The following is a 144179-nucleotide window of genomic DNA, read 5'->3' as shown; positions in this document are numbered from 1 at the left end:
CAATATTCTCTATTAGTGCCAATATTTAAGTCGGGAGATTCCAAAGACCCAAATGACTATAGAGGAATATCTCTTATAAATGGTATTGCCAAAATATTTAGCTCAATTTTAAATAACGCCATCTTGAAAAATGATAACAGATTTTCCGAAAACAGCTAATTTTCAAATCGATAAATTTGGAAGGGACATAATCGAAAATTAAACTATAGCTTTTACGATATTTCAAATATTTATGAATTAAGTAATAATCACATATTTCCACAATAATTCCATATGTTTTGTATAAATCGCAATTTCAGGTTTAACACGACAAAAAAAATCCAAATTTATCGGAGTTGGATGATTTAACCAGTGTGAACTTATCGAGACAACAAGACAAATTCTCAAACGCATTTGGATGGGACAAGACCAAAATTTAAACTTTTCCAAATAGCATAAATATATTTCTTAATATGTGAGAAATTACTATATTTCCACACTTTTTTTTTATCATGAACTTAAAGTAGTTTATTTTATCGATTCCTGAACGCCACTGTGCATTTCTATACAAATTACTTGGATACGGAGATGTGTGACGTCACAAAAGTCACGTGATGACTGATTATAGTTGAACAATCGTCACAACTCGGCCGATTCCGCACCTCGTCAATCGGCAATCCTCGGGTTTTGGCATGGCATTCAAGCTTGAAATTGAGATACTTGTGGTATTATACGTCTCTGTTAAAACCTATTTTACGACCATTCCGTACTTTTTGGGATAATTTACTGTAAGAAAAAGATTCACCATAGTTGCATCTTCCGAGAATTAATAAACTTAAAGAAAATGTTTTGTAAGTACTTTTTTTTTAATTCTTTCTGTGGCTTAAACTGAATAAAACATTTTTTGGGACAGGAACACATATCTATCTCTGTGCGGTGTACATCCCCCCATTAAATTCAACACACACTGCAGATGATTTACTTAATTTAGAGGCTGAGATAGCAAATTATTCAAAATATGGGGATATAGCCCTAATTGCCATGGGGACTTTAATGCCAGAACTGGGGAACAAGCTGACTACATTGAAAATGAAAATAATAGTATCCAATTTTTACAGGATATGTTACCCCAAGACTATGATCTAGATTCTCCTATTAAAAGAAATAATTTAGATATTTTAAACCAACAAGGTAATAATTTACTGAACATGTGTTTATCCTCAAGACTTAGGATCTTAAATGGTAGATATTTAGGAGATTCGTTGGGTTATCACACATATTTTTCTAAAAATGGCTGTAGCACAGTTGACTATGCAATATTGAGCAAGGATCTCCTGCCCTCAGTAGAATATTTTTGTACCTCTGATCTGAATTTTTTATCGGACCATGTACAGATCTCATTTAAACTCAAATGTGATATAAAACAATATATAAATAAAAAGGACTTTAATAATAATAATATGAAAAAATTCACAACATACAGATGGACTGATGTGTCACATGGTAAGATGTATGAAGCATTAAACTCTGATGAAGTGAAAAATAAGATTTTAAATTTTGAAATCACCCACTTTGTAAGAAATGAAAAAGGCATAAATGAAGCTTCAAAATCATTAACAGAAATTCTAGATAATGTAGCCTCTAAAACATGTATAATAAAAGTTCCAATAAAGCAAAAGAAAAGTAAAATAAAAAAGAACCCTTGGTCAGACAATGAATTAAAAGATTTAAAAAGTAAAATCAATAATTTAGGTAAAAAACTAAAACATAAACCATTTGATAGAAATTTAAAACAGCAATTTTTTTAAATTTCGATCTGATTACTCTAACGTATTCTAATGTAATGACTAGGAAAAAGAATTCACTTTAAAACTAAAGGTGGAGTGAACACAATTCGAAATCAGTTATGCGAGAATATCAAATGATCGGCCAAAGGGAGGTAACTAGAACATATTTCGCATCGTAATTACTAGTTTTTTAGAAAAAACAAACCAATTACTTCTTGGCTTCATAAAGACTGTAATAATAATATAAATTTATTTGGCCGAAAACATAAATCTTTACATACATGAATTACAATAATATAAAGAACAATTACCAATACATATACAAATATTAATACTTATTCAGTTAAACTAGAATAATATAAATTAAGGCGGGCCACAAAAATTAAATATCCGCCAAACTAGCCCGCCAAACAAAACCAAACAAGCTACAGATGTGGTTAAACCCAAGAGATGTAACACTCTCTTGAAAGTTCAACTCCAAGCAGGAAGAATAAAACACTTCTTCAGCTGCTAGATCTACTTAGGAGATACTCACGGAAATCTCTCCTAAAAGTAGAGTACCTTAAAGAGACATATATACACTAATGAATCCAAAGGATGAAACACTCCCTTGAAAATTCAAACACCTAAGGAATGAAACACTCCCTTTAGGCTAGCCTATAAAAACTAAATAATAATAATGACATACATGAAGACAAAATACAAAATACTAAATTATTTACATATGATTAATAGCATGCTGGAAACACTGGCGCAATTCATATTGCCCAGCTTCATTAAGGTGAAGCCCACCATCTTTAAAAGCAAATAATGACCTTACTGGAATGCCTTTATGAAAAAATCTTTTAAAAGACCTAATATAGCTTAAATTACTCTTAGAGCACATCCTGCTCAATTCTAAATTAACACTTTTACACTTATTACCTGTATAAGAAAAATCAACAGGCCTTGGCAGAATAGAAGATATAAAAATTTTAATACTGGATGAATAAGATTTGATAGTAACAATAAGTTCCCTAAAATCAGCAATAATTTTGTCAACAGAGTTATTAACTATATCATTCGTACCTAAGTGAATAATAATATGAGAATAGTTAGCTAAACATATATCTCTACCCTTAATCATGTTTCTTAAAGAATATATCCTGGCTCCTCTGACCGCGACCAAATCCATGCAAGTTATGTCATCCAAATATTTCCCTATAGAATCTGTAAAAACCAAAACCTTCTTACTGGTCACAACTTCTGAAAGACAATCAAACAAATTTGCCATATTTCTAACTACAGAAATTTTATCCTTCATAGAAAATTCTAAATATATTTTATAGGCATCGCTTGCCCAGTCCCCGTGTAATTGAATAAGATCACTAGGTACATGTGAACTAAATGCAAAAGTGGCACCACCTCTCCTAAAACTATGTGATGAATATAGATTAGGATCTCTCCCTGTCTTCAGAATAACAGATTTCAGCTTTCTCTGGAACTGACCATAAGTGACTGGTGTCAACTTCGAATTCTTACTTATAACAAAGGCAGGGGAATCATGAGATGCCGGAACTTTACTACACATATGATTATACGCAGAAACCGGACAAAGGACAGAGCCAGGGATTTTAACCAACGGAATCTTTAATCTTCTTTCCCCATGTTGAATAGTCTTAGTCCATTCAAAAACAACTATAGCAATATCGTTAACAACAAAGACTTTACCTCTGGTCAATTGCTTATTCTTGTCAAATTGAGAACAAGAATCTGGAACTAAGTTAGATTTCCTGGACATCAAGAAAAAGGCAAACAAAAAAGACACCAATATACACAATCAGAACCATTTTCTAAATTAAAATGTACCACCATCTCTAATAAAATATCTGGTGAAATGGGTAAAGCTCTACGTGGCATATGTGACTTGGTTCGTGACAATCCTTTAAGCAGTAATTTATAAACAAAACTGTCTAAGTGTGGAAAAGAGCAATCCAACATTAAATGCATAACTTTTACACCATTAATATAATTCTTAATAGATTCTACAGATTTAAAAGACCGACTGAGAAATTGTGCATAACAACAAATAGTATCCAAATTTGCAGGAATAAAACTCATATTAAAGTACGTGCAAAATAGTAAAAAGGCTCTCCATTGGACTAATAAGTTTTTCTTCGATCCTAGCGCATATGCTGCTCTAGTAGAAACTTTAACATCCTCTTTTAACTGTAATAATTCTAAATCTGAAAAGCATTCAAAAATTTCTTTTATTGGCTGTCCAATGCTTGTTCAAATATAAACTTTATCAACGTAATTACCACTTTTAAATGCGAAAATTTAAACAAATGTTCTTCCGCACTAAACTCTTCTAATGAACCTGATACCGCATTATAGAACAATGCAGCAAATTTATCCGAAGTATGCCATCTCGATAAATAATCGGGTAACCTATTGTCAGTTCCTGCTAAATGAACAGCCCTAATCTCAAATTCGTATATAGCAGCAATGTAGCAAAGTTCTCTCAGACAACACTGTAAAAAGGTATCTCTGGACTTACCAGTGTTAATTACAGTAACAGAAGTAATGTTATCGCACAAAATACGAATTCTCTTTCCCCTGAAGCACTGCGCCCACAACTTTAAACATACTATAATAGATAATAACTCGAGACAGTTTATATGTAGATTAGACTCCATAATAAATTCTGGAAAAACTTGATGAAAGAATTTTCCACCAAACCAACCACCGCAACCCGACAAGCAAGCGTCAGAAGAAAAAACTTCGTCCGGTATCGACCATTCCTCTATCATCATCATTGATATGCCGTTGTAATGAGGTAGAAAATTGACCCACCACAATATATCATTTTGAACATAACTAGGCACTACAATATAACCAGTTTGATCGTAAGCTGATCTAAGCCAATTGAGCAACCTGCTCATAAATATACGTCCAGGTCTAACACAGCTCGCCATAAAATTTAATTTCCCTACCAACGATTGAATATCGCGTAATTTGGCAGATCTCTTGTTTGTCCAAAAAAGTAAAATTTCCTGAATATCTTTTAATTTATCGTCAGGAATTTGTAACAAAAGTTTACTAGTATCACATATTATCCCCAGAAACTCCATCCTAGTACTAGGAGAAACTGCCTTATGAGACGATTCTTCTAAACCACAGGAATCAAGTAAACGCTTTAATTCAATATATGCCTTATCGGCTCTGTCAACTGATTCCACCCCCGCAAAATCATCTAAATAGTTTACTATATCAAATCCCATTTGCCGATACATGAAAGCAACTGCATTTGTAACACGCTGGCAAATATGAGCAGCTGATCGCAAACCCATGCTGAGGACTCTATCGAAATATAAATGATCATTCCATTTGTAACCAACTAAGTGCACATCGTGTAAGTCAATGAAAATTTGTCTGTAAGCCCTACTCAAGTCCCGTTTGAAAATAAAACAGTTCCGACCATGCTTTTTAATAAGCTCTACTAATGCATCAACATTTGGATATTTTAAATGAACCTCATTTCCTAAATAGCTGTCTTTGTCAATATAACCGTTGATAGCACCCCCTCCTTTTACACTTAAGTCTAAGATGATCCTCCGTTCCTGAGAACCTTTTTTGGGAACACTATTCAGCGGCGAAATGACAATATCATGAGAAAACGGATTTACGTGAAACGGTCCTAATACTGCTTTCTTCTCGATTTCTTTTTTCAAATATTTCTCTAAATCATCCGGGAACTCGACCGCTCCCTTGTGATTTTGAACGATCTTCTCAGAAGAAAATTCAGTACAATTTTCACAACCAATAGGAAAACCGAATTCCAAAAATTGACAAATGTTCCTATCAAAATAATCTGTTAACATGAATTTGAAGAAGTCTATATTCAAATGCGAAACCACTGGGATTTTACTATCCTCAAAATTATACTTCTGCGAACTCATAATAAGTTCGTGATCCGACACAGATCTTTCTAAAAACTCAAACCAATGTTTATCTAAATTGTGTACTTCTTTGCAAACTGAACAATTTGAAAAATCTCTATTACCTTCATATACTACCGTATTGGAACTAGAAAAAATTTTACGTGCTTGATTTCGTTTCAAATATTCAGGATAAAAAATTTCAGCGTCAGGATTCATCGGAGAAAAAGATATATCTAGTCATCCAGACTTTGGAAAATTAGGACAGGAGTTAGCACATTCAGGATGACTTAGTTTGCTTTTATCTTTTTTCCAGCATACTGCACAAATGTGCTGAACTACTCTCTGCTGACCTTTAATGAAAGTTGTATGTGACCCTTTGTGCGTACAACGGTTCCTATTAAAAAGAGTACAAAACCAAACCTGGTCATCCTTATTTTCCGACGACTTAGCGGGAAAACTCGATGTTTTTGCTTTAGGCACAATATACTGAGTAAGAATAGGAACTTCGATAGACGATGGATCATCATCCCAGGACTTCTGACCTAACTCAATTTTGCGTAACCACGCAGCATAAAAAGATAGCAGACCTTTCCAAGAATAAATATTGCTATAATATGTTATCTTCTTTAGTAGATTTAAACGACCTGACCTCTCTTTTTCTGAAATGTTTTTACTTGTAATTATCTCCAGCTCACCTGCAGTAAAAAGTTTAGGATCTAAATCGTTAAAGGACACAGACTCGTTAACGAATTCATATTGAAGAGCAGATTGGGGCCAGAGCAATTGAGTTTTGACTTTGTCGGAAGCCTTTGCTTTAATTCCGGACTTGGTTTTCTTGTTTTTCTTCTTTTTCTTTTCGTCACAATCTGACTCTGAATCGGAACTATCCGAAACCCTGATACAATCTACTTTCTTTTTTCCCTTCTTAACAGTGACAGAGTGAGATTTTTCAGATGAAGTACTAGAAGACGAATCAGAATCAATTGTTTGCTCAAGAAGACCTAGCTTTGATAACTTCTTGTCTACTATTTCGTTTAATTTTTCAAATTGCCTAAGTTCATTTAGTGAAGGGTCTTTAATTGATTTTTCCCGTAAAACCTTCTCTTTACTTTTGTCGCTAGATGTCGTAGCCACTTTCTTATGTAAAGTACTTTTACTCTCACCTTTCTCTTTTTCTAACTTCTGCTGTTTTCTCTTTAACTCTTCCTTCAACTTCAACTTTTCGTTTTGTAATCTCTGTGATTTTAAATCATCTTCTGTGCTTTTTAACTCCGCCCTTAAACATCTCAACTCCTCGTCTTCAACATCATCTTCATTGCAGGATTTGTCTAGACTGAGGGCTGCCGCCAACTTCTTCTTCGCACTGCTTAGAGATTTTTTCTCGTCCCTCACGTCCAACTTCCTTTTAACACTGCTTGGGTCTTCAAGTTTCTTCTCCTCTTTGGTTTCCCCCGCATCTGGGATCCCGTACTCCGATAGTGACTTATAATTCATTCCATGGACGTCTCTGCGAGGTCTGTCGGCCATCGTCAAACTTTTAACTTCAAACTTCTAACTCTAAATTTCGATCTGATTACTCTAACGTATTATAATGTAATGACTAGGAAAAAGAATTCACTTTAAAACTAAAGGTGGAGTGAACACAATTCGAAATCAGTTATGCGAGAATATCAAATGATCGGCCAAAGGGAGGTAACTAGAACATATTTCGCATCGTAATTACTAGTTTTTTAGAAAAAACAAACCAATTTTTTGAAACTGCAAAATATTTAAAAAGAGCAAGTAAAAAGAAAAAAATCCAATATCAACAACAAATGATTGAAAAACTATCAAATCTTCAAACTAAAGACCCTCAACAATTTTGGAAACTACTTAAATCTCTAAGAAATAATATGAATACCACAGAAATAATTATGAAATCAGATAACCTAACAAACCATTTTCAAAAGCAAGGTCTTTGGAACAAACCTTGCGACAAAGCAGAAGATGAGATAAACCTTTTTTTGAAAAACAAAGAGAGTGAAAATAGATTTAATGAAATAACTGATAGCCCAATAACTATATCAGAAGTAAATAAAGTTATAAAATCCCTTAAAATGAAAAAATCCCTTAAAATGAAAAAATCCCCTGGACCAGACTCCATTGTAAATGAGGTGATTAAATATTGTAGTCCAGTAACTATTAAATGCTACACAAAATTATATAACCTTGTTCTTGATTCAGGATGTTCCCCTGAAACATGGCAATATTCTCTATTAGTGCCAATATTTAAGTCGGGAGATTCCAAAGACCCAAATAACTACAGAGGAATATCTCTTATAAATGGTATTGCCAAAATATTTAGCTCAATTTTAAATAACAGAATAATTAAATATATGGAAAACAAATTTAGCCAGGAACAATTTGGATTTCTTCCTAAATTAAGAACTACAGATAGTCTATTTGTATTTAAAACTTTGATTAATAAATATTTAAATTTAAAAAAGAAACCATTATATATTTGTTTTGTTGACTTACGTAAAGCATTTGACTCCATTTGGAGAACAGCTTTATTATATAAAATTTTGTCCCAGGGTATCGGCAGTAAAATGTATCAAGTAATAAAAAATATGTATTCAACCACTAAATCTTCAATAAAGATTAATAATAAACTCACTAACTGGTTTGAAGTAACTAGAGGGGTAAGACAAGGGGATTCTTTAAGTCCCACCCTGTTCAATATTTTCATAAATGATCTACCTCAAATTTTTAAACAGGATGACTGTGATCCCTTGAAAATAGAACAGACAAATATTGGAAGCCTCCTATTTGCTGATGATATTTTGATAATGTCTGAAACTAAAGAGGATCTTCAGTCAAGTTTAAACCATTTGTCTCAATACTGTGATAAATGGCAGTTAACTGTAAATTGTAAAAAAAACTAAAACTATGATTTTAAGCACAAGTAACAATAGGAAAAATCTTAACCATTCTTTCAATTATAATGGTGATAAATTAGAGCAAATGGAAAAGTTTAAATTTCTTGGTAATATCATTAGTCAGAATGGAAATCTTATTCATTCAGCACAAGAATTAGCCAAAAAATCTATGAAAGTAATGTATTCTATAAAAACATATTGTAATTCGATTCATCAGACTCCTGTAAATTTGTCAAACCATTTATTTAACTCTCTCGTCAGACCAATATTAACTTATAACAGTGAAATATGGTATATGGATGCATACTCATCCTTTTATAAAGCTTCAATTAAAGGAGATAAAAATAACAAAAAAGTAGATACTCTAAATTTCATTGACAAAAGTCCACCTGATAAAGTACTAAATAAATTTAATAAGTTAACTTTAGGAGTAAAAAAATGCTCTTGCAATATAGCTGCTCGATCTGAATTAGGCAGCTACCCTATTGATTGCTCTATAAAAAGACAAACTCTTCTTTTTCATGATAGACTATTAAGGGAAGAAACTAGTCCCTTACTAAAAGAGACACTAAATTTGGCAAAAACTTTACATAATGCAGGTATTTATTCTTAGTACTCCTATGTAAATCATGTCAGAAGTCAAAATGATTTAGAAATTGTTAACCAAAATAAGGATAAAAATAATAGGCTAATATACAAACAAAATCTAGAAAACTCCTATGAAAATTTATATAATGATAAAATATTAAATTTACAAGAGAATAGCAAACTCCAACTTTTTAAAAAATTAAGAAAAGCTATAACTTTTGATACGAATTTACTGTTTAAGAATATAATAATAGTTCTACAGTTATATATTTTCCGATATCTCTATTAGTTTCCCATATCATCCGTTCATCGTTGAAAACTGTATCTAAAATCATCCCTTTATCCTTGGTTGCTATCAGACGCTTACCTGTACAGTTGTTACTAGGGTGCTCTCTTCGAGGTCCGCGTTAGAAGTATAAATAGTGGGTAGCTATTCAGTTAGACCGAATAATCTGTCTCTTGTGTGGGTACATTTGTCATTTCATATTTTCTTTTCATCATTTGGCTATTTATTATTATTTTTTTTTTTTTTGTGTCCACACTAGACACAAAAAAAAAAAAAAAAAAAATAATAAATAGCCAAATGATGAAAAGAAAATATGAAATGACAAATGTACCCACACAAGAGACAGATTATTCGGTCTACTATTCAGTGTAAATTGTCATTCTTATCGGAGACGTTGATAGAAGAAGGATAGAAAGGTAGGACCGTTAAGGTTCATCATAACCTTTTGGCTAAAATGGCCGTATTTACACCCCAAATTTTACTCTGAGTACAGACTAACCTATACAACTGCAACAGTTTTAAGGGATGGCAGGAACTAGATATATAAATTTTAAATGCATTTTGTGTTTCAGAAAATTATAAACTTTTCTAGATTTTGCTATCCATTTTTTTTCGTTCCTGCAGAAGGTGCAAAAATTAACTAAGTAGTGAAAACGATTGAGAAGCTCCCCTCATATAATCAATGTTGTGAGTAGTATTGATTTAAATGGACAATAGATGGACAATAGACACCTGTAAACAATAGGTGATTTAACAGGTTTAAACTGTGTAACTGAGTGGACCGTATCAAATGAAACTCGGGTGTTTGTTTATTTTGCTATCTTCTGCAGACTGGAAAAAAATGACCATCAAAATCCAGGTAAGTTTTTAATTTTCTGAAACGTAGACTTCATATAACTTTTATATATCTAGTTCCTGCCATGCCTTAAAACTTTCCTGGATGTACCAGTTTGTCTGTACTCATAGTAATTTTGGAGGTGTAAACACGGCCATATTTTTCAATTCCTTATGATGAACCTTAATATTTAAAGACGAGAAGCAGGATTTGTCAAACAAAGTGGAGTGTTTGAAACCTGTTGAGAAAATATAAATAGTTTCGGTTCCGTAGAAGTTGTATAAACAGGGTTAGTGCTAAGGTTTTGCGTTCCACATCTCTCACTATTGCAGTGAGTGTTTGCTGTTAAACCATACCTAAGTGCTACCCTGTTCCAACAGTTATATAAATATATTTTAATAAAGTTTCATACGTCGAAAGTTTACAACAGTTTGAATAGTTTCCATACATTCACTTTATACAGGTGATAAATTTCGGTTCAGCCCCGTTTTATGGCAAGCCGTTGTGGAATTTATTCCCTATTTATTAATATTAAAAAATCATTTATTAATATTAATAAATGATTTTTTAATATTAATAAATCATTTTTTAATCTCAGATCCGGACATCCTGGCATTTACATTTGTCAGGAGGTGATGAAATCCGGAATCCTCTAGATTTTTCATCTATTTGAAGGGGATAACTGATTATTTATATTGCCTATTATTTTTTAACCAGAGGTTATAGTATGTTAAAAATCAAAATGGGGATAGTATATAGTGTCTTTAACAGTATTAAAAGAGTAAAATTACTATATTCAACTGGTTATGATATATATCAATTAAATTAATTTGCAATAAGTCTATGGAAAATCTAGAGGAATCTTATCCGCATCACCTATCAACATTGTTTACATAACAAAAATGCTAATCATTGATTGGTCAGTTACATGTTGTGATGTCACTGCAGATCTGAGAATAATACGCTGATTTTTTAATATAAATAAATGAATATTTAATATTAAAAATTCATTTATTAATATTAAAAAATCATTTTTTAATATTAAATATTCAGTCTGATTTCTTAATATTAATAAATGAATTTTTAATATTAAATAATACGCTGATTTTTTAATATTAAAAAATCATTTATTAATATTAAAAAATCAACATCAATGTAACCTTAGCGTTTAATATAAGGCAAATCAATCATTATCTGTCAAACGCTTTAATGATGATTATTGGACAAGTCGGTCCGTAGAAATTTTGGAGACTAGTCTATGTTAAGTTAACTCGGATCACAGGCACTAGACGTTCTGTCAATAGTATAAAAATATTGGCAATTGGAAGAAAATAGTGTCCATATATATAATATATTATATATATGGACACTATATTATATATATGGACACTATTTTCTTCCAAATGCCAATATTTTTATATTATTGACAGAACGTCTAGTATTATATATATGCATGGACACTATTTTCTTCCAATTGCCAATATTTTTATACTATTGACAGAACGTCTTAGTTTCTAGTGCCTGTGCTCGGACCATCTTATATCGACCCTAACAAGTATTTTAGGAAAGTTTGAACTATTTAATGATTATAAACCATTAAATATTAAATGTTTAATTAGATTTTCTTTTAATAGTTTCTGAACTTGCCAAAATAAAAGCGTTTTAGGGACAAAACAAATTGAGAATGACCGATATTTGGCAAACATACCACAGTATCGTTGTTAAATATTCTGCATTGCCCCTATCAGAGCTTTGAAAAGATCTATTCATATCAATATTTAAGTTCAGGAACAAATCAAAACATAATGTCACATTCAAGTGAACCACTGACTAAATTCTCGATCGATTTATTTACTTGGGTCGACATAAGCGATTTGTATGCATCTTTTTACTAGTCAAATAAGACACGGAATTTCGACCCTTCCATTTTTTACATTCAAATAATTGTAATACGATTTCCCTAATTTGGAGTCTGGACTAAGTAAACATACAAACTATTAGTCCAATGCATACAGTTGAGTTACCTTGTTTCTTCCAGGGGCGTAGCTGCCTTAGGCACGTTAGGCACGTGTCTACACATAATTTTTGTATAAAAAAATTAATAAACAACGCTATCTGCAGATGCACGCTTGAGAAGTCGTCAAAACTCTTTAATTATCAAATATCATGTATACACTAGTAACTATTAGTGAATGGAGTATTGGATATACTTAAATGTCATCATATCCCCCCTTTATATAGAAAATATAACTAGAACTTTCGTTCAGATCATTTCGCTTCTATCAACAAATGCTAGAATAAACCTCAACTTAGTTATAAGTAAATGAGCTGTAACGACAAATTATTCACCAAAAGAGAAGCCTTTCATGTCCCTCTCTGGAACGAGGCGTAAATTTTTGTTTTACGTAAGGACTTATTGCCACCTCAACTTACACACATGATTTTTTGTTAATTAGTTGCTGGTTTTCAACTAGCTTCCCACTTAGTCTTCATTCTACCTACATAAAACCGTGCCAAAGTTGGGCGTCCGTTTGGCTGTGCAGGATGTATACAGACGCAGTCAATTCAGGTCAGAATTGGGACGTTAAATCCGATGCATGATGGAGAGAGAATGCCACGCTCTCTGCACGTTAAGAAACTTGCAACAACTCTTTGAGGGGTTCGTAGGTGGTCTACTGAAATTCTAAATTTATGTTCCTATCCAATAAACCCACATTTGCCAATGCATGGGATTTCCAAATTTCCAGACCTTCGTCCTCGACGACCCCTATTACAGAACCTAGCTTCCTGTTATATTTATCATTATTTTGATTTTGTCCTGAACATGCATGAACTATTTGCCACTGGACGTTAAACAATCCATCAATCAATCAAGCTTTCAGTAACTTCGAGTATTACTAATCAAAGATCTACGTGTAATGACCATAAACATGCATTCAAATTCCTTAGCAGGTAGGGAGTATATACAGGATATAAGGAAATATGAATTTCTTGAATTTTGTCCCAAAGTATGAACAGAACTTCTGCCCGAGGCATTGACTGCGTGTATATCATTAGTATGTGTTTGTGTAGCCAGGGGCAAGATCGTCAATATACATGTACTTTCAATTGACGTATATTAATTATTCCCAATCAGAAAGAAATAGATTTGAAAATACTATATAAGTTATGCTGCTTAATTAAGGGCTTATGTTAATAAAGAAAATGTTGTATGATTACCAATGAGACAACTCTCCACAAGAGACCAAATGACACAGAAAGTAAAAACTATAGGTCACCGTATGGCCTTCAACAATGAGCAAAGCCCATACTGCATAGTCAGCTACCCGCACTGGGCAACACATATTGTAGATATTTTTATTGCACTGGCTACATCTAAATTACAAAAACATTATTGTTACATTGGAGACTACTAGTAGTTGCCGGAATAAATGGTTGGGTAGGGATCTGAATAATTACAAATGTAACATATTATTTAGGTCTACGGCTACCATGTTACATTGCGTTATTGTTACATTAATGCACTTCAATGTACGCTAGATTTATTAAACTAGTCTCTAATGTAACAATAATTTGTATACGACCGCAAAAAAATTTTGCAGTCGTATTGTGGTATCACGTCGTCGTCGTCTGCGTCGTCCGAAGACACTTAGTTTCCAGACAATAATTTTAGTTTAAGTAAATGGATCTCTATGAAACCACAAAAAGAAGGTTGGGATTGATTTTGGGGGTTATGGCCACAACAGTTTAAGAATTTTAAAAGGACCTAAAAAGCGGTCCAAATAAGCATTTTTTGAGTTTCCAGACACTAACTTGTGTTAGTGTATAGATCTTTCTGAAATTGTACCATAAGGTTCCATACCGGAAAAGGAAGGTTGGAATGGCTTTTGGGGGTTATGGCCCTAACTGTTTAGGAATGAGGGGCCAACAAGGGTACAGAAACAATTCATTTCTAATACTTTGTATAAATTGCTTATTTCTTGACCAAATATCATAGAAGGTACTTGTTGAATGTCATCTAGTTATATCAGGTGTTTGTTGAATGTCCTATAGGTATAGCAGGTACTTGTTGAAAGTCCTATTGGTATAGTAGGTTCTTGTTGAATGTCCTACAGTATGATAGGTACTTGTTGAATGTCCTACAGTATGACAGGTACTTGTTGAATATCCTATTGGTATAGTAGGTTCTTGTTGAATGTCCTACAGTATGACAGGTACTTGTTGAATGTCCTAGTGGTATAGTAGGTTCTTGTTGAATGTCCTACAGTATGGCAAATATTTGTTGAATGTCCTAATGGTATAGTAGGTCCTTGTTGAATGTCTTACAGTATGATAGGTACTTGCTGGATATCCTACAGTATGTTAGGTACTTGTTGGATATCCTATTGGTATAGTAGGTTCTTGTTGAATGTCCGAAAGTATGATAGGTACTTATTGAATGTCCTACAGTATGACAGGTACTTGTTGAATGTCCTATTGGTATAGTAGGTTCTTGTTGAATGTCTAATTGGTATAGTAGGTTCTTGTTGAATGTTCTACAGTAGGACAGGTACTTGTTTAATGTCCAATTGGTATAGTAGGTTCTTGTTGAATGTCCTGTTGGTATAGTAGGTTCTTGTTGAATGTCCTACAGTATGACAGGTACTTGTTGAATGTCCTATTGGTATAGAAGTTTTTGTTGAATGTCCTATTGGTATAGTAGGTTCTTGTTGAATCTCCTACAGTATGACAGGTACTTGTTCAATGTCTTAATGGTATAGTAGGTTCTTGTTGAATGTCCTACAGTATGATATGTACTTGTTAAATGTCCTACAGTATGTTAGATACTTGTTGGATATCCTATTGGTATAGTAGAGTCTTGTTGAATGTCCTACAGTATAGTAGGTTCTTGTTGAATGTCCTACAGTATGAAATGTACTTGTTGGATATCCTATTGGTATAGTAGGTTCTTGTTGAATGTCCTACAGTATGATATGTACTTGTTGGATATCCTATTGGTATAGTAGGTTCTTGTTGAATGTCCTACAGTATGTTAGGTACTTGTTGAATGTTACACAATATGACAGGTACTTGTTGGATATCCTATTGGTATAGTAGGTTCTTGTTGAATGTCCTACAGTATGATATGTACTTGTTGAATGCCCTACAGTATGAAAGGTACTTGTTGGATATCATATTAGTATAGTAGGATTTTGTTGAATGTCCTACAGTATGATAGGTACTTGTTGAATATCCTATTGGTAAAGTAGGTTCTTGTTGAATGTCCTATTGGTATAGTAGGTTCTTGTTGAATGTCCTATTGGTATAGTAGGTTCTTGTTGAATGTCCTATTGGTATAGTAGGTTCTTGTTGAATGTCCTACAGTATGTTAGGTACTTGTTGAATGTCCTATTGGTATAGTAGGTTCTTGTTGAATGTCCTCTTGGTATAAAAGGTTCTTGTTGAATGTCCTCTTGGTATAGTAGGTTCTTGTTGAATGTCCTGCAGTATGTTAGGTACTTGTTGAATGTCCTAATGGTATAGTAGGTTCTTGTTGAATGTCCTACAGTATGACAGGTACTTGTTGAATGTCCTACAGTATGTTAGGTACTTGTTGGATATCCTATTGGTATAGTAGGTTCTTGTTGAATGTCCTACAGTATAGTAGGTTCTTGTTGAATGTCCTACAGTATATGTACTTGTTGGATATCCTATTGGTATAGTAGGTTCTTGTTGAATGTTCTACAGTATGACAGGTACTTGTTGAATGTCCTAGTGGTATAGTAGGTTCTTGTTGAATGTTCTACAGTATGACAGGTACTTGTTGAATGTCCTAGTGGTATAGTAGGTTCTTGTTGAATGTCCTACAGTATGGCAGGTACTTGTTGAATGTCCTAATGGTATAGTAGGTCCTTGTTGAATGTCTTACAGTATGATAGGTACTTGCTGGATATCCTACAGTATGTTAGGTACTTGTTGGATATCTTATTGGTATAGTAGGTTCTTGTTGAATGTCCTAAAGTATGATAGGTTCTTATTGAATGTCCTACAGTATGACAGGTACTTGTTGAATGTCCTACAGTATGTTAGGTACTTGTTGGATATCCTATTGGTATAGAAGGTTCTTGTTGAATGTCCTACAGTATGATAGGTACTTGATGAATGTCCTAATGGTATAGTTGGTTTTTGTTTAATGTCCTACAGTATGATATGTACTTGTTAAATGTCCTACAGTATGACAGGTACTTGTTGAATATCCTACTGGTATAGTAGGTTTTTGTTGAATGTCCTACAGTATGAAAGGTACTTGTTGAATGTCTTATTGGTATAGTAGGTTCTTGTTAAATGTCCTACAGTATGACAGGTACTTGTTGAATATCCTACAGTATGATAGGTACTTGTTGAATGTCCTACAGTATGTTAGGTACTTGTTGGATATCCTATTGGTATAGAAGGTTCTTGTTGAATGTCCTACAGTATGATAGATACTTGTTGAATGTCCTACAGTATGACAGGTACTTGTTGGATATCCTATTGGTATAGTAGGTTCTGATGAATGTCATACAGTATGACTGGTACTTGTTGAATGTCCTATTGGTATAGTAGGTTCTTGTTGAATATGCTACAGTATGGCAGGTACTTGTTGAATGTCCTAATGGTATAGTTGGTCCATGTTGAATATCCTACAGTATGATAGGTACTTGTTGAATGTCCAACAGTATGTTAGGTACTTGTTGGATATCCTATTGGTATAGAAGGTTCTTGTTGAATGTCCTACAGTATGATAGGTACTTGTTGAATGTCCTACAGTATGACAGTTACTTGTTGGATATCCTATTGTATAGTAGGTTCTTGTTGAATGTCCTACAGTATGTAAGTTACTTGTTGAATGTCTTAATGGTATAGTAGGTTCTTGTTGAATGTCCTATTGGTATAGTAGGTTCTTGTTGAATCTCCTACAGTATGTTAGGTACTTGTTGAATGTCCTATTGGTATAGTAGGTTTTTGTTGAATGTCCTATTGGTATAGTAGGTTATTGTTGAATCTCCTACAGTATGACAGGTACTTGTTGAATGTCTTAATGGTATAGTAGGTTCTTGTTGAATGTCCTACAGTATGATATGTACTTGTTAAATGTCCTACAGTATGACAGGTACTTGTTGAATATCCTATTGGTATAGTAGGTTCTTGTTTAATGTCTTATTGGTATAGTAGGTTCTTGTTGAATGTCCTACAGTATGACAGGTACTTGTTGAATGTCTTATTGGTATAGTTGGTTCTTGTTGAATGTCCTATAGTATGACAGGTACTTGTTGGATATCCTATTGGTATAGTAGTTCTTGTTGAATGTCCTACAGTATGATAGGTACTTGTTGAATGTCCTACAGTATGACATGTTCTTGTTGAATGTCCTATTGGTATTACATATCTAAACTTCGATGCTCGAATTTGAAGTTACCTATTGGGACGGGTAGATGGGCGGGGATCGCGAGGGAAAATAGAATATATACATTTTGTAATGAGGGAATAGGGGATGAGTTTCATATATTGTTTACCTGTAAAAATGCTGATGTTTCTGCTCTTAGATCAAAGTTTATACCAAATTACTATGTAATGAATCCAAGCAAGAACAAATTTACTGGCTTGCTGTCTATATGTAACGTACAAGTTCAAAGGAAATTATCAATTTTCGTGAAGAAAATTATAAAATACTTAATCTAATTATACCAATTGTCTTTTATAATATACTATGTATTTGTGTTTCGTTTGTCCTGTCTCGCTATGTATTATCTTAATATGTTTGTATATACTGTCCTCTTGTACACAAGTATGTGTCTGAGGTAATGAATAAAATCTTGAAAATCTTGAAAATCTTAAATGGAATATAGCATTTTAAACCCTACAACTGTACGAGTTTATCAGCAAAGTTTAATAACCAAACTAAGAGATTTGTTACGTGTGCCTTGGAAATAGAGAGGGGGGTTGGCATTTCCCAAAGTAATTAAAGCAATTAAAGCTTAGACCCATACGTATATGTCAGCAAAAAATGGGAGTTTGGGTGTCTTGGTATGGCAAATATGCCAACTTTCCTATTATCCACTAAGATATTTTCCATGTTGACCAGAAGTAGAGGTAGGCATGGTCTCTAATATTACCCATAGTACCAGACTTGTAAAAGTTTTGAATATAAACAAGAAGATGTGGTATGATTGCTAATGAGACAACTCTCCACAAGAGACCAAAATGACACAGAAATTAACAACTATAGGTCACTGTATGGCCTTCAACAATGAGCCAATCCCATACCGCATAGCCAGCCAATAAAGGCCCCGAAATGACAATGTAAAACAATTCAAACGAGAAAACTAACGGTCTTATTTATATAAAAAATGAACGAAAAACAAATATGTAACACATAAACAAACGACAACCACTGACTTACAGGCTCCTGACTTGGGACAGGCACAAACATACATAATGTGGCGGGGTTAAACGTGTTAGCGGGATCCCAACCCTCCCCTAACCCGGGACAGTGGTATAACAGTACAACATAAGAACGAACTATAAAAATTAGTTGAAAAAGGCTTAACTCATCAGATGGACAAAAATACAAGTGGATAGGGTATGAGGGGTCTGGTTTGTCGCAAAGACCACCTGAACTTTTACCTGCTGACCAAAGTAAGTGATTCGCACCATGGTCCATGGATATGGAGGTAGAGTTATACATGACCTCTAAAATGGACCAAATCATTTATATATTTAAAAATTATAAACCAAATTTCATTAAAAGAAATGGTTTTCCCGTTTTAATGGTTTTACACTTGTAATTGTGGGGCCCTTTATTATGCTTAATAGCTTGTTGTTCGGTGTGAGCCAAGGCTCCGTGTTGAAGGCCGTACCTTGACCTATAATTGTTTACTTTTATAAATTGTTATTTGGATGGAGAGGTGTCTCATTGGCACCCATACCACATCTTCCTATACCTATTAACCCCATGTCCTAAATCAGGAGCCTCTGGCTTTTGTTACTGAGTCGTGTATGGTTTTTTTTTTTAAATTTTAGTTCATTTATATGTTTTGGAGTTTAGTATGAAGTCCATTTTCACTGAACTTTCTTTTCTAAGTGTTCTTCGACTAGTTTTGAAGAGCTATTAATTATTGTAGAAAGATTATTTCCTATGACCTTTTATTGTTTACCATTTATGTCTATTAAATGGGCAGCTTTTATTAATATGTTCATGTTTAGTAACATTTTTAACAGTAATTTCATTAAATATAATAAACAAAATGTTTTATAGATTTCCGTATAAAAAAATGAGTGTCTAAAAAGATGAATGTAGGAAAAAAAGTCACAATATATATTTTTTGCATGAAATAGTCATAGGGTCTGCACATACATGTATTAACAGGAAAAACATTCCCAATTTGTATTTTTTTTATGGAAATGGTCATAAGGCTGCACATATATATGAATATATTGGGAAACATTCCCAATAGATATTTTGTTTGGAAATAGACATTATTTTATTCATTTTATACGACTAGCTTTGGAAATTTAGATATAAATCGCAAAACATTGAAATGGAACATGTACATGCTGGTGTACTAGATTGATACATGTTTTCAAGGATTTGTTGTAACTATTTTTGTTTTATATCTCTTAGAGATGTGAGTTTAACAGCAACAATTTAGAACAAGTTAAAAGTTAAGTATATAACTTGACCACATGTTTTTATTTTTATTTTTATAAAGATAAGTTTTGTGTAATTTAGTGTTAAACAAACAAATCAATGCCATCAATAATAGGTTAGTATTTGTAAACATATATATCTAGGGACTGTTGATATTGATGTGTGGCTTCTTGTGGCACCTCCCCCTTTGTAGACCATGATTTGGTCCTTGAATGCCAACATCCTTTGTTCTACCGACAATTTACCTGTAAAATTATGTTGGCGTTCAAGGAATAGGGGCAAGTAGTTATCACAACAAAAGTGCATGCTTTTCAAAACAATCATACTGATTAAACAAATAGGAAAATACAGGTAGCTAAATCTAGTTCATGTTTGTTAAGTTGTTAAAAATCATATTTTGCTGCTCCTGCTTGAACAAATATGGATTCTTTTAAAATGAAACTTTCAAAAGTGTTGCATCACAAAGTCAGGACTGTAAGGATTCCAGTTTGCACAAATTCTACAATAGACTCTTTGGACTTTGAAGGTTTTTTTTTCAATATTTCTATAGTTGTGTGTGCTGTAATATCCTACCATATTACTGATTAAATTTCTTGTATATGAGTTAGATTACTATTTTGTTTATTTCAGTTTGTTCAGGATATTTTTCTTGGTTATACAATTACACTTTTTTTTTATTGTAAGTGATTCCTACAAAATAATTGTTTAGTTGTTTTTCATGTTCGCAACTCATCTGAATTCTTTTTACCATATTTCATGAAATTTCTTGAAACTTTTGTAGAGTTTCCGGGTTAGAAGTTATCAAATTAACGTAATTATTTTTTTAATTTCATTTATTGTACAACTGAAATCTTCATATAGTTTATAATAACTAATAAAATATTTAAATTGATATGGAACTAAACAAATCTATACCCTTTATTTAGTTTGAAATAAATTCCAAACATATTTTTTATAAAAAGTAATAAAACGTTTTAATTTTCTTTATTTCTTTATAATTCATAATAATTTCACCCCTAAAATCTACTATTTTTCCTTATCATGCAGAAAATGATAAAATGTTGCATTTCTATAAAGTTCATTAATTGTTTTTAACAGTTAAAAATACTTATAAAAACACCTATTGTTATTATATAAACATCTATTGAAATATTTTTGTTGGCATTCAAGGAATAAGTACCATATTAAATGTTGGCATTCGAGGAAGACACCCATGATTTCCTGTCTTCGTAGGAAGCCATATCAATAAAATACAACTTAGCTCAATATTAAATAAAAGGACACAACTTCAGTTTTCCCTGTTTGTTAAAAAGTCAATTTTGAATAAAAAAAAAAAGAACATTATTTATTCCAATACACTTTTATTAGTATATATATAATTCCTTTATAGGTTTTTAAAATTAACCACTAACATAACTTTAATAAGTAATCTTTACAAATATATTATGACTTTTTGTCAATGCATTCAAAAACTCCATTTTAGTTATTTATTGCATACATGTACATAGTGACCTTTCCACATGCATTCAAACATATTTCTGACAAATATGTTTACTTAAACAAATTGTGACTTTTTTTCTTGTGACTTTTTTTCCTGTGACTTTTTTTCCTAGGTATATTGTGACTTTTAATCCTGTGACTTTTTTTCCGTTTAGAATATAAATCTTTCAAAATTTCTTTTTCGTGCATGAATTAATTTATAATTGTTTTGAACAGTCATGAAAATAACTTTTATTGCCTTTTTACAGAGGATGACCTTGAGGTCACTCCGATGTATTGTTATCGCTTAAATTTCCGTCATTCATAAATTCTAGTCAAATTAGTGTTGGGTTTTCAACACCAGTGAAAAAAGTGCATTTTCATACCTGCGATTTCTGTTCTCCGGTTGTACGATGTTTCAACAAAATATGGAATCATTTCAGTTGTTGATTTAGTGGTGAAAATTTGACTGAATTATATCTTAATAAATACGATTTTATATGTTTAATTGGTGTTTCAGAAAGAGGTCAGGTGCTCTTGTTCATTGATAAAATTATCGTTCATTCATAAATTTATCGTAAAATAAAAATCACTACACAGGTTATACGTGTAGTGTAAATGACCACCTGTAATCTAAAAATAGCGGTCTCACTAATAACGACAAGAAGAACTTTTAGCGACAAGAAGCGTCAAGAACGGACAAGAAGAATAAATTAAGCGACAAGAAGACTATTTAGCGACATGAAAACTTCTCGTACCGCATGAGGATGACACATATCAAATGAACAATTATGTGTGGGACTTAGTTTTAAGAAATGATGTCAAAGTAACACTATGAAAATATTTTTAGTAAGCTGAAATATATATTTATTTTTTACATGTTTATGTCTTGTAAGTTATTTTATTTCTGTCCCATTTTTCAATATTAGCGTCTCGAAAGGTGAAATGTTTTAAATGAATGGTTAATTTAAACTAATTATGAAAATTGTTAAAATTAAATAAATAAAAGTAATTAATGCCCAGTTACAAACACTACCAGGGGATAATCCATAATTACCCCCAACTTTAGCCTGGTAAACTTGTTGTCTCCTTGTGAAATATAAAACATATTAAAAATGATTTCCTGCTTAAGTCTTTTATTGATATAAAGTCAAAATCTTCTTGCTTTTCACTAGACAACCATGTCCTGTCAGGTTTAATTCTTATATATGTAGATGAAAAATAAAAGTGTCCCAAAACATTAACATGGCAGCAATTGCTTTTACAGCCTTTAAGGCTTTGATTTTTTTACAGAAGAGTGTCCACCATGCACTTGCACTGCACTATAATAATAGTAGAATAGAATTATCATATACATGTATACAAATAGATGAAAATGATATTTATCGGTCGTCCAACTGTCTATATCAATCTGCTCAGCTCTTAATAAAACTCCATATCACGGCTTTGTGACGTCAAATACGTTGACCTGGCCTTAATAACTTTGACCCGGACATATCAGCGACGTCATAATGTTTGAACCGACGTTGATAAGTTTGACCCAAACTTATCAAGTCAACTTCCGGTTGCTGATGAAACTAAGACAATACTTCCAAAAGACGCAAATGCAGCCCGATAAATCGATTATCAGGTTATCGCCGTATTAATATTGTAAAATATCAGCTGCTCGACATAATATGAAGGCTTTTTGATCTCGTTCGCTGCGCTTACTCGACAAAAAGCTTAATATTATGTCTCGCAGCTGATATTTTACGATATCAACATGCAGACAACCTGATAATCGGTACATACATGCAATCGTAATATTAATAATATATATAACAACAAACCAGTGTATTCTCTACGACTATTATTATACAAGTATAATAGTCCAAGGTATACTGATTTCTTGCACTACAATATAATAGTTATTACGGAGAGGTTGAATTTCCTGTCATTTATTCATCATCCAAGCACGAACTTGTATCAGAAAAAAATATCTCTGTAAATTAACCCAAGTTTCAGGTATAGAGATGTGATCTGTTTCTGTGACATGTGCTTTTGACCATCCACAAGAACCTGCGGTCATCCGATGTTCAGTACTTCAGTACTTTGATTCCTGTTATCATGGTTATGTCAACATGTATTGGGGGCAGTTGTTATAGCAATTAAACGTCAGTCATATATCACAAATAAAGCTTTGATAATCTGGTCACCTGTAATTACATAATCATTTAGTTGTTAAAATCACTCATTTTTGTTCCGGGAAGATTTAGAAACAGAACGAAAAGCTACTCTTGCCGAGGTTTTCTCTTCTTTCTCAGCGAGTACACATACATTTAGTATTTCCGACAATGTACATCTATTGTTTATATTCTACAATTTACAACTGGGGCTCTAAAGTTTATTTTTTAAATCCAAGTCTCTGATTCTTAACATTTTTCAAAGAAATCTACATAGTTTAAACGCAGACCGCGAAGTGGTCACGGCAGAAACAGAAATATTCTCATTACCGTTTGCTGATCTTTGCTCAATATGGAGTTGGAGTAACAAGAGACTTTATTTGTACAAGTAAAAAAAAAAAACTTTATTTTTCAACTTGTTATTTTTACAATAATTGGCTGATTGCCGGATAAAAGCAGGTGTTTCGTAGAGTTTTTGTTATTCATATTTTCCACTGATCTAGTTCAGCTACATGCTTGCAGTAAGGTATGATCATCGTAAATAAAAAGCGCTCAAACAACTCTTACATATATATAGGTGGCGTATTTATTAATATTAGAAAATGATTTTTTAATATTAAAAAATCAACCTGAATATTTAATATTAAATATTCATTTTTTAATATTAAAAAATAAGACCATTTATTGATATTAGAAAATGATTATTTAATATTAAAAAATGATTTATTAATATTAAAAAATGATTTATTAATATTAAAAAATGATTTTTTAATATTAATAAATAGGATCTATTTTTTAATATTAAATATTATTTTTTAATATTAATAAATCGAATATTTAATATTAAAAAATGATTTTTTAATATTAAAAAATAAAACCTATTTATTAATATTAAAAAATGACGATTTTTTAATATTAAAAAATATTTATTAATATTAAAAATTCGATTTATTAATATTAAAAAATAATATTTAATATTAATAAATGATTTATTAATATTAATAAATAGGGAATAAATTCCACAACGGCTTGCCATACCGTTTGATACATTCCGGTTTCAAACAGTTCCAAACATTTTGGTTTCAGACCAGTTCCAAACATTTAGGTATCAGACTAGTTCCAAACATTTAGGTTTCAAACTAGTTCAAAACATTTCGGTTTCAGACCAGTTCCAAACATTTAGGTCTCAGACTAGTTCCAAACATTTAGGTTTCAGACTAGTTCCAAACATTTAGGTTTCAGACCAGTTTCAAACATTTAGGTCTCAGACTAGTTCCAAACATTTAGGTTTCAGACCCGTTCCATACATTTATGTTTCAGACCAGTTCCATACATTTAGGTTTCAGACGATAGTTTCAAACAGTTGGTTTTAAACAGTATTGGACTGAAAGGGTTTTAAACAGTTTTCAATTCAACAAGTTCGGGTTAGGTTGATGGGTGTTGAAATTCGTTTTATGTAGTATAGTATTTGTTTCATATTTGATAGTGATAGTGTAAACTTTTTGTTGACTTTAGAACTTTTGAATTGCTTTTCAAATCCCAGGAAACTGGTACGAACCCGAGTATAAAAATATCTAAACGTCCCCGCCCGGTTACACGTTACACTTTGTACCATACCTACTTTCTCAAAACTTTGAATATAGACAACTAATTTCTAAATTTCGAATAAGTGACCACTGCTTATTAATAGAAACTGGAAGATACAGGAAAATTCCCAGAGATTTAAGACTATGTACACATTGTGATGTACTAGATGATGAGTTTCATTTCTTTTTTAAATGTAAAATAAATGAACAATTAAGAAAAGAATTTTTAAATGAAAATAAATATAATAACTTAAATGATATAGATAAATTAAAACATATTCTCAATCCTGAAACAAAACAGGACACTTGCAAATAAGGCTCCTTTTTAAAAAAGTCACTAAGACTGAGGGCAGGGAGTCCTTGATATAATTTGAATCTCTTATATATATATATATATATATATATATATATATATATATATATATATATATATATATATATATATATATATATATATATATATATATATATATATATATATATATATATATATATATATATATATATATATATATATATATATATATATATATATATATATATATATATATATATATATATATATATATATATATATATATATATATATATATATATATATATAAAAGTCTATAAAAAGGACCAACCAGCAAATTTACTATGTACCGGATCGTCTAGAATAGGCGATACTATGCAGATAAGGAAAAAATTATATCAGTCTAAAGATTTGCACAACGGTACTGATATAAGGTGTTATTAAACGAAAATGTTGTTATAAAATCGTGTTGACAAATATTTCGGCTCAACAAATGGCCTTCTTCTTGTGTCACAAGTTTTAACAAAAATTGTGTTTTTTACTTTTAAATTATATATATATATATATATTGATTTAAAAAAAAAGACAAATTATAGTTCAAAGTGTGTCCATTGTTTATTTTCATTGTTTTATGTAAACTGTATATTATGTATAATGTTTTAAGCCATTGGTCCATATGGGCGTAAAGTGCTTTTCAATAAAGTTTTAAAAAAAAAATCAAGAAAGTAAATAAGAGGCGGATTTATCATTAGTTTTTCCAAACTTGTTTCCGAATCCCATATTTGAACTTCATGTAACATTGTAATAGTTTATACTTTATTTCATTAATAAACACTGTGTAAACTAAAAAATAAACCTTGTTCCGAGTCTATGTAAGTGAAAAATATATAAAAACCCTACTTTTAGATATTATATGGAATAGAATGGTTTTGAATTTTAAAATGTTTCCAATGATAGATCTATGCGTTGTTTATAAACTCGGTTGATCCGGACCTAGGTCTGATGATGGCTGAGCTCGCTATATATTAATAGCGTTATATAAGTAGCAGGAGCAAACATTCTGTTTTTGTCGGCAGTATAATTTTTTTTTCGAGGGGTCACTGGAACCAGGATGGGCAAGGGATGCACGTTTTTGGGTTGTTCTTTTTTTTTTTTTTTGATAATCCTGCCATGATTGTTTTAGAATGCAAGACATATGGATGCTAGTAAGTATATAGACGGCGACGCAATTAGTGTTAACTATATATATATATATATATATAACTCGTCTAAACATCAACCCAACAATGTTAGATCTGTAAATTTGCTTTCGCAAATTTTTGGTTCTTCCCTCGCCGGGATTCGAACCCATGCTACTGTGATATCGTGACACCAAATCGCCTGCACTGCAGCCGTCCCGCTAGACCACACGACCACCTGGGCTCTATATATATATATTTGTGTGTATGAATCGTTATATTTCAGAATTTAGACATTCTAAGTTCTAGGGACCTTGCAACTTGCATATCGTATGCCTTATAATCTGAAGTTTTGTCTGACATTGTTGTCTTTGTTCTCATTTCAATGTTTCAGCGATCATGGTGATTGCATCAAACTATAAAATTGAGAATGGAAAAGGGGAATGTTTCAATAATAATACTTTATTCAGAAGCAATACAGCTTATAGAATATACAATTTTACAATATTTTTTTTTTTTAATGCATCAGTGAAATATAAATACAATAATTATACACAATACATGTATGGCGGAGAATGAAAATAAATTCATATGATAAATAATTAATACAACTACATATTACGAATTTTTTCAATATTAAACAAAAATTTACCTAAATTATTAAGTTCTTTCACATTGTGAACTGATAACAACTGTATAAGTTTAAAAGTGGATGGATATTGCCAATAATATTTCTTAATGTATAGTTTTCTTACATCACTATATCTATTACATTCTATAATAACATGGTATTCATCTTCTACCATATTGTTATTGCACATACTAACATAATCTGTTTTCTCTATCTACATTGTAATATCTGCCTGTTTCTATATTGAGGCTATGGGCGGAGATACGATATTTACATATAAAAGGTTTATATATTTGATTAACAGGTCTATCTAAATAAAATTACAGTATATCTGCATGTGTCATATATATATCTATAAAGAATACATTTTGATGAATTATTAAAACTAGAGGCTCTAAAGAGCCTGTGTCGCTCACCTTGGTCTATGTCAATATTAAAGGAAGCAGATGGATTCATGACTAAATTGTGTTTTGGTGATGGTGATGTGTTTGTACATCTTACTTTACTGAACATTCTTGCTGCTTAAAATTATCTCTATCTATAATGAACTTGGCCCATTAGTTTTAGTGGAAAATGTTAGTAAAAATTTACAAATTTTATGAAAATTGTTAAAAATTGACTATAAAGAACAATAACTCCTAGGGGGGTCAATTGACCATTTCGGTCATGTTGACTTATTTGTAAATCTTACTTTGCTGAACATTATTGTTGTTTACAGTTTATCTCTATCAATAATAATATTCAAGATAATAACCAAAAACAGCAAAATTTCCTTAAAACTAACAATTCAGGGTCAGCACACCAACAACGGGTTGTCCGATTCATCTAAAAATTTCAGAGCAGATAAATGTTGACCTGATAAACAATTTTACACCATGTCAGATTTGCTCTAAATGCTTTGGGTTTTGAGTTATAAGCCAAAAACTGCATTTTACCCCATGTTCTATTTTTAGCCATGGCGGCCATCTTGGTTTGATGGCCGGGTCACCGGACACATTTTTCAAACTACTAACCCAAAAGATGATTGTGGCCAAGTTTGGATTAATTTGGCCCAGTAGTTTCAGAGGAGAATATTTTTGTAAAATATTACTAAGATTTACGAAAAATGGTTAAAAATTGACTATAAAGGGCAATAACTCCTAAAGGGGTCAACTGACCATTTCAGTCATGTTGACTTATTTGTAAATCTTACTTTGCTGAACATTATTGCTGTTTACTGTTTATCTCTATCTATAATAATATTCAAGATAATAACCAAAAAGAGCAAAATTTCCTTAAAATTACTAATTCAGGGGCAGCAACCCAACAACGGGTTATCTGATTCGTTTGAAAATTTCAAGGCAGATAGATCTTCACCTGTTTAACAATTCTACCCCATGCCTTCCTTTTGTAGTCATTAACATTGTGTTTAAATTTCATTGATTTCTATTTAATAAACTAAAGTTATTGTGCGAAAACCAAGAATAATGCTTATTTGGGCCCTTTTTTGGCCCCTAATTCCTAAACTGTTGAAACCAAAACTCCCAAAATCAATCCCAACCGTTCTTTTGTGGTCATAAACCTTGTGTCAAAATTTCATAGATTTCTATTAACTTAAACTAAAGTTATAGTGCGCGAAAACCAAGAAAATGCTTATTTGGGCCCTTTTTTTGGCCCCTAATTCCTAAAATATTGGGACCAAAACTCCCAAAATCAATACCAACCTTCCTTTTGTGGTCATAAACCTTGTGTTAAAATTTCATAGATTTCCATTCACTTTTACTAAAGTTAGAGTGCGAAAACTAAAAGTATTCGGACGACGACGACGCCAACGTGATAGCAATATACGACGAAAATTTTTTCAAATTTTGCGGTCGTATAAAAATGAGGTCTATGTATTAAAGATGAAACCTGCCAGTCGGAAATTCACACCTTACATTTATTTTCATACACCAAATATAATTAACTTTTGTTATAGTATTATACACATACACCAAACTATTAAATAAACCATGAAATTGAGGTCAGGGTCAGATGAAACATGCCAGTCGTACATGTACGCATTATAATCATTAAATACCTGACAAATTAAGTTGACCTAATGCCTATAGTTTCTGAGATACGGACTTGACCACGTAACTTTAACCTTGGCAGTTGCATGGTCATTAATCCTTGAAACGAGATCGAGGTCGGATGAACTGACAGACATATAGTCTAATAAGACCTTGCAAGGAGCCCATACCAAAAAGAGTTATTCTATTACTCATAATAAGAGAGTATTTCACTTTAAAGGGGCACTAGTCAAATTCGTGGTTATCGATTTGACTCAAATTCTCATATTTGATTTATAATAACAGGGGCGGATGCAGGAATTTTCGAAAAGGGGGGGGGGGGTGTAGGTTCGTTTCGTGTGTATTTTAGTCCAGACGCCATCTAATTAACTATCGATTTGACCTCAGATGACCATATAAGCGATGTAAACATGAATAAAGATATGAATAGATTAAACCAACACGTGCAATTGGATTTTTTAGGTCTGTTTGAGTTTATTTTATAGATTAAAAATATATGTTTCTCATTGTTTTTAATCGTATAAGAATGATTTTATATGGATCGAATCAGTAATCAAAAGATTTACCGTAGTTTCATTTTCATTGTTGACATTCTTTTTCTTTAAATAACCAGTACACGTACAATGCATGCGTTGTCAATCTCTAGCAAGGGCACTGGGGTAAAGCTGATGGCCGTAACTGCATTCACGGTCATCCCAAGATGTCGGATGAAAAATTAGGTCAGTTTCTGTATTGTCTGTTAAAGTGTTTCTATATCATTTTCTTTACAAATCATACATTGAAACGATGTAAATTTATAAAAGAATCACTCGGAAATCACTAATTACTTCTGAGAAATGTGCATGAAACGGGAAATTCGATTTGAAAAAATCGCCAAGATGACCGTAAATCACAATCGAGATGACCGTAACAGAATCAGCGATTCATAACAAGGTTGACCGTAACTGCTTTTAAGATGACCGTAATTTGTAATGATGACCGTAACTTTTAAAGGATGATCCTCAATTCTAAGAAATATCCGTATTTATATAACTATCCTTTTGTATCAACTGATTAATCGTGTTGGTATACACATATTAATATGAGAGTTTTATCCTATAGGTAGAAGAAAATAAGACGTGCTTCAAATGCAAAGATTACCATATGTATCTTTTTTACAGTAGAGGGTTTAAATTTTAAAATGAATTTGACAAAAGACGTGCAAATGAACAGGAAGGGAAAACATGCTACAAAAGCGCGATAAAATGACACCTATACAAGCATAATGAAAAAAATGCGGTGCACAGCCTTCAACTGCTCGACAAAAGATTTTGTTTTTGTTTCTGGGATTCCTTTTAATGACATATAATAAATACACATTTTTAAAAATGCCAAAGAATTGCATGTACACCCATTGATATTATATCGTCTTTCATTTTGTCGTGCAAATAAAATAACAGAAATATTTTGAAAATATCATTCGAATAAACTAGTGATCACTAGTGAAGGTGAGCTCCAGCAAAGTAGATCCTTAAAATAGTATTGTACGAAAAGCGTATCACAAGGCGGAACGTTGTCAATTTGTATATATATACAGAAATGTTATTCATACAGTCAGGATTCTACTTCTTCAAAATTATCTCCCCATTACGCCAGTTCATGCTCACAATCGTAGAAATGGAAGCCATTGTAGGGATGACGCTCTGCCAATTTTGCTCTTGAAAACTGATAGCACCATTACGATCGATCGTTATATGTCAGTTATATTTTAAAAGACAAAAGTATCTACTTTAGAATACATGCGGCTCTTGGGTTGATATTGAACCTAGGGCTGATAATACATGCGATATGAAAAATGCCATGTAATAATCTGATAGTATCAAATAAGGACAGTAACGTTTCACAGTTATAATATTCATCTACAATTTTACTACATAAAGCAAATACAGCTTTTCTTCCTTGATTGGCTAACATTTTTTGTGTATGTAAAAAAACTGCCATTATAATTAAAAAGAATACCCAAATATACAAAACTATCACATATATCTATTTGGTTGTTATTCAAAAACCATTTTTCTTGACTTTTTACACTACCTCTATTTCTAAACACGACCACTTTAGTTTTAGACATATTATATATAAACCATATTCCACTGCAGAGGAGTTTACAGTATTTATCATATTTTGCAGATCATCTATGTTCTCACTAAATAAAACAGTGTCGTCTGCATACATAAGTAAAAATAAATTTAAGGATTTCAATTCATATGACTGACAGCCATTACTGATTAGCTCTACTTCCATATCATCGACATACAACGAGTATAATAAAGGGGATAAAGATTCCCCTTGCATCAAGCCAGTATTACAATTAAAAAAATCTGAAATTTTTCCATTACACTTTATACTAGTTTTCAATTTAGAATACATAGATTTAATTACAGTAAGAAGTTTACCAGTAACGCCACATCTAACTAATCTCAACCACAATTTTACATGAAAAACACTATCAAACGCTTTAATATAATCGATAAAACAGCAATATAAGCGTTTACCTTTTCTTAATGACTTAGAAATCAGGGAATGAAGACAGAAGATGGCATCAGAAGTGCCGTATCCAGGACGGAATCCAAATTGTGCATCTGTCAGAGTGTTGTTAATCTTGCACCATGTTATAAGTCTTGAATTAATCAACGACGTAAATAGTTTTCCTAAATGTGACACCAACGAAATACCTCTGTAGTTTCCAGGATCGTCAGGATTTCCTTTCTTAAAAATTGGAATTAAAATACATTTCACCCATATTTCAGGAAAATTTCCAGAACATAAAATATTGTTGAACAGTTTGCAAAGTAGAGGTTTCAATAAAGTTATATCAAACAGTATATACTCATTCATTATATCATCATAACCAGTCGACTTGTCTCTTTTTAGTTTTTCGATGCACGAATCCAGTTCTTTTTCTGTAAACGGAAGATCTAGTTCCTCAAAAACTGTTTCCGGAGTATCACTCGTTCCAACATTCACTTCGGGAGGTTTAGACATAAGTGTTTTAAAATGTTCCTCGAATTGGTCCAATGAAATGTTATTAATAACGCGCTTTTTACGTTTTTTAAAATTCTTATAGAAACGTTTTGGATTTTTCTTCCTTATAGTGACGACAGCATATTTCCTCGTTGGTTCTTATAATGTCTTTTAAGTCTTGTTTCGCAGCACTTATACTTTTGCTTTGAAAGGTTAAAGTTAATTCTGTTTTCATCCGAGCGGTATTTGTTAAAACTGTCTAATGTATTTTGATATTGTATATATATAATGTTTTGCATTCATCGGTAAACCAAGGCTTGTCCGCATTAGATTTATGAACTTTATCGCCATTTTCACAAAATTCACACTGTTCTTTGAATGTTACTTCAGATTTCGTATACTGTTCATATATATCAGTTAAAAGATTATAAGTCTTTCTACACACGTATCTATATCGCTGTTTTCGTAAAAATTTACCAGTAGATCATCAAACTTTTCTGTGTTGAGTATCAATTTACTTCTGATATCATCTTCTGACCCTTCATTCCAGTTAAATACATTCACTGGGGTAAAGCTGATGACCGTAACTGCATTCACGGTCATCCCAAGATGTCGGATGAAAAATTAGGTCAGTTTCTGTATTGTCTGTTAAAGTGTTTCTATATCATTTTCTTTACAAATCATACATTGAAACGATGTAAATTTATAAAAGAATCACTCGAAAATCACTAATTACTTCCGAGAAATGTGCATGAAACGGGAAATTCGATTTGAAAAAATCGTTAAGATGACCGTAAATCATAATCAAAATATTTTCAAGATGACCGTAACATAAAACAAGGATGACCGTGATTGGTAAAATGATGACCGTAACTTGTAAAGGATGACCGTAATTTGTAAAGACTGACTGTAATTTATATAGGACGACCGTAACTTTTATAGGGTGACCATCAATTCTAAGAAATATCCGTATTGTATTCAAAGCTTTTTTGTTGAGTTTGTCGATCTCAATAGGGGCTCGGTTAGCGGATATAAATATGTTTCATAAATTTCTTTTTTTAAACTTTAATATAATTGGCCAAATTTAGGATTTATAACAATGATAGTAAATTGCATATTTCTCGTAAACAATGAAATATTTATTGATATCGACGTTAAAATTTTAACACAAATTGACAGCGATACGACGAAAATTTGAAGAAACATGAATGTGTCCCTAGTACACAGATGCCTCATCTACACTATCATTTTCTATGTTTAGTGGACTATGAAAATGGGATAAAACTGGAATTTGGCATTAGAATTAAAAAGATCATACCATAGGGAAAATGTGTACTAAGTTTCAATTTTATTTAACTTGAAGCTGGACAAACGGACAAACAAACAGACGAACGGACGAACGTACGCACAGACCAGAAAAACATAATGCCAATAAATGGAGCATTAAAAACATTAATAATACATACGAATATTTGGTAATCGAGCCCATGTGTATGGTTCCAGAGGAAACAGATTAAAATCTTAATTTGTCTTGATATATGCAGGCGGAAACACTTTTGAAATAGAGCAAAAGAATCGAAGCTCTGTGTTTAACGAGAAAGCGATAAATGTTAACTGTAATGTTTGATATAGTAACAAAATTTTAAAAAGTTAATAGAAACAAATAAAACGACAATTTTCTTATTTTAAAAACACCATTTGCATAAGTTTTCAACGTATCTATTACATAGTAATGCAAAACAATAAGATATCAAGTCGACGACATCAGGGCCTTTTATAGCTGACTATGCGGTATGGGCTTTGCTCATTGTTGAAGGCCTTACGGTTACCTATAGCTATAGTTGTTAATGTTTGTGTCATTTTGGTCTTTTCTGGATAGTTGTCACATTGGCAATAATACCACATCTTCTTTTTTATATATAGTATCTATAAGTTGGATGTAGAAAATGCATAACCTCCGATTTTTTTTTATCACGGACGGAGAACATATCAATCTTTTAGTTCAGAAATTTTCGTGTCTGCCCTTCCATTATGTGAATCAAGAAAAAATTCCCCAAAACAGGTAACGATTGTATCGAAAAGAGAAAAATCGAGTGCACCTTTTTATGTTAGGGCATGTTTGGGTGTATATTTTGTCTTTAAAAAGTACAAAGCAAGAGTATTTTATATAGCATCTCGCTTCAGATTCTATCATTATTATATATCAAAGCTACAAGTTGATTTTATAACGTAAAAAAATGACAGTACGAAAAGATGAAATATATGGGTCAAGTGAGATACCTACATGTATCTAATGAATCACAAAAACAGAGTAGGTGTATTCGAATAGCTATTTTTTCTAAAAGTACTTGACGACAGTCTTTTAATTTGGATGATGAAAATGGATATCTTCGAAAAAATATGATTTTCTTGTGTGTGATAACTAGGGTTTATAATCTTCAACCACTGAAAATGTTGCCCTTCCACGAAATATTTAATTAGAATTTTTTTAAATGTTTAAGAATTTTCAAAAATTCCATCTGACATTCGAACGGACAATATTTTAAGTTGAATCAATGCAGACAAGATCATTAACTAATGCTCATTAGCTAGTAGATACTTTTGTCTTTTAAAATATAACTGACATATAACGATCGATCGTAATGGTGCTATCAGTTTTCAAGAGCAAAATTGGCAGAGCGTCATCCCTACAATGGCTTCCATTTCTACGATTGTTAGCATGAACTGGCGTAATGGGGAGATAATTTTGAAGAAGTAGAATCCTGACTGTATGAATAACATTTCTGTATATATACAAATTGACAACGTTCCGCTTGTGATACGCTTTTCGTACAATACTATTTTAAGGATCTACTTTGCTGGAGCTTACCTTCACTAGTTTATTCGAATGATATTTTCAAAATATTTCTGTTATTTTATTTGCACGACAAAATGAAAGACGATATAATATCAATGGGTGTACATGCAATTCTTTGGCATTTTTAAAAATGTGTATTTATTATATGTCATTAAAAGGAATCCCAGAAACAAAAACAAAATCTTTTGTCGAGCAGTTGAAGGCTGTGCACCGCATTTATTTCATTATGCTTGTATAGGTGTCATTTTATCGCGCTTTTGTAGCATGTTTTCCCTTCCTGTTCATTTGCACGTCTTTTGTCAAATTCATTTTAAAATTTAAACCCTCTACTGTAAAAAAGATACATATGGTAATCTTTGCATTTGAAGCACGTCTTATTTTCTTCTACCTATAGGATAAAACTCTCATATTAATATGTGTATACCAACACGATTAATCAGTTGATACAAAAAGATAGTTATATAAATACGGATATTTCTTAGAATTGAGGATCATCCTTTAAAAGTTACGGTCATCATTTACAAATTACGGTCATCTTAAAAGCAGTTACGGTCAACCTTGTTATGAATCGCTGATTCTGTTACGGTCATCTCGATTGTGATTTACGGTCATCTTGGCGATTTTTTCAAATCGAATTTCCCGTTTCATGCACATTTCTCAGAAGTAATTAGTGATTTCCGAGTGATTCTTTTATAAATTTACATCGTTTCAATGTATGATTTGTAAAGAAAATGATATAGAAACACTTTAACAGACAATACAGAAACTGACCTAATTTTTCATCCGACATCTTGGGATGACCGTGAATGCAGTTACGGCCATCAGCTTTACCCCAGTGCCCTTGCTAGAGATTGACAACGCATGCATTGTACGTGTACTGGTTATTTAAAGAAAAAGAATGTCAACAATGAAAATGAAACTACGGTAAATCTTTTGATTACTGATTCGATCCATATAAAATCATTCTTATACGATTAAAAACAATGAGAAACATATATTTTTAATCTATAAAATAAACTCAAACAGACCTAAAAAATCCAATTGCACGTGTTGGTTTAATCTATTCATATCTTTATTCATGTTTACATCGCTTATATGGTCATCTGAGGTCAAATCGATAGTTAATTAGATGGCGTCTGGACTAAAATACACACGAAACGAACCTACATATTGTGTACCCCATGCTCTGTAAACTGTTTATTTTAGACTTTTGGTAGTTTGGATAAATGTTTTACATTATTCAGTGGCGGATCCAGGGGGGGGGGGGGGTTCCGGGGGTGCGCACCCCCCCTTTATTTTTGCCGTTCAATGCATTTGTATCGGGACATATGTTTTGCACCCCCCCCCCCCTTTGCCCTGGGTGCCCTGGGTTAACACCCCCCCCTCCCCCTTTCGAAAATTCCTGCATCCGCCCCTGTTATTATAAATCAAATATGAGAATTTGAGTCAAATCGATAACCACGAATTTGACTAGTGCCCCTTTAAAGTGAAATACTCTCTTATTATGAGTAATAGAATAACTCTTTTTGGTATGGGCTCCTTGCAAGGTCTTATTAGACTATATGTCTGTCAGTTCACCCGACCTCGATCTCGTTTCAAGGATTAGTGACCATGCAACTGCCAAGGTTAAAGTTACGTGGTCAAGTCCGTATCTCAGAAACTATAGGCATTAGGTCAACTTAATTTGTCAGGTATTTAATGATTATAATGCGTACATGTCCGACTGGCATGTTTCATCTGACCCTGACCTCAATTTCATGGTTTATTTAATAGTTTGGTGTATGTGTATAATACTATAACAAAAGTTAATTATATTTGGTGTATGAAAATAAATGTAAGGTGTGAATTTCCGACTGGCAGGTTTCATCTTTAATACATAGACCTCATTTTTATACGACCGCAAAATTTGAAAAAATTTTCGTCGTATATTGCTATCACGTTGGCGTCGTCGTCGTCGTCCGAATACTTTTAGTTTTCGCACTCTAACTTTAGTAAAAGTGAATGGAAATCTATGAAATTTTAACACAAGGTTTATGACCACAAAAGGAAGGTTGGTATTGATTTTGGGAGTTTTGGTCCCAACATTTTAGGAATTAGGGGCCAAAAAGGGCCCAAATAAGCATTTTCTTGGTTTTCGCACTATAACTTTAGTTTAAGTTAATAGAAATCTATGAAATTTTGACACAAGGTTTATGACCACAAAAGAACGGTTGGGATTGATTTTGGGAGTTTTGGTTTCAACAGTTTAGGAATTAGGGGCCAAAAAAGGGCCCAAATAAGCATTATTCTTGGTTTTCGCACAATAACTTTAGTTTAAGTAAATAGAAATCAATGAAATTTAAACACAATGTTAATGACTACAAAAGGAAGGTTGGTATTGATTTTTGGAGTTTAGGTCCCAACAGTTTAGGAATTAGGGGCCAAAAAGGGACCCAAATAAGCATTTTTCTTGGTTTTCGCACCATAACGTTAGTATAAGTTAATAGAAATCTATGAAATTTAAACACAAGGTTTATGACCATAAAAGGAAGGTTGGTATTGATTTTGGGAGTTTTGGTCCCAACATAATAAGGGGCCCAAAGGGTCCAAAATTAAACTTTGTTTGATTTCATCAAAATTGAATAATTGGGGTTCTTTGATATGCCGAATCTAACTGTCATGACTGTGTATGTAGATTCTTAACTTTTGGTCCCGTTTTCAAATTGGTCTACATTAAGGTCCAAAGGGTCCAAAATTAAACTTAGTTTGATTTTGACAAAAAATGAATCAGTTAGGTTCTTTGATATGCTGAATCTAAAAATGTACTTAGATTCTTGATTATTGGCCCAGTTTTCAAGTTGGTCCAAATCGGGGTCCAAAATTAAACTTTGTTTGATTTCATCAAAAATTGAATAAATGGGGTTCTTTGATATACCAAATCTAACTGTGTATGTAGATTCTTCATTTTTGGTCCTGTTTTCAAATTGGTCTACACTAAAGTCCAAAGGGTCCAAAATTAAACTTAGTCTGATTTTAACAAAAATTGAAATCTTGGGGTTCTTTGATATGCTTAATCCAAAAATGTACTTAGATTTTTTATTATGGGCCCAGTTTTCAAGTTGGTCCAAATCAGGATCTAAAATTATTATATTAAGTATTGTGCAATAGCAAGTCTTTTCAATTGCACAGTATTGCGCAATGGCAAGAAATATCTAATTGCACAATATTGTGAAATAGCAAATTTTTTTTAATTAGAGTTATCTTTCTTTGTCCAAAATAGTAAGCAAGAAATATCTAATTGCAAAATATTGTGCAATAGCAAGATTTTTTTTTAATTGGAGTTATCTTTCTTTGTCCAGAATCAACTTAAATCTTTGTTATATACAATATACAATGTATATTCACTTTTTACTACCAACTGATAGATTAAAATAATCTTTACCATTCAGTGATAACAAGCAGTTTTTTTACATCTTAATCATCTTATATGAGTAGTTATTGTTGCAAACTCCATTAGAAATCTTAATTGAGATTAGTTTTGGAATAAGGGAAAGGGGGATGTGATTAAAAAAATTGGGTTCAATTTTTCTCATTTGAAATTTCATAAATAAAAAAGAAAATTTCTTCAAACATTTTTTGAGAGGATTAATATTCAACAGCATAGTGAATTGCTCTAAGAGAAAACAAAAAAATTTAAGTTCATTAGAACACATTCATTTTGTGTCAGAAACCTATGCTGTGTCAACTATTTAATCACAATCCAAATTTAGAGCTGAATCCAGCTCTAATGTTGTGTCCATACTTGCCCCAACCGTTCAGGGTTCAACCTCTGCGGTCGTATAAAGCTACGCCCTGCGGAGCATCTGGTTATGATTTATTGAACAATTTAGTTTTTGTGGTTTGGTCTATTTCGATGATATATTATATGCAAAAGATCAAGTATATTTGGGGTATGGAATAATTGTAGGGTGTACATGTCTATCTGGCAGGTTTCAGCACTGACATTGGCCTTTATTTCTTGGTTCATTGGTCAATTCTAGGTTTTTATGATTATGATAGTTTATTAGATACTTTAAACTTTTGCAAGTCGTGTCGGCCAACTTTGTTGGTGTCAGAGGACACATTGTGCTGTTGTCTGTGTTATGGTCGGGTTGTTGTCTCTGGCACATTCCCCTTTCCATTCTCAGTTTTAGATATCCCAAATTGAATGATGATTGAGGTCAAGTTTGGATAATGGACACATTTAGATAAAGGCCCAGTAGTTTTAGATGAAAAGATTTTTGTCAAAGTAAACAATTCAATAGTTTATTGCCACATAAACTGTTTCAGTTTGTGACATATAACAAAATAATGTAAAAAGTTAACGACGACGGACGCCAATTAAGTGATGAGAAAAGCTCTCTTGGCCTTTCAAAACAATTCAATAGTTTATTGCCACATAAACTGTTTCAGTTTGTGACATATAACAAAAACAATGTAAAAAGTTAACGACGACGGACGCCAATTAAGTGATGAGAAAAGCTCTCTTGGCCTTTCAAAACAATTCAATAGTTTATTGCCACATAAACTGTTTCAGTTTGTGACATATAACAAAAACAATGTAAAAAGTTAACGACGACGGACGCCAATTAAGTGATGAGAAAAGCTCTCTTGGCCTTTCAAAACACGGTGGGCTAAAACAAGATCTCTCATACACAATATCGTCCGACGAGTAAACATTGATTGAATTGCTGACCACTTTGACAAATTCACGCATAAACAAATAAACCATGATTTTGTCATATAAACATAAGATAGGAAACTGGGTGCGCTTAATTTCGCGTCAAAGTTTTCAACACAGCAAGTCATTATATAATTATTTCCATTGGTCCTTAATTGTCAACCTATTGGTTTTAGGAATATTTGTCTACTTTTTTCTTGCGTGTTTGGCTAATTTCTATTTATATATAGATTACCATGACGGAAAATGAAAATTTGAACGGCAAAAAAGATCAGCAAGAAAGAAAAAAAGACAAACAAACAAATAAATCAACAATAAAGCTGTCCCAAAGAGCTTTGTAAATAAAATTATTTTTGTGTTTATTTGACAGACAATCGTGTGCAGCTGGTGAAAAAAAACAGTCTTTATAGTTTATGTTTCTTATTTGATTGCAGTAACAACAATTTGGGGTGTATACTACAGTTGCATCGCCGTAAAGAAAATTGTGGTTGAACTTTGGGGTTGTAGGAACGTCAAATTTTGTTCTGGTTGTGGGAGAATGCCTGATGCACGATACTTTGTGACAAGATTACCGCCTTACAGTAAAGATAAACTTGGTGTGGAAACAGAATCAGACGACCATTCGACGGTTTCATGCATGGGTAAATAAAATTAATTTCCAGTGTCAAGCTCGTGCAATATAAAATTCTACTCGGGACAATATTCCCCAATATTCATGCAATAACCCTATATTACTCGGGACAATATTCCCCAATATTCATGCAATAACCCTATATTACAAGTGGTGCAGCAATAGGCACGTTTGATTTCATACTGTACAATTTCATTCTGTACAATACTTTTTTGAAGTTAAAGAAACTTCCAATGTCTGTCATGCTTCAGCTGAAAAAAAATATGTTTTACTCTTGCGATCAAGTCTTAGAATTTGTCACAAATCCTTTGTTGGAAGCACATGTGAGGTTGTAAAATGATTTCATTGCCGTCCATTACCGATTTTATGTGCACCTCCGATTTTCATATCCAAATTAGCATAGCTTAAAAACCCAATAAAACATAAAAATGCAAGTCAATTGTGGAGGCAATTGAATACAGATGTTAACATTTGCCGACATGTTGAAACTGGTGGAATCGTGTTTTCTTTTCCAGAGTCCAGATATTTTGTGGTCGCAATTTCATTCTTATTGGCGAAAAAATTTAAGCAAGACAACTATTATAGAAGGTTCAAGTTTAATTAATCTAGCTTACATTGAAGTGCATTAATGTAACAATAACGCAATGTAACCGTAGACTCAATAATTATTGTTACATTCGTAATTAAGCGGATCCTGACCCAACCCTGTATTCCGGCAATTAGTCACCATTTTTATTATCATTACATTTCCATGTAACCGTAGCCAGTGCCATTAAGTTCACAAGATAAGAGTTTCGTCTACTTAAAGCTCATCAATAGTGCTCAAATCAAAGCAGCACTAAAGGCCATATCAAGAACCATACCAACGTCGAAGAACATTGGTAACCGAAACATTTTAAAATTTAATGAACAGTAAGTTAACAGAACTTAATTGTTCATTTTGGCATGGGCACCTGAGTTCTGGAAAATAATTTTTTTCATGTATTCTTTGTATGAGATAAGAAGATGTGGTATGATTGTGCTCTTTATAATTTTATTTCTGGACTGTAGTCCTCTTTCTATTCTAAACCTCTTAAGGGATTGTGTACAAAAAAAATATCTATAATTTTTGTGTAAGGATGGTAAAGACAATTATTTTGTCAAAAAAGATTGCTTTAAAAGCAATCTTTTTTGACAAATTGTCTTTAACATCCTTATACATGTAAGTTTTCTTATGTTATATGCATATATGTGAGAGTTCAATTTAAATCTTATTTTCAGGAATGTAATTCTACAAACCATTGAGGACCTTTATGATGCCATTAGACACTATACACATCACACAATATTATCTTTTATATTCCATACAAAGGGAAATAATTCAGTATTAACAGCCTGAAAGTCAGTCATAAAACATCCATCAAACTGGAATGTTCAGCAGGATTGCTGTTTTAAATTTATTTACTTATGTGATTTCTTTTTGTATAATGTATAATATATGATTTTATTGTCATTTTGTCCAAATTTGATTTGGATCTCCTAATGTGTTTCTTCTTCCAATGAAATTTTGTTACAGATATTTGTTGCCGTTGTGGTCTAAAGAAACATGCTATTTTGTTGTTGTTGTTTTTTTAAATTTTTTTATCTTGTGGGTTTATTGATATTATTTTAAGTGTTTTTCTGTTTGTTTAAATTTGGAATTATTTTTTTTCCAATTTACATTTGTTATAGATTTCAGAATTTAATATTCTATTAGGGGCCAAAGAACTAAAATTCAATAAATGAAAATCTATAAAAGAAAACTCAAAATTATTTTACTTCAGCTTTTCTGAAAATTAAATAATCCTGCTTTGAATGAAATTATAGCAATAATAAAATTATGCATATCATTTTCCATTTATATTTTTACAGAAGTGTTATTTTATAAAATATATATAAAATATATATATATAAAAAACCTGTTGTTAATTATTGAATAAATTCATTCAATTTTTAATTTGAGTATATTTTTATCCCCAACAGCAAAATTTAATTTGGCATAATGATTTACCACTGTAGTCTGTAGCAACATGGGTACATGGTTTGTTTGGTTTACTCTTGATACTGTTTTCAAATTTCTTTTTTTCATATTATGTAGGGTCTTAGTATAAAATTGAGAAAGGAAATTGGGAATGTGTCAAAGTGACAACAACCCGACCATAGAGCAGAAGGCCACCAATTAGTCTTCAATGTAGCGAGAAACTCCCGCACCCGGAGGCTTCCTTCAGCTGGCCCCTTAAAATATATGTATACTAGTACAGTGATAATGGACGTCATACTTAACTCCGAATTATACACAATAAACTAAAACTAAAAATCATACAAGACTAACAAAGGCCAGAGGCTCCTGAATTGGGACAGGCGCAAAATTGCGGCGGGGTTAAACATGTTTATGAGATCTCAACCCTCCCCTAGGCCTATACCTCTAGCCAATGTAAAAAATTGAACGCATAACAATACACACATTAAAATTCAGTTCAAGTGAAGTCTGAGTCCGATGTCAGAAGATGTAACAAAAGAAAATAAATAAAATGACAATAAAACATAAATAACAACAGACAACTAGCAGTTAACTGACATGCCAGCTCCAGACCTCAATTAGACTGATTGAAAGATTATGTCTTCATCATATGAATATCTGGCATTATCCCTCCCGTTAGGGGTTAAGTATCATACTGTTTTAAAATATATGAGAAGAACATAACCTGTGTCATGCCAACAACTGTTTTTAAAAAAAAATAAATGTGTTTAGTTCTGATGCAAATACCCTATAAGTGAATCAATATTAAAGCCAAAATATGCAATCTTGAATGACCTGACAACAGTATCGTAACTATATCCCTTCTTAAAGTTTAAAGTTTTGTAAGCTTTTGAGATGAATACTGACATTTTTGTGCTTTGTAAAGAATATTACCATAAAAGATTGGATGTGAAATACCTGAACGTATAAGATGTCTGCATGTTGAGTTATATGATCTTATATTTACGAATAATTTCCTTATACCTATGATAAAATTCAGTAAATGTTTTGACTAGTTTGTGATATCGAAAACCCTGGTGTAATAATTTTTAAGTAATATATAAATTTCTCTCACTGAAATCTAATATGTTGTAAGTATGTATGTTAGTTGAAGCTAGACAGTTCATAAAAATGCATTCAGAGCAATCTAAGAGAGTTAAATCCAATTAATAGTTGAACTGTCTTCCTGAGATTATACATGCTGCAATGCAGGATTCATATGGACAGTGGGGGCATAGTTTGTTTGGCCAACTTATCAAACAGTATTCATGTTAGAGCTTGAAAAAGGGTTGTTTTTCAGTGTTTTTTCAATTTATTTTTCCAGTAAAAAAAATTGACAAAATTTGTTTTTTTTTTGTCATTTATTTATTACTTGTGGTTCAGCAACTTATCCATAAGGACTTGGAAGCAAATTTAATTTTTAACATACATTTGACTGAAGGTGGTTGTTTTCAATAAATGTCATGCCTTTTTCAACAATCCATCTCAGGAGCACCCTGATAAGTTGTTAACAGCACACTATAGTGTGTTGAACAAACATCAATATGCTTGAATAGGATAACATAATTTTTAAAATGTCCCAGTCACTACTGGATAAAATTGAGAATGTGTCAAACAGACAACAACGTGACCAAACAGTAGAAAATAGTAGAAGGCCACCAAAATAATCACCAGGAGGTTTGTATTCCAATTAAACGAGAAAATCCCTCACCTGGAGGTGTGTATTTCAATTGAAAATTAACTATTATTTTATATGTGCAATGTGTAATGGACTAATGGCTTTAAAGTTAAAACATTACAAAGTACAGTAGAATTTTAATGTGCTTAACACATTGAAAATTAACAAGATTTGTACAGATTACAAATTTGGTCTGGACTATACAAGACAGAGCTTGAGACAGAAAATTGTACATCTATCACAGTGTAGAAATTATTCATACTTCTATGAATTATAATATTAATAATATGTCATGAGATCTATAAAACTAAGACACAAATAATATATTAACCATGTTCTCCATACATAGGTGTAAACCATTCAGATATACTTCATAGCATGAAATTTTTATAACACAGTGAAGAAATATTAAAATATATATAATAGAAAATGGCAAATCTACTTAATGGAAGTAACCATTCCCTTTTGATATAAAAGTAATCAATTGTTTCCCCCCTTTTTAAGTTATATTTTATCAAAAGAAGTTTATCCAGACTTGAAAAATGAGTGTTTACAATCTGCCTTAAATATGAAAAAGTGAAACAAAGCTTTAGTTCCAGCAAACAGCACTTAAGACATATGTGTATATAATGCAAATCTAAAAAAATATTTTTAGAAACTTGTAATATTTGATTATTATCGGAGATGAGAACATTTTCGGAACCTTTAAATAAATAATGATATATTGTAACAATTAACAGATATGATAGCAGAAGAATTTAAAATATCATGGACGGTTTCTCCATTTTCAGGAATTCCTTGCACAACCTTAAAATGCACAGCACTTTTCTAAACACAATAGTCAAAGTAACAATTAACACTCAATATCTGTGTTTCTGGACTGCTGTTGTTGTATATATGCACCAATGAGATGGATAGCTGTTAAACACTTTGATTCAGGTAGTTAAAGATGCCATATTTCATAATTAAAAAATCCATGAACAGTCATCAAGAAATCTTTCATGTTGTTGTTGATGGTGGCGGTACAACTAAACTATCCAGTTCTCTTTTGTAGTTTGTCTCTGCTAACCATACCTACAAATATATATAACTTATTCTGCAACAAGACATGTTTACATCTAAATACGGGTGTACATTTGTACAAACAAACTTATTGGATATTCAACTACCTAGTATATAAACATCTACTCGTGGTAATTTTCTCGTTTGAATTGTTTTATATTTGTCATTTCAGGGCCTTTTATATGTTATATGCTATATGGGTTTTACTCATAGTTGAAGGCTGTACGGTGACCAATAGTTGTTAATTTCTGTGTCGTTTGATTTCTTATGGAGAGTTGTCTGAGCATTGGCAATCATACAACATCTTCTTATTTTCCTAACCTGCTTCTAAAGCAATAGTTTATCTTAAAATTACACAGTTCTTTTTATGTATTCTTTGGCAGTCTGTTTATTAATTAGCACTGTCAATTTCGAAATATATTGTTAAATATCAATTATAAAGTATTTTTCATATGTCAATTTTTTTTATAATTTATATATGCCTGAAATAAGCAAAAGCATAATACATGAATTGACAATGATTGCTGTTCATGGTTGACCTTTTTTTCATAACTTTTGGTTTCAGAGAACTTTAATCCTCTAAAACAGGTCTAAATAAATGACAAATCTAGCTTAAAATTGCAATTCTTATAATTGGCAGGACTATAACAATCCAATAATTTTTTAGGAAGTCACAAGAAACCAAAAAAATACATACATGGAACCTAGATTCTACTAATTCCTGGAACTCTTTCCTCTGCTGTTTATTAAGTCCAGCATCTTTGACAGTTTTCTGCCAGCTGTCAATCTGTTTCTGTCTCTGAGTCACAGCTTTCTGATATTTGTTTGGTAGTCCTCCTGGAATGCTCTAGAGAAGAAATAAATAATAACATAAACATATAGATATAAAATAAAGCTACCCATTATGGAGAAATTAAGAAATTCACTTGCTATAGAGGAAGTTGTATTTTACCAGATTGGTATTTAAATAATTAAGTGGTGTTTTTCTTTTAATACAGTACAAGTAAATCATTTTATATATTATGTTCTCAAAACTATGCATTGAAAATTCTTTATTTGTAAAACTAGGTTTTACTGCAATGTGTAAATCAAAAAGCACAAAGAGAGATACTACTAGTCTTGTTTCACACAAAAATGCTTATTTCCACATATTATTAAGAATCTACAGATTCTATTGAAAATAATATGCCTCTATTACACAATTTCTTCTGTCTTTTCAAATTGCAATTTTAAAGAACGAGTTTTTTATATACCAGTACTTGCACAATATGTTTAAATCAACATGTTCAGGCTTTTCTTACGAGCATCTGACATCACTCCATTTATTTTCTGTTCTTGTAATTTTAAAAAGAAGCAATGGAATTTTAGCCTTTAAATTTTGTAGGGTATATTAATCAGCCAAAATCAGAGGATCCTGAAAGGTCTTTAAAACAGAAAGTAGAATGAAGCTTTTTTAGATCTATGTAAGCAAAGCTTGGACACAGGATCTGTATATGTACTTTCTTAATCTTAAAAAATGATAGTTTTAACTTAAATTCCTCAAACTTACAACTTGAAAGTCTTAATTCAGAAAATACTTTTTAGCATTTAAAAAACTAAACTGAAAGAATTTTGATCTGAAACATTCTAAAATAACTGAACATGAAAACCTACTGTAGTTGTTCCTTCCACTTCAAATGGAATGTTAAAGGTAAAGAATTCTGACACCGGTAACAGTTCCCATACTGGTCCCTCATCTTTGTGGTCTGGTCCTGCAGAAAACATTAAGGATGATTAAACCAAAGGTAACAGATTATATCAAATCTCTCATTAGTTCACTCATGTACAAGACTGACAATGGTGAGTTTATCACTATACTGTAAACCAACTTATTTTTGGCGGATACTTAATTTCCCGTTTTACCCTTCCTAGACCACTTCGCGGCTATTTAATTTTGTGAGTTTCTGAAGTTAAATAAGGAATGATCTAAGTGTTACATATTCATGATGATTAATATTTGCATTATTATTGTACTCGTGAAAGTTGCGAAAATAAATTGCTCATGAAAATAAGTTGGTTCACAGTATATAAACATGATGTTATAGTAAAAACTAATTGAAAATTCTGTTTTCACTGAATTAAAATTTACTAAACACAGGATTTCTGAGAAACAAACTGTAATACTTGTTCAAATTCAGTTGTAAAATAGTTTGATGAATAAATAATGAGCTGTGTTGGATAGAAATTGACCTTATACAAGTTCACAAATACATGTACATAAATAAGACTTTGATTGATTTTGGAACATTCAAATATGAAATAAAAGATGAAACTCTGTGATTCATACCTGTAGCCAGGAGGGGTTCGTCCAAACCCCTTGAAACCAAATAAGCACTGTTAAAGTCAACGTTCTGTTCAAATTGTGACTGTTAAAGTAAAGTTCATGAGTCCAAATAACCCCCCTTTGGAAATTCCTGGCTACAGACCTGTGTTTAGTTAGGTTCTTATAACAGCAGTTACATTCTTTGTGAAATGATTTTCAAACAGGAAATAGGTTAACAGATGTTTTGATAATCATTTGAATAAGGTCCATTTCTATCAAACACAGCTTGTATAATAAAGAATTTTCCAATACCTACCAACACATAACGGCTGATCCCAGAGATTTTTAGAATTTCCTATTCCAACTTTATTCATATGATCCTCAATGCTAGGATAGAATGTGTGATATGGAGCTAGAAGTAATGTGTCATTCCCACCAAGTATTACTGGTCTGTTTGGTGTCAGTGTGTATAAATTACACAGAGTACTGCCGCTGGAAAATAAAATAGATCAAATATTATACAGGAGGATGTTGAAAATAAATAACCTGACCTGGTAAGACAAAACAGGATGAAAAAAAATATTGTACAGTACAAACTGCAGGATAGAAAAGTGTACAAAAGTGAAATATACATTTTTTTGTGGAGCATACCTGTGATGCTTTGCAAGTAATGAAAATATATATCCAATCTAAAAAACATCCCCTTAGTATTTCAAATGTTGTCCCATTAGTAATAGTCTGTAATATTCATCTCCTCCTTCTCTATTGTATTTCTATATTTCTCTAATTCTTCATCAATTTATCCCTTTCTGCACCCATTGTATAAAAAAAATTTAATTAACGTGTGGTTCGTTTGATCTCAGTACTTCATTGGTTAAAATCCGATTATGACGTCGAATTTTCTTGCTTTCCTCTGAAATTACTTTTGTGACGGCATGAAAAAAGGCGACCATGCCTGATGACGTCACATAGAAAGAACACATCTTTTTGCAGATCATTGGAAAAGAAGGAATAAGTTTGCCTGCATAATGTTAGAAAATCATTAGAGAAACAGATTCTACCACCAAATCTCGAGTAATACGATATTTATCCACTCTCAACAGTCATATTTTAAATTTTTAAAACGCTCGGGCAAACCTCCTGTTTTAAATTTGAAAATTTAACGGTCTCGAGTGGATAAATATCGTATTACACTCGATGCAGTGGTAGAATCTATATATATCAAATAGCCATTACCAAAAATTTACACATAAAATCCAAATTTTTCTTGTTTTTCTAAAAAAAAACCTATATTACTGTACCTGATCATAATGTTTCTACAGGGTGCTATCAGTGTAACCTTCTCACAATGACTAAGATATATTGTGGTTTCTACAGGTCCAAGAACTATAGTTGTACTTCTACATTTTTCTATTGTTACTGATCTGAAAACAATAAATTATATAACCTAAGTATTATGTATTTTCAATATAAAAAGAATATAATATTAGTGCTACTTCATTCCATATAAATCCTTGCTCAGCATATGTATTAATCGATTGTTACAAAGACTTAGGAAATAGTAAGGGAGCTACCATTTGATTTTTATGGGGGGGGGGGGGGGGGGGCTAGGATTAAATTTGAAAAAAATAGGCAGGACAGGAGTTTTGAGTAAAAAAAAAAGGCAGGATGAGACACTTTGCCAAAAAAAAAAGACAGGATGACAATTTAGGTAAAAAAAGTCAGGATAAACTAACAAAAAAAAAGGCAGGATCGAATAGAGTGAAAAATAAAAATGCAGGACAGAGATTAGAACTAAAAAAAAATGCAGGACAAAATTTTTCATCCTAGCCCCCCCCCCCCCATAAAAATCAAATGGTAGCTCCCTAAAGCAATATTATTCCTGGACTTTTTCATTGAACAAAAACTATGTTATTTTCTATTTGTGTTGTTAAAAGTCCTAAATTCTCTTCAACTATGTACTTTATTTGGCCTTTTTTAATTTTTTATTTTAGTCACTAATAATTCTTTTTGAAGATAAAATGTGTGTCCTTTGTGCAATATTTTTTAATGATCATTACTTATGGTTGGCAAATCAATGAATTATCCAAAGCGTGAAACTAATATTATATGTTATTATACCTCAGTTTTCATTTTCTATATAATATAAGTACACAATATTTTGACTATTTTTTCAAATTGTAAGTGTTAAACTATTGAACCGGTCAATAGTTTCCAACTATTGGACCTCGATGAAACTATTTGACCGCCAGCATCATTATATTTCGCAGAATTTCTTATGCAGCTACGCGATTGGGGGATTTTGAAATACATCCAGAGTAATGATGTCGTGTTTTACCTATTGTTTCTAGGGTTGACGTCAGTGCAAGAGACCTAGCCTTAGCATTTGAATATATTTATGAAGAAAACGTTATGGTTGGGTTTCTGCTTTTTTATATTACTAAAGTTGATTTTCACTGCCATTTATTGTCTGTTGTCTTTTTGGATATAATAAAACACTTACTGACTGGATATTCGTGGAATAGTAAGTTTATTGCCCCTCGGATACAACTATACCCTCAGCTACGCCTCAGGACAATAGTTGCTCCTTGGGACAATAAGCTTACTAATCCATTCATACCCAGTAAATAAGTATACAATATTGTTTGATAACGGTATGTGTCCATCATCACCATCTTCATCTTATAAATACAGAACTTACATTCAGCAATGTTTCAATAAACTGTTGACACAGAGTTATGTAAAATCTGCTTGTAATTTCGATAGTATAATGCAAATGTTAAAATTAAAACGGCAATAATTTTAACAGGTAGACTATGCAAAACATTCAAAGTCAATGAACTGAAGGTGCAAAAAAAAATAATCTCATAGGAAATGAAAACTGCCAATGTAAATACAACTTCTAACAAATACTATATAATTAACTTATTCTATAATTATGGTAATTCTGTTTAGTTACTATACCTGAGAGGGGACAGTAAATATAGGTAAGAATAATGACATCTGTGTATCTTCACGCTGCTATTCTCTAATGTATTGGAACTCTGAAATATTGGGAAAAACCAATCATTAGTTTCTAATATCCACTGAATTTTTACCCCAAAAAAAGATGTTTGTTTGTAAGCAATTTAGAAAAAAAAGTAAATATATATAAATGTTAAAAGATCATTGAACAGAAGCAAACATGAAATTTAAAAATTAATTCTATCATAAATTATGTTACTTGTAGCCTCAAAAATTATAACTGATTAGATTATAAAATTCCATAGTTTCAATTAAAAAGTGAATATTTTATCTCTTGAATTTTTTAGGTTTCATTTTCCTTGTGGAAAACTAAGGTGGTACCCTTTTCACTATCGTCCTGAATATGCATGAAATATTTGCCACTGGACGTTAAGCAACCAACAATCAATCAACCTTGTGGGAAAAAAATAAGACAATGACTAACATTAATTTAACAAGAAGTTACACATAAAGTCATGCATGATTTACAGATTGACTATCAGTTATTGACTAAAATTCTATGCTGTGGGTATAATCAACTTTCAAAAATTTAAAATTAAAACGTGCAAATTGAGGTACAAATGAAGTTTCACAGAACTTTTTTGATATATCTTTCAGTTTTACTTTAGCACAAAAATATTTGCTCATTTTATTTATACTATGATGCTCTCGACACTTTTTTTGGGGGGGTTGGGGGTAACTTTAAGTAAAAAATTGAAACATTGGGAAAACACTTTTACGTATAGATGCACATGTGTATGGTTTGTTGATACTGCTTGGATATATTGGGCTTATAGATATTTATATTTATTATTATTTAAGCTATTCTTGTTTAACCACTTGATAATATTATGTCGACTATAACTATTGGTAGTGTAAACTGCAGGGGTTTATCAGAAACAGTTAAAAGAATTGATATATTTACAAAATATAAGGACTTATATGATATAATTATATTAATAGACACCCATAGCACATCTGAAAAAGAAAAACAATGGCTGCATGAATGGGGATATGTGGGGAAATTTAGTTCTTTTTCTAGTAAAAGTAGAGGGGTAGCTGTTCTTTTCAGAAATACTTTTGAATTTAAAATCCATGGAGAAACCATAGACTTGTCTGGTAATTTTGTTATATTAGATATCACCATTCAGGACTATCGTATAACTTTGGCAGCAATATATGGACCGAATAATGATGAACCAGCCTTTTTTGACAACATAAAAAACAAAATATCCCACTTTGGCAACTCGTCAATTGTAGTCGTGGGAGATTGGAATGTTGTTCAAGATTATGAGATGGACACATTATATTATAGAAATGAAAATAACCCCCAGTCAAAAGCTAAGATACATGAGGTTATGCATGACCTTGATTTATTAGATATATGGCGCCTCTAACACCCTTTTGAAAAGAGGTACTCATGGAGGGGTCCAAATCGCAAACAAAGTCGTTTGGACTACTTCATGATTACCTCTGATATAGAAGCATTTGTAATTTCATCAGATATAGGAATTAGTTATAGATCGGATCATTCTCCAGTACTTATTGATTTAAAATTTTCAAGCCAAATTAGAGGGAAGGGTACATGGAAATTTAATAACAGTCTTTTGAAGGAAACCGAGTTTATTGAAAAAGTTAAAGGGGATATCAAAACTGTCATTGAAGAATATGAGTCTGATCCATCTATTGATATTGAGACAGAGGACAAACAGTTTAATATAAGCTATCAGCTTTTATGGGATATGATTAAGTTGAAAGTTCGTGGATCTGCAATCTCATTTTCGTCTTTCCGGAAGAAGGAACAAAATAATAAAGATAAAGAATTATTATACAAGATATCATTATTAGATAAAAAAACTCATAGAGAATAACTTGCCATCAGTACAACAAGAAAGGGAAGGGTTGGAACTAGAATTAAAAGTAATAAGAGAAAAAAATGTTAAAGGGATAATTACAAGAGCAAAGGCAAGATGGCAAGTAGAGGGGGAAAAGGGAAGTAACTATTTTTGTAATTTGGAAAAAAAACATTATACAGAAAAAATTATTCCCAAACTTATTCTGGAGGACGAATCTGAGATAACAGATCCATGTATTATTAGAAATGAACAAAAACAATTTTATAAAAAATTGTATACTAGTTCTAACCCATTGTTACTTGAGACTCACAGGAGCACATTTCTTCAGCATGACAATCCTTTTATTACAAAACCTATTGAGGAAGAGGTGAAATCATGTGAAGGACCTTTATCAGTACAGGAATGTCTGTCTTCTCTTAAACATATGAAGAACTCTAAATCACCTGGTATAGATGGATTCACTGTTGAGTTTTATAAATTTTTCTGGAATGATATTAAATTTCCACTAGTAAGATGTTTAAATGAGGCTTTAGAGTATGGAAAGTTCTCTATCACTCAAAGACAGGGACTCATTACCTGTATACCAAAGGAGGGTAAGTCAAAGTTTTATCTTAAGAACTGGCGACCTATCACACTGCTGTGTGTAGACTATAAGATAGCTACAGCCAGTCTAGCAAATAGATTTAAAAAGGTCTTGGTAAATATAATTAGTCAAACACAAAAAGGTTTTCTTAAAGGTAGGTATATTGGCGAATGTACTAGATTTATTTATGATCTAATGGAAAAGATGGAAGAAGACGACATTCCTGGACTTTTACTTTTAGTCGATTTTGAAAAAGCTTTCGACACAGTCGAATGGTCTTTCATATATGAGGCTTTGCAGTTTTATGGATTTGACCATACATTTATAAATTGGATTAAGGCTTGCTACTGTGATGCTTCTAGTGCTGTGTTGAATAATGGTTATATTTCAGAATTTTTTTCATTAAAAAGGGGGGTCCGTCAAGGGGATCCTCTGTCTCCTTACCTATTTATTTTAGTGCTAGAATTACTAAGTGCAGCTATTAAAAATGACCCTGAGGTTGCAGGTGTAACAATTAATGACTCTGAATTTCTGTTGAGTCAATACGCTGATGATTCTTCCGTAGTCCTGGATGGTAACCAAAAATCCCTAAATCAGTGTTTATACTTGTTTGATAAATTTTCAGAATGTGCTGGACTTAGGTGTAATGTTGACAAAACTGAAGCCGTATGGATTGGGTCAAAAAAGGGTAGTATGGAAAAACTTTTGCCAGAAAAAAATCTTGATTGGAACCATTCTGGGAGGTTTAAACTACTAGGTATATGGTTTGAACTTGCTAAAATGGATAAAACTCTATGTAATTTTACAGCCAAGATAAACAGTATCAAGTCATTACTCAATACTTGGGCTTATAGAGAACTGACATATATTGGGAGGGTTGTAGTTATTAAAACTTTAGCACTTCCCATTTTGGTCCAAGTTCTGACTGTCCTTCCTAACCCCCCAGAAGGGGTTTTGAGGGAGATTCAGAATATATTTTTTAACTTTTTATGGAAAGGAAAACCTGATAAAGTGAAAAGGGCAGTGATAATGTCCGAACACTGTGATGGTGGTCTTAAGATGCCCAATATTTATTATTTTTGCTATAGTGTAAAAATGTCTTGGCTGTATAAATTATTAGATCCCCAAAACTACTCTCCTTGGAAAGTCTTGCTACTTAGTTATATACAAAAATTTGGGGGGGACAAGATTTTACACTTAAGTCAGGAAGGTTTACTTTATTTAGCAGAAAAAGTTAATCCATTTTGGCATGATATCCTGGTGAATTTTTCCAAGTTAAAAAATAAGCTTAAAGCTGAAAACAATACTGAAATTTTGACCCAGTCCATATGGCTGAATCCAAACATCAAAATAGATGGCAAGATGATTTTGAGGTTCAAATATGTTGAAAATAGTATATTCTTCATTAATGATCTTATGTCAGATAATAATACATTATTCTCATATGATGAATTTAAAAAAAAGTATGATATCAATACTAATTTTGTAGAATTTTATAGTATTTTAAGTGCGATTCCAAAGAGATGGAAAAGTATAATAGAAGGTAGTTCAAAACTGGAAAATATTGAAAATAAATTAATAGATAAAGTTAAAAATGAACCAAAATCTTGTAAATTTTTCTATACATTATTTTTGGAGGATAATAAAGTGTTATCTTTATCTTCCCGTGAAAAAAGGGATAGAGATTTAAATATGCAGATTGAGGATTGGAATGCTATTTATTCCATGCCCTTCATCATAACCAGAAACTCTTTTTTGCAAAACTTCCAATTTAAGATTGTTCATAGGATTCTACCATGTAATTCATTTTTATTGAAATGTAAATTAAAAGAAACTGAACTTTGTACTTTTTGTTCAGAAATTAAAGAAAATATTTTTCACATTTTTTGGGAATGTAATGTATCACAAAACTTCTGGCTATCCGTTATAGATTGGATTAAAAATTATGGCATTCTCCTGCCTTTCAGTGCAAAAGAAGTCATTTTAGGTGTGTCTGAGGATTTTGTCAACAGTAAAATAGTTAACAATATTTTGTTGTATTTCAAATATTATATATACAAATGTAGATGTAAGAACATATCCCCCACAAAATGTGGTGGGGTAGAATATTTAAAATATTGGATTAATATAGAAAAATACTCTGTATGTTTCTTAACCCCTGTACAAAAAGTAAAAATGGATCAGAAATGTCATTTGTTAGAAGCAGCTTTTATTTAATTTATTTGATTAATTAACAAAATCTTTTTGTAATATTTATGTCTATATCTTATTATATCCATATGACTTAATTGATTTATCAAGTATTACTTTATTTTAAAAATGTGTATCGAATACTGTAGTATGTAATTTCACATGTTTCATCATCAAAAATAAAATAATTACAAAAAAACTTTCAAAAAGGGAGACTGCCTGGCAGATATAAAAATTATGAAAAAGTATAACTCATATGAAATATGGAGATGTTGTATGATCATCAACAAGCCAACTATCCATTAGAATCTAAATGATTTGGATTTCAGAAACTATTGCTTTTATTTTTCCCAAATATCAAATAATTTCTTAAAACATATTAGTTATATGTTATAAAAGGACAAACAATGTAATTTCAGTTTTCCAATCTGTGAATGGGGAATAAAATATCACAAGGAAAATTTTGCCAAAAATTAGGGAGGGCCTGATCATGAGCATCACATAAAATAATTATTTAACATTGAGTAGATAATCACAAAATAAACTCCATGTTTAAATCTCAAAGCTTGTTCTTTTTATTTCCAGCAAGCTTGAGTCAAGGGAGTTGACTCTTTTTGTAATTCTGTCATTATTCAAATGAGTTCTCATCATATAGCTCCATAACATATGAAAAGGAACTATTTGAAGAGGAAAATGTGGAGTTTTATTTAAGAAAATAATTCTCCACATTGATAATTTTTAGATGTGCAAATGATTCATGGCCAATTTGGCCCAAAAAACTTGTCTTGTGTTTAAAAACCCATATAGTGTACATGTCAGTTCATAATACAGATGTAACTTTCCACACTTACTCGTCCTATCGTCTGTTTGCTGACCTGACTCATTATTATGATCTTGTTTCTACAAAAAAATCAAAAATATATCTTAAAAAAAGATCTTTTAATCATAAAGAAATCATTTTCCTATTTTTGAATAATTTAAAAGTTAACTTTATGAAATAATTCTTAAAAAGATTTAAAGATTCAACAGAATTTTTTTTTTAATAATGATTAAAAATCTATCTATATCTAAAGTGAATATTCAAACTATGATACTTTTTTTTTTTTTGTTTTAAACATATATGAATTATTTGAAAGATAAGATAGCTTTTCAAGCTTTGAATAACATATTCAGCAGTTAATTAGATTTTTTTTGTAAGCTGCAGTATAAAAGATTTAAATGCTTTACAAGCAATGTCTGTATGGACAGAAAGAAGGTTTTGTAAATATTTTACAAATAATTGTCTTTGAATCTATCGTAAAATGTAAAGCAATATTCTTTTTAAGTATAAATGTAAGACACTATTCTTACATTTTTTATGCATGGTTAAGATAAAATGTCATCCTCTCAAAAACAAAATTCAATTATTCCTTAAACTGTTTGATTCTTACCCTTTAATGTGTTCTTTTGGCACAACATGAGCATTTGTGGCTATTTTCCCTCTCTTCTTTGTTTCTGATTTCACATCCTTTTCCTCTCCTAAAAGAATTTTTATTTCTGTAGTATTTATCTTTGAACAATGTATTCTTTGTCTTCATCTATACCTTTGTTTTTTGGGGGGGGTTTGGGTGTAGGGAATTAGTGTAATCTAAAACTGTCCAATATTTTTGGTATTTTCTGTTTACAATTTATGTATTAATCTTTTCCAAATCTGCATTATTTTTTTTTCTATGTACTGTTGAATTAACTTTTATTGGTTGGAATTTGTGTAGTATTATTTGGGTACTGGGGACTAATAGACAGGGTAGTCTACATCTTTTAACTAGTTTTCATTTTTAAAAGGTGAAGGTTGAGGTTAATTTCTAGATATAAACTGGGGTACGGTCTTTAAAAAGAAACAAACAGTTGAATTTTAACAAAATAATTTTAAATTTAGCATTAACTAGAAACTAAAAACAAATGTTAATGTATTAAAAATTTGATCTGTTATCTGTTTGTTGTAAAAGTGTCTGATATCATGATCCTGATATTTGAGTGCTCTAATTTGATATATCATGATTCCGATAAGTCTGTTATTAGTACCATCCAGTCATTCAATATACCTTATATAATCTATACTAAGTATCAAATTCATAATACATTTGTAATGGATGGAACACAATTTCAATTTGATTATCTCCCCTTTACCATAAAAATGTTACTTATATTTATATGTAAGAATAATTCAAGGTAATCACCTTACATATAGCTTGGATTATTATTATGATTACTGTGGATACATTTATTTTTCATAGGTACCAATTTTTCCTGGATTGAGGAAAAACTTTTTTTTGTAAATATTATTTTTGTGGTTTTGGCAAAGTCAGCATACATTTCCTTAGATATATTTTAACTTGTTGAACATCTACCAAGGAAATCTACGAAATTTAATGGCCAAAGAGTACTAATGAATTCAATGTAATCAATTTTGAAGAGTCCTATGATAAGATTATGGCTGAAGAAGTTTTTTTGTACTCGTCTTATATTAAAATTATAATTCACAAACCTGCTCCTGCCCAAGACAATCTACGACCACTTGCTATGCAGGCTGATATACCAAACATATTTTGAACCAAACAATCCTTTATCCATAGCTGTAAAGGTCTCAGAGTAAAACTTTTTGTTAACTGAAATGTAAAGAAAACATTTACCTATTGTGAAACATTTGTGTGAGGTCTATTCAATTCAAAACATTTTTTTTTTTTATTATGTTATGATTTCTGTATAGACATACTTACTTTTGAAAATAGAAGTCTCGTCTAAAAACTTAAAGTTTCAAAATAAATGTTGCTTTTCACAATGATGAAAATGTGATGTTGGTATATGTCAATGAGACAGCAAACTAAAATCCCTATAAAATAATTGATTTAAATTATATTTCTGTGAAAATTTATGTAGTCATTTCAGTTTCATACTTCTTTATATATAAATAAAAATTTTAGACTGCATGTCCTCAATATATACTTTACCAATACATAAGAAACAATTATATAATTTTAGAATTTGACAATTTAATTTGCTTTATGTATAAAATCCTTAGGCCTTTCTTATGTATAATGTATAGGCATATGTTGATTTTAACATATGATAAATATTATGTATATTGTAATTTACTTGTGTTTTCCCCTTTATGTTACCCCTTTAATTTACCTTTGAGTAACCTGTTCTATGCTGCACTGTTTGTAATACTGCTATATCTTGAATAGGTAAAAGGGATCTATAGAAAAAAAACACATTATAAAACTAAACACATTACAAAATTTTACAGGTATCATATTTTACACTACCATCAATCTTAATCAAAATATTTGATGGGCCTTTATAAAAGGTTGGTGGAAAGGGACGAAGCAATTTGCAAACATTCGCTCATGCAAATTTAAAAAGAAACACAGCCTGTCCTAACAAATCTGAAAACATTTCATAATCTTTCAATTTCCAAAAGGGCAGTATTCAACTAACTGCACCATCCAACTTATTGTAGTAGAAAGCATATTTTTATCCTGCTTTTTAAATTTATGCCTGTTTTTTTAATTTCCTTCCACAAGGCTAAAGGTGGTGGTGTTTGTGCACACATACAAATGTTTTTACTCTCACTTCATATGTGTGCCTCTCAGGCTATGTAGACCATGTGTTATTTTTTTCTTTGTACATATCTTTTTTTCTGGATAGTCAGATGTTGGCGATTACTGTGTGGTGCTGTACAGTTCAATGTTTTGGGTCATTACTCTTATCTTATTATTGATGAATTATTTTAAAAACACTGTCCTATCATGTAATAAAGTATGCTTTTGCAGTTAATTGGGATCAAATGATTAAAAGCTTTTTCAAGAAAATGAACCACTTACTTGCATTTATCTATGGAACCAGCTATGAGAAAACTTATTGCTGACAATGCCTGTATAGAAACCAGGGACTCTGATGGATTGTTTCTGTTATAAGACTCTGAAAAAAATTGAATTTATATCATATCAATTTACTTTATATAGAGATTAATACATGGCCTTTTCCATATCGGCCCGGGTATCACCCCAAGACGTAGTCGAGGTGCTGATATAGGTCGAGGGATGATACCCGGGCCGATATTAAAAAGGCCAAGTATTAATCTCTTTATCATATACTTCAGACAATTGTTTTATGTATGGCAAATTAACAAATAAAATTACTAAAACAGTCAAAAACTTTATAAAACAGTTAAATTATGAATCTAACAAATACACCATAATTGCCCAACAATAACATTACTACCTCCATATTTATTTATGTTACTATTTCCCATAGACGCATTTTGAAACATTGAAAATTTGGAAGAGTTTTATTATTATTATTATTCCATGTTTGTTGTACTATAAAAGGATTCATAATTGTCAATGGCATTTGTTTATATCAAGTACTAAACCCCCATAAAAGTTCCCGTAAATTTTGACGTCATCATAAAAAATATTTGATGTCACAATGGAAAAGTAAACAACCGATACCGGAAATACCAGAAGTAATTTGCACGAGAGACACTATTATGGGTTTTGTGCCCAGGATGCCCCTGATATGGGTTATCAGCCCGGGTTGGAAATTATGGCTTGTGTACTTCTGCTCATTACACATATGCAAAAGCTATCATATCAATGCTAAGTATATGATAAAATGAAATAAAATCAATCAGCAATGAATAATTGTCTTCAGGTTGGAGACAAATGCACCTTCAACTAAAGATGCCAGGCTAGAGATTACTGTATAGTATACAAGCTACTTAGACCCATTGATCATTTATGAAAGATTTAAAATATTTAGTTTTAAAAATATATAGAGATGAATACATGGCCTTTTCCATATCAGCCTGGGTATCATCCCGAGAACCCCATATCAGCCCGAGACGGAGTCGAGGTGCTGATATGGGTCGAGGGATGATACCCAGGCTGATATGGAAAAGGCCATGTATTAATCGCTTTATCATATACTTCCGACAATAGTTTTATGTATGGCAAATAAACAAATGCAATCACTAAAACAGTCAAAAACTTTATAAAGAAGTTAAATTATGAATCAACTATACTATAATTGTCCAATAACTGCATCACTACATTGTACCTCCATATATATTTATTGTAACATTTCCTAAATAGGCATTTTGAAACATTGAAAATTTGAAAGAGTGTTATGATCATTATTACTCCATGTTTGTTGTACTATAAAATGATTCATAATTGTCAATGGCATTTGCATGATTTTGTTAGCACGTACTATCCCCACAAAAGTTCCCGTACATTTTGACGTCGTCATGAAAATTATCTGACGTCACAATGGAAAAGTAAACAACCGATACCGGAAACACCAGAAGTAACTTGCACGAGAGGCACTGATATGGGTTTTTTGCACGAGAGGCACTTGATATGGGTTATCAGCCCGGGTGGGAAGATATGGCTTGTGCACTTCCGCCCATTACACATATGCAAAAGCTATCATATTAATGCTAAGTATATGATAAAAATAAATAGAGCATTATGATCCTGGCATTAATATAATAATGACTTTCAAACAAAAATATATATATGTTGAATTTATGCAGTAATATTAGGAAGTTTTATACATTCATGTGATTTTACAGCAAAATCCATGCATATACCATAGTGGTGCTAGTTTGAAGTGTAAGGCAGATGTTGGTCAATAAATTTAGACAGATGACCAATCACAGCCCCTCTTTATATAGGTATTCAACAGGATACTTTTTTCATACTAAACTAACCTGGATCTACAAGAAGTTCAAGTATTTCATGCATATTGCTCTGTATATATACCAAATGACTGTGGTCATCTAAAGTCTGAAAATACAAAAAATAAATAAAACATAAAAAAGTTCTTTTCTCAGTGATTGATTTCTCTAAAATAATTTATTCACAGATACAATTCATTAAAAAAAAAATAACCAGGTGTTATCAAAATTGAAATCAACATACATTCACTGTAAATTAGATAGAAAAATAATACATGTATAATTTTATTATGGTTGCAACCTACAGGAACATTTCACATCTTTCTGATGGTTGGTCAATCTTAAAATATCTGGAATGGACAGTACAGTTTGTGTACTGTTCATATTGTTTTCATTCTGACTAAACTATCTTCTCTTGTTCTTTGCATTTGATTGATACTCCCCTTAGTATTCCCCCCGCTATATTTTTGACCAAAATAAATAATTACACCATTATCATGAGGTTTTGTTCATTTTTTCTTTTATATTCATTGCATGCTAAATAACAAGATAAATCTCCCTGATTATGATCTATTACAATATGTTTTATTTGCTCTTCAAATGGTGATCTTTATTTTTTTTGTTTTTTTTAACTCTATATATCTGATGCAGAAACAGAACATGTGTTTATATCAGCCTATGTTTGCATCCAACATGACTTATCCACGAATACCTCTACTAAATATATTCATGCTTATATTTTCTTCTGCAGTTACTGCCCTTGCAATATCAAATAAAAGATAACTTTCTTTAGGGGCAAACTTTTATGTACAGTCCACACTGAAATATCTTTTTTGTACCATAGTCACACATAGGGTTGAAGATGTGTTTTCCTCGGTTTTAGTTTCTATCCCTTATTTTTTTTCTCGATGGATTTATGACTATTTAACCAAAGGTATACTACTGCTGCCTTTATTTAAAATACAAACGGTTTGGTGCCAAAGTAAATTTCCCAAAAATATTTCTGCAGAATAATAAAATAGTATGATACCTGAATAAATGAAAGTTAAACTTTTACAGAAATAAAAAAATGTAAATATAATACATTGTAACAGCTTTATTCACTTTGAAAAATAACATGACAAAGACTCACTTTATTTCCTCTAGGCGTTGATCTCCCTGTACCATCCAGATCTGGAGAACTACTTCTTGTTGTAGGCCATCTAATTCAGTGTTAAGGTTGTAAAGAGATCTGCTGTAATTGCATATCATATAGACATAACAGTTATGCATAGTACTTTTGTGTATTGCTAAGTTGCTGTCACATTTATGTTTTCCCCACACTTCCGTTCTTTCATATCTAAAATCAAAAACTAAAGTTGTCAGGAAACTTGTGATTGTTATTACAGGAAACTTGGGAATTCAAATGTGAATATCTTGTCATAAAATATGACTGTTTTGTAAAGAGTAAAAATGTACAAGGTAAAATAATATTTCAACATGTCATTTATTTTCAAGTGCCTTTGTTTATTTTCTATATATAATCATGAAGATGTTGAATGAATGCCAATCAGACAACTATCCACAAGACAAGAGATTTAATTTATAACTATGATAAAAATTAATGTTTAAATTATATATTTTCATTTATTGTATTTCTGGCTACGGCTTATCCATGAATCACTACAATAACCAATTAGGTGGAAGATACATAGTTCTAAACTAGATGTGTCAAAGCGACACGAATTTCAATAACACATGTGGACACAAACATGATGGTAGTCTCACAGATCAAAAATCAGCTCAAAACCTGGAGGGGTATAGAAAAAAAATCTGTATAACAATGATTTATCAAAGTCCAAAGCCTGTAATTTCAGCAAAAATAAGCAAAGCGGAACAAAACTTATACTTGATCTGTAACTCATCATTGTTAACTCACATATCAATAATCAGCCCAATATCTGAAGGCGTTTAGAAAATAAAGTCTGTATAACTGTGATTTTCAACAATTTCTCAAAGTCCAAAGTCTGTAGCAAAAATTAGTGGAACAGAACGAAACTTAAACTTGATCTGTAACTCATCATGGTTAACTCACATACTAAAAATCAGCCCAATATCTGAAGGCGTTTAGAAAAAAACTCTGTATAATGGTTTGTTGCAGAATGACAGAATGACCGAATTACAGAATTTCGGAATATCGGAATTACGGAATATCGGACAAGGGTAAAACTATATGGCACCGACAACTTCGTTGCGGGGCCATAAAAAGTTAGATTTACATGAAACAGTTCTCCATGTTAGGACTATCATTTTTCAAGAGCATATCAGAATTTACTTCACCAATCAACTTTTGATTGTTAAAACAGAAATGAAATGAGTGCAGACAGCCTATAAATTAGATAGACAATGATGAAAACTTCAAAAGATCATGATGTGATATAACTTCTGCCTCTATCATTATTCCTACATAATTGTATAGTTATTATCTGAATAAGTGTACAAAAAATGTATTCCATATTAAAATAATTTAATTTTGGATGTAACACGTCTTCTGATTGGCTGACATTATTTTGTTATGAGCCCATAGACATAATTTAGTCATGTGACCGTGACGTCATCAACGTTTTTTTCATGGTTTTCTACGGTTTAAAATGGAATTTAGAATTAAATTATAAGAAATGACTGTTATATTTTTTCTGTCTATTCGAAATAACATAAAAAAATGTGGTGCACACTGTTAAATAACCCGCTACACACGTTATTCAGTGTGCACCAAATGTTTTATGTTATTTCTTCATAGACAGAAAAAATATTACAGTCATTCCTTAATTGGATTATTTTCTTTGGTCTAACTGTTTCTTTGGTTTCTGTTTCTTTGATTGATATATTTACTGTTTATGTAACATCTACATTTTATTCTTTTTCAACTTGATATTAAGGATCAGTAGGGAGTTTGTTAATACTAGATCAGTAGGGAGTTTGTTAATACTAGATCAGTACGGAGTTTGTTAATACTAGATCAGTAGGGAGTTTGTTAATACTAGATCAGTAGGGAGTTTGTTAATACTAGATCAGTAGGGAGTTTGTTAATACTAGATCAGTAGGGAGTTTGTTAATACTAGATCAGTAGGGAGTTGTTAATACTATTCAAGTTTATCATTTTGCCACTTCAAATATTCAGCAAACACACAATAAAAACCAGACAATAAATTGTTTTTCAAAGGATACTCATCTCCAGCCACAAGTGAAGCTTTCAAGGACACTTTATGTATCTGTTGTACATATAAATACAAAACAAATTTCAATGTGTTTACTTTTACTCTGGATTTCAGCTGATCTGAAATAAACATAAAAGGACATCTAAATGTTAGACAAAATTCATTTATTATCTATCAAACAACTTTCAAAATTTATAATTTATGAAGAGATCTCAAAATTTTTTGTTTTAAGTAGAGATCTCAAAATTTGCATTTATTAAAGAAGAAATTAATTTTTGGTCATTATTACTTTTTCACTTATTGAAAGTGTCCCTATGATCTGTAACTGCATGTAAGTTAAATGAAATATGCAAAGAGAATGCATATTTGAAATTTAAAACCATTCTAACTCTCAAACCTCAAAATATATACTTGACTTTTCAAATTGTCTGCATCCAATGAACCTCATAATGGTTTTTCAAGAAATGTTTGGGCACAGAAAAATAGATATTTCATAACTTTTGTCTATACATCCATACAAACTATATGAAAATACCTGCTCATAATGAAAATATACATTTTGATAAATTTGACTGAATCTGTACCTCTTTCTTGTTTTGTTGTGCAATTTGACATTTCTTGGTCCCATTCCATCCTCTCAACAGGGGACAAGTCTTCACTAAATAAATGGCAAGTGTGGAAATACCTTAAAAGAAACAACTTTCATGTGTATATTTATTTATATCATATTTTATAAATGGACTATTTGAATTTTGCTCAGATAATACAAAAATTTAATATTTGTGAAGCCTCATTCAATTTGCTATTCGAACAAAAATGTATGTAAACAATCTGCAAGATACACAAGAATTTACCAATTGCAATACGTAATTTATTTTTATCATTTGCTGGGTGGGAGTTTACTGAAACACATGTAAATATACAGATGATTCAAATACAAAATATCATGAAAGTAACAAAGAAGCAAAGACATTTGGATGATATAGTAATCATAGAGTCAAACCTGGTTTCTACAGATCCCATTTAAAGCAACAAGAGTTTTCTGTCAAGCTTGAAAAGGAAATGATATTTACACAGAACTGACATGTTTTGAATAACATTAATTATTTCTGTTTTTGAAATGACTTTACAAATATATTTTGTAGTATCATTCAGTCACATGACTTAAAACTTAAGGATGTACTTAGGTGATCTAAGGTAAAATTTAATAAATCAAGAATTCAAAACTGATACTTTAAGCTGGAAGAGTATTAGTTCAGGATCAAAATAAGCTAAAAATATTGAAAGGTCATGGAGCTCCTTTTCGAGATATTTGATTTATAAAATATGGTGGGAAAAGGCTGACTCAGACCTTTTTTTACCTTATATTTGCATTGGTATTATTTGGGTCTCAAATCAAAAGAAAGAAAATCAAGAATCTGCTTAAATTTCGTCAAATGACCTTTTATGAGCTATTAAGTCTTATGTCAACCTTGCAACGTATGGAAAAACACCAAGAAGTCAGATCATTTGACACTTTTTTCAAAACATCACCTAAGTACATCCTTAATAATCAACTCCATTTTGCTCTTCATTGAGACCTGACAGTTTAGTCCCTTAAACGGTATAGTAGAAATTTCTGAAATTTTCTCTACTTGTTCTGGGATATCAACATAAAATTTAATTAAATGCACAAGAAATTTACATTTAAGGGGAGCTTATCTTGCAATTTGCTATCATTCTAACCAAAAGTCATCTAGAGATTTCTTGGACACACAAATGATAACTCAGGATAAGGATAACTTGAAGATGTTTAGGAGGGCAAGTTTTTTTCAGTAATGTTTGAAATTCACCTACATTGCGGATTTGTAAGTATATTCTTTTGTTAAACTTAACCTTCACACTGCTACTACTTACATCCATGCTAAATCTTCTGTCAACAGAAGTTTGTTACAAGCGATGTGTCTCCATACTGAATAACTGTAACAAAAAAGTAAATAAATATGCTAAAAATAGAATTTTAATGTCTTAATATGTAATGTAAAAAAGTCAATACATGTATAAAAATAAGAAGGTGTGGTATGATTGCAATAAGACAACTCTCCACAAGAGACCAAATGACACAGAAATTGACAACTATAGGTCACAGTACAGCCTTCAACAATAAGCAAAGCCCATACTGCATAGTCAACTACAAAAGGCCCCGAAATGACAAATGTTAAACAATATTTCATTGGATGTTAACCAAACAAACAAACAATTTTAAACAGTACAATTATATTATACATTACATCAATAATAAATCAGAATTAATCTCTTGTTCAGAAAATGTCATGTTTATTGAGCATAATTCACACGAAAATATAAAAGTGTATGATAGTATGAGACACTAAAAAATATAAAAGTCTTTGTTCATGTTGTTACCTTTCAATAATGTTCTCCTTTCTTATGTGGATATTTACCCATGAATATAAGATAAAATATAAAGAATGTATACAAATTAAATTCATACCTTAATTTTGGAAAACAAGACTCTCCTTTATTTTTAGCATATATAACAATTTTCTTTATATTCTACAAAGAAAGATAGAAATTTATGATAACAAAATTCTACAAAATCATTGGAACAGTAATAAGAAAACTATTCTTGAATTATTATGTACAAGATAAAGTGTAGTACCTATAACAAATAAATGATAATGAATTTTATCATAATTTTAGTCAATAAAATATTATCTTGCAAATAGCCTTCTGAACCATTTTTCATACTTTCAAATTGCACATTTCTATTACACATTTTGTTATCAGAAATAAATTCATACAAGAAAATCCTTTTTGTACCACTGGATGAAACAATTGTGTTTGTTCATCATTTTAAAAAAAATAAAAAATTATTAAGCAAGAAATTGAAAAAAGGCAGTTATCTCCCATGTCAACAAGCAGTTGCATTGTGTACTAGTGTAGTACTGTGTGGTTACACAGTTTCATTGTGTACTAGTGTAGTACTGTGTGGTTACATTTATTATGCTAATTTTCATTGATTTCATGGCAAGGATATAATGATATCTGCAATTTATATTAAAAACTTTTTATTAGTTCGAATATCTCCCTTTCAAGATATCCACTAGAATGTGTTCATGTACTACATTTGTTTGAAGTTTCATTAGAATTCATTTGAAGTTAATCTTTATTTATCAAGATTAATTACACTTACAAGACTCATGGAGAAAAATATGAATGAATACTTTATTGCAGAAGCAAACATAATGCTATAGCAAAATACATAATATATAATGACAATAATAGAAAATAAGAAAACCTGAGCAAATTATTGTTTATACATGCTTGATGCTTAGAAACCTATAAAAGATTTTTTTTTATTGTTGATTCTCAGCTCTTGCTTTCTCTGGCTAAGAAATTTTGCGGTTCATGGTGTTTAAATGAATCATCATAAACAGATTTTCATTAATTAATCTGATACTTTTCAGATTTATTAGAAAATACTCAAACACATACATTGTAAAAACTTGTAACTTGAGGTGATCAATACAATGAGCTTCTCTGCCCTATTAAATGGTGATATAATTTGGCTGAGCAACATTTTGTTTTTACTCATTAAGAGCTGTAATTGCAAAAAGAAATGTTATCCATTTATGAAAAAAGACATCTTCAAAAGACTCCCTCTAGCTGTGAGTGTGAGGTGTGTACATGTATGTTTGAAAACCAAAACAGCCATTGTGTTACATGTTGTATATTTCAAACATGATAAAGGACTTACATTAAATGTTAGTCTTGGATGAGGAGCTATTGGAAGAGCCCCATAACTAAATAATTCTGATTTAACCCACAGGGTGACGTTAGAATCATTTCCAGAAGACATCATGTTGGTGACAGTTGGTATCAACTCATCATCTGAAAAATAAGAGAGACATTACAAACTTGAGTACGTAGAGCAGCCTGAAACATTTAAACCACAATTCTTATCAATATAACTCATTCATTTTAGTCTGAGTAAACTAAATGTCAAAATATCTGCATATTTAGTCTGTGTTTATCATGAAAGAATATCAAAGTACATGTATTTGCATATTTAATTTGTATATAGAGATAGCAAGCTAAACAAAATATTAAGTAATGAACCTTTGGTATTTTTCTGACAACACAGCATCTCCTGAATAATGACACAAAACATGGTGGGGATATATTAAATTTAACCAGTTTCATGTGCGAGCAAACTCTCTAAGGTTTCAAACAAAAATTAATCAAAATCTTGTAATTAAGCCTCTTTCACAAAATTTACATGTGTACCAAAAAAAAATGAATATAAGTATATTTGCCCTTTTTTGAAGCATATATCTTCAGTATTTATAAGAGGCTGATATGTATTTTTATTTAAAATACATATCAGCCTCCTATAAATACTGAAGAAAATAATTGTCAGATCAAAATAGAATTGGCACCTGTGAATATTATAATAAACCTATTGCATATATTCAATGAGATTTTTTATTGGTAGTAATTGAACTAGTCCAAAAGACAGATAATTTAGTATTTATGTATAGTACTTCAGCTTGAAGCTGATATAAAGTGTGTGTTTTTTTTAATTAGTTAACCAGTGTGTATGTACATCGTACATAGATCTTCTCATTTTTTCCGAAGTACTTTATGTACCCCTAGTGCTCTGTGTATTACCCATATAAGGATCATTGGAGATGTGTCACTAACTTTATACAACATATTTACATGAACTTAGGGGGGGGGGGGGGGGGGATCATCAGATTGATCTGCAGGTCAAAATCAGGGGCCACTTTAACCAACCAAGGCCACATTACTATCCATATAGTTTTAAACTTACTAGTCCTGGCTTGGTAATAATCTGAATAATTATGACTTCTTGAAAGGCTATTTTAATTATTTTTTTGTGAAGGTGTCACAGAAAAAAATTAAAATAGCCTTTCAACAATGTTCAAGACGTCATAACCATTATAGGTATCAGCTAGGTAAATAACTTTACTGTATATGTATCGTTGTCTCATGGGCATGATGGGTTTTCGTACTATTAACATGATGTCACAATTTCTGTTGAAAAAGCATGCATAGTAGTACAAATTCATATGACGTACAAATACATATGATCTGACCATACTTTTCCAAAAAAATTCTAACACCCAAAATTGCGGCAAGTAAAGAATAAATAACCCGAGACCTCCAGCACTTCGGCCATCAGTCATAATCATTAGGACGGCAACCAGTACTGTATAGTAGGGCTGAGAATATTTTAACTTAGTTTAAGTAGTTGCAGAGTACTCAGTAGGGACACTGATTTTGTCAGTAGTCAGTACACTGACAGTGACTGAGTGACTCCAGTCCTTGATTATATTATTCATGGATTTTTTTCTTTCCATCTATTTTTGACAAATTTAACTTAACAACTATTAAGAAGTACACAAATATTCTTCATTACATTATTCTTCGTAATTTTGTTGTTGTTGCTAAACTGACATGCTGAAACAGAACATTGTTTACAAATTTCAATGAAAAAAACACAGACTTCCGAAAATCAACCGTCCTTACGATGACTCTAGAGAAATCAGAAAAATAGAACCAATCAAAATAAGTTTTGTGGCAAACGATTCATTATAAAGCAACCGTTCTCATTGGCCCACATCATCTTATTGTAAGCATGGAACCAAATGCAGAAGTCTATCTTGGTTTTTTGCTGTTATTTGCTTTAAATGCAATTGGCAACACAGAAACAGTTAAAGGATCGATCCAGCTGAACTCTGGGGTGTTTGAAAAGGTAAAATTGATCATAGATATTTATGTATAATCATTATTTAGCATTTACCCAACACCGGCTTCTAACAAAAACTCGTCAATTTTATCAAAATTTTCTGTAAGCCCTATTCTTTCTACAGATAAGACTCTTTAATATATGTGAATTTTCTGTCTAATTGTGTCTCTGTGTGTCTGAGATTGTGATCAATTGATTGATTGTTGCTTAAAGCATGCATGTCCAGTCGCAAATATTTCATGATTGTTCATATGATTACAGATTAACAATGAATACAATTGGTAGGTCGTCCTGTAAACATATGTAAATAAGGGTGTCTGGGATGAAAGACGGGGGAATTTTGACATGCCAATGGAAAATAAGGGTATATTGGATTATAGGGAAAAGAGATATCACAGTTGCAATTTAACAGGCCACTTACTGATCATTTAAAGAGTTATTGCAAGGGATTTTATATGTGCCAATTTACAGAATGTATTATGGTATGCCCAGGCCTGTAGCCAGGAATTTCCATGGGGGGGGGGGGGGGTATTTGGACTGACAATCTCGACTTTAACAGTCACAATTTGAACAGAACGTTGACTTTAACAGTGCTTATTTGTTTTCAAGGGGGGGGGGGGGTTCGGACGAACCTCCCTGGCTACGGGTATGATGCTGTTGACCCTCTGTTGTCAACATCTCAGACCATAAGATCAAAAACACTTGAACCAATTGGTATGAAACTTTGCTGAATTGTTTATATCTATTGACATATTGAAAAGAGCTCCCTTTCATTTTTAATCAGTTTTAGATTTTAAATTTTTTCAAGTTTTGGTGTTTTTTTCATGAAAAAAGGGGGATTTTCCAGTTTTTGGACAATTACTCAAAAACACTTTCACCAATTTGCAAGAAACTTTGTTGAATTGTTTAAATCTATTGAAGTAAGCTCCTTTTCAATTTTTATAAATTTTAGATGTAAATTTTCTGAGTAATGTGATTTTATTCTTAAAAATAGGGGGTTGGATATTAAGAGTTACCCCCCTTACAATGGTTTTGTTAAGAAGAAATTAGAAAAAAGGTGATAAGCTGTCAATTTAATTTTAGGAAGCTACTATTAAATGCTGATGAAGGTATAAAGATTTCAGAAATTAAAAAAAGAAAATTCTCCAATTATATTTTGGCAAAAAATAGGGGGAGGGATTTTTTTTTTAGAGCAGGGTCAATTCTCAACAGTATAGTGTATTGCTCAAAAGCAAAAAATTGAATGTAAATTCAAATCATATAACCAATTCTAAGTTCTTTGACTATAGTTATTCTGTGTCAGAAACCTATTATGTTTCAAATATTTAATTACAATCCAAATTCAGACCTGTATCAAGCGTGAATATTGTGTCCATTTTTGCCCCAACTGCTCAGAGTTGGCAAACAATTCATAAAGTAAGTTACACATGTGTGTACTGTATAATAAAAAAAACCAATTATTTCTTTAAAATTTATTTTAATTCTATATACATACATGACATATATGACTAACATTTAACTCTCTAAAAACAGAACATAGTTTGTTGACACCAAGAATATGCAATTCTGCAATACTTAATTTTTGCACATTTTTTAAAACCCTACATGGTTGGTGTAAAGTACCAGTCAAAATGATAAAACTGTGTACAATACTATTGTATATTCATGTTTTTCCACAAGTACACATATAGTATACTATTGCTATAAAATACAATATTAAACACTTGATTTAACACGTTTACCTGACACACTTGTAATATCCTGGTATTAGCAATGTTTTATTTAATAGTGTTCTTGTAGGGTTGTAAAACCATTCAGAGTATATATACTTTAACATCACTGGCAATAAACTATTCAGTTCTTAAATATAGTGAACCAGATGCTCCCCAGGGCGTAGCTTTATACGACCGCAGAGGTTGAACCCTGAACGGTTAGGGCAAGTATGGACACAACATTCAAGCTGGATTCAGCTCTTAATTTGGATTGTGATTAAATAGTTGACACAGCATAGGTTTCTGACACAGAATGAATGTGTTCTAATGAACTTAAAATTTTTGTTTCTCTTAGAGCAATTCACTATGCTGTTGAATATTAATCCTCTCAAAAAAATGTTTGAAGAAATTTTCTTTTTTATTTATGAAATTTCAAATGAGAAAAATTGAACCCAATTTTTTTAATCACATCCCCCTTTCCCTTATTCCAAAACTAATCTCAATTAAAATTTCTAATGGAGTTTGCAACAATAACTACTCATTTAAATACATCATAAAGTATTAAGATGTAAAAAAACTGCTTGTTATCACTGAATGGTAAAGATTATTTTAATTTATCAGTTGGTAGTAAAAAGCGAATATACATTGTATATTGTATATAACAAAGATTTAAGTTGATTCTGGACAAAGAAAGATAACTCCAATTAAAAAAAAATCTTGCTATTGCACAATATTTTGCAATTAGATATTTCTTGCTTACTATTCTGGACAAAGAAAGATAACTCTAATTAAAAAAAAATTTGCTATTTCACAATATTGTGCAATTAGATATTTCTTGCCATTGCGCAATACTGTGCAATTGAAAAGACTTGCTATTGCACAATACTTAATATAATAATTTTAGATCCTGATTTGGACCAACTTGAAAACTGGGCCCATAATAAAAAATCTAAGTACATTTTTGGATTCAGCATATCAAAGAACTTCAAGATTTCAATTTTTGTTAAAATCAGACTAAGTTTAATTTTGGACCCTTTGGACTTTAGTGTAGACCAATTTGAAAACAGGACCAAAAATGAAGAATCTACATACACAGTTAGATTTGGTATATCAAAGAACCCCATTTATTCAATTTTTGATGAAATCAAACAAAGTTTAATTTTGGACCCCGATTTGGACCAACTTGAAAACTGGGCCAATAATCAAGAATCTAAGTACATTTTTAGATTCAGCATATCAAAGAACCTAACTGATTCATTTTTTGTCAAAATCAAACTAAGTTTAATTTTGGACCCTTTGGACCTTAATGTAGACCAATTTGAAAACGGGACCAAAAGTTAAGAATCTACATACACAGTCATGACAGTTAGATTCAGCATATCAAAGAACCCCAATTATTCAATTTTGATGAAATCAAACAAAAGTTTAATTTTGGACCCTTTGGGCCCCTTATTATGTTGGGACCAAAACTCCCAAAATCAAACCCAACCTTTCTTTTATGGTCATAAACCTTGTGTTTAAATTTCATAGATTTCTATTTACTTATACTAACGTTATGGTGCGAAAACCAAGAAAAATGCTTATTTGGGTCCCTTTTTGGCCCCTAATTCCTAAACTGTTGGGACCTAAACTCCCAAAATCAATACCAACCTTCCTTTTGTAGTCATTAACATTGTGTTTAAATTTCATTGATTTCTATTTACTTAAACTAATGTTATTGTGCGAAAACCAAGAATAATGCTTATTTGGGCCCTTTTTTGGCCCCTAATTCCTAAACTGTTGAGACCAAAACTCCCAAAATCAATCCCAACCGTTCTTTTGTGGTCATAAACCTTGTGTCAAAATTTCATAGATTTCTATTAACTTAAACTAAAGTTATAGTGCGAAAACCAAGAAAATGCTTATTTGGGCCCTTTTTGGCCCCTTATTCCTAAAATGTTGGGACCAAAACTCCTAAAATCAATACCAACCTTCCTTTTGTGGTCATAAACCTTGTGTTAAAATTTCATAGATTTCCATTCACTTTTACTAAAGTTAGAGTGCGAAAACTAAAAGTATTCGGACGCCGGACGCCGACGACGACGACGACGCCGACGCCAACGTGATAGCAATATACGACGAAATTTTTTTCAAAATTTGCGGTCGTATAAAAACTATTTTATCATGTACACAAAATTGTATTTATGAATTATAAATATGGACTGATTTGTTGGGAAAAAAATCCGGAATTATAGATGAATCACTTTTAATTGTTTTGAAATTGTATCAACAATTTGAATTTGGTCTTTTGAATTATAATTGAGACAGTACCCCAGCCTGTAAAAATTGATATGTCTATCATGTCGATGATATATTCACGTTCTGAATACACAGGTACTTGAAATATAAATTTATAAACGGAAGAAATGAAGCTACAATCATATAAGAATTACAACTTTTACAAAATTATGTAAATGTTTTCTTTATTGATAAATTACCATATGTCATAATCAATAACAGGCGTAAAGCATGTTACATATATTGGAATTAAATTGTACAACATTGAAAATATTGTTCAAAGGTAAGTAGGATTTTATGGTAAAATGTTGTCAAATTACAATTCTTTGTACTTATTGTAATTGAGGGTCTTACATACAGTATGATACATTACTATTCATCAATGTTCATAGGACATTGTATTTGTAGTCAGGTTGTCAATATATAAGTTATAATTGTATAAATAAACCAATTGTTCAAGACGTTTCGGCCATTGGCCTTCTTCAGTTGTTTATTATTCCTCTAAACTACATGGCTGCCATTCTTTTTTAAAACATTGAAAAGATGTTATAGATAAATGTCCTTGGAAACGTCGTGACGTCATAATACTTTAACGTCATTATAAGATGACGTAACAATACTTTTGTATGAATGAAAGTTAAATTATATATGTTTTGATCAATTAAAGTCATTCCTTTTTAACGTTAATTCCAAATGGTCTAATTGTATTTAATTTTTGCATCCATTGTGCCTCAATATATCTCCTGTAATTTGCGGATTTATCGTAAATCTGTTGCAGAACCTGAACTGTGATGTCCTCTTTACAATGATCCTCTTGGTTAAAATGTTCTGCCACAGCTGTATCTCTATCATGTCTGATATCTGCAAGATGTTCTTTTATTCTTTCGTTGAGTGATCTTTCTGTTTCTCCAACATAGACATAGTGGTTACATTTTTCACAGTGAAGTCCATAAATAAGGTTCACCAGTTGACATCCATGAATGTTCTTTTTGAGGTTGAATGTTTTATCTCCGAGTATAATTTTTTCTTCATGTCTTTCAATATCGCAAACTTCACATTCTTCTTTACATGTTTTGTTGCTGCTGTAGTTGGTACATTTTTTGGTGATCTTATTTAGTTTTCCATGTACAATTATGTCTGCTAAGTTTCTATCTCTTCGATAAGCTACTAGTGGTGGTTCTGGAAATATTTCTTTCATCAAGTTACAGTTATGTAAAATATTAAATCTTTTTTTCACAATGTCATGAATATCAGGTAGTAAATCGGTAAAGGTTACAACAAGAGGTATGCGTTCTGATGTTTTTTTAATTTTATTTTTTCTCTGTAATAACTCTTTTCTATTAAAAAAACATCAGAACGCATACCTCTTGTTGTAACCTTTACCGATTTACTACCTGATATTCATGACATTGTGAAAAAAAGATTTAATATTTTACATAACTGTAACTTGATGAAAGAAATATTTCCAGAACCACCACTAGTAGCTTATCGAAGAGATAGAAACTTAGCAGACATAATTGTACATGGAAAACTAAATAAGATCACCAAAAAATGTACCAACTACAGCAGCAACAAAACATGTAAAGAAGAATGTGAAGTTTGCGATATTGAAAGACATGAAGAAAAAATTATACTCGGAGATAAAACATTCAACCTCAAAAAGAACATTCATGGATGTCAACTGGTGAACCTTATTTATGGACTTCACTGTGAAAAATGTAACCACTATGTCTATGTTGGAGAAACAGAAAGATCACTCAACGAAAGAATAAAAGAACATCTTGCAGATATCAGACATGATAGAGATACAGCTGTGGCAGAACATTTTAACCAAGAGGATCATTGTAAAGAGGACATCACAGTTCAGGTTCTGCAACAGATTTACGATAAATCCGCAAATTACAGGAGATATATTGAGGCACAATGGATGCAAAAATTAAATACAATTAGACCATTTGGAATTAACGTTAAAAAGGAATGACTTTAATTGATCAAAACATATATAATTTAACTTTCATTCATACAAAAGTATTGTTACGTCATCTTATAATGACGTTAAAGTATTATGACGTCACGACGTTTCCAAGGACATTTATCTATAACATCTTTTCAATGTTTTAAAAAAGAATGGCAGCCATGTAGTTTAGAGGAATAATAAACAACTGAAGAAGGCCAATGGCCGAAACGTCTTGAACAATTGGTTTATTTATACAATTATAAAAGATATGTTCCCTATTGGAATTTTGAAAACAAGGAATATATAAGTTGTCAAGACAGTTCATTTGAGGTTATTTGTAATTTTTCTTCGATGAAGGTGAAAGGTCATTGGTACTACTTTAATGAGTTTAGTATGTATCTGGAAATTTACATTAGATTGAACTTTGATGGCTTTTTGCATTTACCAATTCAGATACAAAAATAAAAATCTTTATAATAAAAAAATGGATTAACATGATAAATCTTTTAAAAGTGTTTGAAAAAAATTGTTTTATCTATCTTAGTATTTTTTGGTAATAATGTTACCCTTAGTAGACATATACATAATATCCATCTGCCTACAACAATTGTAAGCTTACTGAAATTAAATTTGTTAATCTGAAAATCAAGGTATGATAATTAAAAACAACTTCAATTTCATTAGCTTGTAAATTTTACAGCTTTTACATTAATGCTAGCAAGACAAATCTTTGTTTGGCTTGCTTGCTTTGTTTGTATCAATGTTTGCTCAAGCATGGCAATTAAGATAGGCGAGGCTTCAGCTTGTATGCATCATACTTAAATTTTATTGGACGTTATGTTTGAGGTTAAGGACACTTAATTTTAGAACATCACACGACAAATATTCTCACATGTTTCCTCACCTGTAAAAATACAATAATTTGCCAATGAAAGAAAAATATAAACTTTTTCTTGTAAGAGGCTGAGAAAATGTCCTTTAACATTGACCTAATATTATTTTAACATATCAATCTATTAGTTCAGTCAGTTATTTCCATGTATGCCCTTCCATTATGTTACTCAAGAAAATATTCCAAAAAATGGGAAACAATTGTATCGAAAAGAGAAAATCAAGTGCACCTTTTTAGCTCACCTGGCCCGAAGGGCCAAGTGAGCTTTTCCCATCACTTTGCGTCCGTCGTCCGTCGTCCGTCGTCGTCCTGCGTCCGTCGTCGTTAGCTTTTACAAAAATCTTCTCCTCTGAAACTACTAGGCCAAATTTAATCAAACTTGGCCACAATCATCATTGGGGTATCTAGTTTAAAAAATGTGTCCGGTGACCCGCCAACCAACCAAGATGGCCGCCATGGCTAAAAATAGAACATAGGGGTAAAATGCAGTTTTTGGCTTATAACTCAAAAACCAAAGCATTAAGAGCAAATCTGACTTGGGGTAAAATTGTTTATCAGGTCAAGATCTATCTGCCCTGAAATTTTCAGATGAATCGGACAACCCGTTGATGGGTTGCTGCCCCTGAATTGGTAATTTTATGGAAATTTTGCTGTTTTTGGTTATTATCTTGAATATTGTTATAGATAGAGATAAACTGTAAACAGCAATAATGTTCAGCAAAGTAAGATTTACAAATAAGTCAACATGACCAAAATGGTCAGTTGACCCCTTAAGGAGTTATTGCCCTTTATAGTCAATTTTTTTTAACCATTTTTCGTAAATCTTAGTAATCTTTTACAAAAATCTTCTCCTCTGAAACTACTTGGCTAAATTAATCCAAACTTGGCCATAATCATCTTTGGGGTATGTAGTTTAAAAAATGTGTCCGGTGACCCGGCCATCCAACCAAGATGGCCGTCACGGATAAATATAGAACATAGGGGTAAAATGCAGTTTTTGGCTTATAACTCAAAAATCAAAGCATTTAGAGCAAATCTGATGGAGTGAAATTGTTAATCATGTCAAGATCTATCTGCCCTGAAATTTTCAGATGGATCCGACAACCGGTTGTTGGGTTGCTGCCCCATAATTGGTAATTTTAAGGAAATTTTGACGTTTTTTGTTATTATCTTGAATATTATTATAGATAGAGATAAACTGTAAACTGCAATAATGTACAGCAAAGTAAGACCTAAAAATAAGTCACCATGACCAAAATGGTCAGTTGACCCCCTAAGGAGTTATTGTCCTTTATAGTCAATTTTTAACAATTTCATTGTAAATTTTTACTAACATTTTCCACTGAAACTACTGGGCCAAGATCATTATAGATAGAGATAATTGTAAGCAGCAAGAATGTTCAGTAAAGTAAAATGTACAAACACATCACCATCACCAAAACACAATTTTGTCATGAATCCATCTGCTTCCTTTGTTTAATATTCACATATACCAAGGTGAGCGACACAGGCTCTTTAGAGCCTCTAGTTTTATGTTAGGGTGTGTTTGAGATGAATATTTTGTCTTTAAAACGTACAAAGCAAGAGTATTTGATACATCACCTCGCTTAGATTCTATCATTTAATATAGCAAAGCTACAGGTTGACTTTATAGCATAAACAAATCACAGTACTAAAAGATGAAATATAGGGGTCAAGTGAAATACCTATCCAATGGACCACAAAGTCAAAGTAGGTGTGTTCGAATAGCTATTTTACTAAAAGTGCTTGACGGCAGTCGTTAAGTTGGATCTTTGAAAAAAAAAATTGTCTTCCATTTCCACGATTGTGAAAATGAACTGGCGTAATGGGAAGATAATTTCGACGAAGTAGAATCCTGTCTGTATTGTATATTTACAGGTAAGGAAACATGTGAGAATATGTGTCATGTGATGTTTTGAAATTTAGTGTCCTTAACCTCAAACATAACGTCCAATTAAATTTAAGTATGATGTATACAAGCTGAAGCCCCGCCTATCTTAATTGTCATGCTTCAGCAAACACTGATACAAACAAAGCAAGCAAGCCAAACAAAGATTTGTCTTGCTAGCATTAATGTAAAAGCTGTAAAGGCAGCCTGGTAGTCATAGTAGTGATTTATTTGAAATGACAATTTAGGCTACAGATGAATAATTATTTTTGTATGGAAATAGGTGCAAACACTTGCATGACTTATGCATTCTAGATCTGTAGTAGGAATAAAGTTCATAGTCAAATAAGTATAGAATATAGAGTCAGTGGCAGATCCAGAGGGGATTCAGGGGGGGTGGAACAGAACCTCCCCTTATTTTGGGATGATCAATGCATTTGAATGAGGATGTATAGTTGGAATTCCCTTTTAAACTCAGTTGGGAACCCCCCCCCCCCTTTTTTATACGCCCGTCGTCTTTTAGACGGGACGTATTATGGTATACCGTTGTCCGTCTGTCCGTCCGTCCGTCCGTCTGTCCGTCCGTCCGTCGTCCACACTTCGGACAATAACTCAAAAACGCTTTCACCAATTTCCATGAAACTTAAGTCAATTGTTTATATCTATTGACGTAAGCTCCCTTTCGTTTTTTTTTAATTTCAGATTTTAAGTTTTGGATTTATGGGGCTTTATTTATAAAAAAGGGGGGATTTTCAACACTTCGGACAATAACTCAAAAAGGCTTTCACTAATGTCCATGAAACTTTGGTGAATTGTTTATACTAATGTCCATGAACCTTTGGTGAATTGTTTATATCTATTGATGTAAGCTCCCTTTCAATTTTTATAAATTTCAGATTTTAAGTTTTGGATTTATGGGGCTTTATTCATAAAAAAAGGGGGATTTTCAACACTTCGGACAATAACTCAAAACGGCTTTCACCAATGTCCATGAAACTTTGGTGAATTGTTTATATCTATTGATGTAAGCTCCCTTTCAATTTTTATAAATTTCAGATTTTAAGTTTTGGATTTATGGGGCTTAAATATTCATAAAAGAAAGGGGGATTTTCAACACTTCGAACAATAACTCAAAAAGGCTTTCACCAATGTCCATGAAACTTTGGTGAATTGTTTATATCTATTGATGTAAGCTCACTTTCAATTTTTATAAATTTCAGATTTTACATTTCCGTGTTATGAATTTTTATGCTTAAAAAAGGGGGGATTTTCCAATTTTGGGACAATAACTAACACTTTCAGGTAATGAATTTTTATACTTTAAAAAGGGGGATTTTATGAAACTTTGGTGAATATATTAATGTAACATCCCTTTTGATTTGTATATATATTTCTAGTTGATCATATAAATTCATTTAAAGCATAAAAAGACAAGTTAAAAGAGCAACGGGCGTATCATGCGCTAAAGCGCAGCCCTTTATTTTAAATACCTGGATCCGCCCCTAAGAGTTTTAAGTTACCCTAGAATACAGTATCGTATATATTTTTATTCTTCAGATTGTGAAGCACCACAAAGCAGTCCTTGTTAAGTTTGATGAGACGTATCCATATGGAGATAAACAAGATACCTTTAAAGAAGTCGTGGAGGCCACTATGTCTCAGGACGATGCCTTATGTGCTGAAATACAGGTATCAGGTAAGATTTTATTTACAGCAGACATGTATGTATACAGTAGAGCAGAATCCACAGATGGATTTAGGGTGGAACAGGTGCCCGGGCTTGGTCCTTTTGTCAAAAAATTTGGTTGATTATTTAGGGAATCACTGAGGCGTGACTACCCCCACTTATGAAAATTTTTGGATCCCCAACTGGAAGAAAATTTATTTCAAATGTTTTTATGGGAATCTTGGACATCACACAATAAATAAGAGTTTTAAAGATGCAAAATTGTTTATTTTGGAGTAGAAATTTGAGGTATCCAGTCAGAGTTTTAACATGTTTAATACATTGTACTAGTTGAAAGCTTTTCATCAGTTTTTCTGAACTTATAGTATATCATGGTTTCTATCAAAGTATGTAAAAGATCAAGTTTTAGCACAATGTTAATTGCTAGGAGAGTGTTATTGTGCTTTAGAATTAGTACATGTAGTATGCACAGTCTCAATGTAATACTCAGTTATTTGTAGCAAAAGTTCAGAAAAAAATGAGTTTTCTTAACATTGAAATCTATAACTGTAAAAGTTTAGCTTTTCCTTCTTTAGATGTTTAAAGGAGATATCTTAGGTATAATAAAAAGCTGCACACCTTTTTATTTGGTATGTGCGATGCGACGTAGTGCCACAGAGATGTTAGCTATTCACTTTTTAATTTTATCGTTAGATTCTTTGCTAATTGTTCAAATTTAATAATTCAGACTATGGAGAGAAAGAAAATCTAGACTTGGCAGAAAGATATGGTGTAATAAAGGAACAATTCCCAGTTTACAGATTGTTTCTTAATGGAGACCTTGATGGCGTCCTATACAAAGGAGATACAAAAAATGCTAATGACATTAAATCATTTTTGATGAGTGAAGCAGGTAAAACATGTATACATATAGAGGCTTAAGTTTTAGGGGGTAGAGTTTGCTGTAGCATTATTCTTGTCATGTACAGAACTAATTTAAAAAGAAATTTCTTATGCAGTGATTTCAACAATATATAAGTTTGTGATTTGCTCATTTAAGATGAACCACTGATGATGAGCGTTGTATTTATGTGAAAGTGGGAAAAAATTGTTTTTCCTGAGGAAGATGAATGGTAGTTTTATCTTGTTTCCAGTCACTTTTTGTTAAACATTTTCGAAACAATAAAAAAGTAACCTTTTTTCCTCAATCATTGTCAATGTATTTCATGTATTTAGGAGAGAAAGTTTTTTTTTATGTCCCTGCTACTTATATTACATATTAATATATACAAATTTTTCAACATATCCACATCATTTAAACTTTGGTCAGTTTTGTGTATAACTATCTGATTGGAAATCATACCACATCTACTCATTTTGAAAAAGGAGTTTACATCTGACTGATCTTGGGGAAGAAAAATAATATTGTGAGTTGAACCATTATTGATTTCTTAAACTCAAATTCTAACTTTTCATTTTCAGGTCTTTGGTTAGGACTTCCAGATTGTTTACAAGAATTTGACGAACTTGTCACCAAATTTTATAATGCAGCTGACAATGACAAAAAGACAGCAGTAGTTACAGAAGTTGAGAAAGCTGCTGAAAAATTGAAAGAAGAATCTCAGAAAAAATCTGCTGAAATTTACATAAAAACAATGAAAAAAGTTTTGGAAAAAGGTGAATCCTTCATTGCGGAAGAAGTAAAAAGAGTTGAAAAAATTAGAGATGGAAAAATTAGTGATAAGAAGAGAGAACAGTTAGGCTCAAGGTTAAATATTTTAACATCATTCAAACTTTTATTAAAAAAGGCTAAAAAAGGGAAGGATGAACTTTAAAGGATATCATTTTAATTTTCTATTTTTCATTTTGTTCTCCAAATTTAAATGATTTTAAATCTTGTCTTTTTTTCCTATTTTACATTTATCGCCCAAAACATTTGTAAGGGGTGGAGGAAATTTTATGATTTTTTTTTTCTATTTATAGTTTTTTTAAATAAATTTCTCAGTGTGGGGATAAGTTGGTATGTAAATTTCCAAAATGAATTCTTTTGGAGGAAATGAATCACATGTGCCATTTTCACATATCTTGCAATAAGTAAATGAGATTTATTTGTTAATATACACTTGCCAGTTGTGCAGAATGTATTATAAATGTTGTTATGGAGTTGCTGAACGTAAATGCATTTAAATATTTTATGCTGGCATTTAAAATATTCCAACAAGATGTAGATTTTATACTTTATAATTTTATAAAAGTAATATATATGGAAGAAAACATTTATACTATACAAGTTTTGAAATGCCGGAAATATGTGTTTTTGATATGTTATTATAGGTTTAACAATAATAAAATATAAAAACTAAGTAGACTTGTACTTATCTGGCAACATCCACTTGTATTTTTGTTCATCTGATGAGTTAAGCCTTTTTCCTTCTTATGTTGTACTGTTATACCACTGTCCCAGTTTAGGGGAGGGTTTGGATCCAGCTAACATGTTTAACCCAGCCACATTATGTATGTATGTGCCTGTCCCAAGTCAGGATCCTGTAATTCAGTGGTTGTCGTTTGTTTATGTGTTACATATTTGTTTTTCGTTCATGTTTTTTTTATATAATAAAGGCCATTAGTTTTCTCGTTTGAATTGTTATACATTGTCATTTCGGGGCCTTTTAAAGCTGACTATGTGGTATGGCTTTGCTCATTGTTGAAGGCCTTACGGTGACCTATAGTTGTTAATTTCTGTGTCATTTTTCTCTTGTGGACAGTTGTCTCATTGGCAATCATACCACATCTTCTTTTTTATATTTAAACAATGAGTAGTTGATATAAATGTGAATGAGAGAAGGTTAAGAGATAACAGAAAAAAAGAGACATGCAATGGAGCTTTATTTAGAGTAGTTACATACACCAAAAAGTACAACATAAACTCTGATGAGCTTTAAAAACCAACATAGACACTACCTAATGCAAATTTAAAAAAAAACTAAAAACATATGTAAAATACAGATAAACATATACATTTTAAAAGATACATATGCTCATAGATGCTGGTCAACAAATCATTTCATGCATTTTAAAGAGTACAATTATGCATTATTGCATATAATAAAATAGATGTAAAAAAAGCAGAAAAACAATGTATTCATGCAGTATGCTAAAGCACCAAAACCATAAATTCAAACTCAAAGCAGTTAAAACTTTTAATCGTGCATTATATACTAAAACAAGATAAAAACCAGTTATCACCTGCGTTTTATAAAAATTGTCTGTGCAGCACATATAATTTTTTTCGAGCCTGCATCTTTAGTTGCAGGAAGCTTGACATAGAACTAGTGATCCGGCGGCAGAGGCTTTCACTAACTTCTTAAAATCTTTATATTTTAGAAGATAGAAGAACTGGATGCTTCATACTTTGTATATATATGCTTTATGTTACGAAGTTTCCGTCTGTCACATGTCCATTGTCCTTGACCTCATTTGCATGGTTCAGTGACTTCTAGAAAAAAAGTTAAGATTTTTTGTAATGTAAATTTCTCTCTTATTATGAGTAATAGGATAACTATATTTGGTATGTGCATACCTTGCAAGGTACTCATACCTGTCAGATAGTTTTCACTTGACCTCAAACTCATTTCATGGATCAGTGAACAAGGTTAAGTTTTGATGGTCAAGTCCTTATCTTAGATACTAAAAGAAATAGGTCTTGTATACATGTATTTGGTGTATGGAAAGATTGTTAGATGTACATGTCATCTTACCTTGACCTCATTTTCATGGTTCGGTGGTTATACATTTAGTTAAGTTTTTGTGTTTTGGTCTGTTTTTCTTCTACTGTATCAAATAGGCCTACTATATTTGGTGTATGGAATGATTGTAAGGTGTACATGTCAAATTGGCATGTTATCTGACCTTGACCTCATTTTCATACAGTGGTCAAAATTAAGTTTTTGGGTGTTGGTCTTTTTTTCTAATACTATATGCAATAGGTCAACTATATTTGGTGGAAATATTTTATGATGTACATGTTTAGTCTTGCAGGTTTTATTTGACCTTGACCTCATTTTCACGGTTTATCGCTTAGTGTTAAGTTTTTGTTTTCTGGTCAGTTTTTCTTTTAAGCAATAAGCAATAGGTCATCTATATTTGTTGTATAGAAGGATCGTAAGCTGAACATGTATGACAGGCATGGTTCATCTGACCATGACCTCATTTTCATGGTTTAAAGGTCAATGTTTAGCTTTCTTGGTCAAGTCTGTTTCTTGTAAACTATAGCTACAAGCAATAGTTCAACTATATATAGTGTATTGAATGATTTTAAGGTGTGCATGTATTTCTGGTGTGGTTTATATGACATGGACCTCATTTTCTTGGATCATATTAAGTTTATGTGATAGTTGTAGTAAGCTTTATATTTAGGACTGTCAAAATAATATCAATAGTTAGTGAAGAAGTTGAGACATTTCAGCGTTTGCACTCTTGTTTTATTACATAAAACAATAAAAATTAAATATTGATTCATGCATTAGAAAATAATTTTTAAGAACAAGCATTGCAGTGCCAGGATCTACCATTTCATGAGTGTATTAAAATTGAGAATGGAAATGGGGAATGTGTCAAAGAGACAACAACCCGACCATAGAACAAACAAAAGCAGAAGGTCACCAGCAGGTCTTTAATGCAGCGAGAAATTTCTGCACCCAGAGGCATCCTTCAGCTGGCCCCTAAACAAATATATACTAGTTCAGTGATAGTGAACGCCATACTAAACTCAAAATTGTACACAAGAAACTAAAATTAAAAATAATACAAGACTAACAAAGGCCAGAGGCTCCTGACTTGGGACAGGCACAAAAATAACATTTTTTATATACCTACTATAGTAGAGGGGCATTATGTTTTCTGGTCTGTGCGTCAGTTCGTTCGTCCGTCTGTCCCGCTTCAGGTTAAAGTTTTTGGTCAAGGTAGTTTTTGATGAAGTGGAAGTCCAATCAACTTGAAACTTAGTATACATGTGCCCTATGATATGATCTTTCTAATTTTAATGCCAAATTAGAGAATTTATTCCAATTTCACGGTCCACTAAACATAGAAAATGATAGTGCGAGTGGGGCATCCGTGTACTGTGGACACATTCTTGTTTTATTTGGCAAAATGATGTTTGTGATCCATAATGATTAAGCAACTTGTTCCATAATTAAGCAGCAGATATGGAAATTATTAAATACAATACCTTGTAGTTTGTACTGATGAATTTACTTCAATCTTCAGGTAAAGAAAACTAACAAATACTGTGATAAATTGACAGAAAATCATGATACAGAATTCGAAAATACAATCATTTAGACAAACACTAGGAAGATCTTTTTATTTTTTTATGAATATCTTTCACCTCAAGCATAAACTTTTTATAGCCTTCACACAGACAAACCCCTGAGTTTTAGTCCGCTTAAACTAGCAATTTTAAATTTCGTTGTTATTGACTTTTAAATATGGATATATATATATAGAAAAAAAGAATTCAGGGTGGTCCATGAAAAAATTAATATTGGGAATGAAAAAATATTAAAAAAGTAAAACACTATCTTTGTTTAACAGTCTTCATTCTTCATTTGACAGATCTGTAAAGTTTTACAACAATGGGATATTAAAGAAGGTCTTGGAAAAACTTATACTATGAAAATATCATGCTGTTAACAATACATACTCTAGTAGCTATAGAGAAGTGAGACATAAAAATCAATCATTACATTAACCAAGGCAGTTTACATCAGAACAAGCAAACAAGATTTTGTGTCCATACGACACAATGCCCTGCTTCTGCCATCCTTATTCAATATTCGATGAATCATAACATAATGATCCAAAAAATTGTTTGACTTATGATATAGAAAGATCACATCCTAATGCACATGTATACAACATTTGAAGTTGGTGTTGGGACAACATCATGGTTAACTACCATAACCAAAAACCTTAATCTAAGAATGTACTGGTTTCATGCTACTATTATTCAGAAATATGTGCACCTACTATCATAAGCTAGGCATGGAAAGGCTGGACAGTTTTTAACACAGGAACAAAATACAAATATAAAGCATGCACTGCCAACTGATGCTCCCCAACTACACATTTATTCAGAGAATTGAAGATTTTTATGGGTTCAAAGTACTAGTATACTTTTGTCTATGTTCTTTTTTGTGCTTTGTTTGCATCCTGATAAACCAAGCCATTTTGGACTGACTTTCACAGTTTGGTTTTTAAGTTGCACTGGGTTCGACTTTAGAAGAGGTTGTTTAATCCAAATATTTTATAGCAGAAGAACAAATAAACATGAGCCTCTGGCCTTTATTAGTCTTGTATGATTTTAATTTTAGTTTCTAATTCGGAGTTAAGTATGACGTCCATTGTCACTGAACTAACATAAATATTTGTTTATGGGCCAGCTGAAGGATGCCTCAGGGTGCGGGAGTTTCTCGCTGCATTGAAGACCTACTGGTGACCTTCTGCTGTTTTCTATTCTATGGTTGGGTTGTTGTCTCTTTGACACATTCCCCATTTCCCTTCTCAATTTTATGATTATTATTGATCATTTTTCATATGTTTTAAAGTGTTGTACAAGTTCCCAATTCATAGTCAATCCATCCCCCAAAAGAACAATGAATTTTACCTTTGACCCTTGACCTGGAATTCAAAAGACTTCTTCACCTTCCCTATATCTTCCATCTGTTTCCATTTAATCAAGGAAGGAATATTATCATCTGGAAACTATTTGTTATAGATGCACAAAAGGATGGACAGATCTAATACTATGTGCTCCAGAATTTTCTTAGAGTAGCATAAAACCAGATGCTCCGCAGGGTGCAGCTTTATATGACCGCAGAGGTTGAACCCTGAACGGTTGGGGCAAGTATGGACACAACATGCAAGCTGGATTCAGCTCTAAATTTGGATTGTGATTAAATAGTTGACACAGCATAGGTTTCTGACACAGAATGAATGTGGTCTAATGAACTTAAAATTTTTGTTTTGCCTTTGAGCAATACATCATGCTGTTGAATATTAATCCTCTCAAATAAATGTTTGAAAAATTTAGTTTTTTCATTTATGAAATCTGAAATGAGAAAAATTTAACCCCCCCCCCCCCCCAATTTTTTTTTCACATCCCCCTTTCTCTTATTCCAAAACTGATCTCAATTCAAATTTCTAACGGAGTTTGCAACAATAACTATTCATTTAAATACATCATGAAATATTAAAATGTAAAAAAGGTGCTTGTTATCACTGAACTTGGTAAAGATTGTTTTAATTTATCAGTTGGTAGTAAAAGTGAATATACATTGTATATTGTATAAAACAATGATTTAAGTTGATTCAATTACTATTCTGGACAAAGAAAGATAACTCCAATTTTCTAAAATTTCTTGCTATTGCACAATATTGTGCAATTAGATATTTCTTGCTATTGCGCAATACTGTGCAATTGAAAATATTTGCTATTGCAAAATACTGTGCAATTGAAGATTTCTTTCTATTGCGCAATACTGTACATGCTGCATTGAAAATTTCTTGCTATTGCACAATACTGTGCAATTGAAGATTTCTTGCTATTGCTGAATACTGAGCAATTGAAAATGTCTTGCTATTGCACAATACTTCATATAATAATTTTGGATCCTGATTTGGACCAACTTTAAAACTGGGCTCATAATCAAAAATCTAAGTACATGTTTAGATTCAGCATATCAAAGAACCCCAAGAATTCAATTTTTGTTAAAATCCAATCTCATTAAAATCCGATGTTCTGATACGCTACCCTCCACTAGTGGAGGGTAGCGTATCAGAACACTCACTAGTGGAGGGTAGCGTATCAGAACATCGGATTTTAATGAGATTGGTTAAAATCAAACTTAGTTTAATTTTGAACCCTTTGGACTTTAATGTAGACCGATTTGAAAACAGGACCAAAAATTAAGAATCTACATACACAGTTAGATTTGGCATATAACAGAACCCCAATTAATCAATTTTTGATGAAATCAAACAAAGTTTAATTTTGGACCCTTTGGGCCCCTTATTCCTAAACTGTTGGGACCAAAACTTCCAAAATCAATCCCAACCTTCCTTTTGAGGTCATAAACCTTGTGTTTAAATTTCATTGATTTCTATTAACTTATACTAAAGTTATGGTGCGAAAACCAAGAAAATGCTTATTTGGGCCCTTTTTGGCCCCTTATTCCTAAAATTATGGGACCAAAACTCCCAAAATCAATCCCAACCTTCCTTTTGTGGTCATAAACCTTGTGTCAAAATTTTATAGATTTCTATGAACTGAAACTAAAGTTATAGTGCGAAAACCAAGAAAATGCTTATTTGGGCCCTTTTTGGCCCCTTATTCCTAAAATTTTGGGACCAAAACTCCCAAAATCAATCCCAACCTTCCTTTTGTGGTCATAAACCTTGTGTTAAAATTTCATAGATTTCTATTCACTTTTACTAAAGTTAGAGTGCGAAAACTAAAAGTATTCGGACGACGACGACGCAGACTACGACGCCAACGTCATACCAATATACCACCAAAAAATTTCGTATAAAAAATAAGACACAAAAGTATTCCTATAAGAGTAGTTGCAGCACTCCATACACATTTGTATGGGCTGGACATATGAACAATCAATAACAGGCAAATAAGCAAACAAAGAGTCTGTCCAACATCTTTATTTTCTACAACTATGAATACCCATATAAAGATTATGCAACCAACAAAAATGTTCAGGTCCGTTTAAATAAAAACACGTCAAAAATTTAAATGAATGTAATTCTTTTAGAAAAGTTTTTGGAATATTAATTTTCTTCAACTATGAATACCATGTGAAGATTTTTAAACCAACAAAAATGTTGAGATCCATTCAAATATAAAGATGTCAAAAATGTTAAATAAATGATATTTTTGGCAAATTTTTGTAATTACAAGTGATTGTCACAAGTTCAATTTCATTCATGTATATTCAAATGCAAGCTTATCAGACCATTTTGACCTTTAAAATGTAAGCTTTCAATAATTTTATAAGCACTATTCATTGAGTATTTCTCCAACTTGAAGCTACATGTGAGCATATACAGGATTTCATAAACTGAGGTACCGGTACATACCTTTCTTGTTACACTTTTGAACAATTTCGCAAACATGTATACCTTCTGGATATAGCATCATTTTAAAAAGTCTGAAATATTTTAAAGCAGCTGAAACCATTGGTAGTTATTGGCTTTGAACCATTTTTAAGAATCAAAGAAAGTGAAACAATCGATTTATGATTTGACTGATTTCAACAGCTATCATGATTTTGTAAATTTGTCATACCCTATCAATAATAATATTAACCTCTATCTAACAACTTTTAATACAGCAAACATATAAATATCAAGATTGTCATACAATCAGAAACATGCATTTCAATGTAAACAATAAACAAAATAATAAAAAAATAAAACAACAAACAAACAAAATACTGTAAATTCATAAATTATTGCATGCATTTATTATTGCGATTTTGTCATTTTAGACTTAAATGCGATTTTAATTTTAACAATATTGTGAAAAAATCCTCTTTTATTCACATAAAATATTTCAAAATGTGAATTTAAATTATTGCGTTTAAAACTCTGCGTATTTTTCACAATAATAGGAACCTCGCATTAATTTCTGAATTTACGTACTATAAATCACATCAAAACAGAAATAAATAAATATATATGATTTAAGTATAAAATCTGATAAGATTTCAAGATATGAAACTAATGCATGGAATGTAACAGTACACTACAATCTTGCATATAAGCAAAAAATAAAATGAGTTTGATCATTTTGATATACATTGCTCATTATCTCCATTGATTTGAAACAGCAGATATATTTGCATATTGTTCTTCCAAGGGGATTTTCACACTTTTCTTTAACACTAGGCTGTCGTAGTAGATTTTATTATTGATTGTGTTATCAGGTAAATAGCTGTGGTGTAGTGGTTAGTGCATCGGACTACTAACACAAAGGTTCCTGGTTTCATTCCCGTTCAGGAACTCAATTTTTGGCTCTCCCTTGACACCATCTGCGAAAATGGTCTTGAGGAAACGATGATAGTCCGGAAGGGGGATGATAAATGGCTGACCCGTGTTAAGAGAAAGCCATATCTCTTGCACGTTAAAGACACCCTTGTAGATTTCGATAAAAGAGTAGGCTAATGCTGCTACAAGGCAGCACTCGCACCCGCAGAGTGGAAAGGGATTAATATAAGTTGCAAAACTTGTTTCCCAATCCACTATAAATAAATATGTTTAAACTAAACTAAGGTAAATAACGTTCGAAACTGCTATTTTCAAATCACATGGTACATGTATTATGAAAATTCTAGTACATTTATAACATTAAATTTGGTGAAATTTCTGCTGATGATCATATTTGTGTCATAGCTTATTAGACGAAATGTAAACGCATATATTCCCTTTAGTCTTATAGCATTATTGTGTTATATAATTGAATGAGTTGACTCAATTCTTAAAATTCTAAAGATGTAAATAGACATCTGATAATTTTTTGTTGAACGTTGACTATACAGCAGGTTTAGAATTTTATGGGCATGATGAGATATATCCAAAACTTTAATTTTTGCAAACTTAATTTGTTAGATATGGTGTTACAACATTAATAATACTTTTGGAAAAAATATCACAGATATAGAACAGTCAAAAAATGTAAAAATAATAACAAAGATATGAATGAGACAATTTATAATAAATATTGACCAGCAGTGACCTTGAACATAGGACAAATATGACACAGCTCAAATACATGCAATTAGCAACAACTATTGGAACTATTTTATAATTTTTTTTTAACCAAGCATGATTTTAAAATTGTTATTTTAATAATGTCCATTGATAATGTATATTAGTTTTACAACAAAGACCTTAGTGGCCAAGTTATCTTACATAGTTGGCTTACATCCATGGCTATTTTCACAAAAAAAAGTCTTTTCTGTCACAAATAAATCAGAGTTACATTCAGCAGATTTCACTTGCAATGTTGTTTTGCGTTAAGATTTGCTGTCTTTTTAGATAATGGCAGTCTGCATCTACAGTAGCAGTGGAATAACCAGGGGGTGGAGTTCTAGGGGTTGGACCCCCTTTTTTTGACGATCAATGCAATTGAATGGGGAAATATTGTTGGAACCCCAGTTTCTCCCTAGTTGTACTTTTCAGGACACATTCTAGAAAATGAACAGATAAATATATAATGACCCTGTGGTAACTCTCATCTACACTTAATACCTAGATATTATCCAGTATTTGATTCAAATTTATTGTGTTATCTTCCCTGCAATTGTAAACATAATCCACTATTTGCAAGTAAAATGTCTATTCAACTATGCCATATCTGTCAGATCTAGATTACTGTATAAGATAACTGGTCAATACAAAATAAAAAATACAAAGCAATGTACAACAGTATCTTTAACACAATCAGAGAGGGAAACTGTATAGAAATACTAATTTTCGTTGGTTGTAAATCCTTTTATATTCTTTCAGATATTGATTTTTATGTCAGATGGTAGATTTTCTATGTCTCAATAGTTACAGTTTATTGCAGTGCTGATTATATCTTAAAAGCAGTATTTCCAATCAAATCAAAAGCATAAAAAATACCATACCATTATACACAATCAAATATGTATCCAGAGGTAAAATAGAGATGCTAAAATGAGAGAGACCGCTTATGTCCATATATCATTATCATGATGGAATGGTAAAGTTTTCACTAGTAATAATACATCTAAAAAGGTTAAGTAATTGCCGTTTCCCATTTCTACTGATAATTGTGAAATTACATTAGTTATTCTTTAATACATAGTCCCCATCAGTTATGAAATGTTTATACAAGTTAAATAATTCCCATCTCTAACTGTTGGGGAATGTCAGTAATTCTGTAGTTCCTTGATGTTATGATAGAGTTCTAGACACTGTGGATTAGCCAAAGCTCCTTTCTGTACAACCTCCTCGCCCATCATAGCCTTCCTTACTGCTGCCTCAACCTTCTTACTATTAATAGTGTACTGTAATATACAAATAAATACTTATCAACACTTTAATAAACATGTAAATATTTATTTGCATACAGTAAATAGGTCAGTACTCTGGATTCATTAATATTTGTTGGATACTAATTTTTCATGGATTTTGTGGAACCACAAAACTTAAATGTCCAAGAAATACAAGTTTTCTAAAGGAATGCATGGAGACTTCGCCAAAACCACGAATTTAAACATGTTAAATATCCACGAATATGCAAGTTTTCCACAATCCACGAAAATTGGTACCATTGAAAATAAATTAATCCCCAGTATTATAAAACAAGTTTGGTGGTACAGTGTTCTATAGTTGTTTACATACGTACACATCTTTTAGATTCTAATCAATAGTTGTCTCATTGGCAATTCAATCATACCACATCCCTATATTTGTATTCTGTTCTAAGTTAATGAACATGTTAAAGTTAAACTATGTGTTTAGTAAGCTTTCATTACAATTACTGAATAGTAATGAAAACTGTTTGCTTAATGTACCAAAATATTTGAATATGATTAAGAAATTATTTACGAACTGTCTCCTTTAAAAATTGATGATGCCATAAGAATTCAATGTGCCAAAAAATAAAACAGAAATAGTATCTTCTTCTTTCAGCCAAAATGTTATCAGGTTTCAAGCAGTCTAACTTATCCATATTTCTAAAAAAAAAAAAAAAAAACTATCATTCTGACTACAGAAGATTTTGGTTAAAAAAATTAAAGATATGAGTATAGGTTCATAGATTTGGTTCACATAAATAGATCTTACTGGAATATCATCAATAGGTAATACTACAGTTGGTACATATCTGACACTTAGTTCATTTCTGATACAAGTCTTAATTCTGGTAACCAGTTCACTGGAGAAATTGCTTCCTGTGGCCATCTTGACAAACAGAACAACCCTCTCTTCAGAGTTATCCTTCTTCCTTTGTGCTACACAAACACTGTCCTGGATTTCTTTAAAGGACTCAACTGCAAAATAAAAATATGATCCCAATCATATAGTGAACTGCCTGGAATATTTAATATTGGTATGATGTATACCAATGTAGCAATGCCTTTAACTAGTAGATCTACAGTTTGTAATGCAAGTATGATTCTCAGTACAAACCAGAACTTACATAACCTCGCAAATGCTTTAGACAAAATTCAGTGTAGAGCATGTGAAAAATGTAGTATAACATATTCTTTAGTTTCTTTTTTAACAAGTTAATAAATCTGTAAACGTAAGGAGATATATTTTAATGGAATGCATTTTTTAAGCCATCATTGCAATAACAGCTGCTTGCTTAAAATAAACTTCCCCCCCAAAAACATTCCACTGTTGGAGAAATACCCGCACCCCTATAGAATATTACTAGCTCTGAAGTCAGCACTTTTGTATAATCATGAAACAGCATTGGTATATTCATCTTTTCTTCTAAAGTTTATGAAATGAAATGTGGAATTTAACAGAGGTTTTCACCCCAAGCCATAGATTGTCTTTGTCATTTTTTGGCCATCTTTTCACAAATTTTTAAGTCTTTAAAGATCTACTTTGAACATGTCCTACTTTGTATTTGACTTGGTCTTTCAACTGTTTAGAACACTTTTGATGAGTCTAATGTAGATGAATTCACATTAGGCATACCAAATTATAAACCAGATATCTTTGATGATTTTTGTTCCTCTGTTATATTACTTGAAGTCATTGATTACAATTGATATTTCTGCATCTAAATCATGTGACAAAATGGCTACTCCTACTTTTTACATTGGGAAAACATTATTTTGTAAAATGAAATAGTAAAGGACAGTGTCCAACTAAAACCTTCCCTTATCTTTAGCCAGCAAGGTTATAATACATGTAGATGTTTTTTTACCTGAATTTTTGTGGGGGCGTGGACAAATTGGCAGTGGGAACTATACAAGCCCGATTATGGTACTATAGTTTAATGAAAAGAATTGCTGTGACATGCATGTCCACAGAATGTAAATTATTCATACTGTTAACTTATTATAGACTTACTCACCTACATTGTAGATTTCAGCACTACCAAACCTAACACCATTAGGATTCAATACACCATCACTGAAATAGATGTTGATAATGAGGGTCATCTGATCATTAATAGTTATAGAAAGTGAAGTGGCTTATTATTATCAGACTCTTAAACAAAAAAGAAAGTAAAAAAAATGCTATCCCCATTGAGGCACTCCTTTAGTACTACAATGTTCCTGGTTCGTGTTGTTTATTCTTTAGTTTTCTATGTTGTGTCATGTGTGCTGTTGTTTGTTTGTCTTTTTCATTTTTAGCCATGGGGTTGTCAGTTTGTTTTAGATTTATGAGTTTGACTGTCCCTTTGGTATCTTTCGTCCCTCTTCAATTAAAACTTGACTTTTCCAAAAATAACAATTTGATCAGTTTTTTATTAATATTTGTTCATTATTTGTTTATAATAGCAGATCTCAGTTTCTTATAAAACAAGTAATACTCTAGTCATAATTTGTTAAAATGAGCAAGGAATTGTTTGACATGAGTACAATGACTGGAGTCACTAGTGGAGCAACAAATGATTCCAAATACAGATGATCCTCAACAATCAATGTTATTAAAGAGTTTGTGCTATTCAATATTTAATTTATTCTGTGTATAGTTTTGAGGACTGAATTTCATCTTTTCTTATAGTTTCTTTTTGAAATAAAATACATTGGATTACTTAAGTGGTATGTATTATCATTTCGAATGCACATGTAAAATGACTTTGGTGCAAATTTAAAATATACATATCAATTTTGCCATTAGTAGTTTATTATTTTAAAAGAGATATAATCTGTCAATTATCGTATTTCTTACCTTCTTCCTAACATAACAATACCACCTGTCTGACTATTGATACAGCAATGGTCTCCGTGTGCCCAGACACCTGTAATTACAATACAAATAACATCAAATCTAAACATTGAAAATAAGCCTTTGAAATTTTCTCAATCATTTAATATAGATCATGATTTTGCTTCTTTTCATCATCATTTTTGGTCTTTTCTTATTCAAGTTTCAAATTAATTTCCATACACATCTGGTAAATGTTACTAATATACATTGTTGCATGCATCTTTGGACCCTATTTCTTTGTTACATGAATTTTCTTATATATACAATAATCTTCTTCTGCAAGCAAACAAATTGGTACTCTGCATTCCCAATAATGATGTTATTGTATAATTCTATTCATATTAAGTTAAATACCTGGAAACATTTCAAAGTAAGCTTTTTTGTACTTCTTTCCATCAGTATCATTCCAGAAAAATACAGGCATTGATGGAAATGGTTTGGTACAGACAAGTTCTCCTGCTTCATCAAAGACTTGTTTGCCTACAACAAATCAAGGTTGTAATATATATCTAAGTAAATATTATAGCAAACAATTTTTATTTAAGGAGGCTCGAGGGTATAAAAATTTCAGAAAAAAAAATTAACATTTGTTTTTCATTACAAATTTAATTTGTTACCTCTTGTAGTTGTTACTTTATCATATGGTACAAAATCATTCAAAACAATCACTTCGTGTTGGCCCCAGATGACTTTTAAAATGTATAGATCATTGAAAAAGTTCAAAATTATCTCCCTTTGGTGGAAAAATGCCATTTTTTGGCTTTAAAATTGAAATATCTTTTTTAACTCATCGGTGACCTATATTTTTTAATATAATTTCCGTATAAGCTGTACTTAAACTAAATTATTGTAAAATTTGAGCGATTTCTGTTATAAATTTCTTTTTTTATTTCGATATTTCCTTTATTTCTCCTATTACTTCAACAGAAAAAACCCACCTTTACAAAAATGTATGCTTCTTTCGAAGGCAGATTGTGAGCGCAAATGAACGGTGACCCCACTTTTTTATTTTATTTTTCTATTAACTATAAGATAAAGTTTATTTATAGAAAAATATAGACAAATGCTATATAAATGATTTAGACCCGCGAACCCCCTTAATATGAAGTTTTGAGGAATTTCTATTAGGTGTGTTAAGCGTATGCCTTATGGCTCTATATATATTTAGTGTTTACTTCTTATTTAACAACTCAATCTATAGAAAAAAACACTAAGAACCAATAATGACTTTAGTTAACAAAAAAAGTCATGAAACTTTTTAATGTTTCTGCTTTTTAAGGGTGCATTAAAAACAAACAACTGAAAATAAATTACTCTTTGAATTGAACATTAACCAATGAGCTACCATTTCAAAATCATGCAGGTTCCTCGAGGAAGGAAAAATACTAATTCTTGAAGAATTAATTGATTTATTTACCTTCTTCATCCCTCGTTTCTATGGCACAGCCCAAATTAGGACCCTGGATCTCTCCTTTATATACTGGTACAGTCCAATTCTGACCCATAAAACAGGCTATTATATCTGTTCCACCTATAAAAAAAGAGAAAAGATATAAGTATTCACTTCTTTAAAATGTATGATGATGTACGGCATTATTCTCATTTAAACATATGTTAAGGTGGTATAATAACACTACAGGGAGACAACTCTTTAAAATCAGCTGAACATTTTAATCAGGTTCTTTTGTTAAGAAAATATGAAACTTATCAATGATAAAAAATAGTCGTTTGTCAAACTGCTATATATCCAACCAAATTTTTCTGATAATGTGTCTGGTTCAAGTTTTTTGAAATTTTAATATTTTTGTCAAAGGGCAAAGTAAATATTTTGTTAAAATTTAATGAAAATTAGACAAGCCAAATTAATTTTAGTCAAGGTGTTTGGTACCACCTTTATGTAAATGTCTATTTTAAAATATATCTTCAGTAAAATCTCTATTTTTATACTTCAAAAAAAGACAATTTTTACAGAAATTGTCAATTGTTTCTTTCTTAAAGTTTATCATCAGTACAACTTCCTTCACCAATAAAAGCTAACAACAAAGAAATAGCAATATACAGTTAACTCTCGTTGTCTCGAACTCGGTTGACTCGAAATTTCGGATGAGTCGAAGTTTTCACGTGGTCCCGAACTTTGTTCCATATAAATGGATGTAATTTGACTCCTGATGAGTCGAAATTGGATGAGTCGAAACTTCGGTTGAGTCGAACTAAATTTACAATCCCAAGGTTAACAAAAGCATTCAAAATTCATTTTTTATCTCGAACTAATACACATATGTCAAAACATGACCTCCGGCATTTAAATAGATTGACAAGTTAATCTGACAATACACGTGTAATTAAATTTCCAGTCACTGACCACTGTATTGATTTAATGACATGCTATTTAAACGAGTGTTTACCTAAGAATATCTTTTATAGAATTTTTATAAATGATTAGTGATACGTTGTTAATGTTCATGAAAATGTATTTAAAATGTTTACAAAACAATTAATTGTGATTTACACTAATGAGCTTGGGTGTGTATAAAGTAAGGATTATGACTTCCGTTGATGATCACCTAAAAACTACTCAATCGGCGTCTTTAATCTTGTTGTATTTTCTTTTGAAAAGAAAGAGTGAGATAAAACAAAATGAAGAGAAATCTTAATTTTCTAAAATCTCTTGTATCCGAGAAGAAACAATTTTTTCAACTATAAACGACCTGAATAACGAAACTATCGATTGGAAACTACTCTCTGTGATAAAAGCCATACGAAAAAATGTAACTGAAACAATTGAATAAGTAAAAATAATGTTATTATAATAATGAAAGACCATAACATACAAATACATTGATCTGATACCAGAATATCGATCCCCCTCCCATATTCAACCGGATTTATTTTAGCTTTACCAAAGTAAGCAAGAGTTGTTTCCCTTGTTCTGTCAAACTTATGGTTTTTGTTTGAGTCGAACTATGTATATCTAGAAATATTTCGATGGTCCGGCTGACTTCGAGATAACGAGAGTCGACTGTACTAGCTATAGACATGTTAAAATTGGTGTAATCAATCAATCATATATAACAGCATTACATCTTGAAGATTAAAAGTATATAATAAACAAGATTAAAAGTATATAATAAACGCAATTCAATAAATTAGTAAGCAATATGTTACCTGATATAGAAGCTAGGAGTAGATCTTTCTTTATATCTGTGTATACATAATCATATGACTGTGGTTTTAATGGAGATCCAGTAGATAATATGGCTTTCAGACTTTCCAGTTTGTGTGTTTTACCTTTAAAAAACAATGAAATCAACAAGTAAGAAAAAATCTAATTAAAAGTGCAAATATTAATTCATTTTTGTTTCAATCAAACTCATTTCTATGTGATGTACAGTCATAGGACAAAGTCAGTTCCTCATTCAAAAAATGTCCTATCATTTCAACCAAAATAAATATTTAAAAAAAAAATATTACCAAGTAACTTTAGGTGCGATTTTTATAAAATAGATACCATAAGATGTAGAAATGTCTGAAATTTTATTGTTTATTTGGTCATAATTTTTTGTGCAGTTCATTTTCATTATCTTATGGGTTAAAAACAAAGGCAAATTTATATGTCAAATTTAATTTCAAATCCATTCTCTCGATTTTGGTAAAATGTACTTTTCAATCAAGAAAGTATGTCTGTAACAGCTCACCTGGTGCTTGTGAAAATTAGTCAAGTGCTTTGATACTATATGGTACATTATTAAACAGGATACTTTATTATCATATTCACCTGGTTTTAATCCTCTATCCTCCATTACTGCTAACCATTTGGCACTTGTACCTAAAAATGTTATCCTGAAATTTAAATGATCAAAATCTGCTTTAATATCAAGTTCAATGGAATACATGAGTAATGCATATTGACCTCAAGTTATTTTTTCATTCTTTGCATGTGTTATTTGTTGACTTGACCATTGGAGTATGCCCCTATTTCAATCTTGTTTTATTCATGATATTCAAAACAGGCTAATTTCATAATTAGCATGAAAGTGTCTATGTTAAACTTTTTTTTTAAACTTTGACAATCATCATCAATGTAAAACTTTCTTCCATAAACACAACAAACATTTTCTTGGAGTTAAGCGGTATTGATATAAGCCAATATATTAAAAAGTTCAATGGAGAATGTATGTTTGTATGCTAAAAATGAATATCCTTGATAAATACAATACTCCGGCGATCCTCAATCAATAAAAATCAGTCAATCCACATTAAATGTTTTTATCCCTGTTATCTAATTCACCCGACTCTATTGCTTATCCACATTTACATGCATGTGTGATTGTTTATTTACTCTAATTGACCATTGGTTCAAATTGGACCTTTAACTTATGTTATATTTTGATTGTAAAGTTACAACTTAAGTTGCACTAATTTCAAAAGCAGGAATAGTTTGCTTTTTTATCAAACTACAGTATATATTCATTCGAAGCTCAGTTTTCAGTGCAGCTATATGTTCGGTTAAGGAACGAATGAGAACATAATTATGTTTAATTCAAACAATATTTTGTTGATTTATAATTAATCTCATATCTTCTAATTAAGAAATAATTCATGGGGGCTTGAATATATCGTTATTTTACCATGGGTTGGCCCTTTATGACAAATATTTTACCCTGAGCGATAGCGAGGGGTAAAATATCGGCATAAAGGGACAACCCGTGGTAAAATTTAGATATATTCAAGCCCCCATGAATTATTTCGATTCTGAAAAGACAAATATAGCAATTGTTTTGGTTCAAAGCACACTAGATGGAGGAAAATATTTGCCGTTCCCATAAATTAACCCACTTTAAGATTGGCGGTAAAGAACGGAGCAAACAGATTTAGTGACATGCTCAAACTATTTACAATAATATATTTAGATAGATTTGGATGAATTTTAATGATTATTTACTTATATATCTTCTATGTATATAAAAAAGGGCTTATACCACATTTTAGTATTGTTTGTTTACGTTTCATTCTGGTGATGATTTTCGGTATCAGAAGCGTGTATTTTCCTGAAAAATGCTTAAACTATTACGTTATCATTCTATGACGTCGTGTACTCCATCCATAAACAATCATATGACGTGGGAGTACAATCAGAACAGCCCAACCAATATATTCATATTTTACCACGGGTGTGTACTCAAAGCGTTTGAAGGACGTCATTTTAGAATTAATGTTTAACCTTCCTTTTCAACTTTTTGTGTATTTATAGATTATCGTTGATCATCTCAACGAGGTTGATTTTCTCGCTTGAGCCGGTACGGCCAAAGCAAGAAAGGCAATCGAGTTAAGATGGCCAATGATAATCTGTTTATCGCTATTTTACCTATGACGACATTGTCAATTTCATGTCAATTTTCTTAGCAACGCCACGTGCCGCCTTAGTTTCTAGCGATAATTTTCCATCTCAAGCGAGTAGCATGATATAAATAATTATCACAAAAAAAGATCAAAGGAAAATGGCACAAAATAGCGATAAAATCTAATACAAACTCTAGTTCATATGAGTTAAATGATTATCAATTATTGGTCAAATCATTATATATATTTTTGAAAAAATAATAATAACAATTACCCTATTTCATCTATCAGATCCCACAGAACTGTATCTTTTGGTACCAGTGGTGAACCATCATATAAAACAATAGCAGCTCCAACAGCCAATACTGATACCAACCAATTCCACATCATCCAACCAACCTATAATGAGGTCACAATATATAGGTTACTATGACCATCAATACATTATTGAACTTGCATGTAAAGTATATTAAATCAAATAAATGAAAATAAACTTTTGAATAGATGTGTGTTTTAAATGTCTGAGAGATGTGGATGTTATATAGACAACTGGATTACTTATCTTACAATTCCTTACTCGAAATTTACACTCTGATTATAATTTCAAAAAATAAATACATAATATCTTTGCTTCTACCCAAGTTTTAGATTATAATATTTTCTGTCTTTATCATATGATATAAAAAAAAAGAAAATGTGGTATGATTGCCAATGAGACAACTATCCACAAAAGACCAAATTGACACAGACATTAACAACTATAGGTCACCGTACGGCCTTCAACAATGAGCAAAGCCCATACCGCATAGTGAGCTATAAAAGGCCCCGATAAGATAATGTAAAACAATTCAAACGAGAAAACTAACGGCCTTATTTATGTAAAACAAAAAATGCCTTCTTCATGTCAGATTAGGAGTGTTCAAGTCCTTGTCTTCTATGTTTTGTTTTACATAGTAACTTAAGCAATCTTATGGCTTTTTCTATGGAATGATAAATCACATAAAACATGTTTTGTGCATAGTTATTGTTTTAGAAATTCCATAAAATGAAACCAAATTCATAAATATTTGGTATTATGAATTTCAAAAATAATTTTGTACTTACAGTTGTATAATATAACATAATATCATCTCTATCCATATCACTTTGTATAACATGCTCCTCCATGTGTTTAAGTAATGTCCCCTAGAAAATATAATGTCTGTTTTACCAATTAAAATGAACAAGATTGAATAAATAGTAGCCGCTAATGAGATAACATAAATAAGAACTTCAGCTAGCACCCCAACATTATAGGTTGACTGGTGGTTGTTAACATATACAGAGGTTTATGATATATGCATGTAAACATGTAAATATGAATAACAGTACACCTCCTTAAATAATAATAATTTTGCGTCATATACTGAAGAACAATAAAAATGCGCCACTACTGTTTATTTCTTTGATGTGTCTATAATACACTTACCCCAACAGAGTGAACCATACATTTAGGAGCACCAGTTGTTCCTGAGGAGTACATGATAAACAGGGGATGATTAAATGGAACTTGCTCAAATTTTAATTCTGTTACTTCATCCGAGTTTGGTAAAAAATCTTTTAAAGCACATCTAAATTTAAAGAAAACATGCATTATCAAACAATTACTTTATTGACATAATACTTGTATAAAATGGAATATTTACTCTTATGAAGGCATTTAAAAGGGCACAAATGCCATTCTTACTGACAAGTGAAATAGATTAATAAAAATCTTAATTCACAATGTTTTTTCACTGAATCCCACCCTCCTCTTAACTTAATTTTGGGAAAATTGATTGACCAATATGGATATATGAAAAACCGATTTTGGATAATCAAAACTTGCAGCAATTTTAATCCCCACCCCACCCCCCAAACTATTTGATTTAAGTTTTTTTTTATTCTACATTGATCTTTTGATGTTGTCCCTAATGATCTTTGGTTATGTATAATAAAACTGTGGAGAAAGTGCTATTATACTCATTAACATGATAAAAAATAAACAACAAACTTACCCATTTTTTATATTAGATAAATCAAATAATGCATCTGGTACAAATGGTATCACAACAACTTTCTCTAATTCTGGTAAACCTAGAAAAAATAATAAATATTTTATTGTATATGTTAAATGTTACTTTTATCTGTTATTAATGTGTGATTATTTTCCCTTTTCATTGTGTGGATAAATACGGATATAAAGTGTTTTTAAAGTCATATGAAACAAGTGAATGGTGAAAAAATAATGTTTATCCAATTCTTGAACCAATGCATGTATAATATATCATAAACTTAGTATTCTGTGCATGGTTTTATCATTGTTTACGCATCCATATTTTATAATCGTAAAAAAGAATTTCTCTTAGTCTGTTATGATGTGAAAATATGGCAGCTAATCAATTGTTGTGTTTTGAAACCATAGTTTACAGATTGTCACCTTTTTAGTAAACAATCAACAAAAAAGCATGGAAATTGAGCACATGTATATGTACAATAAGATAATAGTTAATTTAAATGACAGATCCATACATATTGCAATCACCAATTTTTTACAAGAAAGGTCACACATTTGTTTTTTATTCATATTTTTTACATAATTAAGGCCATTAGTTTTCTCGTTTGAATTGTTTTACATTGTCTTATTGGGGCCTTTTATAGCTGACTATGCAGTATGGGCTTTGCTCATTGTTGAAAGCCATACGGTTACCTATAGATGTTAATGTCTGTGTCATTTTGGTCTTTTGTGGATAATTGTCTCATTGGCAATCATACCACATCTTCTTTTTTATATATTCACGCTGAGTTCACTGTATACAGAAACATATTGGCGAATTGTTTACTGGAAGCAAGCAATTGAAAAACAAGTTATTTCTTCAAAATTTTGACAAATTATATAAGTTTTATAATACAAACTAACCATTTAGTTATAAAAACATATGTATCATTTTTTTTTTTTATAATTTGAAGTTTTATATGACTTTAAGATGAGATCATTTTTTTGTAAGTACAGCTATATTACATCATTTGAGCATAAACTTGATATTTGTGTATTCATTATGCTCTCTTCACTAAGATCATCACATTGTCTGGATTCAAAATTATCACGAGGCAACTTAAGGTGGTTACCAAACCCCTTGACTTAAATTAATAAGACTCGTTTGTAATTTTAAAATTTTCACTTTGACCCTTTGACACATACATGAAATTTAAAAAATCTTTAACCACACACCTTATTTCGAAAAGTTTCATTAGATCTTATTTTGATCATAGAGAAGATTAATATTTCCTTAACAATACAATGTAGAACATGTGTAAAACGATCAGTTTATTTTTACAGAGTTATCTCCCTGTAGTGTTATGTATCACCTTAATTCTTACCTTGGACAACCTGTGCAAGTTTATCTAAATGATTATGTATTTTCCCGTTGTACCAGACTGCATTTACACTAAAAATAACTTTAGGTCTGATCTGTGTAAATCTGTCTAAAACACCCTACAAAATAACAGTAAAAGCATTATCATATGCTAATCTAATTTTGCAAAGATATACAAGCAAATCATTATTCTCAATACATTTATTGCTGTATTTCTTTTTTTTTTTATTATTATTATTTTGTACATTAATCAGGCCATAAGTTCTCTTGTTTGAATTGTTTGATGCCTTTTATAGCTGGCTATGTTTCTGGTAACATTTGATAGCTATTATTTGGGTTTCTCTGTCCTGCATGTTATCCCATTTATTTGTATTGTAGTCCTGTCATGTAGTGTTGTCATTTTAGTGTATTTAACATTGCCATAAAAGTGGGAGGTTTGTCTAGCCACAAAACCAGGTTCATCCCACCATTTTTTCTAAAAATGTCCTGTACCAAGTCAGGAAAATGGCCATTGTTATATCATAGTTTGTTTCTGTGTGTGTTGCATTTTAGTGTTGTGTTTCTGTTGTGTTGTTGTTCTCCTCTTATATTTGATGTGTTACCCTTAGTTTTAGTTTGCAACCAGGACTTGTTTTTCCTCAATTGATTTATGAATTTCAAACAGCGGTATACTACTGTTGCCTTTATTTGACTTATTGTTAAAGACTGTATGTTGAACTATATTTGTTAATTTCTGTATCATTTGTTCTCTTGTTGTCTTATTGGCAATCATATCACATCTACTTATTTTTATATTTGCAGTGATCACTACTTCATGGTAACTTTATCTGACACAGGACAAACATGGTGGGAAGAAAATAAAAGATGGACACAAACCAGAAAACATAATGCTACTTTGCTATTTTAGGCAGGGTATAAACATATCATATAGAGAAGCCATTATTTTCTTTTCAAAGTTTTTTGAACCATTTCTGAATATCTCCTACATTACCTGAACACCAAAATCTGGTGATGTAGAGCTCCAAACAGCACCAATGCTGGCCACAGCTAACATAGCTTCTAACGCCTCACAACAATTTGGTATGTACCCTAATGAAAATAAGTTTTCTTCAGTATTTTTTATGCATTTTCAATCAGTTTCTACAGTATTGTTTTCTCCCTTGAATTGTTTTACATTTGTCATTTCAGGGTCTTTTATAGCTGACTATAAAGGCTTTGCTCATTGTTGAAGGATGTATGGTGACCTATAGTTTTTAATGTCTGTGTCATTTGGTCTCTTTTGGAGAGTTGTGTCATTGGCAATCATACCACATCTTCTTTTTTTATAGTTACAGTTTACAATACAAACATCAGCAGCCATAGTCCATCAGCTTATGATGCATTCTTTTTGCCAACATCAATTAATGAAATAAAGTCATTTTTAAAATTGAATGTAACATTTGCAAAAAGTTAGTTTTTAAATTACATATAATTTCTGTGGATGAATTTTCAAATTTGAAATTCCATATTAATTTTATTGCAATAATTCAATGTTGATGCAAATTAAATATTTGTGAAAGTTGTTGAATTTGACAATGTATTCACTTTGATACGTGTATGTGCCCTGTTTTCTTCAGATACATACCAACAACTCTGTCCCCTTTTTGTACACCCATTTTCTTTAGTGCTGTTACATATCTAGTTACTGACTCTCTTAACTGTCTGAAAGACATCTTAGATACACCAAGACCTTCTCCTAAAAAAAAAATCAGTTAAAACTTAGTTGAACCTACCATGTTTTAGTATATATGTGCACATTAGGAGTATCAGTTGTTCCTGAGGAGTATATGATAAACAAGGGATGATTAAATAAAACTTTTTTTGTCTTTTATGATTTTTTATTATAGTTTTTTTTAAATACTTTGGAGTTTAGTAGGACATCCATTATCACTAAACTGGTACATATTTTTGTTTAGGGGCCGGCTAAAGCACGCCTCTGGGTGCGGGATTTTCTTGCTGTATTTAAGACCGATTTGTGGCCTTCAGATGTTTTCTGCTCTTTAGTTGAGTTGTTGCCTCCCTTACACATTCTCGATTTTACATGTCAACCAGGTGCTCCGCAGGGCGCAGCTTTATATGACTGCAGAGGTCAACCCTGAACAGTTGGGGCAAGTATGGACACAACATTTAAGCTTGATACAGCTCTGAATTTGGATTGTGATCAAATTCTTGACATAATATGAGTTTCGGACACAAAACAAATTTCAAGATCTTACTAATCTATTACGCAATATTGTGCAATTAAAGATTTCTTCTTCAAACTTTTCAAAAATTTGGAATTTGAGAAACTTGGAAAAAAAATTTGAAAACTTCTACCAACCCCTTTTTTTTGCAATAAGTCCAAAACCTGACATTTCTTTAAGCTGGGGTCACACATTCACGATGTTTACTGCCGTCCTTGACAGGACCATTCCCGATTAAAATTTGTCAAAAGTCTGATCAAGATCCTGTAGGTTGCACTTTGTAAATACAGCTGTTTCTCAAAACACGCCTCTTTTGGGGAGATCTTGAATATTCATAGAAAATTAATTTTGTTTACATACTGGTTCCCAGTTATGCTCTCTGTATTCCATCTCACAGAGACATAACTTTGGAATGTTACCAGTAAATATACATGTGCATATTGTTTACATTGAAATCTGTGGTAACCTTTCATTCGAGGTAGGGGTAGTTAAGAAAATTAGTGTTAGTTTAAACTATGAGAAGTTCAGGGCATATAAACGTTGAAAATATGCCGCACAGCCCTATATTTTGACCTTTGAAAAAAATTGTGGTGCATACATGGCATATGAACGTTCAATTCTAGGATAAGATTTTTTTCAAAACTTCATAGTAAAAGTGAAAAGTGGTACAGTTTTAGTCGTAAAAGGAGTTCCTATGGGAAATTGCATTGTCAATATTTACAGAAATGCAACCTGTAAATCGTGGATGAAAATTCAAACTTGAATTAAAATTTGTAAAAAACTATTTTTAATCACGACAACAATCAAATATTGTTCAGGAAGCGTCGATATTCAACCATTTTAAAGCGAATTTGTCCCGATAATCCAGTTCTCAATCCGATTCTAACCCGATTTGTATCTTTCGCATGGTAAAATTCGAACGATTCTGTCACGACTGCGTCCCGATTCTACCGAATGTAAACGACAGAGTTCTGACAGTGAACCTACGCTGACGGAAGTTATCCATTAGAATACTGTCGGCATATTCGCGATAATCAGGTACTGTTGGAACGTAATCCTATCATTGTCCGCTCTATCACATTGCAAACGGCTTTGTCTTGTCTCAGTCGTATTGCTTTCTATAATTATCGGGACTCTGACGTGGGTATCATTGAAGAATTTCGTATTAATAACGAGACTGTTCCGGAACGGTTTCGGCAAAAACGGTCGCAGTCGACAAGATCTGCATCCGAACATACCAAACATTGTATGTTTACTGTTTTTTAATTACCTCCCTTAAACTGCTTTTAAATTGTCTTAATTATGATAGTCCATTGACCAAAAAAACCTTGTTTCACCCCTTTTTTTTGCCCCTTATTCCAAAAACTTTTAAGCAATAACCCCCCAAAGTCATTACTAACCATCCCTTAATGGTATGGAAACTTGTGGTATAATTTCAGAGAGATTCATCCACTTAAACACAAGTTATTGTTTGAAAACTACAAAAATGCTTATTTTGGGCCCCCTTTTGGGCCCCTAATTTCCTAAACTGTTGGGACCATAACCCCCAAAATCAATCCCAACCTTCCTTTAGTGGTATTGAACCTTTTGGTAAAAATTTATAGTGATACATGAACTACATCTAAAAGTTTTTGTCCGGAAAACCTACTTTTCCCCCTTTTTTGCACCTAATTCCAAAACATTTTGAGCCATAACCCCCCTCAAAGTCATAACTAACCATCCCTTCATGGTATGGAAACTTGTGGTATAATTTCAGAGAGATTCATACACTTTAACACAAGTTATTGCTTGAAAACTACAAAAATGCTTTTTTGGGCCCCTATGTGGCCCCTAATTCCTAAACTATTGGGACCATAACCCAGAAAATTAATCCCAACCTTCCTTTAGTGTCATTAACCCTTCTGGTAAAAATTTATAGAGATCCATTGACTAAATCTAAAGTTATTGTCCGGAAACTAAAAATGTGTCTTCAGACGACAACGACGCAGCAACATGATACCATTATACGACGCAAAATTTTTTTTTGCGGTTGTATAAAAATCACAACCTGCTAAAGAAATAACTGATGGTCTCTACTGAAATAAATTGTTTACCAATTGTTTGAACTCTGAAATTAATATTTTACACATCCAATCTTATCAATAAAGACCATTTGTTTTTATCATATGCTAAAGTAAATATATTTTTTTTTTATTTTTTAAATAATTTTTACCATATTTATCATCCACTTACCTGTAGCAAAAACAGCCACCCTGTCATCATTGTATCGTAATATATTTTCTGTGAAGTTAAGATGACACCCAGAGAACCATTCTGGTATGTCTGCAATATTTTTCTCTTTATCAACAACCTGCAAAATACATGAATTTCCTTTTTTAAAATAACTTTTAGCTGATAATTTTCAAATTTTATTATTAAAGATTATCAACACCTATCTTATGCATCACATTAATATAGAAAACTCAGTTTCTTATGATTGATTGATTGGTTTTTTAACTCCAATTTCATCACTATTGGCTATTTCTTGAAAAAAAATTGTTTTTTAAGAGTGTCAGGAGAGAACCACTACCATCTGCAGGAAAACTGTCAATCCTAGTAAATTAATATTAGAAACAAATGCATCAGTCATGTGGATGGTCAAACTCAGTGTTGACAGGACAGTGATATGGTACATGTAGTTTGACAACTAAGACCCCTGGGCCACCAAGGACTAAGCAACTTATGAAGACTGTATATTGACTTTCAGACCCCTGGGCCACCAAGGACCAAGCAAATTATAAAGACTGTATATTGACTTTCAGACCCCTGGGCCACCAAGGACCAAGCTACTTATGAAGACTGTATATTGACTTTGATATTTCATCCATGTTTTATGGGTTTTATTTGTTATTTAGTGTGTGTTTTATTTTTGTTTGCATATAACCCAAACATTTTCTCTCATTTATTTAAAAATACCTGTGAGTAGGGTTGAGAATATATAATGTCTGTAAATTTGAACACTTCCTCCCAGAATTCACTGTAATTGTCACATGACCACTGATGAAATTCTTTGTATGTTTCTGAAAAGCAATAAAAATAAGAATCACTAAAATATCCTGTAAGAATTTCTTTTTACATGAACATGTACTTTCAGTGAATTTCCAAATTTTGATTTTATTTCCTCTAGATAGTTTACCAAACAATGGTTGACATGTCCAATGTTCAAGTCTAAAGGCCTTTCAAAACTGACCACAATTAGTATTTACTGTATTGAAATGACCTAAGATCAGCTCTGAAAACCTTCAAGCAACAATCACTTTTTAATTGTGACGTCGAACTTTTAAAATTGTAATGTCAAATTTTATAGGGATCCAACCCTCAACTTGTGCAATTTTACATAATTATGGTGGATACATTCATTTTGCATAAAAGTGTAAATAAGTCTAATAAAATATTTGTTTAATTATAATATTATAACAATATGTTTCTGTTTCAAATGACAAACAAATCATTTAAACTTGAAGTATAACAAGATAGGTAAAACATATTCATTTTTAGCATTTTTAAATGACAAAGTTGCCTGAACATGCTGAATATCAATCCCAAAGCTGCCTGATAATCTATCTAAAAAAATATATGGAAATGTATCAAGCCATTTGAAGTTTTTGGTAAAACAGTGTTTTGAACAATGAGTCAATGCAAGGCACCTCTCTGTATTGGGCTACCGAGGCCAACATGGCCAAAATCAATAAAACGAGTCAAACTTTAAATTTTCATAACAATCATTGATTTGTTGCTTAAAGTTCAATGGCAGATATTACAACCAGAACCAGCTTCCAATGTCAAACAAAACACATATTTTTGTTTTAAGCAGGGGTTTCATTATCTTTCTTGTTGACTGGGACATTCTTATTTGTAGGTGATACCTTTTCAATATATTCAATGAACATCTAATATAAAATACCTGAATTCAAGCGATTTTTGTCAGTAGGTTAGGAGTGTAAAAGTACCAGGTACAGCCTCCTAATAAATGGCCAGTTAAAGTAGTTGTTACATTCTGTGTTTTCCAGTAAAAAATACAAGTTTAACTGTACTTATTGCTGTATTCTACATTGGAAATAGGAGGGTTGAGATCTCACAAAACATATTAAACCCCACCAAATGTAAGTCAGGAACTCTGGCCATTGCTAGTCTTGTATGTTTTTCTAATTTTGTTTCATTTTTATGTTTAGGAGTTTAGTGTGACATTTATTTCCATGAACTAGTCTAGTACACATTTTTGTTTAGGGGCCAGCTGAAGCCTACCACGTGATTTGGGATTTCTTGCTGTGTTAATTTAAGGCCCATTGCATTGGTAGCCTTGGGCTGTTTTTTCTGCTCTTTGGTTGGGTGGTTGTCTCTTTGACACATATCCTGTTTCGATTCATAATTTTAACTTGGTGGTTAAACAATCTCTTACTTATTCTAGCATAATTTTATTATTCAATGATAAAAATATAAACTTGTAAATGTCAATTGTTGACATGGTTGAGATTCAATTGGCTTAAAAATTTCCATGTATTTTTGATTTTTTTTTGTGCAAAATGGATTTTTAAAGTTTGATCTTATGTTGTTCTGCAATGTCATTAAAATAAAATCCTTGAATTGCTCTTGTTCTGATATGTAATGCATCAAGGATACACAACATATCAGAACAAGAGCAATTCAAGGATTTTATTTTAATAAGATTGATTGTTCTGTTACATCACTGTACAGGGTCTGTGCGGACAAACAATTTTAAAGGGTCACATTCTGTATGTTGCTGTCCCAAGTCATGAGCCTATAATTTGATGGTTAATATCTTTTGTTGCTGACTTGCTGTATATATGTATCATATATGTTTTGTTGTGTACTGTAATCAGACCATAGGTTTTCTTGATGAATCATTTTACATATTTTGAAGTCCAGTTATTATACACCTTTTTATCAAATTTGGGTTTGTTGACGGCTGAAAGGAGACATATCACTGCAAACATTTAACTCATTTGGTCTCTGGGTAATAGTTGCCTCACTAATCATACCTTATCTTCTTAATTTTATATACATTGTTTCCCTTTGAACAGTTATTTTTCATAATTGGGATTTATGATTTACTTCAACAAGCCATGCCATAATGATGGTTCAACGTTACTAACTGTCCCTTCAAACAAATGTGAAGAAACTTCACTAAATACCAAAAGATAAAACCACTTAGTCCAAATCTTTTGTGACTCAGGAAGTAAATGTAGATTAAAAGTTTAAGAACCCTTCAGCTAATCTCATAAAAAGTGCTCATTGATGGCATTCTTGCCCTCAGATTAAAAAAACTGGCATACATGTACATGTACATTTTTGTATTTCATTAATATATCATATATTTGGAAGCCGATCTTTAAATAAAACGAGAAGCAAGAGTTCAACAGAGATTCTGAAATTCTATCCAATTCATGAAATTTATTAAAGAATGACTAAATGCTTCTTTTTTATTTGGTGTACACAAGGATTTGCATAGTAAGAATCTATACAAATCCTTGGTGTATACAAATTTATATTGCGAAAACAATCATAATTAAATGGTCTTTTTAAGACTTTTGTTGTTGATCAGGACACAAATGTGAAGTCAACCATGAAGGGTGTTTCAACTTGTGTATAACTGGTTATTATTACACAATGTTAAAAAAAAGCAGTTGACAGCAATCCAACAACATAAAAAAAATATATATTTATTAAAAAACATAAGTATTGCTTATTTCGGTTACTAAATCATCATCTTTGTCTTATATTTCAACCATGCACTAGATTAATGAATAATGATTATCACCAATTGATGAAGACAACTACAGTAAGCTTATCGTTAACGTTAATCCGACGAAAAAGTCAAAATGAAAGTAGAGTTTTTTTTCTGACACTCACTTAAATTCACTGAATATTTGTCATTGATCAACTTCCTAAGCTTGTCCATCTTTGTATTTTTAGAACATTGTGGTTCCCATTTAATTGGTGGAACTAAACAACCCGAATCACCGGAGCAATCCATTTTCTACTTCAGAGTACAGTTTTGTTGATGTTCGATGTTCACAACGTGTCTTATGGAGTCGAATTGCGTCAAGAAATGTAATACGACTACTTCCGGTTAAGTTGTAAAATATAGTGCATAGACAGCTAGAAATGAATAAATATTACAGTGTGCGAATTAATTTACTTAATGAAAGGAATACAAAATTGTTTAAGTTTTTTAAAAAGTATACATTGGGATTCTATGAAACATATTTTCACTTTAGACAAAGACAAGTGGGTATAGTAATATCTCGGACCATTTTCTCAAGATTTCATTGGTTACATCAGACACACACCTCTCATGTGCTGTAGTTTTGACATCTTGACCTTTTCGAATTTTTATATACGAGGCATAACTATTGAGGCTTGTATAGGGTATATTGGGATACGGGATATTTGCCATTTTAATTTTAGGGATATGGGATATTTGTCCTAAAGGTAAATGGGATATGGGATATTGATGCATTTATAAGGATATTGAACTTTTAACATGAAAAAAAATATGTGGAATTTAAAAGTTAAGTACAGAAATATTTACATCTCACTTGATAGTCCTTGATAAAATTGCCCAAAAAAGTTTAATATTAAAGGTCATTTTAGTGCTTTGTTGATTTCAATTGAGTTTATGGTCGTTTTATTTCTAAAAGTCATCCAAACCCAAGCGAAAAGTATTGATTTATATGCTCATGTGTACTGATAATTTTAAAAGTATTTGTTTTGCTTTCCATACCTCGTTCCTTATTGTTAATTTTCCTTTTTAGATGGTGATGTTCCTTTGGCACTATCTTACGGTGTTTGTATATCACAACTCCTCCGTTTTGCCCGTGTCTGTTGTAACGTTTTGGATTTTAATGAACGAAATATATGTATTACTGGTAAATTATTAAGTCAGGGATTTCGTTACCACAAATCCCTTAAAATCTTTACTAAATTCTAGATTTGGTTTTGAAGTTTGGTTCTACCTGTAGAAAACTTATTTCCAAGGGGATAGCACATCCTCATTTTACGGAGATGTTGTTTACCGTGCCATTGGATGCTGGATGTGTAATGATTGATAATTTAGTCTCAGATGCATTACTTTTTATTAGTTGTAATTGGCATTGAACTAGCTGTCAGTAACTGCGAGTACTCTCAGATCTGTACTGAGTGTCTTTTTTTTTATGGGATGTACAAGTACTCGGTCACGTCCACTCTCTGTTTTTGTTAGATGTATTTCTATTTGTATCCATCTGATGAGTTAAGCCTTTTTCAACTGATTTGTATAGTTCGTTCTTATATTGTACTGTTACACCACTGTCCCAGGTTAAGGGGAGGGTTGGGATTCCGCTAACATGTTTAACCTCGCCACATTCTGTATGTATGTGCCTGTCCAAAGTCAGGAGGCTTTAATTCAGTGGTTGTCGTTTGTTGCTGCGTTACATATTTGTTTTTTGTTCATTTTTTTATACATAAATTAGGCCGTTAGTTTTCTCGTTTGAATTGTTCTACATTTGTCATTTCAGGACCTTTTATAGCTAACTATGCGGTATGAGCTTTGCTCATTGTTGAAGGTCGTACGGTGACCTATAGTTGTTAATTTCTGTGTCACATGGTCTCTTGGCAATTGGCAATCATACAACATCTTTTTTTTTTATATATTATATGCTCATATGCATTGATAATTTTATTGAAATAATCATAGATTTTTGTTAGATGTATCCATCTGATGAGTTAAGCCTTATTGTTGTCAATGTTTTTATTTGTTTTGATGCTTTCTATGATTACAGGATATTTTCTAGTGTTTTACCTCTTGTTTTTTACGTGGCGAGGATCTTCAGAGGTCTTCACGTTTCACAGATTGCTCTGTTTTGCCAGACAAGCTGGGGCCGAGGGACGTCAGAGCACGTCCCATATCAAAAAGTAGATATTTCGCCGTATAAACTATGTTAATAACGAATAATTACTAAATAATCAATGTAAATTAATATATTTTCTTTCTATTACTGGTGTTGTGAGGAAGGAAATTAAAAAAAAGTAACAAAAATATTGGGATCTATGTAATTCATAAATTTCAAGATCACAGAGTCAAATGTTGTGTTGTTTCTTTGCAAAGAAAGGGCTGTGCAAATTTTGCCTGCTGTAAAAATATTGCAACAGTTAAAGTGTAATGTAGGTACATTAGCAGAAAGCTTTCTTGTGTTAGATTTTGAGTTATTGAACTTGCATGCTAAATATCCACTTTTTGTTTGATATGGACGTGCTCTAACGTCCCACAGTCTCAGCTTGTCTGGCAAAACAGAGCAATCTGTGAAACGTGGAGACCTCTGAAGATCCTCGCCACGTAAAAAACAGAGCAATCTCGGACAAGAGACAGGATTGAGTCCTTCTGTTCTTTCCAACATAGTTAACGTGTAGGATGAAGTTTCTTATCAATGAAAGAAGAATGCTATCAAAATGAAATTTTACAGTCATATGCATCACGGTTTGAACTATTAAAAAAAGAGTCTGAATTTCAAATTAGACCCCTTACACTAAATGTATCGTTTAAGATCACATAAAAAGAGATTGTTATACAAGGCTCTAAGATGGAACATTTCATCTTTTGGACATATATATTCTTATTTAACACTGGAAGTGTGCACTGTAAATTTCCTTTAACACAGTTTGTTTTCCCAGTCAAAATTGTTGACGTTGTGATGATGAGGGAAAAAATGGGCTTGAGAATGAATTTATAATGATTTTTTGGGATATTTCAAAATAGTTTTAGGGATATGGGATATTTGTAAAAAATATTTATTGGGATATTAGGGGTAAACATTATATGGATACGGGATATTGGGATAAAAACTTAATGGGATATGGGATATTGATACCCCCCCTAAACAAGCCTCACTATTTTTAAAAGATTCTTAAAAGAATCTTAAAAGAGTTCCAAAAAGTAGCCGCAGGTTGAATGAATACAATAACAAAACAAATAGCATTTCATGGATGCCATATATGAAACTGTTACCAAGTATTGTGTAAAGGCAGCTCAGTGAGGAATATAACTTGAAATGGAAATTTTCCCACAGCCTGATCAGGCTTAATTTTTGCGGCCTATTATTTTGAAAACCATACACCTTTAGTATCATCCCTTGGTGAATTCTGCATTAAAGTGAACAATTTTTTACTTTCGTGCTCTAGTCACGAGGAGGTTAAGAGGGTATCTAAAATTCCACTTACTAACAAGTCCAAGTGCATTTGCCCTTGGTCTCTTTTCCATTTTAGTGACTTGTATTATTTATTCCTTCAACTTATTTATTGGATAAGAGACGAGGTGGAACTCTGTTAGCAAAATATTTCCATACTCAATTTAATATGGTGAAATAATAAATTATTAAACTATTTTTGCTGGCACTCTGGTATGGCAGGAAAAAAAATCAAAGATATGAAACTTTGAGAGAACTAAAATAACTGATAAATAATAACAATAACAATTGTTTTATATTGTGACATTTTATATGATATATATATATTCTATGATATTATATTCTCTTCGTGTGAATTGAAATTTTAATTTTATCTTCATTATATGTTTATGTGTTAAGTGCCAGTCTTTGTAAGAATCAGGCAATTTAGGTAAAAATTAAAACATGATTAGAAAAAACCCACCGATCTAATCATGCTATTTAATACTAACCATCATCCTGAGTTAAAAATAATTGGTCTTTTGTTTGTGTGTGTCTGGTAATATCAAATAACTTGGTTAGAAAATTGGTTAGAATGATAGCAAATTACAGAGTTATCTCCCCTTTTTTGTTAATTTCTAGTGCATTTCAACCAATTTGTATCTTCTATTACCAGAACAGAAAATGGAAATGAATGTTATTTTTGTGCATAACTACATATTATGAACTGAAATCAATGTCAAATAGGGTGGTTTTTTTTTTATCATGTTTTCACCACTGCCTGATTCTAGGCAGACTGGCACTTTTAAAAGAATCAGAATGTATTCGGTGTATTGTTGTCATTATGTCCCGTCAGGGGCCCTTAATTGGAAAATAAAGAACTTTGAACTTTACACATAAATTCATAGCCTTCATACACGACATATAACCTGATATAAATCAATATAGAGATAAATTAGATACCGACCACGTGCAATTGGATTATTATAGGTCTGTTTGATTGCATAGTTAGGGCCGTAACTGGGCGCCCAAAAAGAGAAGGCAGAGGTCTTGTGCCGCCGACTGAGCCCCCCTCCCCTCGGTATTTTTGGGGGTTAAGGCCGAAGTCCCAAGGACAAACATTGTAATATAAGGGTTCAAAATATGTCTTGAAACCTCCTTTTTTGTATCTTACTTATCGTTTTTGTCACAAGTTTCATATTAACTGTATGAAGAAATGCATCAGTCATCAAGAGCCGGATGAAAATTCTTGCCTCGTATTTTATTCAATCAAAACATGTATCCATTTACAGTAGGGTACGTGTTTAAAAGTAGAAAAAGCGGAACATTTTACGATGGATATTGTTTACACCAATGACAACTTTGTTTTGCTGTTTAAATTTGATTAACTAAAGTTAGTTTGTCCCTTTTCATTTACTTATAATAATACATTGATTTTACTCGGTAACAGTTATACAAAACTCCTATATAGTAAAAGAGTAAATATAAAAATGACGATAAATAGTTATTTATTCTTTTAAATTAACTTTCAAAATTTTCACATTTACGGAAATGAAAAGAAAAGAAACAAAAAGGTTAATGGTAAAATAAAGAAAAACCTCAAAACCTACCAAACTGACAGTGACTGAAATAAAAAGAAAACAAAAATAAAGAAAGAGCCAAAGGTAACAGAAGAGAAGAAAAGGCCCAATGATAAGAAGACAAACAAGGAAAAAGTTACAGAATTTAAAATGGAAGTTTTTGATGATAAAAAGAAAGAAACACAAACAGTATTCGTTGACAAGTTCGAGGCGAACAAAGCAGGAAAGAAGTTGACAATCGGTTCAAGCATTTTTGCATTCCTTAGGTCTTTATCTTGTATCAAAGGACAGAAAACAGATGTTCAATTATAAACTGTAAGTTACTTTTTGATAAATGTTAATATTAAATTATGTTTTTTTTTCTTTATTCTATTGTATTTATTTTTTTCTGAATTAAGAATAGTATTGGAATATCTATCAACAAATCACTCCTTGTAGCAGTTTTTAGTATAATTTAAAAGATGGAACGAGACTTGATGTTTTGACAGAATCATGGACGATTTTTTTTTGGACAATAATTACATGATGGTGGTAAAAACATGTCCTGCTTATCATATCTTAAACCGTATTTCATGCAAAACGTGTTAAAGGTCCGAAAAGTTAGTTAAACAGGCGAAATTTCAGCCACTATTGATAAACACATTTTCCCGAGAGGCAGTCGAAAATTTCAATATTTCAACACACAACCTGATTTATTTAATTTTGTCTCGCCTACATACGCGTGCTGTTCTCGACATCGGCAGTGTTAACACTTTTTAATGTTTATGATCAATGATAGTTGGTATGCATTTGTATTGGCATTGGTCTTATTTCCGTGAAGATGCGTTGTCCACCAACCGCTAAATGCCCGACGGGATGTATATATATAAGTACATAGCCACGTCATGTAACAAAGAAACACAAAAGGCATATAGACAACACACAGAAGCAAAAAAGTAGGACACGAATACACAGTATTTACTATAGAACAATAACACAACCATGACAACGACGGGATGTATAAGTACAGAGGAGCCACGTCAAATGGATATCACCAAACACACACTAAACAGTATAAGTAATATTAATAAGGACATATAAAAGAATACTTTCAGTTACATTAAAAGAAAACATTTATCTTACTATAAATGGACAACAAATTAAAGAAAGTATATGTGAAAAGGTTCTAGGTATTTTGTTGATGCATCTCTATATCTTGGTCTTCTCATATTGATTATATAATAAAAAAAAATAACTTTCTTTAGCTTTACTGAAAATGATAAATAAATATTTAAATCACAAAGCTAGACAAATGTTCTATAACGCGTTATTTGATGATAAACAACGTCAGTACCCAGAATCTATACTGATTGCTGTGTATTTCTTCATTCTACATTGGATAGAGGTATAGGGGGAGGGTTGAGATCTCACAAAACATGTTTAATCTCGCCGTATTTTTGCGCCTGGCCCAAGTCAGGCCTTTGTAAGTCTTGTATGTATTTTTAATCTTAGTTCATTTATATGTTTTAGAGTTTAGTATGATGTCCATTTTCACTGAACTAGTACACATTTTTATTGAGGGGCAAGGTACGTGAGGCCCACCTTCGGATGCGGAATTTTCTCGCTGCGTTGAAGACAAATTGTTGGCCTTCGGCTGTTGTCTGCTCTTTGATCGGGTTGTTGTCTCTTTGACATATTCCGGCCAATTTCCAGTCTTATTCAAGACCATCGCATATTATAAGAAGATCATGTGGTATGAGTGCAATTGAGAAAACTCTCCATCAAAGTCACAATTTGTAAAAGAAAAACCATTATATAGGCAAGATCCTCAACATGGAGCCTTAGCTAGTTTTAAATACAATAAAGCCAATTTACACTGAAAAAAGGACTTGTATATATTTATTTAAGTTATTTTGAACATACAACACATGTCAAAGGTTTCCCGTTGACATAAGGAGGACATTTTAGTGATCCACACATTCCTCCAACCAAGTAAACAACCGAGTCACCATTATCTCTATCCCCTCCTGGAACACCTACTGGTTTATTAACTACACAAACGTATTCAGTCGGTTGCCGCGAACTGTGGTGTCCTTCCGACATCAAATAACCCCAATATTCAGCATTCCAACCTGCAGGACATGACTTGCGACCAGGTATCATCAGAACTGACGATCTATTTTTCGTGATGCAGACGGCACATGATGCATCTTTGTTTGCAATGTCAGGATAAAGGCCATTAATATCGGTCTCAACACCGTACAAGTTCCTTGCTATATTTGGAGATTGCAGACTTGTGTACTCTGGGTTTTTAGGAAGACATAAATAATTAGACCCTCCTCCATTACGATTCTGCTTTTTTCCAGTCATGTAACCTGAACATTTTCATAACAAAATAAACACAAGTTGTTTCAAAATTGGCACCATTGATCCTACACCAACCATCTAAAGATATTTCAATTGATAATAAAAAAATTGAAGGTTGCTTTTACCTTTGGATAACCTGGTATAACATCATCTACGCTTATCTGATATAGATTAGACCACAATTTTCTTTTACAAACATTGCACTTTTAATATAAAATGTCGATACACATTAAGTGTCATGTTTATTCAAAGAGACTTTCCACACGAATCCAATAAAGTCACACAAAATATAGATTCAAAAGTTGTATTCCCTATCTCATCATAAAATTAAAATAATATTAGATCTAGTAGTACAGTTATCGCACAAACAAAACCCAAAAGTTTTACTGAATATTGTCGGATCAGGAATTCCGTTAGGAATTATTGTTGTAGCATATGAAGGTTTTAAAGTGTTTATCGTTGGCAGTTTAGAATGAAATGTGTAAGATTTGGGGATGTTAGCGCCACTTTCAGCAGCTATTTTGTGGCGGTCAGTTTTTATTAACGGAAAAAGTCGGAGTTCACTGAGATAACCATCAACCTAAGGCAGGAAAACTGACAATCATAGTGAGAAAAAAAACTGGACTCGAACGCACCTATAGCTACACGTGTGGGGTTCGAGTTTATTGTCACAGTCTTTTCAAGCTTGTGATACTGTAGTTGAAATAATACTTAGACGACTCGACCACCGAGGCCTCTTAAATAGAAAGGAAAACTTAACGATGGATTCAAAATAAAATATGAGAAGATAGCTTTTCCAATGTGCTTTTAGAACATAAAACAGAAGAAATTATTCGTTTTGAATAAAATAAACAAAATAGGTAAATGGGTAACTTTGTATGTACATTCCTTCATAAAATTACATTAACTCAGTGATCTCCATGCAGTTATAATGCATGGATATTTTTTTTATATAGATCAAACAAAACATATTCTGCAGTTGTAAAAACAATCGTAATGATGAAAAAAAAATCACACAATGTTTTTTTTTCATTTATTTAAATGAAAAGTATAATAAACAATTGTATTCGTTAAAGATCTGGACCAATTTATTTCCTGCTATTGTACAATCCAAGATTGTAGAAGACACCCGATCTTCCATATCAATCACTATCCAGAGACTTAAGGCCCTATACACTGGTGTTATTCTTTCCGTTTATATTAAAGTTTTGTGAATTTAAAAGAAAACTCACCGTCATATATCAAAGAAGATTTCTCGGGACAATTATTTCTTCCCCAACGTGTAAATGTTGTACCAAAATTATTGTCTCTATTCACCTCTAAAAAGAAGATACTGTCAGGCAAATAGTTTCAATATAATTGTTCAGTATTATATTTGACAGAAAAAAATAGACTGTGTGAGCTGGCGTAAATTCATGGTGGGTGTCCGTTATAATTCTGCGGTTTACATGTTGTTACATGTGTTATGTACTTTTATATTATTTTATGTATTTCTCTGTGCTGAATGTTCTTGTGTTTGTTTGTTCTGTATTCTTGTCACGTAATGTTGCTATTTAAGCGGTATTTTTTTTTAATATTGTCATATAAGCGGGAGGTTTGGTTATCAATAACACGGTTTCAACCAACGTGTTTTCTCAAAATATTATGTACTAAGTCAGAAATGTGGCAGTTATTATCAATAGTCCGTTTCTATGTAAGTTGTAGTTTGTTTTTGTTGCAGTTCAGTTCAGTGTTTCTGTTGTTCTGTTGTTTTCCTCTTTAATATAGTTGATGTTTTTCCCTAGGTTATAGGTTGTTACCCGGATTGTTTTCGTTTAATTGATTTGTGACTATTGAACAGCTGTATACTACTGTTGCCTTTATTTCTATTTAGATTAAAAACTTATTGAAGTAACAAAAATATCAAACTTAACGATTTTTCTCAATTGTCTATTCATGCTATTCAGTACAAGATAGATAGTAACAACATGTTTTAAAGTTAAATAACTCTCTCTCAATGATGTAAAAATCAATTTAATCTACAATATCGTACTATCTCTTGTATGGTCAAACCCATCATATGCTATTCTATTAAAACGATCAGTTCAATATCATTTCACTATTAAGGATGACCTGTTTTCAATAATCTTCTGGTCTATCACCGAGAAATGTATATAAATCTCGCGACAAAATAGTTTTGACTGTATCACTAATCTCACAAGGCTTCAAAAAGGTATAATAATACGGTATATTTTTTTCACCTATAAAAGAGGAAATCACAAAATTAATATTACCTGTCCTGCCATGCTGTAGATCATCTCTTAAGTCCTTGAGTTCCCGTTTCATTCTGTTGATAATATATTCGTCACATATCTCAGACGAAACAGTCGTAAAACACAAGCTAAACGTCAACAGAAAGAACATTGACAACATCATCACTTTACAGAATATCTGCATCAGACCTTGGTAGATACTATATACACTTTCACTAATGTAACATATGTGTTAAAATGAAATAAGAACTGGTATTATCGAATTTCGAAGAGCATGGGATCGTGTATTTTGTTTACCAGGAAACATGTTTAATATATTTGAATTCTAGTTATTAATTTTGCATCGCAAGGAGAACATCCCTTACTTGGAAAGATTAAATTCTTTACGCATAGCTTTGATTCCTTGGCTTAGCTAAGTATATACGCTTGACGATATTTGGTTGATTACCTATACAAGCCATGTATTCAGTTTTGGATTTTGAGATATTTTACATCGAGCATCACTGAACCGACATTTAATTCAAGTGTCGAAATGCACATCCTTTGCAATAAATAAGTACAATTAATATTATCACAAGTTTTAGCTTTCTAAAAAGCTACAGACTGCTTCGCTCTACACTAATTAAAGGTTATATATGTGTGCATGTCGTTGTTAAATTAGTATTGGAAATGCGGTATTTTTAGATATTGATTGATATAAAATGGATGTACTTTAAGATTGTGCGTTATAAAAAAAAAAAATATCTTGTTGAAAATTGAAACAATAATAAATTTAGACACGACTCTTGAGGTGTGCCTTTCTGGAGGTGTGCCTATATTGTCAGAAGTTATAAAACACAGATAAAGCATTTTTGTAAACATTGCATAGGAACATTCAATTTGTTTAGCAAAGAGATCGTGCAAATTGCAGAGTAACAAAGCAATTAAACACGTATTAATAATTGATATTTCAATATTGAATTTATCTGTGAAAGGTATGCATAATAAAACGAACATGAATTAATGACAGTTGATCGGAACTGAAATACACATAGTCAATTTTCTGGCTTTTGATGTCTTATCCTGGACGAGAAAAGTCTGTAATTCTTATTATGAATTAACTGTTAACAAAAGTTTGAATTTTTGAAAAACTAAGGCTTTTCTACCTCAGGAATAGATTACCTTAGCTGTATTTGGCAAAACTTTTTCCTTAATGATCTTCGACTTCGTACTTTATTTGGCCTTTTATAACATTTTTGATTCGAGCGTCACTGGTGAGTCTTTTTTAGACGAAACGCGCGTCTGGGGTATATATTAAATTGTATTCCTAGTATCTATGATGAGTTTATCTTTATCTCATTTAAGCCAATAGCTGTTGCTGAATCTCAGCCTCATTATAATGCAACCAATCAGAATCTATACGTGATAAGTAATTTATTCAAGATGGCGTGTATTTTGACTGAAACTAATAGCTCCGCCCCGTGATGCGAAGCAATTACAACTGACGTGAGTTCAAATGGTGTATACACCCCAGTAACAAGTCATTCAGTACTAACATGGTAATATGCAATTATGTTTTAAATTAAATTTGGTACTATTAACATTGTAACTATTAAACTTTAGAAATCATTTTGAAATTAAATTTTAAAGCTCTGCATGAATACTTGTTCGGGTTTGGCTATACGTTTGGTTCTGTATAATTGAAATAGCGCCTTGACGGCTGTGTTGGGTTTTAGATTCTCAAATTTTAAGGCATCGAGCATCATTGAAGAAACATTTAAAAATTGCAAAATATGCATCATGTGCAGTAAATTTGGCACCGTTAATATAATTCATTGATGTTGTGTTCAAATCCAAAATTTCTGTCTAAAATTCCGCGTCATATTCAAATATTTGGTCATATCATATAGACCGAGACAATTTAGAACGTTGTGATACAACGATTGTAAAATACAACGGTTAATTCTACTCAAATTCATTTGATTACAAAACTCGGTAAAAAAAGTCAAACTCATCGAAGTCTCGTTTCATATTCTGATCATCTTAGGCTTTTTAGTGAGAAAATGATTAATAACTATGATTTCCGTAAATACAGATCATATATACTATATGAGAGCTCAACTAAGTGATCTACATACATGTATATATGTGCCTTGCACGGTCGACATGAAGGCAACTATCAAAATTATCTATTGTATAGAGATGACAATAACAAACTTGTATCTACAATGAAAAGTGTTAATGATAGAATACGAAGGTGAAGTGCATTTGGGCTCCAAATTCCGAAAATTTTGTCAATAACAGCTAAGGTAATTTTTTTGCTGTGGTAGAAAATCCTTGGTATATTTCGAATCATTAAATATACCTTTTTCGTGAAGGCTAAGTCCATACTATTCAAAACGGTTAATATATGACTTCAGACTTTATACTTTGCAGAACAACATATTATTTAATAATTTACCGGATATATGATAAAATAGTTTACATATTATAGCATTGAATAATAACAAGGGTAGGAAGGTTGCATATTACTGGTTACATCCGTACCTGATTTGTTTTTATTTGTAATCGTAGTTTAGTTTAGAGAATGTGTATATTTTATAATAGTGATTGCCTTCGTCATAATTGTTAAATCACAAAACAATAACCTTTATTGTAAGTAACATTGATTTCTACTTGTTTAATAGATTTTAAATTTTGGTAGAATTACACATGCATTTTTCTTATATATATTTCTAGAAATGTTTTTGCTTTGATCGTTTTCAAGTTGCAAATGCACCATCAACTCTCTACTCAATTCTTAAACATTTTTGCCAAATGAATGTGCTTTTTACTTTAAATTCCTAATAATTTAATTTTGGATGTAACGCGTCTTCTGATTGGCTGACGTTATTTTGTTATCAGCCCATAGACATAATTTAGTTATGTGACCGTGACGTCATCAACGTTTTTTCATGGTTTTCTACGGTTTAAAATGGAATTTAGAATTAAATTATAAGAAATGACTGTAATATGTTTTCTGTCTATTCGAAATAACATAAAAAATGTGGTGCACACTGTTAAATAACCCGCTATTCAGTGTGCACCAAATTTTTTATGGTATTTCTTCATAGACAGAAAAAATATTACAGTCATTCCTTAAATAAATCATAAAAGTTTTATTTAATTTCAAGATTACATCCCAGTTATTCTTTTATGTTGCATGTTTATATTCTAGTAAAAGTAAAGATAATTAATCACCCCGTTCATTTGTATGATTTTAGTTTAAAGCAACTATGTGCACATGATTTATGTGTTTTACGCAGTTTGATTTGGAAGAAAGGCCGACATAGCTTGTTGCACTTTTACTAACACAATTCTATATTAATATTTTTGTTATTGTTATAAAAAACATCATATAACAAAATTAGAAACAAAATCTTAATTTATATCCATATTAAGGAAATTTACCTGTGACGTTACTTTTTGTGGCGTTGATTCAATCGTGCTACGGACACACAGTTCGTAATTCCATTAAGCTGTTTTTGCGTACTGTCCAGACTTAATTTCCGTTATTCGTTGTTATTCTTTGGTTAACAAGCCGAAATGTACTATCATATTATTTATTTGTTTTATTGTCTGTCTTTTGTAGTCTCGCATTTATTTATACTGTATTCTCGTCATGTTAGTGGTATATTTAACACTGCCATAAAACAAAGGTTTGGGTAGCCACAAAACCAGGTTCAACCCACCATTTTTCTTTAAATGTCCTGTACCGAGTCAGGAATATGGCTGTTGTTATCTAATAGTTCGTTTCTATGTATGTTGCATTGTTGTTAGTTTTTTGTTGCACTTCAGTGTTCTGTTGTTTCGTTGTTTTCCTCTTATAGTTGATGTGTTTTCCTCGGTTTTAGTGAGTAACCCGGATTTGTTTTCGCTCTATCGATTTCGACTCTTGAATAGTGGTATACTACTGTTGCCTATATCTAGACCATTATGCAATGAAACTAACAAAAATTGAAAAAAAAATGTTCCAACAAAAATATCGAGTTCAAAGGAAAATTCATAAAACGGAAGTCCATAAACCATGACAAAATTCGAAAAGAATTATATCTTAATGAATGTACTGCTATTGAATTATTGTCTTCCCATGTACTAACTAGTTCGTCGATTCTTTCCCGTATGCAGTGACCCTAACTACGAGAACGATACCTCTTCTTAACTGCAGCCACCGCACAGTGCAAGATCGAGTCGAAAACCGTGTTGAAAGAATGTAAACAAACGTTCATATTGTGTTAATTTACGTTTTTTGATTGAGTTAAGCCTTCCGATTGATATTTTGTCGTGTGTTTTACTATGTTGTGATGTTATACTATTGTTTCAGAAAAAGGAAGAAGGTTTGGTACCATTAAAACGTTTAATCCCGCTGCGAATGTGTGCACCTGTCCTAAGTCAGGAATCTGATATACAGTAGTTGTCGTTTGTTTATGTAATTTATACGTGTTTTTCGTTTCTCGTTTTTTATATAGATTAGACCGTTGGTTTTCCCGTTTGAATGGGTTTTCACTAGTAATTTGGGGCCCTTTATAGCTTATTGTTCGGTGTGAGCCAAGGCTCCGTGTTGAAGGCCGTACATTGACCTATAATGGTTTACTTTTATAAATTGTAATTTGGAATGAGAGTTGTCTCATTGGCACTCACACCACATCTTCCTATATCTATTTGAAGGTAAATAGTAATAACTGATTTTTAAATAAAAAACTTAATACAACAAATCATTTAACGACTATATGTATTACGACATTAAATGTATTCCATTCAACATCATTTTTATTCTGTTTATGAATTGATCGTATGTTTTAAGGAACACGCAAAATAACAAAAATACCGAACTCTAGGGAAAATTCAAATCGGAGAGTTCCTTATCAAAAAGCAAAAATAAACGCTCGAACACATCAAACGAATGGACAACAACTGTCAATTCCTGACTTGGTACAGACACTTCCTTGTGTAGAGAATGGTGGATAAAAACTGGTTTTATAGCTAGTTAAGCCGCTCACTTGTATGATAAATAGTTTTTTTCTGCATATAAGTATACAAAACTTTCCATAATATAACAAACAAACAAAATGAAGTAATAGTAAAATATTCAGTTTGTTATTTAACTTTCAACAAAATGATAATGATTGGCGCTTCATGTTCGTCGATCAGTTTAGTTTTCTTTGTAGCGTTTTGTTGACTATTGAAATGTATTGCTTGCCTGTTTTTTTTTTCTTTCGACCACGGTGCTGTCTGTCTTTCTTCGAGTGAAGGAATTATTGGACGTTAAACTATTATAACAATTATTTGATCAATCGAGTTATGACATTGAAGGTTTCTTTATGATTTTCATTTCCTTTTCAGGTTAAATAAACATGATTTTTGAAAATTGGTTGTTATGGACCAGTTTTGTTGTCCGTTTTGCATTAGGCGAAAGAAATCAACACGTCGAAAAGCCTCTTATCACCAACGGCGACGTCCCATTAGTTGCCAAATTGGATACAACGATTCTTGACAGAAATATAAAAGATTACGTTAATGTCACAGCTGAGAAAAAGATCAACGAAACTATCAACGAGTTGAAAAAGAATATACTGAACGAGATTCTTAGCAGTAAGTATATTTCATTTTCTATCTTCTTTAATAAGCACTTCTATCACTCATTATGTTGATTACAAAATGATCATGTAAACTCTTCAAATTTCAGGATTATTTCATGATACACCTGAAAGAAAATATCATTTTACTTAAAAAATAATTACGTGTCCTGGCATTAAAAAGAGTGACATATATAGGTGGTCACAGAAAAACCGGTGAGAACGCATATGCTCCGGAAGTGTACTTTATCAATTGGCAATATCAAAAGCTCAATTACAACACACAAATGGAAACAACTGTTATATTTCTGACTTGGTACATGTATTCTTTATTATGTGTATGTAGAAAATGGTGATTAAACCTAGTTTTATAACTTGCCAAATCTCTCACTTGGATGACAGTCAAATAGAATTCCATTATATTGATAACACTTTGTCAGCAAATAAATTACCTTAGCTGTATTTGGCAAACTTTTAGGCATTTTTGGTCCTCAATGCTCTTCAACCTTGTACTTTATTTTTCCTTTTTAACATTTTTTTATTCGAGCGTCGCTGATGAGTCTTTTGTAGACGAAACGCGCGTCTGGCGTAAATATAAAATTTCAATCCTGGTATCTATGATGAGTTTATTATCAATTTATCTGAATTTCAAATTAAATGATAGCGATCTTCAATGGATTTATTTTCTTAACGTTCTTTTGACGCTTTAAAACTAAACCAATCGATATGAAATACATTGCAAGTAAAAGTGCCATTAGACGTGTAAACTCTTATGATCTATAATTTACTTTCTTTAAGCTAAATATCCACGAGATTGTGAAGACATAGGAGCAATAGGAAGTGGAGTGTACAGAATATACCCTATCGATACACGAGGGTTTGATGTTTTCTGTGATAACCATCACGAAAATGGAGGTTGGACTGTAAGTCAAGTTTGAATCGTTACTTGTCATTTATGTAAAAAAAAAAAGAAGAAGGGAAGTCAACGAGTACTCGAGTACTCGAGTATTGCTCGGTAGTACCAAGTATCGATTATCAAAATGATACTTGACTAATCGGTTTCTTGTTAGAATGTTGTTTCTTTCTTGAGTGTATAAACAAACAAAAATATTTTTTATTGAGTGCGCATCCCGGGACCGGGAAATTATTATAAAAGAGGGACGAAATATACCAGAGGGACAGTCAAACTCAGAAATTGACAATAAACTGACAACTCCATGGCTAAAAATGAAAAGGACAAACAGACAAACAATAGTACACATAACGCAACATAGAAAACTAAAGAATAAACAACACGAACACGAACCCCACCAAAAACTAGGGGTGATCCCAGGTGCTCCGGAAGGGTAAGCAGATCCTGCTCCACATGTGGCACCCGTTAAATTAACCAATATTAAAATATTCAATTCGAATGTTTGCGTTTAACTGTCATTTAAAATTCATCCAAACAGATGTACATATAGGATATACCTGAACAAAAGTATTTTACCAAGCTAACGGTTTTAACTTATCATATTCACTTACTCACCTAACAAATTTGAGATATCGCTACATCCCAGAAAAAGTTGACAAGTTAATATTCTTAAATTGCAGCGGGATTAAACGTTTTAATGGTACCAAACTTTCTCTCTTATCTGAAGCTATAGTGTAACATCAAAACATAGAAAGACACTTTATGAAATATCAATTGGAATGGCTTAACTCAGTCAAAAACGTTTACAGCAGTGATTAGGTTATAATTGATTTGAAATAATAAAGATGATTTTCTATCAGATAGTAAAAATTACATTTTGTTGGATGTGTGGTCTGATGCAGCATAAAACACAGTTATAAGTTTTGGGATACAATAATTCATATTTTGTGAAGAATCACACTGAATCTTCCAGAAAATATACTGAAGATGATATTATTAAAATGCTGGACTTTTTGATCGACAATATATTTGTTGAGTTTGGAGGATTTATATTTCAACAGACAGTCGGTATTCCAATGGGTACTAATTGTGCACCCCTGCTGGCTGATTTGTTTTTGTATTCGTATGAAGCAGAATTTATTCAGAACCTTCTAAAAGACAAAAAGAAAAAGCACCTTGCTAAATTCTTTAATTTTACTTTCCGATATATTGATGATGTTTTATCATTGAACAACCCATACTTCAGCCAATACTTACATCTCATATATCCCAGTGAACTTGAAATTAAGGATACTACTGATACTAGAAGGACTGCTTCATACCTTGATCTTTTCCTCAATATTGACGTAGATGGACAACTTCACACGAAAATCTATGATAAACGGGACGATTTCAACTTCCCAATTATCAATTTCCCATTTCTCAGCAGTAACATACCCTCTGCCCCTTCGTATGGTGTTTACATATCACAATTGATACGTTATTCGCGTGCTTGTTCACACTATACGGACTTCATATACAGGAGTGTGCTCCTTACGCAGAAACTGCTCCAACAAAGTTATGAGGAGGACAGATTAAAATTGACACTCCGTAAATTTTATGGACACCATCACGAATTGGTGGATCCATATGATGTCTCTTTAACCAAACTAGCTAAGGACATTTTTACCACATGGTAGATTGTGGTTTGTCATTATGTCGTCTAATCTTTTAATTACCAAACGTGACTTATTCCCGATTGTGACTGTTTTGCTGAATGTGAATTCGCATTACTATAAGACGTGTTTCTGTACTTGTTTATCCCAAATTCATGTATTTAGTTTACATGTTTAATGTTATATTTGTAATTCTCATCGGATTTTGTCAAATGTGTTGACGTCTTTTTTATTATATTTAGGTGTTACGGATAGAAAAATTAATCACCGCCTTTATTAATTATATTAAATTTTGTACGATTATTTACTTTTGAAGTTGGATTCATAACAAACTGGACATATTTATATTACAGTTAATTGCTATTAATAAGTATTGCAATATGCATTTTGTTAATTAATTATCAGTATTTAGTTCTGATATAATCTTAAATCAATCCTAATTCTGTCTCACTTTGATAGTTTTTCATATGTGACGTCATGCTGTTTCTAAATTTCATAAATTCAAATGTGGCATAACGTTTGTACCTTTTCGCCATCGTATGTGACGTCACATTTTTGTAATTACGTTGACGCCTGGACTGATTCGGGTGTGTCTTTTCTGTGTATAAACTTTAATAGCATTATGCATTCGGGTTTATTTTTCTGTAATTAGTTAATACCGTATTTGGCAAAACCTTTTCAACTTTTGATCTTCAGTGCTGTACAACTTTGTACCTTTTTCACTTTCGATCTTTTATATCTGGGCGTTATGTATTCGGGTTTAGTTTTCTGTAATTAGTTAATACTTCAGTTTCTTTATGTATATCTCTTTCATATTCATTTGATAAAATTTACTGTTTGCAATAGCATGAATTGTTCTATATAATAAGAATGTTCTTATCCCGGGCATAAAAACAATGCCGTATTTGGCGAAACCTTTTCAACTTTTGATCTCCAGTGCTGTACAACTTTGTACTTTTTTCACTTTCGATCTTTTATATCTGGGCGTCACTTGTAAGTCCTGTGTGGACAAGGCGCGTTTTTGGCGTATTGTATTTTAAACCTGATGCTTTTTGTTATCTATTAATCATGTTTTTCTTTGTCTAATATGTTCTCCTATTTATTTGTATTGTAGTCCTGTAATATTATGTTGTCATTTCAATGTTATATTTAACTTTGCCATTAAAGTGCGAGGTTTTGCATGCCACAAAACCAGGTTCAATCCACCACTTTTATTCCCCTTTAAAATTGTCCTGTACCAAGTCAGGAAGATGGCCATTGTTATATTATTGTTCGTTTCTGTGTGTGTTGCATTTTAACGTTGAGTCGTTTGTGTTTTCTCTTATTTTTGAGATATTGAGATAAGACGTGGCACGGTACTTGTCTATCCCAAATTCATGTATTTGGTTTTCATGTTATATTTGTTATTCTCGTGGTGTTTTGTCTGATGCTTGGTCCGTTTCTGTGTGTGTTACGTTTCGGTGTTATGTCGTTGTTCTCCTCTTATATTTAATGCGTTTCCCTCGGTTTTAGTTTGTTACCCCGATTTTGTTTTTTGTCCATGGATTTATGAGTTTTGAACAGCGGTATACTACTGTTGCCTTTATTTATATGTAAAAATGGATATTTTTGAATATCAAGAAGAGATTTTATGTGAATATATTAATCAAATATACTTGCCTTATACATTTACATTATAGAATACGTTCCGCGTATTAGAATACTCTCATCGCAAACACCCGGGTGATCCGGAATTTAAAATACCGTATCCGCTTCCGGGTGTAAACCCCACAAACTAACCTGAGTAGAAATCACCAGGTAAGAATTAGTTTTAATGTTGCGTTTAATTGATAATATAAATTATCAATCATACAACTCAAGAAATTTATGAAGGGGTGGAGGTGGATTCAGGCAAGTATATTTAACTACTATATTCACATAAAATCTCTTCTTGATATTCAAAAATATCCATTTTATGTGAATAAGTTAAATATACTTGCCTGATACATTTACATTATAGAATACTCACTGATTACAAAGCAGTGACTGGTCTTTGGAAGGTGGATAAATTTCTTCTATACTTTTTAAAATCCATTACCAATAACATCATAACAGTAACTAACATATATAGTCAAATATTGGTATTTACAACTGTACTAATCATCATTCTGAAATAAAACATATATATTTTATTCTAAAAATTTGTGGGTATCTAAATCCCTCAAATAAAACTTAACAAAAGTAGATTCAGATGACCAATCTGCAGCATCCAAAATAGATTGAGTGGATGCCCCTTTGTATAATGCCCAACTTGGAGCAATTGCACGAGTAGAATGAGCATTAACTTTTAAATTTTCATCTGAATACGATTCTTTTATTGCTTGAACAATCCAACTAGAAATTGTAGCTGTACCTACTGGCTTGTGAGGTTCTTTCATAGCAATAAAAAGTTTGACTTTGTCTGCTAATTGTAATCTCTGTCTAATAACTTTTGTTCTTTCTAAGTATACAGAAATTGACCTTTTAGGATCTAATAAAGGTCTATCTTTGAAATGTGGTACATGAATTTTAGCCCCAAAATGACTTTGTCTATCCTGTTTTGCTAAACCATGTCTAATAAAAGTGATACCCTTATCTTGTATATTCATTGACTCTGGGTCAATCCTAAGACTCTGTAAATCACTGCACTTTCTGAAAGTTGTTATTGCAGTAAGAAAGACTGTTTTCAAAGTTAAAATTTTTAGTGGTACATCATTCAGAGGTTCAAAAGGTTGTTTTTCTAAAGCTTTTAAAACAACTTCTAAATTCCATTCTGGAAATAATTTAACTTTAGGTGGTCTAGAATGGAAAACACCCTTAATCAGTCTAGAAATGTAAGGATGTTGACCAACTGGACAATTTTGAACTGGAGGTAGTACGGCTGATAACATTGACCGATAACCAGATATTGTACGATATTGCAACCCTGATTCAAATAAAAATGCTAAAAAATCAGCAACCTGATTTAAAGTAGCTGTGTAGGGATCAATTTCTTTTGTATCACACCAACTACAGTACTTTTCGAATTTGGCAGAATAATCTTTCTGCGTTCCTGCTCGCCAAGATGCATTGAGCAGGGTTCTAGCTGACTTTGAAAAGCCCTCTGTTTCGAAATTTCGTTCGAGAGATGCCATGCATTTAGACTTAACATCTGAGGATTTGGATGATAAATCCTTGTCTTGGGTTGACTCAATAGATTTTCTAACATTGGTAATCTTATTGGAAGTGTAACCAATAATTCCAGAATCTCGGGATACCAAACCCTCCTTGGCCATTGGGGAGCAATTAGGATAATCTGACACCGGAACTGCCTCATATATTTTAATATCTTCGGTATCAGACAAATGGGGGGAAATATGTAGGCATACATGTTCTCCCATGAAATCGTTAGAGCATCCACTGCAAAAGCATATGGACGTGGAATCCATGTACAGAATATTTCCGTCTGTCTGTTCTCCCATGATGCAAAGAGATCTATCAGAGGATTCCCCCATTGAACAAAAATTTGATTCACCACTGTGTTGTTCAAAGTCCATTCTGTTGGTCGAATTCTTACTCGACTCAACTGATCTGCCAAAATGTTTTTCTTCCCCATAATGTGGGCTGCTTTCAAAACAATGTTGTTTTGGATTGCTATTTGCCATAATTCCCATGTCAAATAGCAGAGATTTGGAGACTTTGTCCCCCCTTGGCGATTGATATACTGTACTACACTGGTATTGTCGCATCTGACTAAAACCCAATTGTCTTTCAGGTGATTCAGAAAATGTTTCAGTGTCAAAATCACAGCTTTCATTTCTAAACAATTTATGTGCCAAGTTTTTTGAGGTGCTGTCCATTCCCCTTGAAAAATCTGGTTCTGGGAAATATAACCCCCAAAACCGCTTTTCGAAGCATCTGTCGTGATTGTAGCAGTGGTATTTGGACATACTAAAAATCGGCCTTTCTGCGTGTTGGCTGAATTTGTTCACCATAAAAGATGGGATTTTAGATGTTGTGTAAATGGGATCTTTATATTCATATCCCTGCACATTGGATTCCAAAAACTCAAAAGATGTAACTGCCATTAATGGGTCTCATGTAAAGACGAGCATTCGGAATCAATTCGATGCAGGACGCCATTGTGCCTAGAATTTTCAAAAAATCTAAAGCTGTTGATTGACCTTGAAACATGTTCTGTATCAACATATTCTCTCCCTTGTTGGGAATACTAAACCCTTGTCCAAATGAAATACTCCCCCGAGGTAAGTGATTTCCTGACTTGGAATAAGATTTGATTTCTCTTTGTTTATGATGAAACCTAGTGAAACTATCAGATTTAGACATTTCTGTCGATCTTGTAACAACTGATTCTTGTCTTGAATTACTATTAACCAGTCGTTTAGATAAATCACTAGTCTGATGTTTTGAGTTCGTAGATAAGCTGCCACTACTGATACAACTTTTGTAAATACTCTTGGAGCACAAGTTGGACCAAAGCACATTGCTTTCCACTGATAACTCTGATTTTGCACATAAAATCTCATGTATTTTCTGTGATTTGGAAATATTGGGAGATGAAAATATGCATCTGACAGATCGAGAGAAATTGCCCAATCGTTCAGTTTCACTAAGTTTATCACTTTTTGCATTGTGTCCATTTTGAAGTGTATTTTCTTCAAATAACCGTTGAGGGGTTTTTAATTTGTTACCATTCTTAGTTTCCCGTTTTTCTTGGGAACCAGAAATAATGTACTGTAAAAACCTCCTAGAGTTTGAGGATTGTGTACTTTTTCTATAACATCTTTTTCCAGCAAAGTATTTATTTCTTCCATGAAAATATCCAAATTTTCTTGAAAAATTATTGTTTTCTTTATTCCCGTCCAAGACGGTTTCTGAATAAATTCCAAGTTGTACCCTTCTTTTATTATTGAAAGAACCCATTTGTCTGTTGTAATTTGTTCCCAATTTTGAAGAAATTTTGTTAAGCGACCCCCTACTGGAATTTCTGGACACATAACTAGACTTACTTCTGAGTCAACTATCATTCCGTTTGGGGATCCGAAATGAACCCCAGGAACTCTTAGTAGTGGTCTTGCCGACTTTAAAGTCTTTCTTGTTTCCCTCTTGTCGGTTAGAACCTGCAGCTTTATCTTTGGCATTGTTGTAACTATTGTAAGTTGAAACAGCAGGTTTCCTACAGCTACTAGAGTTATAGCCGCTGGAAGTATTCTGAAAACGTGTAGGCCTAGCCCCTTGATCAGAAAATTTAGCTGACTTGTTTGAAGATGATCTAGAATCTTCAAACTTCCTCTTTTTTACTAAACTCGGGCAAGAGATCACTTAATTGATCTTTCTGCTCTTTCCTTTTCTCTAAACTAGTTTCACTAGACGAAACGCGCGTCTGGCGTAGTAAATTATAATCCTGGTACCTTTGATAACTATTTACACCACTGGGTCGATGCCACTGCTGGTGGACGTTTCGTCCCCGAGGGTATCACCAGCCCAGTAGTCAACACTTCGGTGTTGACATGAATATCAATAATTTGGTCATTTTTATAAATTACCTGTTTACAAAAGTTTGAATTTTTCGACTTATCCCAGGCATAGATTACCTTAGCCGTATTTGGCACAACTTTTTGGAATTTTGGATCCTCAATGCTCTTCAACTTTGTACTTGTTTGGCTTTATAAATATTTTGATATGAGCGTCACTGATGAGTCTTATGTAGACGAAACGCGCGTCTGGCGTACTAAATTATAATCCTGGTACCTTTGATAACTATTTACACCACTGGGTCGATGCCACTGCTGTAGGACGTTTCGTCCCCGAGGGTATCACCAGCCCAGTAGTCAACACTTCGGTGTTGACATGAATATCAATAATTTGGTCATTTTTATAAATTACCTGTTTACAAAAGTTTGAATTTTTCGACTTATCCCAGACATAGATTACCTTAGCCGTATTTGGCACAACTTTTTGGAATTTTGGATCCTCAATGCTCTTCAACTTTGTACTTGTTTGGCTTTATAAATATTTTGATATGAGCGTCACTGATGAGTCTTATGTAGACGAAACGCGCGTCTGGCGTACTAAATTATAATCCTGGTACCTTTGATAACTATATTCAAGTCCTTTACCGAAGACTCCCTCTTCAGACAAAGGTAAATACTGACATCTTGAACTCAAGTCCTTAATGTTTGATAGCCCTGAGTCATGAGCAGCAGCTTTTCGGCGTATAAGATGAAAAAATGCACCAGATCGGCCAGCTTGGTCTAATGACTTAGTTGACATAGCAAAAATGTCTTTGACGGTCTGACATGCTGTGCTTTTGTCAACACCATCTTCTTCTAGATCTTTCAATAAAGAGCCTAGTGCCTGTTGCATGTATGACATAGAAATAATGTTCATTCTTGATGCCAATTGACCTTGAAACCCAAGTTTCTCAATTTGCTTATAAGTTTGACTATATAATTGTCTATGATTATCCCAAGACCTCATTAATTTTTGACCATGAGTTTGTCTAATCATTGGTTCCAACAAATCATCAAGTTTGGGCACCTGTAAAAAGCTTGCTGAATCATCATTAATTGGAAAACAGCTTTTGTATTCCTCTTTGTAAGCAGATAAATGTTCTGGGATCTTACAACGCCAAGAACTCTCTAATATGTTAACCTGTGCTTGATCTAATATAAGTTCTACTGAAGACTTTTCTTTGCTCAGATCTTCACTAAGTATTTGTGACAAAACATTAGTTGTTGTCTGCCTCTCATCAGACTTAACTTGTTCAAGATCTTGTACCTGTACCTGTTCATTACGTACATTTACATGTTTCAAAAATCTGTCACCTTTTGACATTTGATTAGTGTTACCTTTAACTATACTGTTTCCAGACACACTATAATCATCTACATCTGAATGAATGTCTAATTCATTACGTTCTCTATCGCCTATACTGATAGATATTTCTGAACGTACATCTAGATCTCTGTTTCTAGAAACATGTGGAGACTCCAAATCTTGGTCCAAGTTTGGTTCTAGACTGACAAGCGGTGGTCTACGCTCCCCAGATGGGAGGTTATCCACACTGTGACCACCAGATCCGGGCAAAGCAAAACTTTCCCTACTCTGATCATTGTCAACAGAATTGGTAAATAACTGAAAAATTCTATCCAACTTCACATTAAAGTTATTTTCCATATTAGTCAATTTCTCATCATAGACTGCCTGTAATGAATCTTTCTTTGATGTACGTTTCTTTTTACTTACTTTATCCAAACTGGAAGTTCTAGCAGTGGACTTACTACCAGATTTCTTGAGTTTGCCACCTGCAGTATCGGCGGTCAAAAAAGAAAATTCCGGCGCCTCTCTGCTGTCAGAATCAAGCCTATCGTCATCGCCATCCATAACGACGATATATAAATATGAAATAACAACAGACACAGCCCAAAAGTCGAATGAATATCGACGAAGTTATAAACTATTACTAATTTTAAGAATTGAATGAGAGCATCCGTTCAATTCAACGCAAAAATTAAAACTGATTCTTACCTGGTGATTTCTACTCAGGTTAGTTTGTGGGGTTTACACCCGGAAGCGGATACGGTATTTTAAATTCCGGATCACCCGGGTGTTTGCGATGAGAGTATTCTAATACGCAGAACGTATTCTATAATGTTAATGTATCAGGCAAGTATATTTAACTTATTCACATAAAATCAGTGCAGAGGTTGCAATTTGACATGCTATTTGATTTGAGACAATTAATAATTTTTGTAAACTGCTTTTGAAATGGAATGATAAACTGAGCATCAATTCATTGCAAAAATATTCATTTTAAACAATATAATCCAAATCAGTTCAATTGTTTGGACTTCATTTGCCCTGGGCTTGCGATATTTCCTCAAAATCATAGGTATTTATATTTTCATATTTGTCAATATTTTGACATGTTTAAGGTTTTGCAACGACGTAAAAACGGCAGTGAAAACTTCTATAGGAATTGGTCCGACTATAAAGACGGTTTCGGTGATCTTGAGGGAGAGTTTTGGTAAGGTAAGTAAAATAAGATTACATATAGTTTGTAAATCTTATCGGGAATAATGTATTAACTTGGCGATACATAACAAAGACTTCTACAGCATATAAAGGTCAAAATGTTGTTCTAAGCTCATCTATATATTTAATAACTTTATAATTTGATTATGTGCCCACCGTTCATTGTCAAATTAATCAAGTCTACTCACGGCTGTTTAAATTGTTTTTAGTGAAAGTTTTAACAAGAGCAAGCATAATTATAAAGTTCAGCATTCACTTTTTAACTTTATGTTGAATGTTACATGCATATTTGATAACGCAGTCAAATTATCTTTCCATTACAATTCTGACACGGATGCTAAGCGTGGTAAAGAGGTTTCAACTTTAAAAATCTAATTGTTTTGCACAATGATAAAATCTTCAAAAACATGATCAGAAATATTTTTCGTTTTAGGTAATATAAAAATACACGAGATAACAAACAAAGATGAGTATGAACTTTATATACAACTCGAAGATTTTGATGGCCAGAAAAGATATGCGAGGTATCAGACATTCTTTGTTGGTGATCCTTCAAACATCGTTCACTGTCACGGATATATTTTGCTTAAATATCATCAGTGTATTTCATGGCAAATCTAGTTTTTCGGACAGAAAAATTAATATTGATTTATCGATTTTCATTATAATATGTATCAGCATTTCGTGTGTATATTTGTCTAAACGCTTTCTAATTAACCACCGAGATTACATCCGAATGCTGCCAACGGTCAAATAACCCGATATAAACATAAACATAAATATATAGCGAGCATGTGCAAATTGGATTTTTCTATATGTTTGTTTTATTTCATGTGATAGGTTTTTAAACATGCTAATCATCGTTTTTACCTGTACATGTTTATCAGAATGATTTTTTTTGTTGATCAAATCAGTCAGTCAACAAAATGGCCAACCCTTGTTTCACCTTCAATGTTGACAATCTATTCCTTTTAAGGGCATACGATACAGTTACAGGGGAGGCAATGACGTGCTAACGTAAAATGTTATTTTCACGACGTCAAACTGTGACTTATCGGGAAAAGATGCAGTTTTCGACTGATTTGTATCATTCATACTGATTTAACTTGAAAACGAGTTCATGGACCCCTCTTTTTTAAAATGACATTTGGTTTGATTACCTAAGAAGATTATGTGTACCAATTTTCATGAAAACGTAGATAGAGCATTTTTTTTAAATTTGATAAATATCCAGCAAACAATGACGTTTTTTTCTACATTTATAAACAATTGATAAATTTGAGTTATTTCTTAACAAATAAATTCATAAATTTACAGGATACTTATATAAAAGAGAAATTACAAATAATTCAACCAAAAAAAAGACCGTGTTTTTCTTTTAAAACAAAAAAGTTATGCACTTCTTTCGGAAGGAAAAATACATCTACAAATCTGAATTTTGAGCAAATATCTGAAATTTCGACCTCATTTTCCTCAAAAAGTAGCACATAAAGGTATATTTTTTATTACATATTTTATTTAATCAGGCAAAAAATTGCCTATATGCAAATTTTCATCAACTTGTAAATACGGAATCAAAACTGTATCGTATGCCCTTTAATAGACCTTTTCAACAACTCTCGGCACCTACAGCTGACAACGACTACGACAGGTAAAATGTGAAGGATCGTCTCAAAAATCAAAAAGAATTAGATCATTATTGATTTGACTGCTTTCATTGACAATGATACAACTTTTCTACAGAGTCAAAATGACATTGAATTTTTAAATTATTATAAAGAAAATGATGTTCTCTATGTCACATATCATCCTTTTAGACGTTTAGCTTCTAGCTGTCCTGGTGGAATTTGGAAAAAAAAAACACAAAAAAAACGAAGCATGTTTTATTTTCGTTGATATTTGATTAAACAATGATTATGTATGTTGACAAGGGCGGCACATGTTTCACAAAGTCTACTAGTTTTGGCCTTGGTGCCTCCATAATGTACTCAATACTTTATATCTTTTAAATTCACCAATTTGGTGTTCCACTTGAATTCTGTATTCACCAATAACTCCTTAATTGTTGTAACATTGATACGAGGGGTCAATTATAATTTGTTTTCAATATTCACCTAGCAAAAACATCAACTCTAACAAGAGAAGTCCGTCGTTGATAAAAAAAAAAAAAAAAAAAAAAAGGATGTGATATTTACCTTCGACCTTATAAAATCAAAATGTGATTATCCCTCCAGAAATTGAATATGTACATCAATTAAAGTGAAGATCGGTGGAAAACACCATGTTGGTTGTGTTCACAAGTGTGATACGGACGGACGGTACAGTAATCATTATTCATTAATTTTGAAAAATTTCATAAAAGCTTTTACACCAACAAATTACTCGTTATTTGCATTCGGCAAATATTTGGTGAAAGCCTCACATAATCATAAAATTGAAGAGAAAGTGGGTTAGGATGCAGAATGATTTCAGTATTTTTTAATCAATTCAACATGAAATGTCGTTCAAATACATACGAAATAAGAATATTATATGACAGAGACATATATTTATTTATTTATTTATTTGGTTGATATATATATATATTCTTAAGCTATATATAGTCAAAACAGTATATAACCGCCAATCCAGTATGTTTCGTAATAATCATGATGGTTTTTGTCTTTGAGACGACCCATCCATTTTACCTGTAAACTGTAGGTGTCATTAGTCGGTGTCGAGAGATGTTGAAAAGGTCTAATACCCGAGCACACAGTACATGCGCTATCCATCTCAAACTGAAGGGTTTAATTGAAGATCACTCGAGTACGGATTCAATTGAGTTTAGTTTATTGATTTGCAGGTTAACACTTTATCAGCGAAGTTTTTTTTGCCTATTTTGCTTTGGGATAAACTGTCTGCCTTCAAAATTCCGCTTTTATTCATACTTAATAATAGTATTTTTTTGTTGTCGAAATCGTAGCTTTTGACCCTTAAAGATGTAAAGACCTTACAAGCTTAATTTTCATTCAAAGTTAAACCACTTTGTAAGAGAGGAAATATACTATAACCTAACAAATATATTTCAGGAGATGCCATGTCTTTTCATAATGGAAAAACGTTTGCAACAAAAGACAGAGACACCAGTTCACACAGTTGTGCTAAGATACATAAAGGTGGTTGGTGGTACGGAATATGTCACGATGCCAACCTTAACGGTCTCTATCTTCGTGGAACGCATTCTGCGCCCGCTAACGGAATAAACTGGTACCATTGGAGGGGCCACCGTTACTCACTGAAGAAGACACAAATGATGTTAAGGCGCAGCCGTTAAAGAATAATTTCTATTGTAAATGAAGAGAGCTTTTTAAATGTTTGTTCACTTTTCAAATTAATTGTCATTAGGAAAGATCAAAACTAAAAAAAGACGTTTTCCGATCTCTTTTCGCAACTTATTCTAATAATCATTAACTTGTGATAACAATTGAAAACATATAAAGGTTTTGATGATACTTTTATCATAGAAAGTATTATACGCGTTTGTAACAATTTTCAGAAGTCTACCATAGAAATTTGAAGGAATATTATAAACCTACATATATAAGCTCTTACACAATTTGCGAAAGATTAGATTTTAGGAAATCACAAATTCGTATTTGTAGTTTCAGATTGACCTTAAAAAAATATATGACGAAATCTCCTGTGTTATACTGGAACTGGATACTTAAACTTACTAGTGACAAAAGTCCTATTAGAGATTTCCAATAAAATGACATTACTTGATATAACCAACCTATCTGACCATATCTCGGCCTTTTGTAGTAAATAAACTCATCATAGATACCAGGACTAAATTTAGTGTATACGCCAGACGCGCGTTTCGTCTACAAAACACTCATCAGTGACGCTCGAATCCAAAAAAGTTAAAAAGGCCAAATAAAGTACGAAGTTGAAGAGCATTGAGGACCAAAATTCCTAAAAGTTTTGCCAAATACAGCTAAGGTAATCTATGCCCGAGGTAGAAAAGCCTTAGTTTTTCAAAAAATTCAAAAATTTGTAAACAGTAAATTTATAAATTGTCCATATCAATGACAATTCATGTCAGCAAATAAAGTTCTGAAGGACGACGGTCGGAACCATAGGCTGCATGCAGTTTTGTCACGTTGAATACACATACTATGTTGGAATAGATGTTATTTAAAAATCATCACAAACTACTCAAATTGTAATTCTTTACATGTTTTGTTATTATTTGGGATGATTTCATTGGCAATTACCTTAAAAGGAATTCATAACTGTCTCTGTAGTCGCACGCTTGTCTTGACAGTAACATTTCACAGGTGATCAAGGCAATAGAATATTATGGTCAATATTGGTCTTGTTCCGATCGGCAGTGAAACCATTGCCAACGTGGTGAATCCGGATGTACAAGTACGCAGTCCCGTCCGTTTAGGCGGGGACGTTGAATCCGATGCCGCTTGGATGAATATAAATGGGAGAACTATAAAGTCTTGCTTATATAACGGAATTTGACGCAACTGTCATATAAGTGATAGATTTAGAGCTATAAAACCAGGCTTAATCCACCATTTTCTACATTTGAAAATGCGTGTACCAAGTCAGAAATATGACAGTTGTTGTCCATTCGTTTGATGTGTTTTATAATTTGATTTTTTTACGTTTTATATTAAACCAGGTAGAAGAGTACTTCTCAAAAATGTATGAATGACAAGTTTCCGTTGAAAACTTGAAAGACCAAGCAATAAATCAGTTTCACAGTTATGACCTCTTGTTGGATGAGGTTTTTTTTCTTCATGTTATACTTTGTCTGTTACTGTAAAGCATGTCTGCATTAAATCAACTTTAAACTTGTCTGATCGGTTGTCAGGTGGAATTTTCGAAAATCAATAAACATTTAAAAAAATTCTAACAAAATATTTCGTGGAAGGGCAGACTAAAAGTTTTCAGTGCTTGAAGACTATAATCCTCTTTTATCACACACAAAAAATATTTGTTTTCGAAGATATGCATTTTTAAGATTCAACTTAAAAGACTGTCGTCAAGTACTTTTAGTAAAAATTAGCTATTCAAACACACCTACTCTGTTTTTGTGATTCATTAGTAAGGTATTTCATTTGAACCATACATTTCATCTTTTAGGAGGGGGGCAAGGGGTTTAACTGTTATGCTGTTATGGGGCATTTTAATTCTTTGTTATCTGTTATTCTGAACATATATTTACTGTTAGCTGTTATTGTCTTATTCTTTGTTAGCTGTTATAGGAGTATTATCTATTTTGTGAGAATGTATTTGCTGTTAACTGTTATTGAAAATTGGAATGTTAGCATTTTGACAGCCAATCTTCCGTAGAATTTGAAGATAATTGAAAATTGTGATTTGAATGGATACTAGTCTCATTGGCACGCTTACCACATCTTCTTACAATGTATATCTATTGGGGTCTTTCTACTGGTAATATCGGGTGGCCCTGTATTTGCAGAAGAATTTCAGTAACATACATCACATAAACATATTAAAATCATTTGGACCCAGGACCATTCCAGTATATATTATTATTATACTTTGTAATAAATTCCATTGTCTGTGAACATGTAGCATTTTGTACAAATTATAATTCACTTATTACTTGTACAATAACTTATAGTATGGATTTTGTTATAAAAAAAGCATTGGTACACCCTATAGATTTTTTTTAATCAATGACCACATACTAATCTTTATGTTGTACTATTACACCACTGTTCCTGATTAGGGGAGGATTGGACATCAACTAGCATGCTAACGTTGACGCAGTCACATTCTGTATGTGCCTACTTCCAAGTCATGAGCCTGGATTCAGTGGTTGTAGTTTGTTACTGTGTTACTAAGTTTCTCATTCACTATGTTGTGGATAAATTAGGCAGTTAGTTTTCTCCTTTGAATTGTTTTACATTACTAAGTGGTATGGATTTGAATTATGGCTTTTGAAATTATGCAACATCTTTTTCTTTTGGCATTTATATTAAGTGCTACTCCCTCTCTTTTCATTTACATGAACGAGAACCCTGACCACCATATTTTTAAAAGCTTTTTAACTGCTTCACATGGCGAAAATTGAAGCTCTGAAACCATTGATGCAAATAAAGATGTGTCTTCAGTTTAATTTTTCAACAAATACCCTTTTTAAAATCCTACAGCTTTTCCAATGCTGTACCCAAATTTTCCATATTCTATAATTTCACATAAGATGCATGATTGGTGTTTCACTTGGTGTCATCC

The 144179-nt window shown here is 31.9% G+C and overlaps 3 protein-coding genes and 2 long non-coding RNA genes across 5 annotated transcripts; 2 read left to right on the top strand and 3 right to left on the bottom strand.

Moving 5' to 3' along the window:
• Positions 1–44428: 44428 nt before the first annotated feature.
• Positions 44429–69740, bottom strand: LOC143076115 (TBCC domain-containing protein 1-like). The gene is made up of 19 exons (XM_076251767.1): positions 69633–69740; positions 67947–68080; positions 66681–66742; positions 66086–66148; positions 64774–64874; positions 64200–64308; positions 62125–62194; positions 61026–61101; positions 59134–59230; positions 58439–58505; positions 57795–57915; positions 56701–56788; positions 56122–56170; positions 50603–50682; positions 48940–49062; positions 47955–48130; positions 46990–47087; positions 46034–46183; positions 44429–45348 (listed from the first exon to the last, which is right to left on the bottom strand). The coding sequence occupies exons 2-19, from the start codon at positions 68049–68051 to the stop codon at positions 45274–45276; spliced, it is 1710 nt and encodes a 569-aa protein (XP_076107882.1). The 5' UTR covers positions 68052–68080; positions 69633–69740; the 3' UTR covers positions 44429–45273.
• Positions 69741–69810: 70 nt separating this feature from the next.
• Positions 69811–82738, top strand: LOC143076116 (endoplasmic reticulum resident protein 29-like). Its single transcript, XM_076251768.1, has 4 exons — positions 69811–69968; positions 80267–80405; positions 81124–81288; positions 81858–82738. Exons 1-4 carry the CDS (start codon positions 69852–69854, stop codon positions 82208–82210), a joined length of 774 nt encoding a protein of 257 aa, XP_076107883.1. The 5' UTR covers positions 69811–69851; the 3' UTR covers positions 82211–82738.
• A 6336-nt stretch (positions 82739–89074) lies between these two features.
• LOC143076113 (acetoacetyl-CoA synthetase-like) lies at positions 89075–112414 on the bottom strand. The gene is made up of 18 exons (XM_076251766.1): positions 112237–112414; positions 109282–109385; positions 108559–108676; positions 105729–105839; positions 105096–105193; positions 104109–104223; positions 102746–102824; positions 102178–102319; positions 101814–101894; positions 100984–101108; positions 99145–99209; positions 98535–98657; positions 96787–96900; positions 95724–95849; positions 95331–95400; positions 94507–94565; positions 93261–93466; positions 89075–92479 (listed from the first exon to the last, which is right to left on the bottom strand). Exons 1-18 carry the CDS (start codon positions 112358–112360, stop codon positions 92342–92344), a joined length of 1998 nt encoding a protein of 665 aa, XP_076107881.1. The 5' UTR covers positions 112361–112414; the 3' UTR covers positions 89075–92341.
• Positions 112415–119138: 6724 nt separating this feature from the next.
• Positions 119139–121936, bottom strand: LOC143074619 (uncharacterized). The gene is made up of 3 exons (XR_012977971.1): positions 121726–121936; positions 120685–120771; positions 119139–119460 (listed from the first exon to the last, which is right to left on the bottom strand). It is a non-coding gene; the product is annotated as an uncharacterized LOC143074619 (long non-coding RNA).
• Positions 121937–127065: 5129 nt separating this feature from the next.
• LOC143074618 (uncharacterized) lies at positions 127066–138522 on the top strand. Its single transcript, XR_012977970.1, has 4 exons — positions 127066–127314; positions 128097–128221; positions 137822–137918; positions 138355–138522. It is a non-coding gene; the product is annotated as an uncharacterized LOC143074618 (long non-coding RNA).
• Positions 138523–144179: the final 5657 nt, after the last annotated feature.

This window comes from Mytilus galloprovincialis, chromosome 5 (genome assembly GCF_965363235.1).
Source record: "Mytilus galloprovincialis chromosome 5, xbMytGall1.hap1.1, whole genome shotgun sequence".
Classification (NCBI taxonomy): Eukaryota; Metazoa; Mollusca; class Bivalvia; order Mytilida; family Mytilidae; genus Mytilus; species Mytilus galloprovincialis.
This window is presented reverse-complemented; position numbering and strand designations above follow the sequence as displayed.

Excerpts from the sequence above, each read along its gene's own strand:
- LOC143076113 (XM_076251766.1), bottom strand. The coding sequence starts at position 112,360 with ATGGATTGCTCCGGTGATTCGGGTTGTTTAGTTCCACCAATTAAATGG. Across the intron at positions 99,210-100,983 it reads GATCTGATAGATGAAATAGG|GATAACATTTTTAGGTACAA; the intron begins GTAATTGTTATT and ends TTTAAATTTCAG. Across the intron at positions 96,901-98,534 it reads ACTCCTAGCTTCTATATCAG|GTGGAACAGATATAATAGCC; the intron begins GTAACATATTGC and ends CTTTTTTTATAG.
- LOC143076115 (XM_076251767.1), bottom strand. The coding sequence starts at position 68,051 with ATGATGTCTTCTGGAAATGATTCTAACGTCACCCTGTGGGTTAAATCA. Across the intron at positions 50,683-56,121 it reads GCAAACAGACGATAGGACGA|AGTTCCAATACATTAGAGAA; the intron begins GTAAGTGTGGAA and ends CCAATATTTCAG. Across the intron at positions 47,088-47,954 it reads GGATCAGCCGTTATGTGTTG|GACCAGACCACAAAGATGAG; the intron begins GTAGGTATTGGA and ends TGTTTTCTGCAG.
- LOC143076116 (XM_076251768.1), top strand. The coding sequence starts at position 69,852 with ATGGAACCAAATGCAGAAGTCTATCTTGGTTTTTTGCTGTTATTTGCT. Across the intron at positions 69,969-80,266 it reads ACTCTGGGGTGTTTGAAAAG|ATTGTGAAGCACCACAAAGC; the intron begins GTAAAATTGATC and ends TTTATTCTTCAG. Across the intron at positions 80,406-81,123 it reads TGCTGAAATACAGGTATCAG|ACTATGGAGAGAAAGAAAAT; the intron begins GTAAGATTTTAT and ends TTAATAATTCAG.